The sequence below is a fragment of the Dipteris shenzhenensis genome, chromosome 1, assembly GCF_047967505.1.
Source record: "Dipteris shenzhenensis isolate YYH24624 ecotype China chromosome 1, Dip_SZ_1.0, whole genome shotgun sequence".
Classification (NCBI taxonomy): Eukaryota; Viridiplantae; Streptophyta; class Polypodiopsida; order Gleicheniales; family Dipteridaceae; genus Dipteris; species Dipteris shenzhenensis.
The window spans coordinates 71,958,134-72,097,984 of record NC_141596.1 but is presented as its reverse complement, the minus strand read 5'-3'; the positions used below and the strand labels follow the sequence as shown (position 1 = coordinate 72,097,984).

General features: G+C 41.9%; 1 protein-coding gene and 1 pseudogene across 1 annotated transcript; both read left to right on the top strand.

Moving 5' to 3' along the window:
- The first annotated feature begins 33,213 nt into the window (after nt 1-33,213).
- On the top strand, nt 33,214-131,463 carry LOC147906333 (uncharacterized). Its single transcript, XM_087378116.1, has 13 exons — nt 33,214-33,492; nt 33,567-33,709; nt 34,191-34,229; nt 46,207-46,299; nt 46,451-46,567; nt 61,650-61,745; nt 71,910-72,023; nt 82,219-82,272; nt 101,350-101,397; nt 125,337-125,487; nt 129,876-130,041; nt 130,162-130,231; nt 130,585-131,463. The coding sequence occupies exons 1-13, from the start codon at nt 33,393-33,395 to the stop codon at nt 130,840-130,842; spliced, it is 1,449 nt and encodes a 482-aa protein (XP_087234242.1). The 5' UTR covers nt 33,214-33,392; the 3' UTR covers nt 130,843-131,463.
- LOC147906334 (uncharacterized) lies at nt 64,392-68,265 on the top strand (annotated as a pseudogene).
- Nucleotides 131,464-139,851: the final 8,388 nt, after the last annotated feature.

Here is a 139,851-nt window from a genome sequence, read left to right as displayed (position 1 = left end):
TTGATCTTCTACTATGTAATAGCCTACGATCGGACTACGATCGGACGCTGGAAGTAATTTTCCACTCGACTGCGGTCCTTGACGGATATGAATGCAAACATGTTTTTCATCATTTTAGTTTATAATAAACCCACTATGTTCAAACTTTTTGCATTGCAACTACAATATGCACATGTGCCGTGCTCTTACATGTCATTCAACGTCTTAGAAGCAAGCAAGTTTTGCTTAAAGTAGCCCAAGTGCCCCCCAGAGCCAAAAGTAGGGTTCATATTTGGTCATAGTATACTTGAAACCCAATAAAACAAATCATATTACGTGAACTTATGCTATTTCTTTGAATTTTGTGTTGTTTCCCTTGTACCATCAAATCTACCAAACCAAAGATTTAGAGGACAAGTTGACATCTTCTACCAAGTAAATAAGGTTATGATAAAGGTTTCCTTTGCACAATGGTCCATTCATCTGCCTCCCACAACCTCGACAAGGGTGCACCCTTTCATTGGATGGGACTTCTTTGAAATGATTTCTCAATTACTCCATTTATAAAAGTCACCTATCATATGTCTATTTCACAATATACAAACTACCATCATGTGCCATATCCATATGTCTATTTCACAACATACAAATTATCATCATGTTCCAATTCTATTCAATGCTACCTTGAGCATTGCAATATACCAAATAGGATTGTCTCCTCGCTCCTTTTTTTTCCCCCCCTTTTTTTAAAGAAATACCAAACAGGATTGTCTCCTCGCTCTTAAAATAATAACAGAAACCATTTCACATGGTGAACCCAAAATGTCATGTTCTCATCTGATGGAATCCTTCAAGTGATATATTTGCCATGTGTTTTTTACTTCGCTAAATAACTCCATTTTGAAGAAGCTCTACTTTGATTGCTAAAGTGCTAGGAACTTGATAGCCAAGGATAGTTAACTTATCTTAGAAATATCTCTAAATCCTAAAGTGGCTAACCACACATAGTTGTTATGTCTACGTGCTTGTGAGGGGGAAAATGTATAATTTTAAAGATAGTGATCTTCTCTTTTTGCTCCATGATTGAAGATCTAAAGAAATGTCATTTGATGAATGTGTGGTATTAACATGATTCCAATCAAACCATGATAATTTATGAAATGCCTCCTTATATTTTGCCAATAGTCAAATTATGTGACTTACTAGTCCAACTATTAAATAATATTTGCATGTACTCGACCACGTGAAACTGTTGCACAAATTTGTTTATAGCGCAATGATGTCATGTCATTTACATTTGCTCCAAGCTTGAGACCTCTCCTTAATTTCTTCTATCTATTGGCCAAGCTAGTACACTATACTAACATATGAATCCAATGCTTTGATTAGTGCCCACGTTCTAGGTGGCAAACCGACGCTTTTACGTTTTAATAATTGGCTTGAAATAACCAAATACCCCAATCCTATTATGTACTTTTGCAACATCATTTAACCCAATCTTCAAAGTACGGTAAAGGCTAAAAATGCAAAATATGCAAATGATAGCATTCTATGTTAGCCTATAAAGGCTCTCACGTCAACATTCCTCGGATTTAACACAAGTTCAAAGTATGCTAAAGGCTAAAAATGCAAAGATGCAATGATAGCATGCTATGTTAACCTATAAAGGCTCTCACATCAACATCCCTACCATGGTGATGTTCTCACATCAATATGTCTACCATGATAAAGTACGCTAAAGGCTAAAAATGCAAAGATGCAATGATAGCATGCTATGTTAGCCTATAAAGGCTCTCACATCAACATCCCTACCATGGTGATGTTCCATCCACGTCAACGTCATAAGCATCATATTGTGTTACTTCGCGAACTTTTGTTTCGTAGTATAGTAATGGAGAACAAACTCCATCAATACCCTCTATTGCTTTACCTCATATATCTGTGTTGACAAGCCTTTCACATGTTTACTACATAGCTTGAATATTTTCCCTTATGAAGGCTCTTTTCTTCCAATTTCTATTAGGCTTGTATGTTTATATGGCTCATCTATAATTTTGCAAACCTTCAGGGTCATGCTAAGTTGTGTTCACTATGCTTAACCTATTTCTAATTTCATTTAAAAATAAGCAAAGGAAGATCATGTACCAACCGTCTGCACCAATTTTTTCTAGACTAAAGAAGGCAAGGCATTAATTACCTAGATTGCTCACAAATTAATTTACCATAACCACTCCTAAATCCATGCAAGGGATAAAATCACCCAATTATGTTGAATTTATTGGTAAATCTTGAACATGGGTTGAGATTAGTGCAATGCAAGTATTGGCACGGAATCTGAATCCATTAATCACCAAGAATCCCTTGAGTTGTTGTTATGGAAAGGTCTAATAGGATATTGTAGTATGCCATAATGGACATGGACATATGAATGATAAAATGCAATAAACAATATTGCTATGAAGTCTTATGATGCGCACTAGATGATGGACATGAGATGATGTCTGATGAAGTGCCATGATGGGCATAGCTTCTGAAGAGGCTATAGCCATGATGTGATAAGCTAGTGGATATATTGAGCATATGGCAAAGGCAAAGCATACAAGCTCTTGTATATACTCTAACCAAATAAAGTGAACGAGAATAAAACTATATAAGATATTGTGGCTTCATGATTGATTGTCATCTTAGTAAAGAGCATGTATGCCTTGATCCTTTGTCTACAGATGAAACCGATCGATATGGTGGCATTCAGGCCATTGTCATGTAGGTGGATGAGCAAGGGGCTATCTCTGCACAAGACTGTAAAGAATAAATGTGTGAAGTGAATCATCTAAAGAGAATGCTAGAGGAGAAAGGCATACAACGATGCCTCTCGAGCAATGAAAGTCATTTTTTAGGATTACAACATTGTTTAAAGTAGGGCTTTGCAATTGAGTGGCAATGTTAAATGCAATATTCGAACACATCAATTTGCATCAAATGATCAAATGACGCTTGAGTTTGAATATTATAGTAGTTTGGATGGCTGTATTTGATGCCAACTAAAGTATCAATTAACTAGTTTATGATAAAATAAGTAGGTAGCTTAAAGATAAAAATCAATGCACAATATTTTGAAAAGCACAATTGTAAGCATCATCTCATATTCCACACTAATGAAAACACAATTTTTGTGATAAAATAGGGGGGCTATGAGAGAAAAAAATCCATTAACATGAGGGGGGGGAGGGGGGGGGGGGGGGGGGGGGGGAACGGGGGTCATGCATGTGTCTCCGATGCCAATTCAATCCAGAGAGTTCCGGATCGTGCGAGCAAGGATAAAACATCTGTGGTACTTTGCCTTAGTCGACACATCTCCCGCGGCCCCATCCTTACCACCGAGAGGCAGGATCTCCCACTTTCGCTTCATGACTTCGCCCTTGCTGCCAACCGTGCACTTTGTAGTCTCGAGATCCCTGGCGAAATTCCACAAAAAACACATGGGTAGTTCTTTTGAAATTTGATTGCCGATATCTCCACTCGTATTGCTCCCTTTGCTATGACTTGACTGGAAAGACAACTTGTTGAGCGGAGGGAGTGAGAAAGGGGGGGGGGGGGGGATGTGCAAGGATTGAGAGAAGGGGTAGGATAGGGTGCATAGAGGGACTCAAAGAGGGGGTAGGTGAGATAGAGAGAATGGAGGAATAGAGGGAGTGAGATGTGGCAAAGCGGAGGGGAGGGAGCAGGTGGTGAGGTTGAGCGGAGGGAGGGGGAGGGATTAATTGGATTAATTATATTAGTTAGGTTCATGATCTTAGGACCCTTATTGCTTAATGCAATGAATTTGATATACCACTTTTGCAAATTCATGTTTTTTTGTTGATGCAATGCCAATACGAAATGCATAGTGGATTAGAGCACAAAATTACGTTCTTGATGCAAAAAGCGGTATTTTGATTCGATATGGCTTTACGAAGTGACGATTGATTTAGATTTTAGACACCCATTAAGCAACATACTTGGTACTACTTTCAAAATGATAAGCACTCTTATTTGGAAAAAGTTCCAAAGAGCAAATTCATCTTTGAGCAATTAAGTCTGTTTTTGTGGATAATAGAATTTCCTCATAATTTCTTCAAAGAGCTTCTCAATTGAATGGCAATGTTAAATGCAATACTTTGAACACGTCAATTTGCATCTAATGAAAAGAAATCATTGAAAATTTAAAGATTGGAATAGTATGGATGGTTGTATTTGATGCCTCTCTTTACTTTATGATAATATAATACTTTATGAAGTTTCTCTTTACTTTATGATAATATAAACAACCAACTCAAAGATAGAAATCAATGCACACATGTTTGAAAAGCACAATTGCATGCATCGTCTCATCTACCGCACCAATGGAAACCAATTTTTTTTAATCAAGTAAGCACTCTCTCCCTAAAAACAATAATCAATGCATACATTTTTTAAGATTAATGGCACATGCATCTCTTCCCACACAATAGCAAGTCTTACACAAGAATAAAAGAATAGGAAAGAAATCCCTATTTAGTATGAGTCGGCCAGCATTTCTTATTGTCTTATTTGCATTCCGCATATACTATGTATAGCATGTATTCCACAAGAAAATTTTAGAAATGCACAAATCATGGCAAGTCATTAAGATTTATTTGGAGATTTTAGTGTGCTTTTACCTTCTACACTCATTGATTGAGTAATGCCAACATGGCTTTATTGCACGTGTAGCCATGACATAAATGGCTTTACTCTTCTGACAATAGGACTAATACAACCCATGACACATATGGATTTATTCGTCCTTTTGCCATTATTTCAAAGTTAGGCTGGCCATTTGCCATGACTATATAGTACCATACTATGCCATGTGTTGAGCTATCAATTCAAATTCCCCTACACATTGAAATTGAAATTGGTTATGGGCAAGTACTTGGGTTGAGAACTCGAGCAACCTTTAAAAGAAAGTGAAGAGAAGTTGTCACATTTAAGCTTTGATTGTATGTCGGTAATGTATTTCTATAGGTAGCAAATGTGAAAAAGCAACTTTGTTACTTGGTTGGCTATGGAAACACGAGACAGCCAGGTGGAAACTCCTAAGGATGTTTATTTGCTTTACCTTTGCAAACCATTGTGTGTGTGCATGCATGCGTGCATGTGTGTGGGGTGTGTGTGTGTGTGTGTGGAAGGAGCTTGAGAGTAGGTGTGGTGTTTTGCATCCCTCTCTAGGGTTGGTTTGCACCCTTGCTTCATCTCTAAAGCCCTTTCGGACCCTTGGCAACCTCTATGGACCCTTCCTCTATAGGTGCAACCACAAAGTTCTCCTCCTTGCTGCTTCGTCGACCTTATTTGAGCATCTTGCAACCAGATTTTGTATTGCATGCTGCTCACGTGGGGTTACACGTTGCTACTTGTTGCTATCACAACTAGCCTATGTGCTATTCAACCCTCCATCTTGTAATATAGGGTTTCATGCTATTCCCTCAAACTCTATCCAACCCATTTTAGACCCCTTCCAACTATCACAATTATGTGTTGAGGCCAACTTTGAGCTATTTCAGTATTTCCTTGGTATCTATCACCATTTTTCCTTTGCTTTTCACCTACTCACTACATATGGGTATAGATGTGTCCAATGAATATTTGTTTGTTTTTGCTTCTGTTTATTTACTCCTTTTCTCCCCTTCTTCCATTTTAAATCCTTATTCTTTTCTTTTGCTGTCTATACAGCTCTCCTCTTCCTTTCACTACTATGTTTCTCGTATACATCCTTGTACTTCTCTTTCATACTCTCGTGAGTTGTTTTTCCATTGCACGAGATGGCAACTATGAACACCTATATGCATAAGAAACAAAAGCAGGCCTAGGGTCATGATGACCCTATTCATGCCTCCCTTGAGGCCCAACTAGTGTTTGATGTCATGCACGAAGGATTTGAAGATACACACAAAGATTGGAAGGATCTTGTTCCTACTGTTGGAATAATGTTGGAGGTGGATGAAATAGTGGATCCAGTGTGTCAATATGCTAAGCATGCTATGATTATTTCTTTCTTGGGTCGTATGCTTGTTTTGGCAGATGTGGGTAACTGGTTGACAAGGACACTCCGTGGTTGTTTTGTCTCCATAAGGTGCATTATGTAGCAAAGTTTTTTTTGGGAAATCATAAAGGCTGATGAGCAGCATAAATAAATGCTAGTGGAGCATTCTCCAACAAAGTTGACCATGCAAATGTGCTTGCATTCATGCCTATCCTTCATGGTATACATATTAAAACTTTTGCTCTCTTTGGAAAAATTATTCACAAAAGATTTCAACAATGTGGCTCGAACCACCAAGCCAAATGATACAAACATGGTTATAACTTGTCATCCCATGACTGGTGGGATTGCACATGCTTGTAGCTTGATGCAATGTATTTAGTTCCTTTCAACAATGTTGTGACAAATACTATGTAGTTGTAAGTGCATGCATGAACTTTCAAAAGCAACTAGAAAATAAAATACTTGCATGTTTGCAACTTGGTTGAGAGAGAGAGAGAGAGAGAGTTCGTGTGCGCACATGTGGGCATGCATAGTGTGTGCATGTGCACATGTGTGCAAGCGCGTGTCTACATCCATGTACTCAATATTTCTTATGTTAATGCTAATTAAAAGGTGAGATCGAGAATCCTCTCCTTTCTAGATGTGGGATCATGTACCATGTAAAAGGTTAATATAATCAAAGAGGCATAAAGAAGAAATTGTTAGGATATATAGGGTGAACTCTTGGCCGAACCTAGACCAAAGAAGTTCATTCACCTAGCTAACATCCAAAACCCAAGGTACTTCATGCTTTCCGAATCAAAAACACACCCAAAATACTTTTGAAACCAATAACTTCTACTTTAGTACACAAATTTATCTAGCACAAATAATCAATCAAACAATCAATCTAAGAAAGAGCTAAAAGGATCATGGAATAATGTAGAATTGAGGTATCACATGGTCTAGAATTGAGGTATCACATGGCTTGGATTCCAAATGTCACTGCCAGATGAGGTGTTACCACCTTTGGCTATTTGTATTGTGGGCCCTCTAAATTTTGGGTGTTTGTTTACATCCCTTGAGTATTTATATTATGGGCCATCCACATGCTTGGGAATTTATTCCATGAGCCCTAACCTCCCACTCTAGGTCTTTCTTACCGCCTTTCTTAATCAATAGAGTTATCTCGCCTTGCTTAACTAATATTAAAAGCATTAGTCCTAGGAGTCAATATAGACCCTCCCAATTTGAGGGAAAGCATGAAAATCTAATCATTTTCTTTCCCAAATAGGAAACATTTTCCTTTTCATCTAACCGTTATCTCCTTTACCAATAGGAAACCATGCAAGAGATAATTCCATTTCCTTTACGAGCTAGGAAATATTTTTTGCATGTAAACCATAAATTGCAAATGCAAAGGTTACACATCATATGAGAATTTACCAATATTATCGAGTAGATGAAACACACTTACATAATTGTTGTTCCTACATTCATAGTTAGCCCAATTTAATTTTGGGATTCTTGTTCAATCATTTTTGTTTACTTTTATCTAAATGGAATAAGTGCATATGAATGCACAACGTTTAAACAAATATGAAGGGGTAGACTAGAGGAAGGGGAATAAGGAGAGAGGGCATAGCTAGAGAGCATGCCATGAATGACTAATTGTACAATATATTTGTTGAAAATATTCAATATAAGCAAACCCTTTTATGGTTATGGTTTTCAATCCTTTTGCCTTTTTACCACTCTTTTGTGGGGGTTAAAAGGGCAGTGTACCTTAACTCCAGTTATGTACAATACTTATATATAGATGACAAAGAAGAGTAGGGTGTTCTGCACCCACCAAAACTTGTGTGGCTCTCTCTTCTGGCTCTCCATCTCTCTCACCTTCTTCCATTTCGCTTTAGTTGTTGAGAGCACTCTCAAGTGGTATCAGAGCACTGGTGTTCTAGCTGAGCCCGGGTGTGAGCTTGGAGCTCGAAGTGTGCTGCTGCAACTCTATGGAGGAAGGAGAAGCTCTGTTGGGTGACTTTACCTGCATCTTGGTGTGCAGAGACCTTGCAGAAACCTTTGGAAAGTTCTCTGACTGGTTTTGGAGCAAAAAAAATAGTTTTTAATGATTTCCATGTTCCTTTCGATGCAATTGAGAGCTCAGAATGACCTATAGAGGCAACCATTGCTTGCTTTTGGTGTCCATTGCACTTTGGGAGTTCGAAATACCTTTATTCTTGAATTTGGCATCATTTTGTTGGATTTCTGGCTCACTGTCTTTGCTTTAACATTTTTCTGCCAGTGTGTTGGAACTCAAGTTTGAAGCAACCATTCGTAGATCTATCACTTCTGGTGGACTTAGGAGGTCCTAAAACTTTTGTGTTGCTCATCATTCACACTCCAGTGGTGTTTACAAACAAATCTATTTGAAAAAAAGTTTTTGGTACGTGCGTTGGACCTGGGGATTGGGACCACGGTTTCCAAAACCATCTATTCCATTGCGTTTTGAAGGCCCAAAAACCCCTACCTATCAGCTCTTGCACGATTTTGTTCATCTTTTAAGGCGCCGAATCATCTGTTTCTCTGTCAAAATCCATTCAAAGGTTCAAACCTTTGATTTTTGGATGATAGGTTAATTGCAAGGGTTGACTCCCCATTTCCCATTCATCGGTTGGGATTTTGGAGTTCCAGTAGAAGATAGATATTTGCAAATTGTCTTGCTGAGTCCAATTATCAGTGACGCCCATGTTTTGAGGCATCCCAAGTTTTATTTTCACTAGCGGTCATTGCTGTGGGGCCATGATTTCTTGGATATACCTTATGTAGATCACTCTGGTTGTAGTTTGAGCCATGTGCACTCATTTGTGGTTTGCGTTGGGTTGCAATGGATGCTTTACATGCCATTTGGATGCATTGTGATCCTTGTTGGATGCGTTGATAGGCCCAGATTACCTTGCGGGATGCTTTATTGATGGATGTTTAGCATACATATGCTATTTTATGCTGAGGAAAAGCTTTGACACATTGCAGTTGATGCACTCAAAGTGCTATGCTCTCTTGGATGATACATTATTGATGCTTATGCCCATGGACGGTGTTTATGCTTGAGGCATTTGGCTCTTATTGGCATTGGGTTTGCCACTGTTTTGACATTGCAAGTTGACATTTTCTTTTGGGCCATATTTCCTCAAATGGATGCATAGTATATGCACATGAGTCAGATGCCTTTTGATGCTTTGAGCCTTGAGTTTTGGTGACACTATCCTTCATTACGGTAACATATTTGGGTGCACCTGGTATTTGGTGTGATTTCTCTCTTGCAAGTAGTAGCATTTGGGATTTTGTTTCATTTGCATCATGGCATCCTCTTCCATGTTTGAAAAGGAGTTTTTCGGCATTAAAAATTTTGATGGGATAAAATTTTCTTTGTGGTTAGAACAGATAAGGGATGTGCTTATTCAAAAGAAACAGATTAAAAACTTAGCAGGGGTTAGAGCTAAGCCTGCGAATATGTCTAAGGATGATTGGAATGGGTTGGATGCATTACCAAAGTCTAATGTTAGACTTCATCTTGCAGAGTCGATTTATTTCACAGTAGTAAATGAGTAGACTATCAAAGATTTTTGCAAGAAATTATGTGCCACTTATGAGAAGGAAACTGCCTCTAATAAAGTTTACCTCATGAGGAGGTTATGTGAGCTATAGATGAAGAAAGGGATCTCCTTTGCTTCTCACTTTAATGAATTCAATATTATTTTCAACTAGATTCAAGCTCAGAAGATGAAATTTGATGCGTAGACTAAGGCAATATTTGTCTTGTGTTCATTGCCATCCTCATGGGATACCTTCCGTACATCTGTGAGTAACTCTACACCTCGTGGAGTACTGAAGGTTGATGATGTTGTGGGTGGCTTGTTGGCCGAGGTGATTAGACAAAAGTCTATGGATGGCAACAAGTAGGATGCAGCCTTAAATGTGCAACAGGACAGATCACAGTTTAGGGGGAAGTCCCCAGAAAGAGGGAAGTCTCGTAGAAAATCTAGGGCACTGAACATTGAGTGTTACCATTGTGGCAAGAAGGGCCACATGAAAAAGGATTGCCACAAGCTGAAAAGAGAGCAAAAGGATAAGAAAAAGAATGCAAATTGGGGTGCAAATAAGAAGGAAGAGAGTCTCAGGGAGGACAAAGGGAAAATGAAGATCGAGGAGATCAATGTAGTCATCACTAATAATAGTGACAATGACATTCTTTTCATGTCTAGTCTACCTATAGACTTGCTTATGACTGTAGATGATGCATATTCCCACGATTGGATTTTGGATTTTGGGGGAATGTTCTCCACTTATGATAGTGGAAAGACAAGTTGTGTGCATCTTGGAAATAACTATGCCTGTGACATAGTTGTAGCATGTGACATAAAGTTTTCTTTTGCAAATGGGTCTGCATTTGTTTTGAAAAATGTAAGACATGTTCTTAAGGTGACATAGAGTCTTATTTCAGTAGGTTAGCTAGATGATGTTGGTTTTCAAACCACCTTTGGTTTTCAGAGTTGGAAAATTCAAAAGGGCTCTATGGTTTTGGCAAGAGGTGCCAAGTGTGGGACATTGTCTCCCTTACATATATCAGGGTTGTCTGATCATGTTGTTGCAATAACCAAGCAAGCAAGTACTTCTTTGTGGCATTGGCGGTTGGGGCACATGAGCCAGAATGGAATGAAACTCTTATGCCATTTGGGTTATGTATCGCATTTGAGTTTTTTATGACTTTGAATTTTGTGAGCATTATCTCTATGGGAAGTAGACTAAATCAGCCCATAAAAGAAGGGGAAAGAAAGAGCTTGAAAGGCTTGATTTGGTGCATTCAAACGTATGTGGTCCCATGCCTACACGGTCATTGGGCGGGGCTGATAAATACTATGTGACATTCATTGATGATGTAACTAGGAAAGTATGGGCTTATGCTACAACTCGAAAGAGCAATGTGTTCCAGGTATTTAAAAAATGGCTAGCTTCGTCAGTCACGAAGAATGCTTAAATGCCTACATACTGATAATGGTGGAGAGTATCTCTCTCATGAGTTTCAACATTTATGTGATACACGTGGGATCAAGAGGGAGCTCATGTCCCCTCGTACTCCACAGAAAATCCCAGTTGCAGAATAGATGAACCACACCATTCAGGAAAGGTTGTAATGTATGCTTTCCAATGCAAGTCATTCTATTGGTTTTTGGGTTGAGGTAATGCAGGCTACAGTGCATGAGATCAATAGATCACCTCGTAAGAGTTTGGATGGTGGTATTCCTAAAGAGGCGTGGAGTGGCAAGAAGCCTTCTTACTCTCACTTGCGCATATTTAGGTGTGAGGCATATGCACATGTGCCAAAAGAGCTTCAAAAGAAGCTAGATCCTAAGTCTAGGAAATGCATCTTTATGGGTTATGGTGAAAGTGGAGAGGTGGGCTATTCTCTTGAGGATCCAAAAGCAAAGAAAAATTATACGAAGCCATGATGTGGTCTTCAATGAGAAGATGATGCATAAGACACCTACGAGGGATGTGGAAATGAGGAGAATCACTTTCTAGGATGTGAATCCACCTGAATATGTTGATAGACAGCAAGTTATCCATGCACCGAATGTGGAGGAAATGGTGCCACCAGGTACTCCCATAGGTACACAATCAAGGACAGATGATGGATCATCTATTGGTGGAAATAATGAGCCAAATGTGGTTGATATGTAGGCAGGACAACAAGGTGAGTGAAATGCCCTTGAGAAGAACATCTAGAGTGTATAGAACGCGTGAGAGATTTGTTCCAGAAGCATACTATGTGATGCTTACTGATTGTGGGAAGCCTTCTTGCTACAGAGAGGCTATGATGCGTGAGGATTAGCACAAGTGGGAGTATCCTATGTAATCAAAGATGAGTTCACTCATAAAGAATAAGACTTGGGACTTGGTTTCTTTGCCAGATGGACAGAAAGCATTGCCACGTAAATGGGTCTACAAGATGAAGGTCACAAGTAATGATGTGCCAAAGTACAAGGCTCATTTGGTTGCTAAAGGGTTCAAGCAAGAGAAGGGTGTGGACTTTGATGATATCTTCTCTCCGGTTGTGAAGATGACCACACAGATGTGTACTTGGATTTGTGGCAATAGAGGATATCGAGCTTATGTAGATGGATGTCAAGACATCTTTCTTGCATGGGGATCTACATGAGGAAATTTACATGGTACAATCGAAAGGATTTGAAGAAAAGGGCAAAGAGAATTTGGTTTGCAAGTTGGAAAAAGTCTCTATGGCCTTAAGCAAGCGCCTAGATGATGGTATTAGAAGTTTGATGCTTTCATTCAGTCCCATTTCAAAAGAAGTGAGATTGATCATTGCCTCTATTCTAAAAGGGCTAAGGATAATAGCCTGATACTCTTGGCACTTTATGTGGATGATATGTTGTTGGCTAGCGAGAATAGTTATGAGCTAGATACATTGAAGGCCAAGCTACATGAGGCCTTTGACATGAAGGATTTGGGACCTGCAGGTCATATTCTTGGTATGCACATCATGTGTGACGAGAGTAGAAAACTCCTTTGGCTTTACAGAAGGAGTATGTTACAAAAGTATTACATCGTTTCAATATGGAGGGGGGGAAGGTAGTAAGTACTCCATTGCCTCCATAGGTGAAAATAAGTCAGGCAGATAGTCCCAAATCAGATGAGGAGAGGGCCATGTTGGCCAAGGTTCCTTATGCATCAGCGGTTGGGAGTCTTATGTATGCTATGATAGCTACTAGACTGGACATTGCATAGATATTAGCCATTATAATGGATAATCTAGGAAAGAGGCATTGGGAGGCAGTTAAGTGCATCATGAGGTACATGAAGGATACCAAGGAGATGTGCATCTGATTTAGCAGAGGAGATGTGCATGTACTTGGATACACAGATTCAGACTATGAAGGGCATGTGGATAGCAGGAGTACCACTTTTGGTTATGTGTTCACCTTTGTAGATAGTGTAGTGTCGTGGATGTCTCGCGCACAAAAGTGCGTTGCATTGTCTACCACGAAGGCTGAGTAAGTTGTAGCCATAGAGGGTTGCCAAGAGGCTATGAGAACAACCAATGGAAAGACTATCCAATGTCCATGAATACATGACAATACTCAAACTGCTGACGAGGTAGACTCTCTGCTAGCATATCTATAGGGTTATCATCTGTATGAACCTTGACAAGCTCTATGCGCTTGTTCTCAAGTACCTCCCTAATGAAATGCTACTTGACCTCAATGTGTTTGGTCCTTGCATGAAAGACCAGATTCCATGCTAGCTAAGTCAACAATCTCACTTCTATACTAAAAGGCAGTAATCAATCTCATTTATTCTAAAACCTTCAAACCCACATACTAAAAGGGAGTGATCAATCTCACTTCTTCTGAAACCTTCAAATAGAATGAAAGCATCAAAGTTCTGATACCATTCTCTAGGCACTTGATTAAGGCCATAGAGACTCTTTTTCAGCTTGCAAACCAAATGTTCTTTGTCCTTTTTTCAAATCCTTCCGACTGTACCATGTAAATGTCTTCATGTAGATCCCCATGCAAGAAAGATGTCTTGACATCCATCTGCATAAGCTTCATGTCCTCTACTACCACAAGTCCAAGTACACACCTAAGTGTGCTCATCTTCACAACTAGAGAGAATATTTCATCAAATTCCACACCCTTCTCTTACTTGAACCCTTTAGCAGCCAAATGGGCCTTGTACTTAGGCACATCATCACATGTGACCTTCATCTTGTAGACCCATTTACATGGCAATGTTTTCTTTCCATGTGGCAAAGAAACCAAGTCCCAAGTCTTATTTTTCACGAGTGAATGCATCTCTAATTGCATAGCATACTCCCACTTGCACTTATCCTCATGCATCATAGCCTTCCTATAGCAAGAAGGATCCTCGCAATCAGTAAGCAAGCCTGCCCCTCAAACAAATCTGTCATGCAGTCTAGACACTCTAGTTGATCTTCTCAAGGGTATTTTAGCTTGCTATCCCACTTGCATATTAGCCACATTTGGCTCATCATTTCCACCAATAGATGATCCATAATCTACGCTTGATTGTGTCCCTGTGGGAGTACCTGGTGGCACCATTTCTTACACATTTGGTGCATGGACAACTTTGTGTCTATCAACATATGCGAGTGGATTCACATCCTAAAAAGTGATTCTCCTCATTTCCACATCCCTCATGGGTGTCTTATGCATCTTCTTCTCATTCAAGACCACATCACGGCTTTGTATGATCTTCTTTGCTTCTAGATCCTATAGATGATAGCCCATCTCTCCACTTTTACCATAATCTAGAAAGATGTATTTCCTAGACTCAGGATCTAGCTTCTTCCAAAGCTCTTTTGGCGCATTTGCATATGCCTCACACCCAAATATATGCAAATGAGAATAAGAGGGCTTCTTGCCACTCCATGCCTCCTCAAGAATACCACCATCAAAACTCTTACTAGGTGATCTATTGATCACATGCACTATAGTCTTCATTGCCTCAGTCCAAAAACCACCAAAACAAATTGCATTGGAAAGCATACATTGCAACCTTTTATGAATGGTGCGGTTCATCTATTTTGCTGTTGGATTTTGCTCTAGATTATGAGGGGACGTGAGCTCCCTCTTGATCCCTCATGTATCACAGAAATGATGAAAGTCATGAGAGAGATACTCTCCACCATTGTCAGTCCATAGGCATTTAAGCATTCTACTTGATTGATTTTCAACCAAAGCCAACCATTTTTAACAGATCGCTCTTCCGAGCTTATCATAAGCCCACACTTTCCTAGTTGCATCATCAATGAATGTCACATAGTTTTAAGCCCCGCTTACTAACCATGTAGGCATGGGACCACATATGTCTGAATGCACCAAATCAAGCTTTTCAAGCTCTTTCTTTCACCTTCTTTTATGGGCTGATTTATTATGCTTCCCATAGAGACAATGCTCACAAAATTCAAAGTCATAAAAAATCAAATGCGATACATAATCCAAATGTCATAAGAGTTTCATTCCATTCTGGCTCATGTGCCCCAACCAGCAATGCCACAAAGAAGTACTTGGTTGATCGATTATTGCAACAACATGATCAAACACCTTTGATACATGTAAGGGATACAATGCATCATCTAGCTGGCCCACTGAAATGAGACTCTTGGTCAGCTTAGGCACATGCCTCACATTTTTCAAAACAAATGCAAACCCATTTGCAAAAGAAAACTTTATGTCACCTGCTCCCACTATGTCACATGCATAGTTATTTCCAAGATGCACACAATTTTCACTGTCATAAGTGGAGAACCATTCCCTATGGGGAGTAACATGGAATGAAGCACTAGAATCCAAAACCCCCAATCCTCGGAATATGCATCATCTAAAGTGGTAAGCAAGTCTGCAGACAGGTAGACTAGACATGAAAAGAATGTCATTGTCACTATTATCAGTATTGCATTAATCTCCTCGATCTTCATTTCTCCTTTGTCCTTGTTGGGACTCTCTTCCTTCTTATTTGCACCCCAATTTGCATTCTTTTTCTTATCCTTTTGCTCTCTTTTCAGCTTGTAGCAATCCTTTTTCATGTGGCCCTTCTTGCCACAATGGTAACACTCAATGCTTTGTGCCGTGGATTTGCTACGAGACTTCCCTCTTTCTTGGGACTTCCCCCTGAACTATGATTTGCCCCTTTGCACATTTAAGGCTACATCCTGCTTGTTGCCATCCATAGACTTCCATCTAATCTCCTCAGCCAACAAGCTACCCACAACATCATCAAACTTCAGTACTCCACTAGGTGCATCAACCTAATTCCAATCATTCTCATACATATTTGCAGGCTTAGCTTCAGCCCCTGTCAAGGGTTTAATCTGCTTCTTTTGAATAAGCACATCCCTTATCTAGTCTTTCCACAAAGAAAAGTTTGTCCCATCAAACTTTTTAATGGTGGAAAACTACTTTTCAGACATGGAAGAGGATGCCATGATGCAAGTAAAGCAAAAGCCCAATGCAAGAGAGAAATCACACCAAATACTAGGTGCACCTAAATATGTATGCCTTAATCGAGGATAGTGCCACCAAAACTCAAGGTTCAAAGCATCAAAATGAATGTGACTCATGTGCATATACTATGCATCCATATGAGCATATCCGGCACAAAAGAAAATGTCAACCTACAATGACAAAACAATGGCAAACCCAATGCCAATAAAAGCCAAATGCCTCAAGAATAAACATCGTCCAATGGCATATGCATCAATAATGTCTCATCCAAGAGAGCACGACTGCAATGTGTCAAAGCTATCCCTCAGCATAAAATAGCATCTGCATGCTAAACGTCCATTAATAAAGCATCCCGTAAGGCAATCTAGGCCTAATAGCACATCCAACAAGGATGACAATGCATCCAAATGGCCTACAAAGCATCCACTGCAACCCAATACAAACCACAAATGAGCACACATGGCTCAGACTACAACCAGAGTGATCTGCATATGGTATGTCCCAAAAATCATAGCCCCACAATAATGACCTCTATACTAAAAATAGGACCTAGAGATGCCTCAAAACATGGGTGTCACTGCATAATTGGACTCAGCAAGAACACCTTCATGAAAAATCTTGGAGTCTAGTTCACATTGGTAGTACATTTTTTGAAGAGCATGACAATTATACTTACCTTCCTCTTGCTTGGCTGCTTCGTCTGTCAATCATGTGCACTTTTGCTGTCGGGGTCTTCTTTCTTTTGGGACACTCAGTGGCTATGTGTCCCACCTTGTTGCACTTGAAACACCTTATGTCTTTCTTTGGAAAATTTCCATCCTTTACTTCAAAGAAGAATCTGTCTTCCGTGGAACCATTTTTAGATTTAAAGAAGGGCTTTTTATCAAATCTCTTTCTCTTGTGGAAGGGTACATACCGTTCCAAATCTTTCCCTTCTTTTGGGATCCCATTCTTCCTCTCACAATTCATTGCAAGAGAAATCGCAAAGTTCAGTGAGTGAGGATGAAACATGTTAATCTCGGCTCTCAACTTAGATTTTAGACCTGCCACATACTTCCTGTGTTGATCTTGCTCATTAACTTTCTCTAAGGACTGTAATTGGATCGTTTGCCAAAATCTATCAGTATATGTGGAGATCATTTCCTTATCGAACTGCCTGAAAGTATCCCACTATTGTCTGGCTTTTGCTTTGAAATGTGAGGGAAGGAAATCTCTCTTGATGAGCTTTTGAAAGGACTTTTAAGATTTTGGTCGCCTTTTACTGTGCTTAGTGATGTTCCACCAAAGTGCAGCACTCTCTACTAAATGATTTGTAGCACATTTAATCTTATCTTTTTCAGAGAATTTCTCCCCTGAAAAATAATCATCTAGCTGACTGATCCAAGACAAGACAGTGCATGCTTCTTTCTTTCCATTGAAATTTTGAAATAAGAAAGCTTTTCTACTTATCTTACTCTTTTTTCTCGAATTTTGTGCTCTCAGTGTGGCTTTGACTGTCTTGATAATAGGATCATGGTCAGAATCATCGTTGGATGACTCATCGTCAGATGAATGCCTCTTCCTTTTTTTACCATTGATTTTCTTTTCCAATCTCTCCCTATGCTCACACTCATTGGCCAACTATGCCTACAGTGCATCTAGTTACTCTTGGAGCGTGGGTGGCTGTGGCTAATGCACCATGATAATTGTGATAAATACAAATAAAGCGGAGTAGAGAAAAAATAAGGATACTAAGTGTATGAAATTTTAAACAGATGAAAGAAAAATGTGACTCAAGTGTATGGTAAGAAATGGATGGCAGAAGATACTAAGTGTATGAAATATAAAGCAAAAGAAATCACTTATCTCGCTCTTTGATCGGAGGTAGAAAGGACTAGAGTGGGAGATATGTGACCGATGATGTCGCTCGTAGTCGTCTTTGCACTCGACTGATCTCCAATTAATTGCTCGATGATTCATGGTTCCAATCGCCTTCTTGATTCGAGCTTTCTCAAATTTTGCTTTGGTCTTTACCTTGTTGAGCTCTGATCGCCTATAGGAGCCTCGTAGCTCAGTTGGTTAGAGTGCTGGTTTTATGAGTCGAAGGTCGTGGGCTCGAGCGCCATCGGGACTAAGTGAGCTCTGTTGAATTTCCTCCTTTTTTTGTGAAAAAAATAAAATAAAAATAAAAGGGCCTTTGAACCTTTATTGCAAGGTTACAAAAAACGATGTGGGTCAACGGCTTATGGTCCTACAAGCAATGATTATGATCGGTGCAACTCCCAGTGCTAGTTGACGAATATTGTAGGTCTGTGATCCGCAAACGGGGTTGCACAATAGGAGAGAGACTACTAAGGTCTCTAAAAGGGGGCTGCCAAATTAATAAAGGCTTGAATAGCCTCTCACGGCTACGTGTTGCTACTAACAAGGTGCTACGCAAGGCGCAGTTTGAAGAAAGGACGAGCCGTAGGTTCTAGAGGGCTCTAGGCTCCTCTTAGTTATTGCAGATTGTTCACTGCAGGTCATTGGGGCACACATATTACGGAGGGGCGGATGGGCTGTGATCATGGGCACGCTGTCGTGCTCAGTGCTGACAGGTGGCGCTCTAGCCAAGATGTGCTGCTCTGCTCGCTACGACTACTGTATAATGCTAGGCCTAGTAGAATTGCACGATCACCAAGGTGGTCTAAATGCTTGCTTGTGGGCGTTTGGACTGCATGGCATCATCCCTCAATGCATAGTATCTCTCCCCCCCATGAACTTTGTTTTTCTGTGTATATGTCCTGTAGCTCTTCAAGACTTCTCTATCACTGCAGGCTATAGACTTGCTCTTTTTGCAACAAAATGACCATGGTAAAACCCTCAGATTTTTCTTTCTTTCTTTCTTTCTTCTCACACAAGCCACGAGGCAGCCTTCTTTCTTCACAAGAGCGTCACCAAGGCTCTAATACCACTGAAACCAAAAGGTAATTCTTTTCACACAAATTCACCACTTAATCAATTGGAGAAGAAGAACACAATCACACCACAAAAACAACAGCAGACTGGGTACAATCTCCCCTTTCTAAATGAGTGGCTCACGCTTCTCATCTAGAGTATTTATGATCTTTCATAAAAAGCACCAAGGAGCCAAAATTATCCCTCTCTTCCAAAATGAGGGATTTGCTTTACATAGCCATCTTAGGGCCCAAAAAATGAATTATGTCCACTACAAAATATATTGCTCAAACTTGCAATAATAAAGTAAATACAAAATTGGCCCATGGCCATATATAATGCACTGTGCGACACCTCGATCAGTACCCTCGCAGTAACTCTAATCCTTGCTATGAGTTCTATCACCTGTACTCAAGCCGCCAATTACATTAGTTATTAACAATCGATTGAACGAATCACCGAATCAACCGATCCCAACATAACCGTGCTCAAAGCACAATAATCAAGCACAATACCAATAACACTAGTGACATCAGTATTAACATGGAATCACCCACATACCGACCATCTAGCATGGCAAAACACAAGCTAGTCAAGCGTCCCCAACTAACCACACAAAGTATCCACTAGGACCCCCGCCGTGTCCGGTGCGCTCTTATGGAGTACTTTGCCATAGTCACACTTGACTAAAATAATAATATCCAGAGCAAGATATATCAGAAATATAATTTTCATAATAGACATCAAGGATTTGGACATACAAATATTAAAACATGAACATGTACCAAGAGAACACCATGCCAAATGATGAGGACATGCATCAAGGATGTTATGAAATCAAGGATTTGGACATATAAATATTACAATAGGAACATGTCCTTGTGGATGGTCTATCACTTGATATGGATATCTCTATGGATAAAAGGAGAAGGAAAGAAGAATGATATTCATAGGGAACATTATTAAAGTATGGGGAGAAAGCAAACATGAAACAAGTTCTTGGTGTTTTAAAAAGTCCAGTTTATTCATCTACAAGTTAAAGGATGGTGGTCCAGGAATGTTTGAAGGAGAATCAAAGTGGATCATCAATTTTTATGTGTGACAACCAAAGTACCATTTCTTTTATAAAAGACAAGGTCTTCCATTCGAAATCTAAGCATATTGATATACATTATGATTATGACAAGGCGAGAAGTCCATTAAGTTCATCTATGACTTAATTTTCGATAGCTTAGTTAAATTTAAGGATGTGAAAATCAATATTTGAATTTTTTCCTTTGAATCACCCCGCAAAGGTTTTCTTCATCCAAATATTGAATAACAATCGGCTAAGTCTTTAGGGGGGGTGTTAGTCATTTGTAGCCTTAGATTTTGTAAAAGCTATATGCTTTCTGATTTATGTAAAAGCATAATATGCTTTCTATAGCCATCAAATGCATCTATGTGAGAATTTTCAACTAGGCCTCTATATAATAAGCCAGAGGATTGGCATTTGGAGAAAGTTTTGGTGCTACTATGATGCTAATTTAGGGTTGGTACACACTAACAAAGGGTGCCCCAAATGTACCCAACATGTGGGTAGCTAACAAATTACCATGGACAATGTGTATTGAGTAGGGGGTTTACACATTGCCCAAGCAAGAAACTTTTTAGAAGTGGCATTTAATGGGGGGGAGACTTTGTTTAAATTTCATTGATTGGGAAATGGGCACCCAAGCTTGGCAACCAAGGTTGCCTTCTTGAGAAATCTTTTATTACGGGCAGGAGATGGCAGCTGAGTTAGCTTTTAGGCGCCCATAAGGATGGAAGAGCACCCTTTGGTGTGTAAAGGCCCTTATACATTTTTTGAAAGGTGGTGTTGCAATAGTTGGGCTTTGGTATGGGCATAGAAGGGAAAAATATCCCTAATTAAGGCATGAGAAATGTCACCATGGTGCTTAGGGTTGTGTAGCAAGATCGAAGTACCAAATGAGACATCGCCATCACAAGTCCCATGTGGGCATAAATAATGAGAGACTATGGTGGGTAATAAAGTAGATTGTCATCAAGATGGTTGTTGTTGGAGCCATTTAGATTTGAGCTACAAGAGCCTACATAGCTGTTTGGAGATAAAAGTAGGCACGCCATTGAACTGGCCATCTAGCAAAAGGGCAGTGACAGTAAAGGCCACAAGATTTATGACAGTGTATGTACCAGTTTTAGATACATCATAAGGAGAAAGGGATGCTCAAATAGGAGGATCGTAAAAAATAAGGTAATTTGACACTAGGATAAAATAGTAGCATGAGGCAAATTGCCTAAAAAACTAAGCAAGAAATTGATAGATAACTCCACAAGCATGAGGGAAGGATGCAAGATTCACGAAGTTGATTGATTGTATTATCTTGGAGTGGTTACATTTATATCAAAGTAACTGAGCGAGTAGGCAAAGCAAGCAAAAATCACTAAAGGTGAGTGCAATGAGTCAGCAACATGAGGGAGGTGAGACAAGATGTGAAGAAGGGTTGCCTTCTTTGACTACAAAGTTAAGAAGACATCTAAGAATGAAGCATAGCTAGGGAAAAAGCGCATAAGATAAGAGAAGTGGTGCAGATGTGTAGTTTCTCATGTAGGACAAGGTGAAGCTAGTGGGAGAATGAATCAAAACGAAATGACAAAGGAAGCGGGCTCACACTATCAAGGCTTGCACACGGTGAAGCTATTGTGAGGGTGGCGGCCGAAATAGCACAACAATGGAATTGACATAGTCATAGAGAAGGACAAAGATGCCAAGCAGTAGCAACTAGTAAAAATAAGCCAGGTAGAAGCCACCAAAGTACAAACTTGTTCCCATAATAGTGGGAGAAAAAAGAGTAAAGGTAGAGAGTAGGCAGTAGCAAGAGTTGAAAAGGGTGTGGATATAAGGCAAAAAAACCGATTAAGGCGATTGAGTGCAATCGACCATCAATGAACCAAGGGACCATGCAATAAGGAAAGAGCAGGACAAAATGTATGAGATCAAAGTCACTATGAAGACTCGCAAATCCATGGAGGTAAACTAGGAGAAGATAGGAATTGTAAGGGAGATGACCCATGTTGGAGATGTAAGCATCAACCCAAGATCTGGAGAGGAGGGAAGTGGAACAATAGAAAGAGGAGGCATCAAAGGAGTATCAATCCAATTGTTTTTGAAGGATGACTTACTGCCCACTGGAACAATGGAATCAAGCAAGTCCCAAGTGACGAAGAAGCAAAAAGGAGAGAAATTGGAGGAGCAGGCAGGACACTCCATGTTGCATTCAATGCAACGGGAATAATGAAATGAAGGATATGGTAGGGAGAACTTCCGGTGAACATGTATTGTAATCATTGCATTTGAATTTGGTAGCAAGATGAAAACCTCCGATAGAATGATACATGCTGAAGGCATGGCTCAAAAGATGAAAGCAGGTGAAGGTCAAAGATCATAGCAAAAGATGAAGGTCCAAGGTTGAATTAGCAAGAGTGGAAAATTGCAAAAAACCATAAACCCAAAGAAAAAGGATGGGGCCAAGGAAGCACGAAGGGGTTCTCTATGTTGCAAAAACCAAAAGAAAATGACATCAAGAAAGCCACAAGGGGTGCAACCTCACCAGACAAAGAGAAGAAGGTGCTCAACAAGCATGAAGGAGCAATGCGCTATGCGAGACCAAAAGTAGGTCGATAATCAAGAGCTTTGAGAGACACAGCCTCAACAAACAACAAAAAGAAGGGGGCTTTAGTAAGGAGGAGGAAATAATGCAAAAGATTCCAAAGCACGAGAGTGCCAAAGCATGAAAATCCAATGAGCTCCAAGGATACATCCCCAAACAACCATGAGGCATGGAAGCAACCGACATAGTGTCCTTTGACTATGCAAGACAAAGAGAAGACCAATAGCAGGGACATTAATCATAGGTGACATGCTCATGGAAGATGATGATGAAATGTTGAAGAACAAATGCATCTCAGTGAAGTGAATGGCCCAAAAGTCATAAATCTGGAGGACAAATGCTTGGTTGTGGAATGGAAAGGGGAGGAGCCAAAAGACCACATCCAAACTACACGAGACCAAAAGAAGGTTGATAGTCAGGCAGCAAAGAAGGTGACTTTAAAACCATATGTTCATAGGAAAAATGTTGGTACCAAGAGGAGCAACTAACAAAGGATAGACCAAAAGAGCAGGGATCTTGAGGCAACAGCAATCTGACAGGTGCCATGAAGCATGGAAATCAAGTCTTGTAGACATGATGGCGACTGGTAGGGATGCCAAGATATGGATGTTTGATGTCTAAGGAAATCTTGGTGAGTGTGCAACTAGATGAGGGAATCTAGGTAGATGTCATGGCCAAAAGGCTATAGAAGGGTGTGCCTTCTTCCATTGTGGGGCTGATCACTCATGAAAGCTTTTGATCCCCTTCCAAGGAAAATATAACAAATGGGTTTTGCAAGGCAACCATTGCGTATAATGCAATTTCATGACTTGGTGCAAGCAAAATCAAAAACTTCCACCACCCAAATAATGCAAATCACTCTCTTTATCTCTCTACTCAAAATAGCTCTCTCCTTTTATTTCTCTTCTACCCTAGCAAACATGGCACCCATCTACAAATCTATAATGTGGGGGAACGAAGCGAGGCAATTTACAATTAACAGTGCCACTTCCTTTATATATAGTTTATAGTTGGAAAGTAAATAAAGGGTTGGTTATAGGCCTTTTTAAAAGGTGATCCACATGCTTCAAGGGTGAATAGTATCCAAGGAGAAAGCGCGTGAGACTTTCTTAAAGAGACTGCAAGCTCACTTGGAGGAAGCAATTAAAGAAACCCATGTACAAAGTTGTTGTCCCATTTAGGTATTTGAAAATGTGCTACACTAATTCCAATGGTGGATGCATGGTTTTGTCATTAACCAGCTCACATGATGTATTGCACAAGACATGTTTAGTCATGTGTAGTTTCCAACTACTTGCTAATATGGTGTTGGACCATTAATAGATCACTCTCCATTTGTTGGATGTTATGGCCAATCTCATTGATATGACATCTAGCATTCTGAACTATTCCAACATAAAATCTATGTATCTGGTATGGTTAAAAAACATACCATCCTTTTTCTTTTCACCTTCAACACCCAATATCTAATACAAGAATCTAGGATCATGCATTTCATACTGCATCCAAAGATTGACCTTGATCTCCAATATTAAAAAATGCAACCCTCCTCAATTACCTTGGATTCTAGTATTAGAGGAGAGGAGCCTCCATAGAGGTAATTTGACTAGTTACATTTTGTGTTTCTATGAGGTACGCATTTACTTTTAAGCAATTGATTTTGTCCTTTCACCTTTTATAAAAAACAAAGTCATTTAATAATGCTCTTGCACCAAGTTGAGGGTGAAATGTAAGGGTGAAGTGATGCTCTTGCAATGTAAACATAGACATACAGAGCAACCATAATTGATCTAATGAGTCAAAGAGGAGGGGAAGTTGATAAGATATCAATTTAATGATGAAGAAGGATGCAAGAGGCTCGCTATATCAGCTATAGGCTTGTTTCTATTTGTAAGAACATGGTTGTAAGGGACAATGCATTTTAAGTCATTATGTGACTTCTAATAAACCTACTGCTTTTTCAATACTTTTAATCTATGGTAGGTCATTTCCATTCCACTTAAGTATTAGGGAGGAATTCTAGAAATCAAAGCTCGTTAGTGTGCTATATATGTACATCTTGTGCTTAGCTTAATATAGTACACTTGTGTGTTTAGATTTCTATAGTATAGGAAAATGTTACCACTGCCAACTCAAGTCTATGAAGCAAGAACTCACAACCATTGTGTACTCCAAGATTGATAAATGTGATTTTTACAAAGAGGTTAAATAGCATGAAACCAAGGCTTTCAATGATCGGATTGCATGCATAAGAGTGGAAGGTTGGAGTATAGGAAAGGGCAACATAGAAACAAAGCTTGACAATCTCAAGAAGGCAATTCCCCAAATTGAATGGGACTCAAAAGAAATAGATTACGTCCTCCAAAAGGGAAGGGGAACACTCATAGATGTATTTGCTCTCTTTTTTTATGTGCACTTTGTCTCATAAGCCCGTGAGTCATTCCAAAGATGTTAGTACAACTCTCTCTCTCTCTCTCTCTCTCTCTCTCTCTCTCTCTCTCTCTCTCTCTCTCTCTCTCTCTCCGCCTTGCTGCTCCCCCCACCATGCTACTCCCCGTCATGCTCCCTTCCACGCTATCTACTCACCCCCCGCCACCCTTGCTCTCCACCTCCACCCTACTCGCTATCTCGTGAAAACCCCGTCTGCTCCTCCAAGTTGTCGTGGGCATCACGGGAGTCCTCAAGCCACATTGCAGGGGCTTCTCAGCCCCCCTTCTATGTGTGGCACCTGTTGCTGGGGTATCAAAGGCACCAATAGTGCCAAAGGGAGCCCCTAGTAGCTGTGTGCTGCTTGTGAGGCAGCCTGGGCTATGAGACATGGAGGCCGACCTTGGTGGCGAACCCCTCAAGACCTCAAGGCCTCCCTCCTCAACTCTCATAGTTTGCACCGAATCTATACCTGCAACAAAAAAAAACTCTAATAAGATTATAAGATCAACCAAGAAAGGATCAAGAAAGGCTTGCAATTTGGGGACAAAAGAGAGCTCACCAGACCATAAAACAAGGGATGAGAAGGACCGAAAGTATAGCCTCATTTGGACGAAGGTGAAGAAGATAAAAGACTCGAGTGTCAAGACTTGGATATCAACACTCAAGGAAGTATGTAAGATAAAAGACACTAAAATTGAATGCCTACGCAAGAATCTGAGAGAGACTTGAGGAGATGAGCTCTCAAACCTTTGAGCCCAAATGCAAGATGAAATGAAGAAATGGCAAGAGGAGATGCAAACCAAATGGACATGTGAAAAAGGTAAAATGTTGCAAGACATGAATTGTGTTCTAGGTGAAAAAACCAGTCATTTGGCCTCTCAGATTGAGATATTAGAAGCCCATGTTGCTACCCTTAAAGATGAGAATGACAAATTGAAGGCAAGTTCACATTGGGAGGAAGGGGAGTTTCAGCCATTGTTAAACAAGGAGCTAAACACCATTAAAGAACAAATGCAACAGCTCAAAGACGCAAAGGGGGTGCCAGAGGAAGGATGCAAGATCATTGATGTGTTGAAATCAAAAGAATGAAAAGCTCAAAAGGGAAATGGCAACTTTATAAACAATGTACAAGGGAAACATGCTGAGTTCATACAACAAATCACAAAGGGGAAGGCAGATATGCTTGCATGGAAAGATGTGCTAAAGAAAGACACAACATCAAAGAAAAGGGATCTCATCTCTGAAACACTTGAAGAAGAAAAATGACGAGGCAACAAGACTTTAAATGTGACGATCAGAGGTCTAACTGTAGGTGATAGCCCCATGTCAGATGCCAAAACCCTCTTTGACAAGATGGGAATCAACCTTACTTGTGAATCAGCTTGGATAGTGGGTAAAGAAGATGCACCGACGAGGCCCCCTTGGTTGTAAAGTTACGAACAGCCACAGATAGATCCACCCTCATGAGTACATGGGCAACACTGAAGGGGACCAAGATCTATCTAGATGAAGATCTCACACTCCTACAACAAGAGAATAGAAGGGAAGAAATGGTGTGGGTGATGGCTGCAAGACAAGAGGGGAAATGGGTAGTTTATAGAGATGGCAAGGTGATCATTTGAGAGAGGGTAGAAAAAGAACTACGAGATGCAAGAGAAGGGGACAACACATGATAGTGTCTGAACAATGGGATGAGTATGCAAAACAAATTGAGGATGGCAGTGTGGAATTGCAATGTCACCCTTTGGTCCGACCCAGGCGGGTTCTTGGAGACATACAGTAACATAGATATGGCCTTCTACATTGAGACACATGAGAGCCGAGAGAGAGAGCTACCAACAATGACAAGAGACACATGGGATTCTGCTCATAGGAGGGACCTAAGGAGGGATAGTGGGGTACAAGGATCAGGTGGTATGGCTATTTCACATTTGAGATATGAAGGGAGGAACATGCACGGCACATGTGGAATCATATTCGGTTACTAGACACACAGCCGATCTTCATTGCAGTATGTTACTTTCCCCTAGACACATCATCCTATGTGCGAGAGGTCACCACTGATGGGCACAACTTGTATGAGACTATCCATGGTGAAATCACACAGTTCTCCAGATATGGGGATACTCTTCTCCTTGGTGACTTCAATGCACGTATTGGGAACAAACAAGGGGGCCTGTTAGATTTCCATGAGGACTCTCTCATTGTACCAAAGATGGATGCAGTAGGTATGGGGATTGTGAGGCAGTCGATAGATGCAAATGCACTAGTGATAGCACATGGGAAGCACCTACTTGAGTTGGGGGCTAAACATGACTTGATCATATACAACGGTCTTTGTAGATGTAGATGGCCATCATCATTTGGAGGGCTCACTTGTTTCCCACATGGAGGGGGGAGTAGTATGGTGGACTTGGTCCACTAGCCTTTGCCCCATGGATACATGATTTTACTATACCTCCTCTTCCACTTGGAAACGACCACTCATATCTTACCTTTTGCAGATCGATTGCCATGCCAACCACCATGAGGAGGGGCCACCCACTCGCATTCAGATCCATTTTGACCGTGCTCTTGACCTGGTGTACGTGAGCCACCTGGCTTCTAAGCTTCCAGTACCACTTGGAGAGGGGATGGACCTCACACATGTATCAGACACCCTTATCTTAGTGATACACGATGTTGCCACGAGATCCTTTCCCACAACACAATCTGCACGTACTCTAGAAGGGAAGATGTCCTAAAACCCTTGGTTCGATGATGAGTGCAGAGAGATGAGAGCCCACCTTACACATGAGCGAGTATTGGGACACTTGACTTCACCAAAGGCAAAACGGATCTCACGCCAAGTGACACGACGTAAGAAGCAAGCTTTCCTCATGTAGAGAATGGATGAGGTGATTAGCTCCTTTCGCGAAGGAGACCCTACTACTACGTGATGGGGGCTTTTGTCGAAGGGAAGTTGCCCATCCCCATTACAAATCCAGTAGTATGGCACACAAATGTGTGCTCTCTATATGATGTCCCAGGTCAGGCACCACCTGATATGTCCTCCATGACTAGACCCACTATGTGTCATTTGTTCACTGCACAAAATGTACGAGCTGCCCTTCTTCGACTTCATAACTGGAGATCACCAAATCACAAGGGACTACACACTAAGCATTTTGCACATGGGTAAGAGATCTTGACCCCGATCATAGCACAACTGTTCAACCATGCCATATGCCATGGCTTTCCACCTACCTGGAGTACCGCCACCATAGTATACACAAGGTAGGGGATCCCGTGGACATTGGGAACTACCACACTCTTATGATTGGCTAGACTTTGGCTAAGATATACCGTTGGTATTCAAGAGGGAGATCAACAAAAACACAAAGAGTCACAGGTAGTAGTGTGCACTTGGAGAGGCGGGCTTTCGAAGACATCACCCCACCCTAGACCACATTTTCACCTTGACGGCCATTATTGAAGAGGCGAAGTCAAGGCATCAAAAAGTCTACACTTGTTTCATAGAATTTCGTAAGGCATTTGATATTGTTCCATGCTCTCACCTGATCATGAGATTACAAGAGTTGCAGATCCTAGAGATCAGGATTTGGGGGGTCATGAGTCTGTATGAGTCTATTAGAGGGCAGGCACGTGTCCCAAGAGACCTGCCAAACTAGGTTGAGATCACTATTGGAGTAAAACAAGGCTGCCCCCTATCGCCTACCCTTTTCGGGCTCTATATTGATGAGATCATGTCTTTTGTCGATCGCCTGGGTGGAGAGGGCTCACTTCTAGCTAACTTGATGGTGCGGATATTAATGTACGCTAATGACATAGTCCTCATATCTTCCTCAATATAGGGACTACATAAACATCAAGAGGTTTTGCAGAGAGAGAGATTTGACTCTTAACTTTGGAAAAACCAAGGTTATGACCTTCAACGCCTCATGAGCAGTGTCCCACATAGCTTCACATACCATGACGAGCCTGTGGAGATAGTGCAATCTTACACATATTTGGGGGTGGAGTTCATCGGGCCAAGTTTCACGATGATCCATGCAGATACAACACAACTCACATGAGGACGGTGCGCTCTCTGTCTAGAGAGGCAATGCTTCCAAGCACACTTCCAAGACCCTCCGACGAAGGGTTGGATTTTTGACACACTCGTGAGAGTGACTACCATGTATGTAGCACCCTTCTAGGGGAGTGATATTTTAGTGACAAAGTGGAGAAGATTTGAGAGGCTACAAGTGACTATGGGATCTAGGATGATTCGGAGTAAACCCTCAGTCCCCCACTAGATTATATAGGTAGAGTTCACCATGACCCCTCTCCAGGTTGAGGCCATATTTTAGATAGTGATGTTCCTCCACAGAGTCTGGGCCTTACCCCAATGGAGATTACTAAGGCTAGCATTAGAGTCCTCCTGGTGACTAGCAGAGAGTGTTTGAGTGGGCACACCGTGATGCTACTCAATGGCAATGAGCACTTCGAGCGAAGGGGCGGGCAAGCTATGGCGACTAGGGTAGTTGAGAGTGAGTTTCCAGCTATGGTGGAAAAACTAGCTGACACTTGGGCTGATGATGGCTCCAAACCTATTTGAAGTGACCCTAGTTGAGCCAAAGTACACACCAAGAAAGTAACTCATACAAGCCATTGAGGGCTGAAGCAAAGGGTTCACTAAGACGTTACTAAAAGCTAAAAAGCTAAAGTGCTAAACTAATGAATCAAGTGTCAAAATGCTAGAGTAGTGAAAGCCAAATAACAAAGAAGTATTGGAGTATCAGGTGCTCAGAGCTAGCACTCCTAGCATATGCTCAGGTTCCATATATCTTGGTAACCTAGTGGCTCTCTAATGAGATGTAAGGAGCTCTGATATCTGTGTCTGTCGAGCTATCTCGCAACGTGGGGGAGGCCGTGGTCTCCTCGATCTCTAGATCCGGTGGGCTACATCAAGGGTGATGCCTCACCTCTAGCGGTAGCCTCTAAGAAGGGTTGAGATAGATCGAACCTCGATCATTTGTGCTCTGGTCCCTATATGTGTTGCACGTGGAGTGTGTGTCCCTCGTCTGGCATCATCGTGGTGGAATCTCCTACTGCTAATCCATGATGCTCTCATCTCCTCAAGCTCCTCTCCCTTTGCCTTATCGACAGTAGTAGCTGACTCAAATGCATAGAAGTCTGCAACAAAAGTCTACGACCTGTCGATATCAGTGACTTATGGCATCAGTCTCTGTTACTCTCTGATCTGTAGCGTTGATGTATCTCTCCGTTGATGCATCTCAAACAAGTAGATCCCAACATAGACTCGATCGTGAAAATGGAACAGCCGTGAGCCATGCCCCTCTCGAAAGAGGCAGTGGTATCGTCCTCGTATCTCATAATAGGCTGGCCAAACACATAGAAAATGTTCCTCCATCTCGATCTCCTCCATTTGGCATAGTGTGCAAGTCCTCCACTCTCTAGGTATGCTTACAGCTCTCCTTGCCTCAATCCATAGCTGATGTGATGAGACTCGCAACTAACCGATGGTGACCCGCTGTGCATTTGAGAATCTCTTGTCCTTGAGATACTAAGGTCTGCTGATGATAACCGTGCTTTGAGACCCTCAGGAAGTAGTCATGGCAGAATTGGATCTTGGTGGAGAACTCCTCTCCCCCCCAAGCCCTATATGTATGGAGCTAGAGGAGGTCCAACTGTATGATACAGTTGATCTCATCTCATGGGATCATCTTGGGTGGTGCATCTAGACACTACTGAAGTCTGACCATCTGAATGTAGTGACTACCAAACCACGAGGATGTCCGTGCATACCATGCCGTAGACGTGACACTTGTAGTAGAACTCGTAGGCCATTGTCACCAAAAACACTGTCTAAGCAAATGTTGAAACAACTGTTAGCCATCGATGCACATTAGAGGAGACACCGAAGAGGCTGGAGGTTGCCATTGCCATCGTAGTAGGTGGCAAAGTTGTCCCCATGCTCAAAAGCACTACGATGCCCATGCCTAGCTTGACGAAACCTACAAATGCGAATCACTTGATTGCCGCTAGTTGGCTTTAGCTTCTGCCAGCAACCTCAATTTGAAACTTTGCACAAGATCTAAGTCAACAACTGCATTCTAGCCTGACCGTTTTGCTTTTTTGCTTTCCAACAGTTTGCTATGGGTAGCAAGAAGGCGAAGTCCTTCGTTGAGATAGTGGCTTTACCCTCATTGCCTCGTACTAGACTGAATACATAGGTCCTAAGTTTACAATAGTAGATTGAAGACCTCGAAGAGGAAAACTAGCAACTCCCAAAACTCACAGTAGATCTACAAAAGTGTTTAACAATTGTAGAGGATATAGTCAACAAGCAGTTTGGTTATCATATTCTTGAAGGACCTGATAATAAGCAGGTTGTTATAGATGAGGTAGTAAAAGCTTGCAAGTCTTCTCCCCCTACTCTTGAACTAGTCATTATAGCCAAAGATATAGTTCACATTGAAGTACAAACAAATTAAGAAATAAGTTACTGTGGAGGTTCATACAGAGGCAAATAAAACTGGTATCTAGGAAGATATCAAGGAATATGAAGCCAGACGTGACGATGCACTGAAGATCAAAGTAGGAGGACTCCTTTAAGGTTGGTACAAAAAGGAAGATTCGTTTAGTGAGACTTTAGCACATATCAAAGCAGCCATGCCTAGCATGGCTGTTGTTGTTGTTGTTGAGATGATGATGATGATGATGGAGCAACTAATATTTGACACTCTAGAGGACATGCTATCATTATGATCAAATCATGAGATTTACGGATCAAATTACAAGTTAAAAGGGACTAAGTTATGGATAGCTAAGGAACTCACACGAGCGCAACTAAAGACAAGGCAACTAAATTAGCCAAAGTTAGGATTGCTAGGAAAGATGAAAATTGGACAGTATACCGAGAAGGGATAGCAATCATCAAAGAGTTTAAATCCAAACCAAAAGACTCTCAATCTTAAACTGATATATGGTTGATCATATTTTTTCCATAATGTTATGTAGGTACTCTACATAACTGGAGTTGCTTTTTGCACTCCTTGGGAGTTGCCATGTGCCTTCTCTAAGCAGATGCATTAGATAGTTTTTCCCCTATCCCCTAGACCTATTGGTCTCCCGTGGACATTAATAGACTCTCTCTCTCTCTCTCTCCACACATTTTGCTACTTGTGTTTGCTTGTTACTTCAACTTCCACATTCGTACTAACATGGGGATGTTGATATATGGGAACCTTGGCATGTAATTGATTTATGCCTTTATTATGAATGAATTCAAGGAAGGCACTAGTCACATGTGCACTCTTGGGACATTGAAGTACAAGCATTGCCTGATAAATTTTGCTACATACATTAAGATGAGGGGTTGTGTGCATGGTTGATACTTAATCATTACCAAATGCCCATGTGTGGAGGGTATGTATACCTATGCAGCCATATGTGGTGGTAGCCACATGAGCAGCTGTGTGTGTGGTTGATGCTTAATTAATACCAAACCCCCATGTGTAGAGGGTTTATAATGGGAGTGGGTGGTTGTCCTTTGTCCTCACCTTGTGGCTTATGCAAGGTGCATGTGAATGATATTGGTGACAATGATGGGGTTAATGTCCCCTTTCTTTGAAGAGTGTGCCTCATTTGCATGAAAGTTTGATATGCAGGTCGAGGTTGACAATAGCCTTTCCAAATCCAATTGGTTATGTTGAATAAGGGGAAGAGTACATCCATAGTACACCTTAGATTACACTAAAGAATGGTTAGGGAAGTATATATCGTGTATGAAAGGCCGGGTCCTAATGGTAAATCATTAGAGGCAAAGTCTTACCTACTCGATCCCTCGACATGTAAAAAACCACGATATGGTTAAGAGTGTGCTAGATCTAAGTCAAAACAAGGTGGCAAAACCTGCTTTCATGAAAGGAAGAGCAGTTGAGGTAGTACCAAAAAGGCAGCCTTTAATGCCAATTAACAACCAACAAAGAATTAACCACTAAAGTAGTTTCTAACACAGAGCTTGACCAGGAAAAACATGAGCGGAGGCGAGAAAAAAAAAATCCTAGACTCTTAGCTTGGTTATGGGGGAGAGATCTTGGTTTGGTGAAGATGGCCAAAATGTACATAGACACATCATATAATATATGATATGATTGATTAGGAGGAGAAGGCAAAGGAAGCGTGCGTCGTGTTGCCAAGAAGGTGAACGTGCACAAATCGGCTCTCATTTTCTCAAAAACACACACACACACAGCTTTTTTCATGCCTTGCATCATCACCTCCATCTCATGAAGCCCTCCTTACCACCCTCACCCATCTATGCCCTCTCCTCCTCCTCCTCCTCCTCCCCCCCTCGCATTCACTCTGGATAGTTCCCTCCTCCGACGATCCAGCAGCCGTGCTGCCTTTCTAGACCCCGGTAACCTTCCTGCATTTTGTATCCCTCACCCTCTCTTCCTTGCATCCGCTTCCTTCTCACTTTTGTCCGATCAGGTGACACATCGATCAATTCGCATGAAAAATTGGCCGTGCCTGGCGATCCTGCCTTAATGAAGGTCGGGGGCTCTCCCAAGCTGGCTGCTTCAGTTCCTTCTGCGTCTGGTTCCTTTTTCAGAAGACTATGGACCCGCGTACAGGTTTTTTCCTCTTCTTTTCACTCCACAACCGCTGTGGGAATCTTCTCCCAATCGTATTACTTTTGGTATACAAACAACCAATGACGACGTTCGCACCTGCCTGCTGCACATATGGGTTGGATCTCGTCAACCTATTGGATTTAGTCGCATTGGTTGCGAATGTCTGTCGCAATGGAGCGCAAAAGTTGCTCAAATTATATGCGCCCGGTTTTCACTTGCTCAAAATTACAGTGCGTAAACTGGATAAAGCGGGACAGATTTAATAGCTGTCGCTTCCCTGATGTTTTCACATTCACGCATGATCTACGAGGAAAAGTAAAATGCAAAGTAGATAGGGCGCGCACGACCAGTAGACTGAACTTCTTTAGATGTCCCGAGTGAGGGCGATTGTTTGAACATAGCTCGATAAGCAGTCTTAATACCATTGTTTTGCATTTTATGCACAATGGGTATTAATTGCCCGTTGAACTCTATTTTGCAGGGTCCGCTGTTCCTCTTGTGGCTTCTACTCTGCTGCAAGGTGAGAGCTGTCTTTGTGATGATACATTTAGAAAGGATCGAGTCAATTCCTGCATCATGCGTATAGACGGACTCGTGCACTTAGAACGTTTTGAATTCGTAAATTTGTTCATTCCCAAACACTGTTCAAGTAGAGCATTGAGAATCGGATCTCTCGCCATGTAAGTAACTGGTGGATCTATCCAAATCCCCCAACGCCCACTTGGGATGGCAGTATTAGCATCTGGAAAGGCCAGACCTACGGCAGCGACGATATATCAAGGTGGGAAAGCGTAGGTTTCTGCTGAAAAGGTACTACAGAGCAAGACGAAAATGATACTTGAACATCCACTGCAAGGTAGAGTCTGAGGGGGTGGAGGTTTCAGTCATCTTGTTAAGAAGATCAGGTCCATGGGTTCCCTAGGTGCTGTTGGAATGGCTCCCAGACAATTTGAAGAAAAAATCTGGGATCCTCATCTCTGAAGGAGCTCTTTAATGTGGCGTCTTTATCTGCATCATCAAGAAGATCCTGCAGATGGGGGTGCTGCCTTTGATTACAAGCTTTATTGGCAGAAGTAGTGGAAATACACTCCCACCGGCAGAGCCATGCAGGGTCTGGCCGGAGAATTTTGTGTCAGAATCTTTGCTGTCGAAATATGCCGGAGATAGAAGGAACTGTTGCTATTTTTGGCAGGAGAGACATGGGCTGAACTCCCTTCCAAGAGTCATACGATTAACTTGTGGGGTACAAGAGAATCTGGCCCCGACGCAGATCAACCGAAAGGGATATTAAAGCCTAGTCCCTTAAATTTTGGAAAAGATACCGGGAAATGAAGGCTACATCAGGATGGAACATCAAGGGCTACCCAATGAACATCCGCCATGAGCAGATAACAAAAACCCTCATGTGAAACTAGATCCATAGCGAGAATGGAGGGGAGCAAAAATTTTCAAGGAAGAGTTAGACAGTGTCTCATTACATCAGGTTGTTTCAGAGCTCTGTGCACACACAGTGGGATGCCACAATTCACACAATTTTTTATCCGAAAAACAATTCACACATTTGAATGTGAAGCTACACCTAATTGGCCAAGAATTCAGAGATATTCCAAGGTTGGGATGGTCACTATGAGGAACACTCATAATAGCACTAGAGCAACATGCCACACAAATGAGTGATAGCTTTAATCCAGTTCTCAAGCATCGTGCCACATACAACCAAACATCGGTAACAATCTTGGAAGTTGCCCCAACATATACCCCCGCTTAGCTTCAATCCAAATGACAATTTAGAGGCTTAGACTACAAGGCGCCTAGCAACATAGTTCCACTTGTAATAAAGGATATCTCTCAATAAGCCTCTTTGTGAGCATGTAGGGAATTTGAGAAGTCCAGAACGCTCTCCAAACATTTCAAGGATTCATCTCTAGAATATTGACAAATAATCATAGAGATGCATCGACAAAGGAAATCCTTACCACATGCAGTGCATGATTGATAGTTAAGACGCGAGATTGTCAGAAGAGCTTCCAAATTATACACATACATATATAAGTTCCCAGTCAGCATGTATTCGGCAAATAGCATTGCTTTGCTCACTCAACAGATTCCTTCATGAACTTGATGCAAAAATTGTCATCTCCTAATCCCCCTCTCCCTTGCCGCCCCCTCGACTCCCCCCCCCCCCGCGCCCCCTCTCTCTCTCACTCTCTCAAGAGAGGAGGAGGTAGGAGGCATAAGAGCAGATTCTGACAATTCTAGGAGGTCAAAAGCAGATGTTTTGTCCTTCAGCAATCTATTATCCGCAAGTTTTGTAGCCTTAATTGTTGAGGTAGTGCCGCTACCTTCATAAGAAGTCTCGTGAAGATTGAAGCCTCGGAGGGGAGGATGTTGTCTCAAGAGTATCTCTGTTTGAATGAAATTACCCTGTGTTGTTGACTTCCTCAGTCCACTGCTCTAAACGGTCAAAGCAGCTCCTAGAAGTTGACCTTTTTACTGATGATCATCCCCTTCCATCACATCATAAAGCTGGTATCTCCCTTGGAGTCCAACCTATAGCTGATCAAGATGCAATAGGTGTTCTTTTGCTTCTGTTATAAATAATGTAATTTGTAAGATTGGATATATTCTAGTCTTATGAAGGTATAGACTCACTTTTTTAGTGAAATGAAGGTACACACATATTTTTTTTTTGGGGGTGAAAAGATTTTGCTTTTATATTACAGAGTCACAATCTCAAAGCAGGAGATTGAAACTGCACTATGTTGTGTTTTTAGAGGATGAGTTTGGGAATGTTCTTGGATTCATCTAGGTATATGCTTCTGCCGTATTAGCGGACATGCAAATTTCACCTTGTGAAGTTTTCATCCAAGTTGCGGCCTGCTGGTATTGTGATAATTCTTTCTATCTTAAATGGTGCATTGCCCTATCAGCTAGATTTAGATTTAGATGCTCGTTGGGGAGAGACTAAAATGAAAACGTTTATAGACTTCACAAGCAGTTGTAGCTTGAATGAAGAGATTTTGGACTACCTTTGATTAGCCTTCTCCTTTAGTGCTAGCCTTCGTCATGGCTGAGTCTGCCCTTCACCTCCGGAGTGTCGACAGAAACTCAGTACGAAGACTTTGTATAAATGGATGCTCAAGTATGTGTGGGTGTGTGGATTTGTATGTGTGAGAGCATATTTTTATACTATGGTCTACACCCACTGTTGGGCGCTGATGACGTCAGTGGGGATGTCATAGTAGCTAGTCCCTGCTATGCATGATGGAGTTTATGGTTTTCAACCTTGTGAGTGACTATCATGAGATTGAAACTGCACTATGTTGTGTTTTTAGAGGATGAGTTTGGGAATGTTCCTGGATTCATCCAGGTATATGTGCTCAAGTACATCAAGAGAAGATGTCAAGATATGACAAATATACATCATGATCAAAAGTCCCTGTTTGCAAGCAATCAAAAAAAGATCGCTGCAAAGAGTGCCTGAAGAAAGAGTATAGGGGAAAATGGGATTACCAAAGACTCTATGATTTGAAGGTACACACACACTTTCTTTTGTGAGAAGAAATATTTTATTGCTGTAAAATAATTACATTCATAGTCACTTCAAAAGTGGAGTAACTACTACTCAACTGAAAATCTCAGTATAAGTTGTATATACATCATGATCAATCAAATGAGTCTAAAAGCAATCATAGAAAGATTGCTGCAGAGATCGTTTGAAAAAAAGAAAAGATGGAAAAGTAGGATCACCAAAAACTCCATGATTTCTGTCCATCCATAGAGTCCACAGTGCCCAGTAGCGCACCCAAACAAAAACCTTGTCTAGCTGGATGAAAACCAAACAACCAGAAGAACCTGCCAAAAGTAACAGTAGGAAATCTCGCTCGAAGCCCCTGTCGGATGAGAGCGAGGAAATCACAAGTGTGTGGACAGTGCCAAAAGATGTGAAGCACAGATTCAGCAGAATGTAGACTTCTGTGGCAAGCTGCCGGAGCAATATGTCTATGCGCGAGTAACTGCGTAGATGGAAAAATGCAAAGTAGGACTCGCTAAAGGAAAAGCTGTTGTCGAAGAGGGACTTTATAATGCCAAAGGAGACACAGCCTCTTTCTCCGCCACTTTAGTGGGTGATACATGTACCAAACAGAATTTGCTTTGTTAGAAATCCAAGGCGGAAGTAATAACACTTTATACAGAGAAGGCACTGTGATATGTGAGAGCTTCAAAGGACGGGCTGAAGAGGAAGAAGAATGTAGAGTCCAATCCTCAAGCCTATTTTGAAGTTCCAAACGAGGTACCGGAAAGAATGGTCTAAGCATTTCTGAAATTTGATGCCATAAAGGACGGTAATGAGCTCTAAAATCATATTTGCTAGCAGCCATAGAAAAACATAAAAGAGTGCCATCATCCCGAAGTACATCCGCCACAGAAGAAATGCCTTTGAAAGATAGAAAATAAGAACGCGTGGGTTCTTGTATAGCCAAAGGAGGATGGAATACTTTGGACCAATAAATATTCTCAGCCCTCAAGGAATTTCCCGACAAAGAATCTTTGCCATTCCATTCCAAGTGGGATAAAATATGCTTCCAATCAAGAAGCAAACGAGAGACAAAAGGGCAGCCTCTGATCTTGCCTTGAATAGAGCCAAATAGGAAATCCCACTGTGTAGGCTGCCAATGCCCAAAAGCAGAAGTATCAATATGCAACAAAAGAGAGCGGATCATGAAAGCCCAAGGCTGATGATCCCCTTGCATGAACTGCAACATCATTTTCCCTCTGTGAGCAAGTATATGCATTTGATTATTGAGTATGTGCAGACCCCCGTGCATCTTTGGAGAGCAGAGATGATGCATAGAGAGTAATCTGAGACTTTTCTTGCCATTTTTTGAACACCAGAAAATCTCCATGATAGCAGACATAAAGGAAACTAGATCTGCCTTATTGAACATGATGAGAGGCAGAGAGAATTGTATGTATGCTATCAAAATGGATTGCGTTATTCGCAAACGAACATGTAATGGCCAAGTTGCAAGCTTCCAATATTCAAGTTTCGCCCTTAACTTTGTGAGCACCCAATCAGTTTGTTGAGAACGAGTGAGCCCCCAACCTAGAGGATAGCCAAGACGTCGAATCAGTTGAGAATTTGGAACAATTTCTCCAGGCCACAAAAGACTATGCCAGTCTTTAGCATGCAACAGCAATAATTTTGATTTCTGGAAATTGACACGAAGACCAGCAGCCAAACCATATGTAGAAAGAGCTTGCATAATCGTGGAGAGATCGCTCCGAGTATTTTTTGGGGTAAAGAAAGAATCATCAGCATATGCTTGGGCGATCATGCTACGGCTACCAAGAATTTCCAATCCATGCAACATGCTAGTATCCAAAAGGTGGTCCATATATTGAAGCATTGGATGAATGGCTATGGCAAAAAGTAAAGCACTGAGGGGACATCCTTGCTGAACAGAACAACCAAGAGTCCAGGTTGTAGAAATATCCCCTGAAAGTATGTAGGCAGCTTTACTATCTTGATATAACCAATTGATAACTTGCTGCATTTTTGGGCCAAATCCCAAGGCCTGCATAGTTGATGAAATAAAATCCCACTTAACAGTATCAAAAGCTTTGGCAATATCAACTTGCAATCGCAAAACATCCTGCTGCATATATTAGGCATATTCGATTCCAACATAAGCATTAGCAATGTTATCCGTGATATGCCTACGAGGAACAAAACCATATTGCGTGGGATCCAACCCATCATGTAAATAATCTTTTAGCCGATCAACAATCATTTTGGTAGTAACTTTGTAAATGACTGGCATAAGCGTGATAGGTCTCCAATCAGCCAAAGATTCACAAATTTGCTTTTTTGGAAGGAGTTTAACAAGACGTCTCTTCCATGTGTCTGGCATTTTCATTTTGCCAAGCAGAGTTCACCATATGCAGCAATGCATGCTTCAAAAGAGGCCAATATTCTAGAAAAACTCAACGGTAAGACCATCCCATCCTGGAGATTTCCATCTACCACTGGATTTGATTGCATCTGAGAATTCCCTCTCAGTAAAGGGTTCCTCAAATTCCAAAGCTTGAGTAGTGGAAACAATAGGAGAAACATGCTGTAAAAGTAAGTTTCTTGCAGACAAAACCTACTGCGAGGGAGGATCTGCAGAACCAAACTGCTGAGAGAAATGATGTACACAAACAGAAGCAAGCTGTGACCGTGATGTAGTCCATGAACCATTAGGCAGAAGCACCCTGCAAATGTTTGTTTTTAATCTCTTCTGATGCAAGCTTTTAAAAAATTGTTTGGAAGAGCAGCCTTTATCTGTAAAAGCTCTTTGTCTTGCTCTAGTCTCCTATTTAGCCAGTTTCTTGTGATCATTGATTTGAAGACAATGTCTACCTTGGCATAGTGTTGTTTGCTCATGCAAGGACAATGGACGAAGATGATTGAGTTTAGTGAGGTCTTGACAAGTCAATTTGGCCTGAGCAACAGTTTCCCTCAGTGTCTTCATGTAAGACTTGCCATAACCTCTAATTACAACTTGCATTTTGGAAACAAAAGAATCCCATGCATTATCAATATCAAAGTGGCTCTGAGAAGACAGAGAGCGAGATGCTTCAGTAATCATGGCCTTGAAAACAACATGCTGCAAATAGCTATTGTTCACAATCAGATGTCGCCTTTGAGACAGTCTATCATCTGGCATATCATAAAAGGATAACATCTGGCATATCATAAAAGGATAACCTCAACCATAAAGGTGCATGATTTGAATTTACAAAGGCATAGTCAATTCACATTTTGCATGTAAAATCATCATTTTGTTGTGGAGCTACACTATACCAGCGATCCAAACGTGCCTGATAAGAAGAAAGGGCATTATGTTGGAAAGTGTATCCTGGTGACAAAGGCTGCAATTCCTTCCAAAGATCAACCAAATGAAGATGCATCAGTAATTGAGACCATGCATGCCTTTCAAGGGTTAACATATGATTATTTCTTGATGTATTGTTACCTGTTGCGGAGCATTATTGAAATCCCCACATATAAAGGCATGATATCTCCATGGATATCGTTGCATGGCATCCCAAATTGTAGTTCTATCCCGAGAAGATTGAGGTGCATAGACAGAAGCAAATTCAAACACCTCGCCTTGAATGATGCATTGAAGAATAATCCATCTGCCTTGATTGTCATTTAAAGCAATAACTGGCTGAAGCTCATGCTTAATCAGAAAGACTACACTTGAGAAAGAGTGCTCCCTAGCATAGAAGATATCATATCCATAGTAATGACCTGTCTTTCCTGCATAGACATGTTGATTGTGTTCTTGTAATGCCTCTATGTCAGGCTGAAATCTATTGATATACAGCCACACAGATTTCCATTTTCTACTGTCACACATCCCCTGAACATTGAGTGTAAAGCATTTGACATGAGCAGTCATATTTATAGATATTTATAGGAGAAAAACAGCTATGTACAGCAGCAACCTTCAGGATGTCAATCCTGCATTTCTACCTCAGGGTCAGGGCCTCTTCCCTGAGAAGAAACATCCGCCTGAGGAGTGGACAGCAAAGCAGCAACCTCTTCTTCAGGGAAGAGGGTTTTGCTAGCTGTCACTGCAGCCCATGTGATCCCAATTCCTGAATTGACCTCTGGAGAGTTTCCACTAGAAGATGCACCATTCCAAGTGCGAGGGGGTGGAGGTCATCAAACAGAAATAACTTTTCTTGGACTTTTCCATCCATCAGTTGGAGGTTTCGGTCCTTTTGCTGAGGGTTGAGTAGCAGGAAGCAAAGGGAAAGAAGCAGTCCCATTTGAAACCACTAAAGCTTTGCCTTTATCCTGATTCACAAAAAACTGTCTATTACCTCTGTTTTTATTTCCAATAGAGGGAGGAGCATCCTAGTGGGCATCTGAATAGGCAAAGTGGTAGGAGGCATTTTATGCTGACTCATTGGGCACTGCGAAGCCATGTGCCCAAATTTTTTACATTCAAAGCAAGCCCCTGCAAATAATCCCCATTTCAATTTATAAAAAGCACTTCCCATGTCAACATTGTTCACCGTGATTGAATAAAACTCTGGTGTGGGATTGTCAGTATCCTAGAGAATGCAAAATCGATTTGAGTTGCCGTTAGGCCGTGGTGGGCAAACCACTTTGCCGGACATCTGTGTCGGATCAAAGCTTGAAAATCCCTTGTGGGAGACCATGGCAAAACGTGCACCATTTGCTGCCCGAAAAAGAGGGGCGAATGTTCCAAAAGCATTTGTTTGTGAATCTCATCGAACATAATGACCTCAAAAAAACCTCTGGCTGCATAGTGTACCTTTCGAACAAATGACCCAACCAGTGTGCGGGTCAACCAGTTGCCTACCTCTGCAGCAGGTGGCATTTGACCTGGGGAAAATAAAATAACTGCATTTTTGGCGTATTCTCTAACTGGATCCACAATTTCATCCACTTCAACCATGAGACCAACCGAAGGAACAGAGTCTTTCCACTCTTTCCTTGTGTCTGTAAATCCTTCATGCATGACATCATAAACCAGTTGTGCTTCAACAGAATCATGCACCGGGTCATGCTGACCCTCAGCTTGCTTTTGCTTTTTGCATTGAACTGATTGACCCTTTTGAAAAGTTTTTTTATAAGAGTATTCAGCCATGTCTTCGGAAGAGGATGGAACCCAAAAAAGAGGTACCTGTAATGTGATAATAGAGAAAAAACAGTTCCAAAAAGAAAAAACAGCCCACAGAGAAGAAGATAATAGTGTATTTGCAAGGAGAAGAAGGGGAAAGAGAGATGTAGGGATTTAGAGAAAAGAAAAGACAAGTTCTGTAGAAGAAAAGGAGAAAAAAACCAGTAAAAGTTCCCAGATGAACTATTTTTCAGAAAAAGAGGGGAGATTCTGGCGATGAAAAGAGTACATAGGACCCAGAAACCCAAGATGAGAGAAAGGGGAACATAGAGCCCTCAAAACCAGCGTACAGATGCAGTCCGGGAGCAAAACCCTGCATAAAAGCAACCCAGGAGCAGGTAATCAACTGGCAGCAGCAGCCTGAGCAGGGTGGGATAGGCCGTACAAGTCCGTACAGATGTACGAAAACTGTACGGAATTCTGACGGGCTGTACGATAGGTAGTTGTAGGCCATCTTCTGGTGGTTCTAGTGATGCCCTATAGGCCATGGTATGTGCCTTGTAGGCATAAATGTAGGCACTTGTAGTGTTAGTGCCTTTTAGGCCACATAGGACACTTAGTCTAATGTGACACCTAGGACACTTAGTCCTAGGTCTAGGTACAAGTACCTTGTACTTAGATTTATCATTATCTAAGTTTGATGTGATGGCTGAACTATCGTGCGACTACTTCCATACCTGCACTCTCTCTCTTTTGTGATCGTCCCTTCTGTGGTATCAGAGCCAGCTTGGACTCATCTTCCTGCCCCGGACCTTCATCTTCTCCCTGCCCTCCTTTTTCGTACAGTCCATACGACTGTACGGACATCCCTTGTACCTGCGCCGTACAACCGTATGGCTCTGCTCCGTACTCAAGCTGTACCTCGTTCAGTCTGCGCCACCATTGGTACCTCGTCGTATAGGTCCATATGCACACCGTACTAGTCTCTGTACTCGCATTTCGTACAGCTGTACAACGCACAGTGTAGTACATGCATCCGTACACCCAGGCACATGCATCCATGCACTGTTTGTACTTGTTCCGTACTTCTTACACCGTACAATTGTACAAGCCGCACATGCATCGCCATACATCGTACATTGGGTACCGTATTGTCGTACAGCCGTACGCAGTACAATATGTACAATGTACTTTGGATATGTTTCGTACATCCGTACAGTTGTACTTGTTTCATGATTTCCGTACAGGTTTGGCACGTGTGAAATTTGCAGGACACTATCAAAATATGGGGAATGCGTGAGGTGAGTTCTAGCTGCACTGGACATCCAAAACAGGTTCTCCTGCTGCCCTATGCTGCTGCAATGAGTTTATGCATTTACGCATATATTGTCGTGCCTTGAATAAGGTGACAATTAAATGTAAGTAACAAATGCTACACATTGTTGAGCTCTTTGATCAGTTGCAACTTGCAAGGAGCTAAGTATTGTATTTATATTGACTTACATTTTGGGTATCAGGCTAGAATCTGTATGGATGACTTACCTAAAACTGGGTTTAGAACTCCAAAGGGTCAACTGATAGCATACTTTGTGTTAACTAACTCTTGCTACATATCTTTTGTACTCGGAACTAGTGCAAGTAATAGATCAGTGGGAGTTGTGTCGATTCAAAGGGGATTGCCCATAGCTTTTGAAAGTATTTGGCCCAACAAATTGTTGGACATATGAGAAAGAACTCTATGCTATTATCCATGCTTTGAAATCACCAAGAGAATGTCAAGAGGTCGTGCAATCAGCATGAGTTAAAAGGTTTAAAGGCCACGTGGGCTAAATTCATGCGATAGTTTGATATCAAGATGAGATATTGTAAAGCTAAGTATAATGTGCTAGTTGACACATCGAGTCAGATGTCCCTGGTTAATGAGTTGAGGGCCCTAAGAAGGTTTCATTTGTTGATCATATAGTTTCAAGACAATGGTTGGCATTGAGGAACTATGCGAAGTTGGTGATGTTAGTAACTCTTTCCAAATAGAAGTAATAGTGCGGTTGGTAAAGTAGCATATGTGAGTAGACGCTAGACCAATTGGGAAGAGTATGCCATCATGTGGAAACCTTCTGGCTCATGCCTATCGACCTTGGCTATTGAGGTTACACAATACTTATTAAGTGGCATACCCTCTCTAGGCTAGTGCACATGAGCTGTCCACAGACATGGCTGTGTCATTGCAAACTCAGTCTAAAGCTGCTGTTGTTGAATCAGGAGGCTCATCCCTACCAATTCTGCTTTGTGGGATTAAAAAAAAAAGCCCAAGGCCTTGGCAACTAAGGAGGCTCCTGGGCAACTTTTCTGGACTGATCGTGAGAGAGAAAAAGCCTTCCTTGAGGGAGCATTTGGTTGGAGCTGCGTGCATAAAGGGTTGCAACACTTCTGATTCTTCAAGAAGGTCCAATCCACCCTCTTGTAAGTCTTCTCGAGATACAAAAGTAGCATCACTAGAGGCCGAAACTTCTGGTGGTCCAATCAGCGGCCTTCCAAAATGTGAAAATGGTGTCGAGGTTGCTTTGTGCCTGAACAAAATGTGTTTGTGTATCATGGACGATGTTGGGAAGAAATGGCATGAGATGCAGACTCAAGGCCTTGGCTAAGATCTTGTAGGTTGTGTCGAGGGCAAGTGATTGGGAGAACAGACCCAGTCAAAACGCCAAACATAGTGGAGCGCAGATGTACTCCAAGAAACACTGAAACAAAAGTGAGGGCAAGCTATCCTCACGTGGGCATTTCTGCACTGGGAGGGGATCTTTGGAAGATGTGCAAAACTTAAAGCGAGGGTGTACTTCCCTGTATATGTGAGCTTATGCCTGTATATACGAGGTTATAATGTTAACTCCTTGCTTTATGAGATTGAGAAAATCAGATGCTTTTTCCCATGGGTACATGTTCCATTGATGTTGACAGATGCAAGGGTTCATATTTAAAAAAAGCATGCTATGGGTCTTCTCACAACAAGTGATTTTATTTCCAAAGTGTTGTTCCACCCTATGTTCTAATGTGAAATGATGTATCTTTCCCCTGTGAACTGAGTTAGGCTTTAGAGTCTAGACTGCTTGCAGTAGGAAGGTTGCACCCTTCAGGCTTCTCCCTTCTTATGATGCAACTTAAAGCTTCTTGAACTCATGCCTGTCATAAGCACAATGCCTATATGCAATGCAGCTGCCTAAGAATGAGGAGGGCAAGCGTATATTCTCTGGATAACTTATCAAGCGATAGAGAGCAGTGTTTTAACTAATTTCCCTCCAGCCATTCTAGGCATCGACCAGCAGCTTTGTTCAATCCCTATGGTATTCTGAACATTTATTAGGCAGGACTGGGCGACCCATATAGAGAATAATGTTTGGAAAGAATGCCTAACTTTCTGACTTCCCTTGCGTCCCAAAAAAGGTACTAAGGGGTGGAGTTTCCTGAGTTTGATGGGCACTTTAAGCTGCAGAATATACTAGTGGGTACAAGATGCCATTTAGAACTCGTGAGCCAGTTCACTTCCACTGTGTATGTTTCTGCCTGAATATAGTGTATGTCTTGGCCACGCCTCCTTTATGCTTTATTAGTGAATGCAGTTTTGGCAACTTTAATGTGGCCATGGAAAGACAAGCATAACAGTACAGGAATTCCCACATTCTAGAATGTGTTGTGATGGTTTTGAACGGTGTCAACATTATGTATATCGTTATATACTTATCTCATTTGGTTGATATTTCCAATTTTTTTGAAAGATGCCTTTACTTGTCAATAACATTCTGCAGGTGTTCTTGGAAACAGTAGATATAATACCCAATGCATGTTTTCCTGCAGGTAGCAGTGGACTCTGTGCTGAGGATGGATGTGCAACTTCGCAACAACCTTTTATATGAGACGTTTCTGTACTATAACCCACTTTTTTTAGTGGTCTGTAATACCAGCTCACCAGCATTACTTTATATTAAAGTAACAAACCGTTGGGCTACCAATTGCAATTGACAGGGCAAACAATAAAAACATTGGAATTTGACGGTTTGTGCCACTATTGAACATGACCTTAATGTGTTATCATGTGCAGGCCATGATGGTGTGGCTTTGGGGGATAAATTTGTGGGTGTTCATGGTCTCTCGAATAAACTATGGCAAAATATTTGAACTAGATAGTACACATCTGACTTACAAAGAAATCTGGACGGTAAGTGCTACTCGTGCAAATAATATTTTGCTGAGCGCTTGCTCGTGGAATATTTGATTATATGGATTATTACCTCTGTAAATTTGCATTTTGACAAAGGCTGCGACTGAACCAGCATAATCCATCCATTTTATGCAATAATCTGGTATGAGCTTAAATAGCTGTAAGACTAACTGAATCGCCAAGAATGCCAATCAAGATTATGTATTGCACTTTTTTGTTCTTTAGCCCTTTTATCTAATCTGAGGGTTGTTTCCAGATCATTGCTCAAATAATGCACTGTAGTTATAACCTGATTGCGTACTTTGGAAGGTCAAAAATATTATCTGTGCCAAGTTGTATTTTTTCCTCCTCAAGCTTCCATGTGGCATTGATTGGAATTTCTGAAGAAGATCGTGCTGTCATAAATGTTTCTAAGGCATGCTTGGAGGCAACCCTTGAAGGATAAGCTTGCCTCGTAAGGCTCTGCTTGCATCTCAATGATGCCACGCAGCTTTTGTCTCAAGGAGAATCCTGTCTACCATATTACTGTGACACAGACCCCTCTGGACACCATTATTGTATACCATGAACATATTTGTTCCTACAAGATCAAGTGAGAGGGCTGAAGACACAATTGGCAGATGCTTTTGCTAGAATCCAGGTTCTTGAAGGACCTGGTAAGCAGAAGGTAATTGATGAGGTTGTAAAGTCTTGCGAGGCTGCCCCACCTACCCCCCAGTTAGTCTCCGCCATGCCTAACATTGACAGGACAGCACATGAAGATGAAAAGCCCAATAGGATGATGGTGAAGCTAGAGCAGTCCGTATTATTCATCGTAAAGGTCATGCTGTTATTACATTTAACTCATGAGATTTAAGATTCTAGATCCTAAGACAATCATACAAGCTGAAAGGAACTAAGCTATGGATAGCCGAGGAACTTACAAGAGCTCAATTGAAGGATAAAGCAACGGAATTAGCCAAGGTTAAGGATGCTACGAAGGATGGAAAGTGGGCAGTGTACCGCGGAGGAATAAAGGAATTTAAATCAAAACCAAAAGACTCTTAGTCTCAAAATGATATATGGCCGATTATATATGTGTTTTTCCCAGGATATAATTTAGGTACTCTAAATAACTGGAGTTGCTTTATGTACTCCTTGGGAGTTGCCATGCGCCCTCCCTATGCTCTTGTATTAGGTGTCTTTTCTAGTGTCCGATAGACCTTTTGGTGTTCCGTGGACGTTAATAGACTTTCTTTCTTTCTTTCTTTCTGACCCTGTTGATAGAAAGTCCCCTGTGCTGTCAATGCATTCCTTGTGAAAGCACCACCAGGGGACAGCCTGGCTTAATATCACAGCTTATGTACAAGGAAGAGTTTGACGGTGCTGCAATAAAAGAGTTCCTGGCATAACTGTCAAGGACCATGTTGCTAACCAATACGTTGATATTTGAACTATGTTGCATCTAAGATGCATGACAGAAACACAATGTTCACGAAGGTATTTTTGGCGCATAGATGGGGGAGAGGAGTCAATGAAATGCACAACTTCACTTCTTTGAATGGTAGATATTTGTATGAATGACAATGCTGTCACTGTTGGAGATGTTGGCTTTTAAAAATGCATGTAGATATCATTTTTAATTTAATTGGATCTAGATTATGTAGTCCTAAAAGTTCCGCATCACCAGGATTTAAGTTCATGTGTCCCATGGGTTCAGTTTTCATAGCATATTTTAGAAGGTAATATGATAGGCCTATGTTGGTTATTTTTTGAATATTCATATGTGCTTGCCACAAGAGTAATATTCCTGCATGGTAGCGTTGGAGGAGGTCTACAGCCCTCAAAGAGGGCTTCTCCTAGGAAAGCGATGCTTTGGGAAAAGTGTTGACCAATAAATCTTGGCCATCAAGTGACCGACCATGATAGTCTAATAGTTATTGCATGATGCATCCATGCGACTCCCTTGCCTTTTGAATGGGGATAGTGTTTGTTGTCTGCGAGATGAGAAAGCCTTTGCAGAAGGGTTTTTGTACAGGTTGGCTAGGATTGCAGCAAGCATTCCCAAATTGTGGTTGAGGCGTTCTGCTTAGAGACCTTGGCTTTGCGATTCTGTAGCTTCTTGATGGCCCCTTGTGGGATGTGGTAAGGGAGTGTGGAAGAGGTGGGGCAGGGAATGTCTTCTAAGACAGGCATGGCTGGTCAAGAATGTTGTAGAGTGTATCTGCATATGCTTTCTAAAGATAAGGGCCCTTCATAGGACATAGTGATCTCCTTTCTAGGAGCTTTAGCCAAATTCTTTGGAATTACTACTATACAAAATGCTCAAGAGCTCTTGTTCATGACGGGCATGTTAGAAATCGACCAACAGAGGGTACGCACAGCTGAAGACTGATAGAATTGCCCAGGAGCTCACACAGTGTGGTGTGGGGTGTGGAATCACAAACTTCTTAAACTTGTGTGCATAGAATAGATGTGCAGACTCATCAATAGACAATGAACCAACCAGATAGAGAAACCACCAAAATAATATATTTCCGTCTAAAGCTATGGACACAATACAAAAGAGATAGATCCAGAGTCCCACCAATGGTGTGGTCCTCTGATCTTACCACAAGGTCCTTCTCCTATTTGCCGGGTATCTCTAGACTTGAGCCCGTGTGCTCCACCTCGAGCGTAAGTAGACTTCCCGTCTAGATCTCAGCTTCTTGCTGCCCTAGAAGACAGCCAAAAATCCCAGCCCTGTGTGAGCTCAGTCTGCAGCTCTTCTTGTTCTCCTCTACCTCCTGAATGTAGGCATGAGGGAGTGTATGCTGCTGCTCCTGCTGCTGCTCCCAAGTGTGCTGGCTGCTGGATAATGAAATGAGGCCTGGGCCTCTCCTTTTATAACCCCCAAGGGCTGCTGAATAGAACCAACCAGTCTGGCTGACCAGACTGGTCTGTAAAATCCAACTAGGTTGGCTGGTCCAACCAGCCCTATAAAAGGGCTTTTGCCAGGCCCTTTTTTTGGGCTGTTGCTTCTGCCATTGTAGGAGCCTCTTGCAGGCCTTTTTGCCTGCCCTCACCTTTCCAGGCTCTCTCTGGTGGCCCGCCATGCTGCGCCATATCCAGGGCCTGCTGTAGGTTGCTTTCCTGCCCACGAACCCCGCCACCTGGCTTGCCACACAGGTGCCTATCTTCTGGGAATACCTTGCCATCTGGTGCTGCTCCCAATATGCTTCTGCCAGGCCTGATCCAAGCTGAGCAGCCATAGCCGACTTTCCGTCCATAAGCTCCATTTGTTGCAGCCCTCCCATGGCTCCTCCAGGTACCTCTCTTTTCTTCATTCTTTCATTCCTGCCCACATGGCAGACATTACCCTGCCCATGTGTCAGTTTCTCAAGACCCAGGTTCACCCCCCCCATGCTCTCCTCATATGGGGCTTACAGATGGGGAGGTGACCTTTCCAACAGGGCAAGCAATCGCCGTTTCTTCCATTGCACTAAACATAAAACTCTCCTCTGGTTTGTTCTTGGGCAAGGTGTTCTTGATTGGTTTCGGAGCTCTAGTGTCCTCTAAGCGCTTTGCATTCATTATCATATACTATTATGGGGTACATGTAGACCCTTTGGTTGCTTTCTTATTTTTTCGATAGTGTACGGAAAGGAGTCCTTTGGAGAAGAGCTTGGTTCTACATTCTCTGATCTAGAACAGCAGCATCAAACAATCTCTTCTTCACCAAATTCAAAGAAGAAGCTGCACACTAAAGTGTAATTTGTGTTGTCTCTAAAACAAATACCATCTACAGCCATCACAGAATTTCTGCACAAATATGAAAAGAATTGACCCAAACTGAGTGAAAACTTGCAGAAAATTCTCCATAAAATCCTCAATACTGCATGTTTGAAGAAGAGCTGCCTTCAGTGGAGAAGCCTTCTAGCTGCCTTCTAGAAAGGATAGGGCCATAAATTTTGGAAAATGGAGCCTGTTTCTTGAGTGTAGATGCTGAGAACAACTTTTCTTCTTCAGGCTGAAGCTAAAGCAGGACCTTTTCAGTTTACAGTGTACTGGATACTCTTCCAAGTGGGCTGAGATTGTTAGAGGTAAACATCTCCTGATGTCACCTAGAGAGAGTTGTGGGTGTGCCCGCCCAATGAGTGAGGGTAGCGTAGAGAGTGAGGGCCTGTGTTGTGGGTGTGCCCGCCTGCCCCGTGAGGATAGTCTAGGGTATGCTGGTCACTATATGTTTGCTGTAGGGCTGCAGACAGTGGCAGCCTGATCAGTGTTGAGGGGCAGGAGGAGAGGCTCTCCCTTAGGGCTGACCTTGAGCCCTTTTTTCTAGGGCTGTGTGGAGGCAGGGCTGTCGCCTATGGAGGCGCCTAGGGGGTCGTCCCTGAGCAGCCCCCTGTAGGGCTGCTACCAGGCCCTTTTATAGGGCAGAGGTGGGTCGGCCCACCCCCCCTCTTGAGTTGGCCATGCTGGTCTGTGGGGTCGGGCATCTGTGGGGTCGGGCACCTTGCAGGCTGGTCGGCCAGCCTGCCCTACTGGACTAGGGAGGGGCTGGGGGCTATACATAGGCCCCTCCTCAGCCCTGTTTGCATCATCTCTTGGAACAGTATAGCCACTGCTGTCCAGTGCCTTGTGGAGCAACATGGCCTGCCTTGTTGAGCAGTCCTAGGGCAGGAGTCCACTCTTTGTGCCTCCATCTCTTGTGGTTCTTGAGCTGTGCGGTTGAGCTCTCGAGCAGCCTGTTGGTTCCAAGGTTTTCCCCTAGTTGTAGCAAGGTTTTCCCCACAGATCACAGATCCGTAGCAAACCATCGGTACCACACCAGATCATTCTAGCAGAGTTCGGCGCCTCACCCCTACAGCTTGATGCGGCTTTTCAGACTATCACCTATCTCCACAGAGTCAGGGATTTCAGCTCCTCCGCTGACGGTCGCCTGTGCCTACCTTGGTTAGCCCTATCCTCCTCTATGGCCTTATCTGCTGATGGGGACAGCGATGCTGGTATAGTCGTTTTTCCAGTTGGTTCACCCGACTGGGCCTCGACTTAGACCGGTTGCCTCCTTTTCAGTACAGCCTCGACGCTCCACCATCTCCCCTCTCCCCCACTGACCAGGAGGTCAACCGGCTCATTCGAGCGGATCTGCTCCAGCTCCACACCCGGCGGACATGGTTTCTTCACTCCGAGCTTCCTGTGAAGCTCGACTTCTACCGCCGACACTGCCTCCAGATCTCACAGGAGGGCTTCATCACACCTCCGGGTTACAACATGCGCTCCGGATCTCCCTCGGTCAGTTTAGGGTCTCGTCACACCGATTACGGATCGAGAGCGGACGCGCAGAGGGTATCGCACGAGAGGACCGCCTTTGCCCACTTTGCGACTTGCAGGAGATCGAGTCGGAGGAGCACTTTGCTTTCAGATGTCTATCTATTATGCCATTCGAGGCCGATACCATTGCCTCTTCCGCAACGGATTCGGCTCCCTCCCACACATGCTGCAGTTCCCGGATTAGCGATGCCTAGCCGCTTTCTTACATGAGATGACTCGCCACCGAGATACCTCTCTCCGAGCACGGCGACACGAGCAGCACACACAGCGTGAGGACACCCAGCGGCCTATCACTGACTTCTTTCAGTCACATGATACCTCTTCTCAGTCTAGCCGACGACGCGGACGTGAGCGAGAGCCAGAGCCACGACAGCTGCGTCAGCGGACAGACTCACACATCCAGGTCCATGACATCTCGTCTCTGCTCTCTGCCCTCCCCACCGGGGTTACCGTTGCCCTCATCCACAGGGTCATCCACCGCCCCCGACGACCGAGCTCGACTAGGCCGCGTGACGTCAGAGGCCAATCATCTATCGCAGGGTTTTTTCCGACCTCCCATTTGATGGCCCCTCTATGATTGGTCTCTGACGATCACCACCTGCACTATCTCCCCCCTCTACCCCATTTTTGGTGCCCCCCCCTTCTTCTTTGTATCATCAAGAGGTAGACACATATTTTTGGTATTAGGACTAGACACACAGTCCTTCATAACCTCTTTTTTGTAGAAACGGTTGGTTGGCCCGTTTTGAGACCACCACCGTTATGCTCATTGTATCAGTTCTCTTTAGTCTCATAGACCTTCAAGGTCTCCCGAAGAATTTAATAAACTTTCTTTCTTTCTTTCTTTCTCCTTCTCAGTGTTGTGTGTGTGTGAGGCGTACTCTCTCTCTCTCTCTCTCTCTCTTAGTGAGCCCTCTGTTTCAGCCTGTAGTGGCTTGTATGAGTTACCTTTTTGGTTTTGCACTTTGTCTCATAGGCCCGCGAGGCCTCCTAATGAGGGTCTCACTGGAGGTCTAGATGAGGGTGTTGGATCCCGAGAAGTTTTCATCGATGCGGGCTCACATCAACAAGTCACAGGAACTTCAGCAGGATCCCGAGAAGTTTTCATCGATGCGGGATCACATCAACAAGTCACAGAAACTTCAGCTGGAGATCTCCAAGCGGGGAAGCAGATTTCATATGAGGACATGGCCATTACTCTACTATCCCAGTTATCCTCTCAGTATGGGGCCTTCTATTCATCCTGGATCACCAGTGGCAGGGTCAATGAGTTGACTTGGGAGGAATTGGTCCCCATGGTGCTTGACCAAGAGGAGCTCTTTGTCGATCGTACCTACGACAATCAGCCTGTGGATTTGACAGCTCATCAGAAAGGTAGAAAGCAATTGACAGCTGAGGAACAACAAGCTCTCAAGGCATCTCGTACGTGTAATTGATGTGGCCAGAAGGTCATTATTGGCATCAGTGTCCCCAACGGAACGTTGAGGGGTCTAGTAACCAGGTAGCCAATAGTGTGACTGTTGCGACCACGTACACTCTAGCCTTTTAGTAGCACTTGGCAGGAGCTTCAAGCAGGCTTTCCGGATCTAGATGGTGGATTGCTTGCTTGTTTGTGGCAGCTGGACTTGCCGATCAGTTGCACCGAGCAGGGAGTCATTTATGGAGGCAAGCTTTTAGGCAGACCTCGAGCCATGAGGAGTTGTTCCCACTGACTTAGGTGGCAATATGTTACGAGTTTGTATTTTTGTTTGGACGTTATGACCCGGGAGATCCAGAGGGGGTCTCCTAGTGTTCTGCTGCAGCTATTGTCTGATGCTGCTGAAGATCTGGATGGAGCTCCTGTACCTTTCTCTCCTTTCTCTCCTTCTCAGTGTTGTGTGTGTGAGAGGTGTGTGTCTCTCTCTTGCGTTCATTTTTGCTGTACTTCTCATAGAGATTGTATAGGCAACTTAGTAGGAGAAAGAAAGAAAGAAAGAAATTTTATTAGAGTCTTCGGAAGACCGATGGGTCTATGAGACTGAAAGAAAATATGATACAAATCATAGTAAGGGTGGAGCTACTGAAATGAGCATCATCACTTGTGCTGAATCCTTAGTCTGATCATAATAATCAAATACATCTGGATGTAACAATGAAAAGAAAAGGACTGGAGCGGAGTTGAATCCTCCGTATGTCATGTTGCCCTGGCTGGTGCATAGCCGGTGATGGGACGCTAGCGCCCGTCAAGGGGTGCCGTGCGTCTTGGTCTCTTGAACGAGGCTCGACGCAAGACCAAAGCCACATGACTCTCGTGGGACGTATCTCGGGTCTGAACAATGACTGAAGGTCCCCCAGAGTGATCTATGTGTCCCCTCGATGTCTTGTGTGTTGTGTTGCGGTCGTCGGGTCATGGCGCTGTCACGTCTGCGGCTAGAGACTGGACGATCAATGTCACTCGATGTGTGATTCTGCTCTGAGAGGTGTGTGATGATGTGGCCAAGCCTCGTCGCGTGAGTAAGTATTCTCTGTGTTGGACCCCCTCGTGAATGAAGGCCGCAAGGCATCTCTGATCTGGGTAGGCGAGGAATCTGGAAAGGAGCCGGGAGCCGTCTCTGAAGATGCAGTGGTAGCGACCTCGGATCTCGTAGTACACTAGGCATCTGAAAATAAAATGCTCCTCCGACTCAACCTCCTGACAGTCGCACAATATGCATAAGCGATGCTCCCTAGGAATCCCCTCTGCTCTGCCGCTCTCTATGCGGAGGCGGTGTGATGATACCCGAAACTGTCTGATGGAGATTCGTAGTGAGTGAGGCATATGAAGCTCACTGTACCCCGGTGGTGTGATGAATCCCTCCTCCGAAATACAAAGACAGTAATCTCTGTAGAAACTCAGCTTCACTGGAAGCTCCCTCGGCTCCAACTAGGTCCTAAAGGTGTGTAGCTGCAGGAGATCCTCTCGAATGACCTGGTTTGTGTATGGCACGATCGGGTCGGTGGGTGGGAGTACCGGAGGGGCATCTAAATTGTACTGAAAAGGAGGTATCTCATTGATGTGAAACCCTAGTCTCACAAACCATCTTTGAGTCCGTGTATACCAGCATTACTCGTCTCCCTCTGCTGCCAACCTCATGGAGGAATCGAGAGCCAACCATGGCAACCTCTGTCTCCCTGATGTGCAGTCCCCATATGATCTAACCCAGTGTAGATATGTGATGGTCTAAAAGGCTGCATCTAGTTGGAGTGGAGAAGCACCAAACTCGGCCTGAATGATGTGATGTGGTACAAACGGTTTCCCCCGGATCATCCGTGAGAGCATGAGGATCTGCAAGCACTCCACCCATGTCCACTTTATCTCTGACATGTCAGGCCCCCAACAAGGGCTGCCATACATACCGGCTGGTCGGACCAAGGAGTCGAAGAGAAGAGCCTTGGTCCAAGGGTCTTGGAAGTGGGAGTGGAAGCATTGTCTCTCTAGCCGAGCCAGTGAGACAAAAAGTTTGCAATGCATCCAGGTGTCGCTAGAGACCCTCGGGTGTGGACTAAGAGAAGATATAGTTGAAGCTGAGAGGATGAGAGGGGATTTGGGGAGTTGATGGGAAAGGTTGGCTGCTGGAGAAACTGTTACGCTCTAGTCGAGGTAGCATGACCTGGGAAGAATCAGTCGACATTTCCCTTAAAAGATCTATGTTTATAATATATCTGTTTGCGCTTCATGTAAATGATCAAGAGGGAATTAATGTCAAGGTCCTAGGTGAGGGTTGATAGCACCAGACTAGGTGGATGTAAGGCTAAGGGCCTAATGCAAGAAATGTGCCTAGGGGCAATTGTAATTAAAGTATCCCAAGAGAGGGGTGAAAAGATGCATTAGGAAGGCCCTATGATGATGACATGTGGCATCTAGATGGTTTTGCGAACCTACTTGGGAAAATTTGTCATAGTCTTTTTTGATGACATTTTAGTGTTCAGCCAGAATGAGGAAGAGCATAAGGATCACCTTGCTAAGGTGATGGAGCTCCTAAGGAAGGATCGATTGTTCCTAAATACCAAGAAGAGTGAGTTCTTCAAGACAGAAATAGAGTATTTGGGACACATTGTGTCTGCCGAGGGAATTCGGGTTGACCCTAAAAAGGTCAAGGCCATAATTGAATGGCCAATACCCAAAAACATACATGAGCTGAGATCCTTCCTAGGGATGTGTAGTTATTATCGCAGATTCATTAAGAATTTTGCACGTCTTGCTTCCACACTAACAGATTTGTTGAAGAAGCATTCCTTGTATGAGTGGGGAGAGGTTCACCAAGTAGCTTTTGAGGAGCTTAAGAGAACATTGGTGACTGCACCAGTGTTAACACTTCCGGACATGGACAAAGAGTTCTTTGTTGTATGTACGGATGCAAGTGGTACCTCGATTGGGGCAGTGTTGATGCAAGGAGGGCATCCCATTGCTTATGAGAGTAGAAAACTTCAAGGGGCTGAATTGAAATATATCACGTATGAGAAGGAGTTGTTGGCAGTCATTCATGCTCTAAAGTTATGGAAGCATTATTTATATGGTTCAGCCGAGTGGTCAAGCCAAGCAGGCGAAACCAGCTGAAACTTTTAAATCAAGTACCACCATTGGAGTGAAGAGGAAAGTAACACCAATGGCAGTCCCGGCTTGGTCGAAGTCTCCTTTAAACCCAGAGCAAAGAGAAAAAGCGAGGAGAGAAGGCTTGTGTTTTGGTTGCCTTCAGCCTCATCAGTGTAAGGATTGTCCATGAAATAAGGATCGTCAGATGGCTGAGATGGTAGTCTCAGAATGCGACGTGGAAATGGAGGGAAGTCCCAGAGCGGAACAGATGCAGATTCAGCTAGCGGGATCTTCTCAGAGGTCAGTACCTTGTTTGTTATGTGTGTCTGTTGCTAAGCTAGTAACGAGTGCACCTGATAACATCCTATCTAAGCCCGTATACAGCCTTTAATGATACAGAGTTAATTAAGATGAAAGGGCAAGTGGCCAATCATGATGTCATTGTGTTGTTTGACTCGGCGTCAACTCACAATGTAATTAACTCCAAGCTCGTGAAGAGGTTGAAGTTAAAGACTAGCCCATTTGACTATGCGTGTACAGTCATGGTGGCAGATGGAAGTTCAACTGAAGTATGGGACCAAAGGGTTACCCAGTTGGACCTTCGTATTCAGGACTATGCTGAGAAGCTTGATTTTGAAATGACTAAGCTTGCTCATGCAGATATAGCCCTGGGTATGGCGTGGCATTCTAGGAAGAATCCAACCATTGATTGGAAAAAACACGTATATCAATTCAAGATGAATGATGTGCTTTATGTCTTACGAGGTGAGAAAGATGTACCTCAGGGACTGTTGGTTTCCGTGATGGAAATCCGAAAAGCTTAAGAAGAGTTTTTATTCCTTTGTACAGCATCGGTAGAGCCGGTTGATGATTCTTCAGCTAGCACTGATGTTGCGCAAAGTGGTGAGATGGCCAAGCTGGCTAATCTTATAGCAAAGGAGTTCTCTGATTGTTTTAGCGATGAACTACCTTATGGGTTACCTCCAAAGCGGAATTGTTAGCATAAGATTGAACTGATTGCGGGGGCAGAACCAGTAAATAGACCTCCCTATAGAATGAGTTTTACTGAAGAGACGGAGGTGCGTAGATAACTGGAAGAATACCTCAAGTTGGGGCAGATTCAACCAAGTTTCTCACCTTTTGCTTCGCCAGTGATAGTAAAGAAGAAAAAGGATGATACGTTTCGCCTCTGTATAGATTATAGAGCATTGAATAATATCACTATTAAGCACAGGTATCCGATGGCTCGGATTGATGATTTGCTAGATGAATTACATGGAGCCGTGATTTTCAGCAAGATAGATCTTAAGTGTGGCTACCATCAGATCCGGATTAGAGCCGAGGATGTGCATAAAACCGCTTTCAGAAGCAAGCACAGGTATCCGATGGCTCGGATTGATGATTTGCTAGATGCATTACATGGAGCCGTGATTTCAGCAAGATAGATCTTAAGTGTGGCTACCATCAGGTTAGAGCCGAGGATGTGCATAAAACCGCTTTTAGAAGCAGGTTTGGTCATTATGAGTTTTTGGTGATGCCCTTCGGACTTACCAATGCTCCAGCTACATTCGTCATGCTTATGAACGATTTACCACGTGCGTATATCGGAAAGTTTGTAGTACATTTTATTGACGATATTTTAGTGTTCAATAAAAGTATTACTGAGCATCATGAACACTTAAGAATAGTGTTCAGTACTTTGAGGAAAGCCAGTCTTTATGTAAATAAAAAGAAAACTGAATATTTGGGATTCATAATTACTCTAGAGGGGGTAGAAATGGACCCAAAGAAAGTGGCTGCGATACTGACTTGGCCAATCCCTTAGAGTCTGACCGCTTTGCGATCATTCTTGGGATTTGTCCAATTTTATAGAAGGCATATCAAAGGATATTCCGAAATAGTATCGTCTTTGACTGATCTGACCTCAGATAAAGTATCTTTTATATGGGGACATAATCAACAAGAAAGTTTTAACACCATAAAACAAGCTGTGGTCACAGGAACGGTGTTAAAAATAGTTGATCCCCAGAAACCGTTGTTCCTGGAAACTGATGCAAGTGGCATTGCGGTAGGAGCAGTTCTCCTTCAAGAGGGAAGGCCAGTAGCCTTTGAAAGCAAGAAGCTTTCTTCCTCTCAAAGGAATTGGCCAACTCATGAATTGGAGTTGTATGCTGTTATCCATGCTTTGAAAACATGGAGGCATTATTTGTATGGTTCAGAGTTTTATGTGGATGTGGATCATGATACTCTGAAACATTTTTGTAAACAGCCGGACTTGAGGGGCCGCCAAGCTAGGTGAGCAGAGCTCATGCGGAGTTTAATTTTACGATTGGGTACTGAAGAGGGAAGGATAATAAGGTTGCTGATGCGTTGTCTCGCATTATGCACAATATGAGTTTTACAGTATTAGAGAGTGCTCTAATGACCGAGATTAGAGAAACTCAAAAGGTGGACGAGTTTGTCCAGAGCTTATGGCCTAAAGCTCATGTGTTTAGACTCGGGGAAGAAAAGGATGACCGGCATTCAGAAAAGGCCAAACATATGCAAGATATACCATAAGGGATGGTATGCTGAAAAGAAATGGCAAGGTTGTAATACCTTGTCAGAATGATCTCAGGCAGAGAGTCATTTGACAGTGCCATGATAGCCCATGTGCGGGACATTCAGGAGTCGAGAAGACATATGATCTCGTGAAGCGAGATTTCTTTTGGCCAAAGATGAAAAAGCATATTCATGAATATGTGACACGGTGTTTTTCGTGTCAGGTAAGCAAGGCCGAGCGGGTGAAGCCACCCGGACTTTTACAGTCCTTGGAGATACCACTAAGTAAGTGGGAGAGCATTTCCATGGACTTTACTGTAGGGCTGCCTACGACACAAGGTGGATATGATTTTGTCCTTGTGGTGGTGGATCGTCTAACCAAGATGGCTCACTTCATTCCGACTAGAGAGTCTGTTAGTGCCATGCAAGTGGCGGATTTGTTTATTAGACATATATTTCGTCTGCATGGATTGCCTAGATCCATAGTGTCAGACAGAGATGTCAGATTTACCGGTCATTTTTAGACAGCGGTATTTGAGACACTAAGGACTGAGTTGGGAATGAGTAGTGGGGATCATCCTGAAACGGATGGTCAGACGGAGAGAGCCAACCAGATTTTAGAGGATATGCTGAGGGCATATGTGTCATTGAGGCAACATACGTGGGACAAGTGGTTGCCATTGTTAGAGTTTGCCTACAATGATAGAAAACATTTCTCTACAGGGTTCAGTCCGTTTGAGCTGAACTATGGTTATAGACCAACGAATCCAACTATAGTTGGAATACCCTAGAGAGTGCCTAGTGCCACGAACTTTGTGGTTGAGATGCGGGAGATGCTAGCACTTGCGAGAGCTAATATCCCCCAGGCTATGGATAGAGCCAAGGCGTATGCGGATGAAACTGGTCTATAAGAGAATTTAAGGAAGGAGAAAAAGTTTTTCTCAGAGTTCCTTCGCACTCGAAGTCGTTAACTTCAGGAGAGTGAGCTAAGTTATCACCTCGATACTGTGGGCCGTGGTTGATTCTAAAGAGAATAGGCAAGGTAGCCTATAAATTAGAATTGCCACAGGGTTGCAAGGTGCACCCAGTGTTTCATGTTTCGCGCTTAAAGAAATTTTTACATACAGGTGACTCACTTATCGAAGGTGTGGTTTTGTTTCAGGAGATAGAGGATAATGCAAGGCGCAAACCAACAAGAATCCTGGACCGAGGAACAATGCAAGTGCGAAATCGGAAGATACCCACGGTGTTGGTTGCATGGCATGGTCAGCCTCTATCAGAAGCTACCTGGGAATCCGTATACCAGCTGCGGAGAGTGTTCCGAGACTTTATCATCGAGGACGCTGATGTCTAAAGAGGGAAGGAATGTTACGCTCTAGCCGAGGTAGCATGACCTGGGAAGAATCAATCGACATTTCCCTTAAAGGATCTATGTTTGTAATATATCTGTTTGCGCTTCATGTAAATGATAGAGAGGGAATTAATGTCAAGGTCCTAGGTGAGGGTTGATAGCACCAGACTAGGTGGATCTAAGGCTAAGGGCCTAATGCAAGAAATGTGCCTAGGGGCAATTGTAATTAAAGTATCCCAAGAGAGGGGTGAAAAGATGCATTAGGAAGGCCCTATGATGATGACATGTGGCATCTAGATCCATCTAGGGAGATGGGGCTTGTTGGAGTTAGTGAGAGAAAGAGAATGAACTTTTACGTGATTTTGATTTTCAATACAGAATCTCTCTCGGTGTGCTCTCACGCTCTAGCAAGTTTATGGCTGGGAGGAATATCTGTGGTGCTACTCCCATGATCTGCAGTAGTGTAGAATAGGATATGTACGTAATAGAAACAGCCACAATTTGGCTGTCTATATAGAGGGAAGGATGGCTGAGCCTTCCTAGTCGTCAGCTCTCCTAATGGGCTGAATCCCTCTTGATACTTGGCAAGGATGGATGTGACTGCACCAGGGCTGTCCCCAAGGACAGCTTGCGTGCATGTGGCTGCTGGCTCTCGCTGGCTGTAGGAGAGTGAGATAAAGTTACGTGCTATATGGAAAGGATGGGGAAGAGATGCAAGTCATTATTATTACAAGACAACTAGGAGGATTGCGTGAATGGACTCAATCTTCTGGAGAGGAGCTGTAACTAGTGCTCATGTATAGTGTGAAAGAGGTTAATTTTGTGAGCTGGTGTTTAATGTATGCACACGGTGATGTCTTTGTGAGGGGCTTGGAATGCTTGTGGTGAGTTTAAAATGGTTTTGAAATTGACGAGTTGCATAAACTCCCTAAGGATCGATTCTCCCTAATATTTTTCTTTATACACATCCAAAAGTCCAAATACATGATATTCTTAGTTGATGTGAGTTTTCACCGAAACAGATATGCTTGTCCTCAACAATTAGGTGGTACTTGTAAAACCAATATTTTTGTAGAATTTCATGAACTTGTTGCTATACAAGGGTTGGCTGTCTCAATGGAAGTAAGATGAGGTGGCTTTGAACTTGGTTTTCCATTGTATCTTTAACCTTGATAATCTGGGTGGCTTTGCAAGCTTCTTGTTCTCTACTGTCGAACCATCTAATTCAACCGATTTAATTTCATTTTGTGTATCAGACCTATCATTGTGATTCTTTCATAGGGAACTCAATGATCATCTCTACTTTTAAAGAAGATCTTGATCAATGTTTCTTGTGTATGCAGGTCGCCTCTTGGGTGACAATTATTGTGTTGACAAGCATGACATCCTTCTTGTACTTGTCTTCTCATGGAGAAGGCTCTTTTGCAGCATCACAACCAGTGTACCATCTCCTCCAGCATCCCCTCCCCCTGTTCAAGCCCCCTCAATATGAAACAAGGACAAATGAAAAAAAATAAGACTTCATAAAGAATTAGGGCTTGATTTGATTCTAGAGAGCAAATGAGTTAGCACCAAATGGTTTAATGTTACGGCATAAGTGAGCATATGGTTTGAGCTTCATCCTATGGCTTAGTGATCGCTCAGAGATTGGATTGATTGTTTGTGCTTTCGTTGTGAATTACAAAAAAGTAATATGTCTATCTTTAACCAAAATAATACACTATTTTTCAGGAAGAACTTCCCATGAGTACCTAGATCTCCGTGTCAACTGTAATACTGAAATGTACGGTCACAACCTTCTCCTGTCCATATATCAACATAGCATAATACAACCCATTTTCTCTAAATGTCACAAAACATTAGGTGTAAATTTTGTCTTAAGAATTGTGGAAGCCAACCTTTTACTAAGTGTGCATAAGCTTTTTCAAACCATGGTTGCAATGGATACGAGACATGGATTTTTCAAATTATTGCTTTACCTTGGTTTCTAGAACAATTGCACAACGAAACAAATGTAGGTAATGAGTTTAGTCACTTGAAGTACTAGAATCCATTGGTAATTATAAGTCGAGTATTATCTATCAGATAAACCTCGAGCTCTTTGCCCTTTTTCTCTCAGAAATAGATTTTGTTATGAAGTATAAGCCTACAATGGGTGACTTTTTCAAATTATAACTTCTATTCTTATTTCTAAAAAGGGATCCTCTATTACACAAGTCCACATGGCATAATCCTTGATGGGTTCCATATTACAAAGAAACCAAGCCAGCATCCAGCAAGGCAAATACACACCCACAAATTGGTGCATCGTTATTCTAGCAAGTAATCTAATTAAACAAAGAAATAAGTAAGAACATAGGAAAAACGAATTACTAGTAGAGGAAATGTAAGAGTAGAATGACAATCAGAACTGGCCAAATGGATTTGGTATTCCTCATGAGAATGATTGGGTTATGTACATTGTGGGTTCCACCCATAGCCCAAACCTTTTTAGTGCCTTAGATATGGGTATGTCTCATGGACCTCCTTTGTGATTCATTGTCATTGGTGCAATAAGATATTTTGCATCAATTCATAAGCTAGGATTATTCAAAGTAGAGAGTGTGGCTCAAGTCCGAAGAGGTATCAACCAAGCGTGCTTCTACTCGTAGTGAGAGAGGATGCTCTTTTGCAAGAGGCTGGCCTCCTAGGTGCCCTTTTATAGGGTTGTGTGCCAAGCCCTATAAGCTGGAGTCATCCCACACAGGGGCAGTGAGTCGGTGTGCATGTTGCAACCGCCGATGGGAGCAAGGTGGGGGGCTATATATAGGCCGCCCCTCACTCCTTGTTAGAGTATGTAGCTCTTTCAATAGTGCATCTTGTGGAGCAGATCATCATCACTTGGAGGGCTTGGAAGAGGAGCAGAGCCAACCCTCTTATGCACCTGAGGAGTAGGGTAGTGGAGCAATCCATCCTCTCCCTAGTGCTCCCTTCACTTGGTTGTTGAGCTGTGTGTTCCGAGATCTTGAGTAGCTTGTTGTTTCTGTGGTTTTCCCCCAGATGTAGCAGGGTTTTCTCCAGAGATCACTTGTAGTTTTATTGTGCCTCTCTCCTTCTTAGTGTGTGTATGTGTGTGTGTGTGTGTGTGTGTGTGTGGAGGCCACGTGGGAAAGGGAGGCATCCTAGGTTGCGGAATTTCCAAATAGAGCAAGATTGATGGAAAAAAAGGGATCTTGAAAACAATCATCATTGTTGCAAAGGAGTGACTGCAAAAATATGATAAAGAGAGAAGGAGATGGAAGTAAGTAAAGGTTATATAATTGAAAGCTAGTCGAGCTTCCAAGATTTTGTAGGAAGGACAACGCTACAAATAGTACCCAGCACTTTCACATGCAAAGGGGGCATGTTGTCTTCAATTCATAAGCGTTTTAGAAAATCCCAAGGTGGTAAGAAGGGGTCTTAGTTAGTAAGGTCTTGTGTACAACACAACTGGCCTGTTGGAATGGCAGCTAGGCTACATGAACAGATGCGTTCTTGATAACTTAGAGCAGGTACAAATTTTTGTCAATGGACCTTAAAACTGTCAAATATAAACATATCTCGTGCTTTGATTACTTGCCTTGTGAATCTCCAAGGTCTTTGTAAGTTTTTTGGTTACCAAAAATGGTAAAAGATCATCCCGAAGTCCTTGTTAGCTAGCAAAGTAGCAATGCTAAATTCAAATAGAATGTGTACTTTCAAAAAAACTACCAACATGTATATTTATATCATTCAAGGAGAGAAACACAATCTTACTTTATGAAGAAAGAATAATTGCTATGCTTTTGTCTCCATAGCAAGCACATGGATGGATACCATTGTTTGGTTCTGTTTGTTCTTTTGGAAACTGAGATGAAGATATGTTTCAAGATTTATGTTTTGGCTTCTTGTGAATACACTTAAATTTGGAAAAAAGAAACAGACTCTTTTACTGATGGAGTCCATAAAGACTAAGGTTACTAAGCAAGTGCCTCGCAATTCGACCCTTTGCACTAAAAACTCCATAGGCATAACTGCCTCTAAACCAAATGCAAGACTAGAAGGTGTACAATGTGTTGCCACATTGTATGCGAACAGATTTGCTGATTTTAGTATTCTGTGTGGATGACATGCTTGTTACCGGGACACATGCTGAGCAAATTGCAGTTTTTAAGCTTGACATGCAAAAGACATTTGCTATGTCAGATCTTGGTCCTTTGCATTATTATCTGGGCATTCAATTTGCTAGCAGTGAGGGGGTATTTGATGACACAATCCAAGTAGATTGGACAGCTTTTGCAGCGTTTTCAGTTTGAGGATTGCAAGCCAGTATCCACACAATTAAAAGCCTGGTTTTCATTTCTCATCTGAGGATGGCAGTGGTGCATGTGATCTTTCTCTCTATGAGCAGGCAGTTGGTTGTTTGATTAATTTATGCCATACCAGGCCAGATCTTCAATATGCTGTCTCACAGTTGAGCAGATATATGCAGAGTCCCTCTACACACCATTGGCAGGCTGTGAAGCGTGTCTTCAGGTATCTCAAAGGCACTCAACATTTGGGCCTTCACTACAAGGCTAATTCTTCACTTGTCATGCATGGATTCATTGATAGTGATTGGGCTGGCTGTTCCGACACCCTTGTGTCACATAGTGGCAACTATTTCATGCTTGGTACTTCATGCATCTCTTTATTAAGCAAGAAGCATACTACAATTGCCAGTGTGTTTGGCTTCGGAAGTTACTTGTAAATCTTCATGCATGTTAGACGGCTCCTACCGTCATCTTCACTGATAGTTAGAGTGCTTTGGCTATTGCACGGAACCTAGTTTTCCACGCTCGCACAAAGCATATTGAGGTTCATTATCACTGTGTCAGAGAGAGATTGTCAACAGGCGATATTCAGTTGTCTTATGTTCCCATTGAAGAAAACTTGACAGATCTTTTTATGAAAGCTCTTCCTCGACCTAAGTTTGAAGCTTTTGGCAAGCTTTGAACTTAGCACCTTTTGTGACTTGATCTATTATGCTCTATACAGTCATAGGTTGCTATATCCATTCATGATGAACATGTGCAACTCTGACATTAGTTCTTCAGGTATTTTGAGATGTGTCCAGGATACTTCAGCCCATACCATGGAGGGGGGTTTGTGGGCCATTCTATTGGCTATCCATAGGTGCCACTCATTCCTTGGTATGTGCCTTGTAGGCCTAGTTATAGGCAGTTAGGAAACATGGTACAGTTAGTACATGTACCAGTTAGTAGACTTAGTACTACTAGGACAAAAAGTTTTGTTATATTGAGTGTACTTTGTACTCATTTCTTCATTGCAGCAATATGGATTTCAGCTCATTGCTTTCACCTCCATCACTTCCATCTTTTGCCCTAGCTTACACACCCATGGACAAAAGCCGGTCATGGATGACCTTAGAATTAATCAAGAAGGATGCATCGTACTCCCTTTAGGGAACTCGAGACTGTAATGTTGTCCCTGGAGAGTGACAGCTCGCATCGTAGAGTCCTAAATTGAGAATTCAAAACCCTTATATGCGGCAATGGCAAAGTTTGGTTTTGAATCTTTTCATTGCTTTCCCATTGAGCATATAGAGGGCCATTTTAATAATGCCAAGGATTTTTACAAGGCTGCTCGTTCTCGTGAATTGTTTTGGATGAGAACTTTACACACTTTCTTCCCAAGAGGTTTTAATTTGGAGGGAAAATCAACTCTTCGTAAAAATAAAAGAACCTCTTAAAAGAACCCTTTGATGTGGAGAACTCATATCAAGCCCTTTAACATTCCTCATTACCAACATAGTCATACACCTAACATCGTATGGAAACCTAAAGTTATGTTATGAGGTTGTCCTAGCTCCCCTGCAATCTCACATGTTGTTCGTGAGTTGCCTCTCTCACTATTTCTCCTTTAGTTCCTTTAACTTCCTCAGTTCCAAGAGTTTTTGCTTCTCGAGACTATAAAAGAAGACTACTCTACCTAGATAGATTAATGTCTCTGGGTCTTTTTTCAATAAAAGTTTTTGAAAAATATAATGTCAAAGTTCTTTTAAAACTTCAATACTTACTCCTCCCTCACTTGACAAGATATGCTTAAACTCAATTTTGAAGTCTCCTGAAGTAATGGATTCTCTCCCTCAGTTTGTGAGAAGAATTTGGAAGCATCCAGTAGTAGCTTGGAAGCATGTAAAAACTTTAGGATAAAAGGCTTTCAACTATGGAGAGATAGGTAAAAGGCTCTCAGAGCATTCAAAATCTTCTATCCTTAGAGAACCTTGTTGTTGTAAAAGTAAGAGATTCCAAAGCTTTATTGATGCTGATTTAGGACATGTAGTCACAGCTGATACCTTAATTTTGCTTTCTAGTAACTTAAGAGACCTTTTCATGAAAGGCAAGAAAATTCGATTGTACTCTTTTAAAGAGTCTTGCCTTTTAAAAGCTATCGATAAGGGAATCTCAAAGTTTGTTTTGCAATTAGAAGAATGTTTAGGAGTTCAAAATATCTTATCAGAATGGAAAGGGAAGATTTTGAAGAAAGTTGCTTTGAAACTAGAAGAAGTCCCTTTGGTTAATTGCCCAAAGAAAAGTAACCATCTTTCTAAAGAAGATGAAACTCTTCTTCAAAAATTCCATAGGAATTTTGTCATTTCTTATATGGACAAATGTTCCAATAACTTTGTTTTTATTTGCAAAAAGTTTTACTTAGAATGTCTTTTGAGAGAAGTGAACTCGTCTGCCAAATTTTACACCCGTGCCTTAGTTTCTCAAAAGGATTTGATCTCAAAACATCAGAGTTTTTGCAAGTCTTTTGGGTTTGTTTGCAATCCAAGTATTTGTGATTCTTGGAAGTTTCACAAAACTCCAAAAAAGCCAAGATTTATTGTAGCTGCTTGTGAGACTACTTTGACAGATGTCTCTAAATGGCTAAGCTACTGTTTCAAAGCCATATTGCCTAGTGTCCATGAACTTTGGAGGGACTTATTAAAAGAGGTAGATGTCCCCTTGCACTCAAGATGGATTTTAAATAATTCTGTAGGAGTGATTCTTGCTTAGGAAAAAGAGTCTTCTATTCTCCTTCAAACCTATGATTTTACCACGCTTTACACAAAGATTGAGTTGGAAGACCTGAAGTTTAGAATAAAAAAGCTAGTGGCTGAAGTTTTCAAGTTGAGATTTGACAAAGATAGATGCAAAGTGCTAAAAGTTGAGAAAACAGCCTTATGCTTTGACTTTTGTGGCTAAAAAATAAAGATCATGACATAGGTTCTAAAAAGAAAAGATACATAAAGGTAGTAAGTGTGGAAGATGTTTCTTTTAGATAATCTTTACATCACAATAGGTGATTCTTTGTTTCAACAAATTATAGGAATCCCCATGGGCACTAATTGTGCCGTCTTTTTAGCAAACTTTTATCTTTTCACTTATGAATTTGAGTTTATGCAACGTCTTATTTCTATTAATACCTGCCCTATCATTTTACATAAGCTTAGCCAAGTTAGGCGTTTTATAGATGATTTATTTGTAGATGTTCCTAACTTTCAAGACTTTATGTACAAAGACGCTAGTGCTTTTGGAGAAGGAATCTATCCTCGTGACTCTTGTGAACTGAACTGCACTTCAAGAGGGGATTCTCGTGTTTTCTTAGATCTTAGACTTTCTCAATCTACCATAGGATTAGAGGTTGATATATACGATAAACGCGAATAACTTGAATATAGTGGTTTACACATTATAAAAATGCCTCACATTGACTCAAAACATTTCTGATTTGGTAAAATATGGAGTCATTTCTTCCCAATTCCATAGATTTTCCCGCCTTTTTACAACTAAGGAGTCTTTTATCACTCAATGTAGTAATTTGATCACTTTACTATTACACAAGAGGTATAATCCAAGGAAAGTTCGCATAATCTTAGATATGAAGTCTTTTATCTATGTGTATCGGCCTTAGGTATGTTTAGAATGATTGAACATAAGCTGAAAACAAAAGGCGGGGAGCTGAATAGCCCGTTTTTCTTTTAGTTTCAAAAGAGAGTTTGTTTGAGTATGCTTGTGCTTTCTAAGTTAGAAATGTATTTTTGCCTCTTTGTAGAAACGATACATAAGTGTAAAGGGCCATTTAGCTTTTTATGTTTTAAATAAGAGTGAGAGTGAGTGAGAGTGAGTGAGAGAGAGAGAGAGATTCCAGTTTTTTGGAAGATTTTGTTTCTTGACTTGCTTGTTTATTTTTGCTTAGTCACCTGCTTCCTTTCTTCTTTATTTCTTGTTTTCTTTCTCTTTTGTTTATTTGACGTATTTTAGTAAGCACTGGGTTTGCCCAAGAGACTCCGCGGGTCTTTAGAAACCCAGTATAGCTGCTTATGCTTGGGCACTGATGATGACATAAGTGTTGCTTTGCTTGCTAAGTATGTCTTCCTTTTGTTTTTCATAAAAGTTTTTGTTTACCTCTTTTTTCTTCTCTTTCATTTTTTGTGTAGATTTTCGATCTTTAGAACAACAAAAAATCTAAATTTGTATGATTGGATTTATTCTAGTCTTACAAAGGTATATATAGATCGTACAATTTGGACTAGACCCTGTATGCACTAGTCAGTGTTTGGACAGCCGGAGAGACCTTTTGTGTGATCGTGTGTACCAACACTGAGTGTGACTTTGAGTCGTGATCTTCCCAATCCTCATAACTCTAGGAGAAAGGCATCCTCCTAATCCTGTGTCCACTTCTTTGTGTTCGTAGGACACTCCAGTTTCCTTTCAAACCCCTGAACCAGCTCCTAGATCCCCTTGTGAATGAACCGGACCTGAGTTGTAACCTCCAATGAGCATAGTGCTCCGTTGAGCTTGTCCTCTTTGCTCGTGCACGAGGGAGCCATTGAACTACGCAAGAACCTCACGCTGTCTTCTCCGTACTTCTGTCACAAAATCGCCGTGGGTAGTCAGCCCCAAAGTGCTGCCTCTAGTTGTGTGTGCAGGCTTCCGAGACCCACCAAGCACCTCAGCCTCAAATCCCCTCTTTTCAAGACTGTCTGCACCTAGGAGAACCACCTGTGAACAGCTCCCTCAGGTGTTGTCCACGCCTCAAGCAAAAGTGTCTTGGAGGATGCAAACCAGCCAGAGATTGGTCCATGCCCCAGGCAGCAGACTCGTCTGAACAGTGTCCTATCACTTTGGCTAAAAATCGCCTCTACCCAGGCTGCTGCAATCGCTCCTCAGCTTGCCAAATCTCTTAGGGTTGCGTCAGCTCCTTGTACTCCCAGTCCTTAGGTGACCTCAATGTCTGATACCATGTGAGAGTGGTGCAGTGCGGAAGCAATCAGAAAAAGGTGGATAGAGGAAATGACATAGTAGGGGCAATGATAACTCTATTATTGTAGGAAATCTTGCTGAGACCTGAGGGGAAATGTCAGTGGGAAAGTGTACAATGACTGTTCCAGAAGATGGTGAACAAGTGTGAGAGGGGGGCCTTAAATAGGCCTCACCTTTATAGGAATTGGGCGACCACATTGACTGACCGGCTTGATTGGCTGACCTGACGTAACCAAGATCAGGTTCGATTGGGTTGACATGACCAATCTGGTTTGTTGACCTGGCTAGGTTTGCCTGCCCTAATTGGGCCCGAACTTGGCCAATCTCCCTTATGGCCAGCTCTAAACCTAACCTCACCATGCCCGGGCACACCAATAAAAAGCCCTCTCTCTCTATGGTATACCTGAGATGCCATCAACTCTAGCAACATGCTGATTGGGGGCAAGCCAACTAGGCCCATGGTCAGGGCAGGGTTGGGGCCTAGTTTGGGCACCCAACCAGGTTGGGTCACCCGATTTATCTGGTTGGGTCAAACCGCTTGGTTCAGGACGATCCAGGAGAAATCAGAAGTTATAGACTTCCCGCAATGCATGGCTTCACTCTTGCCTAAAATTTGCTAAGCATCGAACGAGGTCAAGTAGCAGTGGTGCCCTTGAAGGTCATCACGAGGATGTAGGCAAAGGCCCTAGGCAAGGAGATGAAGAAGCAAGCAAGGAAGCATAGGACTTCCACCTCTCAAATTTTCGAGGCACACCAGTCCCCACAGACCAAACCAAGGTCACCAGGGTGGGAAAAGGAACAAATCAAGTGCTCATCCAAGATGGTTCACATGAGGAGACGGTTTAGATGCGGAGACGGTTTAGATGAGGAGATGGCCCACAAATCAAGTGCTCATCCAAGATGGTTCAGATGAGGAGACGGCCACCCTTGCCACCTCCAAAGCACATGCTTCTTCTACCTGGCCTAGTCTATAATATAAGGGCCTCTAGGCTCTCAATTGTGTTGTGAGTTGTACTGAGACTCTGCTCCCTTGTGAGCCACCTTGTACAAAAGATTTTCTATTGCAATAAAGACCCTCAATGGGGGGGTATCTCTCGCCCCTAGTGCTTTGTTTTCTTCTCTCTCTCTTCAGCGATATACTTTCCAGCCCTGACGTTGAGTTTCTACCCTGCTGCTCGGAGTTTCCAGTGTCTAGGTGAAGTCTTCTCCATATGCAATCAGCCCAACATGAAGCGATTGAACTCCCTTGCTGTGATTTGAGTGCGAGACACTTCTAAGGCAAGTTTTCCAAGTACGAGCTAACCAGGGTGCTGCGATTTGACTAAGGGACATGAGTTTGAGGTTTGGTTAAAGTTTCAGGAAGACCCCATGTATGTTTAGATTATGGTCTCAACAGGCCTGCGCCACAAATAGTATATCAAGACTATGCTTTTATGTATGTTAAGGCATAAAAGATAGACAAATTGTAGGCCTATTCTTTATTTTTAAAGAAGGATCTCGTTTGTTGACAGAGGTTTTTTTAAACTTCTATGTGATCCTATGAAGTCATAGTCTTTGGACTGTGGAATGTGCACCCCATCTCTAGATATATGTATTCTAATCAAAGATTAGGTTACTTTGTAAATTGGCACTGTATGCAGAGGTGGCTAGGAAGGGAAAATCCAATCATCTGATATCCTTCTGTTAAGCAAGGGAAGGCTTCTTTGGTTGGCCTCTGCTGATTTGTGATGAAGTTCAAAAATGACTGACATATGTGGTGGGAGCATTGTGCTGCCATAATAATGGCTCCACTGCTGCTTGTGACTTCAATGCTGAGACAAATCTAGAATTTAGAATACCCTGATTTTGTCTTATGATTTTTAAAATTGGAGTTTCAAAGGGCTTAAGTCTGCGTTTCCATATGAAGGATATCTTTTGGAAATCAATGTTTGGGCTTCTAACATCAAGCTTTGAATCTGTACAACTTTCTGCTGGCTAAACATGTAAAGAGATCTGACTTCTTTCAGATTTATGTTCCCCCTCTTATAAAGATTGGAGGAATTTTTATAACTGTGTCATTTCTAAAGGCCTTTGTGGGGATCATAATTTTTGTGTGTCAGTTAGAATGCCATTCATTTAGGAAATTGGATTAGTTTTAACAACTGTTTCACTTCCAAGGCTTTGGTGGGACTAGAAAAATAAGTGCGGATTGTAATTCATTTTGGAAATTGAACTTGCTTCTTTGACTGTTTTTATCAAGTTGCACTTCGTAGCTCTCCCAAATGGCTGCTAATTTTTGTTTTGATTGCTCAGGTGCTCCTTTACAGTGCCCTACCTCTTATCATGGTGCTCCCAATTGATGCCTTTTATCTCTCATCACGAATCTTCTTCCTGCGGACTTTGGTTCGACTGTTTCTTCCATTGCAGGTGTATATACCATGACCTATGCGACTTGGATTAATTTTATGGTGATGTATACTGTATTCAACAGTTTTAAAAAAAAACAAGATGAAACTTTAGTCCAAGAAGTACGTATTAAAGCAATCACTGAAAAATTAATGATGGATAGATGTTACTATGCTTTACACAGTGTTGGGGTTTTCTTTATGAAAGACACTAGCGTGGTATGTTGAAGTAATATCAATAATTTTATGCGATCTTGAAATACCTAGTGGCGTCTATAAGAGTTAAATAGATCAAGCTCGCTCACCCAAAGGCCTCAGACCCATCACTTTTTGCCCAAATGCTTCCTCTTCCTTGTTCTTCATCTCACCCCCCCTTAATTCCTCGATTGTCCTTCCTCTCTCCTTGGATTAAAAGGCAGCTCTGCTGCTGCAAGGACTCCCCCTTCCAATTTCTTTCCACCACTCCTTCCTTCTTTTGAGACTATGCAAGAGCAAGTTTTGTGGGACTGTTCGACTTGGTAAATCAAGTTTAAATGTGACCATTTTGTCTAGCCACAGGAGTTCAAATAGGAGCGTCCTCAACACTCACATCCACTTCAATTTTCTTTACCTGAGAACAAGAAATAGGTGGCATGTAGTACAAGAGCTTCAAGAAGGGCTGTGGTAGGGCACATGAGGGGCCTTTACCCTCACTGCATTAGGCTTGAGATTGATTTTGGGTGAGCTTGGCATTGGAGGGTGACCTTATCCAGGATGCTCATATATTGTCAAAGGGTATTTTAACTCTAGCTTACCATGATGAGACATCCTAGACCCTGCTCTAGTAGAGGCTTGCCTACCTAGGTTTGCACGTTGTGTTTATCATTCCACGGCTTTACCTTTGACAACTGGAGACACGGGGCCACAAGCGATGTTTTCCAGTCATCCTCCAGTCACGCTAAGGCTTCATGGATTTCTTCCACTAACACCAGGGCATTTACAGGACATTTTTTTGTTAATCATTACATCACTATTTGGAAGACTCCATGGCGGCAGCTTCTGTCTAATAGAGTTAATGTTAGGTTTTAATGTACTGTGTGTTCTTGGTATTGGACCAAGCAATGATCGTTTTTGACATTCTGACATTTGTTAAGCTCAGCTATAGCAGCTTATAGATAGGATGGGTCAATACGAATTTCAAGCTGCCACATGGCACTGCCATGCCATCAAATTGTGGAACCCTAATTTTGTACTACATGGGTCTAGGTGTGGTTTGCTTCTTTGACACTTTGTACGTGTTGTCCCTTTCCAAATAGTTAGAGAAAACTAATGCAAGGTGGCTGGTGCATCCATTTTCTTGTTTGTTTCTGCTCCCAACATGGTATCAGAGCACCCATCTCCGGAAGCAAGACGATTTTCTATTAAACACTGAATCCAGAGATGGGAATTGGGAGTGGGGGGATTTGGAATTGTTTGCAAGAGTTGGCTGGCTATTTTTTACAAGAGGAAAATAGAAAGCAAACTAATGCTCAGCTTGAAAAGGGGCCTGAAGACATTTATATATATATATACATATATATGTATATATATGTATATAATATATATATATATATATATATATATATATGCGCTTGGGCACTGATGACGACATAAGTGTTGCTTTGCTTGCTAAGTATGTCTTCCTTTTGTTTTTGATAAAAGTTTTTGTTTACCTCTTTTTTCTTCTCTTTCATTTTCCCTTTTATTTTTCGTATAGATTTTTGGTCTTTAGAACAACAAAAAATCTAAATTTGTATGATTGGACTTATTCTAGTCTTACAAAGGTATATATATAGTTTACCAGAGTTAGGTATCCTGTGGATAGGCTGAAATATGATGGATTTACAGCCATTCACTATGCCTATATGGTCAAAGTGATACAGGAACCAGAACCCACTTCTTTTGAGCAAGCCATGGGAAAAGAAAAATGGGAGAAAGCCATGGATGAAGAAATGGATGCCTTGGAAGCAAATGCTACATGGGAATTGGTGCCTTTGCCTAAAGACAAGAATGCAATTGGCTGTAAGTGGGTTTATAAGGTGAAGCACAATGCAGATGGTTCTGTGAACAAATACAAGGAAAGATTAGTTGTCAAGGGGTATGCACAGACATATGGTATTGATTATGAAGAAACATTCAGTCTGGTTGCAAGGATGGCAACCGTAAGAGCAGTTATTGCTATGGCTACATCAAAGGGATGATCTTTACATCAGATGGATGTAAAGAACGCTTTCTTGCATGGTGATTTGCAAGAAGAGGTCTATATGGAGTAGTCACCAGGTTATGTTCATGCTGTTCATCCTGAGTTTGTTTGCAGGTTAAAGAAAGCCTTGTATGGCTTGAAGCAAGCACCTAGAGCATGGTCTGATAAGATAGGACAATATCTTGTCACTATTTGCTTTCAGATTTCCAAGGCAGATTTCTCATTTTATGTGAGAAAAACAGAGAAAGGTATTCTGCTGCTTGTCATTTCTGTTGATGATTTGATCATCACAGGTGATAGTGATGAAGATATCCTTCATGTGAAAATGCTATTGAAGCAGAAGTTTGAGATGAAGGATTTAGGAGAGCTGCGTTACTTATTGGGCATAGAGGTGATTAGATCCACAAGTGGGTTATGGCTCTTGCAGAGGCAATATGAATTGGACATGCTATCCAAATATGGGATGATAGGCTGTAAGCCTATTTTAGTTCCTTTGGAGCTAAATGTGAAGTTGAGTGCAGATGCAGGTGAGCTTCTAGAAGACCCTACTATGTACAAACACATAGTAGGAAGTTTGATTTATATGACTATTACCAGGCCAGATTTGAGCTATGCTGTTGGATTAGTAAGTCAGTTTATGCAGGCTCCAAGGAAACCGCATTTGGATGCAGCTAGACGCATACTCAGGTATGTGAAGTCCACATTGCAGTATGGACTATTTTATGATACTGGGGTTTAGATACAATTGCATGGATACACTGATGCTGATTGGGCTGGTAGTATTCCTGATAGACGATCTACCAGTGGATATGTGTTCTCTTTTGGGAGTGCTGTTGTCACTTGGAGTAGCAAGAAACAGCCTACAGTTGCCTTGTCGAGCACAGAGGCTGAGTACAGGGGTGCAGCAATGGATGCATGTGAGGTAGCTTGGTTGCATAAGCTACTTTATGATATGCATCAAGATGGGCCAATTGTCATTTATTGTGACAACATGAGCAGTATACACTTGGCAAATAACCCAGTCTATCATGCTAGAACAAAGCACATTGAGGTGCATTATCACTATGTGTGGGAGAAGGTTTTACTACGTCTTATTGATCTAGTTTATGTTAGCATAGAGGACCAAGTAGATGACATATTCATGAAGGCATTGGGCACAGAGAAGTTGCGCAAGTTCAGAGACTTGCTTGGTGTGCAGGAATTGGGTGTGTGTGTGTGTGTATGTATGTATATATGTATATGCATATACATCCATACATACATACATACATACATACATATATATAGATATAAAGATATCCATATATATATATATCCCTATATATAGATATAAAGATATACATATATATATGCACATACATACATACATACATACATATATATATGTGTGTGTGTGTGTGTGTGTGTGTGTGTGTATGTATATCTATATCTATCTATCTATATATATATATATATATATATATATATATATATATATATATACATGTATATGTACACATATATGTAAACTGCACACACACCCACACACACACACATACTTTTTTTTTTTTTTTGGGTGAAATCATTGATTGATTATATTATATGAGTAGTAACCTCAAAGAAAGGTGCTACAATTACATCAACTGAAAATTTCAGTATATGCCAAAAAGACCTCATGATCTATGCAGCGGGTCTGCAAGCAATCAAAGAAAGATTGCTGCAGAGAACGCCTAAAAAAGCCAAACAGAGAGAAAGTAGGATCACCAAAGACTTTACAATTCCTATATGTCCATAAAGTCCATAGTGCCCAGTAGCGAACCCAAACGAAGAAAAGATGAAACTCCGCTCTGGATGGGTGAAACCCAAATAGCAAGAAGAACTTCCCAAACGGAACAAATGGGAATCTCGCTCGCAGGTGCGGTCGAGAAGCAGATCAAAAAACTCACGAGAGCACGGACAATGCTAAAACAAGTGAGGCACAGTCTCCGAAGCAGAACATCTATGACAAAGTGCAGGAGCAATGTGTCGATGAGCTAATAGCTGTCCAGATGGAAACACTCCCAAAAGAACTCGTCAAAAGAAAACTAATGCTGAAGCGGTACTTTATAGGCTCAAAGTTGCTGTAATCTTTTCCTCCACCACTTGGCTGGGCGATGTATTCGCCAAACAGAATCACCTCTCTCTGAAACCCAAGGTTCAGGCAAAATGATTTTATACAATGCAGGTACAGTAATCTGAGATAGCCTCAAAGGACGAGAAGAGGACCCTGGAGAAGTCAAAGTCCAATCTTCCAGTCGGTCCTGGAGTTCCAAAGGAGGAATCGGAACAAAGGGTGAAAGCATAGAAGTAATTTGTCGCCACAAGGACGATAATGAGAGCCCAATCCATATGTAGTGGCTGCTAGAGAAAAGGGGAGCACAGTACCAGCATCATCTATAACATCAGCAACCGAGGTGATGCCTTTAAACGAGACAAAGTAGGAACGTCGAGGTTCCTGTAAAGCCAAGGGAGGCTGAAAGACTTTCGACCAGTGAATGCTTTCAGCTCTCAAAGAATTCCCACACACACACACACACACACACACACACTTTTTTTTTGGTAATATCCAGTGCAGTATATTTGTATGCTCATAAATTTACATGATGCGAGGTCTCCGAAATGGAGAGTATCCCAAAGATCAGAAGCATAAAAAGAAAAGCTCTATGCAAGAAGCATCCATATCACCCTCATGGCAGGCATCATATAAGGATTCCCGCAATGAGGCTTGGAAAGATTCATATGACTTGTGAATCTGCCGACCCAAGTATGCCAAATTATGCTCACTCCAGATTGTCCAAAGAGCCCAGTATCTCACCCAAGAGAGAAATAGTGAGTATTGAGACAAAGACCTCATAAATCTGCTAAAGAGCCAGAAATGTTTGCCAAATCTGTGACTCGGGAAACGGATCCGAAGATAATCTGAAATTCTCCTGAGGAGGATCTTAGAACACGGGCAGTGCCAAAGCAAATGAAGAATAGTCTTTGAAGGAGCCTGACATCTTAAACATGTGGATGGTGCAATGCGACGTTTAGCAAGTGTGACCCCCACTGACAATGTGCTTGTCATACATCTCCAAAGAAAAAGTCTTTGTTTCAATGGCATTTTACACTTCCATAATATCCCGAGATTCTTCCGCCACCATGAGAGGGGCTTCCTTATATGCCACAGAGAATTAGCATATTGCTGAATCCATGGAGCAGGCTGAAGAAGCCTGTAGGCTTTGATGGAGGTTAAGGCAGGAAGAGGAACAGGATGAGTGCATGTAGCAGAGGGTTGCAATTGCCAATCCGTAAGCCTATCTGTGTCAGCCACAGGAGGAACAGGTAGAAAAGGATGTAATAAATCGGCAATTTTCTTCCATATAGACCTATGATGCATTCCCAATGCATAGGAAGCAGTGGCCTGAGGAAAAGATAAGACATAGCCCTGTTCATCTACCACATCATGTATGTATCTAATTCCCAATTTCATGAGATTGTATGCCCGAACAGGTTCCTGTAAAGCGAGTGGAATGTCAAAGATGGCACTCCAATGAATACTTTCTTTCCTCATATGTATGTATGTATGTATGTGTGTGTGTGTATATTACCAAAAAAAGTATGTGTGTGTATGTATGTATGTATGTATGTATACATATACATACATACATACATATATATATATATATATATATATATATATATATACATATGTATGCATATGTATGTATACATATGTATACATATATATGTATATGTATACATATGTATACATATATATGTATATATGTATACATATGTATATATATACATATACATGTATACATACATATACATATGTATACATATGTATATATACATGTATACATATGTATATGTATGTATATGTATGTATACATATATATGTATACATATGTATACATACATATACATACATATACATACATATGTATACTTACATATACATACATATACATATGTATACATATATATGTATATGTATACATACATATACATACATATACATATGTATACATATGTATATGTATGTATATGTATGTATATGTATGTATACATATGTATATGTATACATATGTATATGTATACATATGTATGTATGTATATGTATGTATATGTATGTATACATATGTATATGTATGTATATGTATGTATACATATACATATATATGTATACATATGTATATGTATGTATATGTATGTATACATATGTATGTATATGTATGTATACATATATATGTATATATATATGTATATATGTTGGAGATAAGTGCACACTAGGTGTACTATTTCCCTAGTCTACATTTGTCTAGTCTCAGTTGAGTCTTTGTGTGTGCCATGTGGCACCTCTACAATTATCCCATAAGCACTCTTGCTTTATGTCTTGTACTTTGGCCCATATATTCAATGGGTCACATCATTGTAAACTATCAGTCTAGCTTGTGTCTTGTCTACACTCTTCTCAAGGTATTTCTTGTCTTTCAGTCTTGTCATTTCATTTCCAGTTTCTAGTTCTAGTTCTTTCTTCCATATTCCAACATGGTATCAGAGCTAGGTTGATCCCTCTTCTCTCCCCTCAGTCTGCCTCTTCTCAGATCTCTCCCCCGCTGCAGATCTGCCCCTTTTCTCAGATTTCTCCCTCTTCACATCTCTCCCTCTTTCTGCCCCGCCGTTGCGCTCCAGATCTGCGCTCCCTCTTCAAATTTTTCCCTCTTTCTGCCCCGTCATTGCGCTCCAGATCTGCACGCCAGATCTGTGTGTATTCCAGATCTGTGTGTACGCCAGGTCTGTGTGTATCCCGCTTCAGATCTGTGCCAGATCTGCGCTCCAGATCTGCGCAGTTCAGCCACAGACCTGAGCGCCAGATCTGCGCAGTCCTGCTGTCACTCACCTACTGTCACGCCAGATCTGCACAGTTCTGCAGATCCTGTACCTACTATCCGTACGTCGTCCACTGTCCGTACGCCGCCCGTACTTCGTATGTCGTCCGTACTCCGCCATCCGTACTTCGTCCGTACTCCGTACTCTGCTGTCCGTACAGTCCGTACGACTGTACGGAATCTGTACCTGCACAGGCCGACTTCTCCGACTTCTCCGTACCTGCACAGGCCGACTTCTTCAGCTCCATCTGTTCGACCTCCTCGACTGCGGTCTTTTCGCATCTCTACCTCTGCCTGGGATTAAGGTACTAAGCTTTGCCTCTTTCAGTTTGCTGAACAGTCTCTCCTTTTTTGCTGGTTCCTCGTACTTCGATGGGCTGTCATATGCTATGGCCTTGACAAAGTGGTGAGAGAACCGGCTTCTTGGATCTCTCCTCTCATTTATTTCTGCAATCTTGTAAGGGAATAGACACTGCCCTTGCATCCTAGCAAGAGGTAAGACCTTCCCACATGGCATCTTCCTCTCATTCTCTCATATCTATCGACAAATTCAATGGGTCCAACTTTCATACTTGGCAAATCAAAATCAAGTGCCATCTTATGAAAGAAGGTCTTTGGGAAATTGTTCACCGTGTTGCTCCCGAAGGTCCCTCTGAGCAAGTTGTCACTGCCAAGAACGACAAAGCCTATGCTATCATATTGCTCGGCCTTGGAGATGATTACATTCATCACATCTCCGACATACAGTCTGCTCCTCAAGCATGGATCACTTTGGATACCCTTTTTGGAGCCCGATCTAAAAACTCTAAGATTGCACTTATGATCTCATTCTTTGATCTACATATGCAGGAAGGAGCTACTATAGCCTCTCATGTCAATTATCTTCGCAGTCTTATGGTTCAGCTTGCATCAGTCAAGTCTCCCATCTCCGAAGACATTGCTATTGCTGTGCTTCTCAAAAGCTTACCTGACACCTATGCTACTCTTGTCACTACCTTCAAGTATCATAATAATCCTTCTCTTGAGGGTATCATCAATGCTCTCCAAGAGGAAGAAAGAACTCAACAACGAAAGGTAACTGACACTGCTTTTTTAGCAAAGAAAGGAAGTTCTAAGGTAAGAAAGCCTTGCATCCATTGTGGCAAAACTAATCATATGGAGAAGGACTATTTCAAGGCTCATCCATGCACCATTTGTGGCCGTGATAATCACCGGGAGAGGGACTGCTACTCCAAAACCTCTACATCAGCCCCTACATCTACCTCAGCCCATGTTGCTGCAACATCTCCATCAGCTGATCCTGCTGTTCCTTCCTCACATGATGAGAAATGGGCTTTCTGATTACTTCTATGACTTGTCTACCACCTTGACCACCGATGATGTAGGTCAAGGGGTTCTAGTGTCTTGGTCTTTCTATTTGTCTACAGTCAGTCTTTTGTCTATCTAGTCTTGTCTGTCTGTCTATTTGTCTATCAATCTGACTGTGTTTTTGATCCATCTTGTCCCTACCCTTGTGGACCCATATGAGGATATCACTTGAGGAGGGGTGTCTCAAGATCTTTTGTCTGTCATGTCTTCTATCTTGTCTCTCAGTCTATCAGTCTTTATGTCTGTCTTCTAGTCTTGTCTTTCTGTCTTACTCCTAGTGTCCACTTAAGGAGGGTGTTGGAGATAAGTGCACACTAGGTGTACTATTTCCCTAGTCTACATTTGTCTAGTCTCAGTTGAGTCTTTGTGTGTGCCATGTGGCACCTCTACAATTATCCCATAAGCACTCTTGCTTTATGTCTTGTACTTTGGCCCATATATTCAATGGGTCACATCATTGTAAACTATCAGTCTAGCTTGTGTCTTGTCTACACTCTTCTCAAGGTATTTCTTGTCTTTCAGTCTTGTCATTTCATTTCCAGTTTCTAGTTCTAGTTCTTTCTTCCATATTCCAATAATATATACATGTATATGTATATATATACATATGTATACACACACACACACACACACACACACACACACACACACACACACACACACATATATATATATATATATATGTATACATACATACGTACGTACGTACGTACGTACATACATACATACATATATATATATATGTATTTTTGTGTGTGTGTGTGTGTGTGTGTGTGTATGCATATACATATACATATACATATACATATATATGTGGGTGTGTGTGTGTGTGTGTGTGTGAATATCTATCTATCTATCTATCTATCTATCTATCTATCACTGCTTGTAGATCTTGGAGGAGGGTTTTACCAAGGATCCATCTCCCACATCTCGATTGGGTAGTCCCGAGTATCGTCTCACTAGCTACATATTGAGACAGTTTGCACTCTATGTGGCATGATTTTTAAGCATAACATGAAATTTATTTTTTATAGGGTGGAGTAATTCGAGTCCCTCCCAAAACCCACATACACACACACCAACACACGGAACCAAATGAAAATTCATTAAGTTCAAGAAGAGTACGATATGAGATTCTAAGATTTTAAAGTCGCTAGAGTTGTGCTGTTTGTTATTTGTTTTATGATATTTTGCCAAGGGGCAGGGGGGAACTCAAAATCAGTAGTGTTTAACCTTTATATCAAGATCCATGCGCATGGTTTGACAGCAAAACATATAGAAATGTCCTACTGTATGAGTGATGAATATATGATTACTGGGGAACCACCAAAAAGTTCAGATTGCTAGAGTGAGTGGATCTAAACGTTTTAATGAATCTAACGTTTTAATGCTGATCCTTTTTGTCTTTCTTTTCTTAGTTGGAAGGAGGGGTTAATATAAAAAACCCTACAATAGGGCAACACAGTAAATTTGCTCCTTTTTATTTTCTCAATGAATGAAGCTGCATGATTCTGCTATTAATGCTGTGATTACCTGGCATTCTTGCTATCTTGATCACGGCTCCATTTAGCGAGCCATAAAGTTGGTGTATTGTGGAGAACCTGTTTGTGCCACTATGTCCTCTCCTAGTTTTTTTAATGCAGCAAATGTCCCTTTAATCTTATCTTTGGCGGAGTTCTATGTGGAATCTCTGGACAACATGACTCTTCTTATATAATGTTGTGTCTTTGCAGCCAATAACATTTGCAGACTTCTTTGTGGCGGATGTCCTCACCTCCATGGCTAAGGTATGATTCCACTGAATTAAGCTTTATTGTTGCTAGTATGGCAACAGTATATGCAGATCTCTTAGCTTGTAATGAATTTAGGTACTTGAAAATACTGCTGTCAATCAATGCTTGCGGGGACTGACAACGATGCAGAGTAAATTGCATACTTAGTTGCCATTTTCTGTTCACACAGATTGGAACTTGGTTGAGGTTCTTTATGTAGGAATATGTGAAAAATTCTCTTGATCAGATGTATATAGTTTTAATTAAACCACATCTATGGACAAACTTTTCTTGCAAAGTTGCAATGAACATTGCTTGAATGCTTCTATATACATGGCTGCCTGCCTCACTTGGGATCCTGGTAGTGCAGTTGAAAGCACTGTCGCTCTAGTTGAGCTAGAGCTCCCTAGCCATGTGCGAGTCGTGCTCTAGTTGCGTGGACCATTGTCCTCGCGGGCCTAGGGACAAGGTACAAAGTACACCAAAAAGGAAAATCTCATACAAGCCTCAATGGGCTAGAGAAAAGGGTGCGCTAGGGCCCTTGCTGAGTGCTAAACTGATCTACGGAGCTCAATAGCTCGTGCAAAAAACAGATATAAAATTTAACTTAGAGACTAGTTGAGGTAGGCTGAGAGCTGGGACTCAGAAGTCGAAGCCCGGCACCATGGTGGCTCCTCTGTGGGCGGCGAAAATGTCTCGGATCTGCGTTTGTTGGGTTGGCTCACGCTGTGGTGGCGGGGGAGGGCGTGGTCTGCTCGATCTTTGAACCCGTTGGGCTATGTTCATAGTGACGCCTCGTCTCGGGTGGTCTCCCCTGAGGAAAGTTGTGATAGGCTGGGCAAGGTTATTGCTCCAGATGCGTCTAAGACAAACCTTCCACCAAGCAAGAGGCTTTTGAAGATGCCAAAAAAGTTTCCCATGCTGCGGGATCAAAGGCTGTGGAAGCAAAAGATGATAAGCTTTCTGAGCAGAGAGATTTGCAAAGGAAAAAGTGTGTAGCCCGGAAAGGCCTGATCAAACTGACAATCCAACAAAGGAAGAGTGGTAAATAGGCGGGGGACAAGTTGAAATGGCTGCAACATAGTGATGAGAGTACGCCAAATAGATCTGTGATGCAAAACCACACACAGACCTCGCAACAGAAGGAACACAATAGCACACACACCCATACACATAGTGCCGACTACAGCAACAATAGGAAGTCCAAAAAAGCATGAGAGGAAGGACAATGCTAGAGGAGATGAGGCACAGTCTCTCTCGGAGCCAAACATCTGTGACAAATAGATGAAGCAATATGTCGGCGTGCCAAAAGCTGTCCATGAGGGAGAACACCCAATAAAGCTCTCCACAAGAAAACCTGCTGATGGAGAGGAATCTTAGAATGCCAACTCTGTCTCAAACTTTTTCGCCACCATTTCACGGGACGATCAAGATGCCAAAGCTGATTCGCCCTGTGAGAGATATATGGTGGAGGAAGTAGAACTTTATAAAGAGAAGAGACAGTAATACGTGTAAACTTGAGAGGACGGCATGACAATCCCACAGAAGAAAGTGTCCAGTCCTTGAGACGATCCTGTAGATGCAATGGAGGAACTGGCTGAAAAGGCTGGAGCATCAAAGTAATCTTGTGCCAAAGTGGACGATAATGTATTCCAAGGCCAATTTTTGCAGCAGCCAAAGGAAAAGGAAGGGGAATTCCAGCATCATCAACAACATCCTGAACCAAACGAATCCCCTTAAGACTCAGAAAATATTAACGTCGAGGCTCCTGCAAAGCCAAAGGAAGGGCAAACACTCTAGACCAATGTATACTTTCAGCTCTGAAAGAGTTGCCCTGCAATGAATCACTGCCATGCCATTCCAAGAGAGAGAGGATATGTTTCCAATCCATCAACAAATGAGAAACCAAAGGATAGTCGGGATTTTGCCTATCACAGAACCAAAAAGAAACTCCCGCTATGTAAGCTGCCAATGACCAAAAGCTGGAGATTCAATGTGCAACAGCAAATGACAGATCATGGCAGCCCATGGTTGAGAACCTTGCAAAAACTGCAGCATGAGTTTCTCCTTATGGGCGAGAATATGCAGATGGATATTTAGAATGTTGAGATCCCCATGCATCTTTGGAGAACAAAGTGGCTGTACCGGAAGCAAATGCAAGCTTTTTTTGCCATTGCGAGAACACCAGAAGAGGAGCACATCAGACATAAAAGAGGCAAGATCAGCCCTTGCTGAACATAATAAGAGGCAAGTAGAATTGAATATATGCCATCAGAATAGATTGCACAATTCGAAGACGAACATGCAAAGGCGAGGTCGCCAATTTTCAGTACTCCAGCTTTTTCTTGAGAGTTGCGAGAATCCAATCGGACTGTTGACGAGGAAATTGTCCAACTCAAAGGATAGCCAAGATGATGAACCAATTGAGTTGGAGGAATGATTTTCCCAGGCCATAAAAGAGAGTGCCATTCCTTGGAATGCAAAGGCAATAATTTCGATTTCTGAAAGTTGACATGAAGCCTAGCAGCTAAACCATATAAAGAAAGAGCTTTCATCAACTCCGAAAGATCTTGCTGTGTATTTCAAGGAGTGAAAAAAGAATCATCTGCATACGCTTGAGCAAGCAACGGTCAACTGTCATGAATTTCCAAACCATGTAGCTGATCCATAGCTACGAGATGATCCATGTACTGAAGCATGGGGTGCGTGGCGATGGCATACATGAGTGCACTAAGTGGAGAGCCTTGACGCATCAAGCAACGAAGAGTCCACGCTTCAGAGATATCCCCATAAAGAATACAAGCAGTTTGACTTTCACTATAAAGCCAGTATATGATATGCTGCAATTTCAGCCCAAATCCCAAAGCATGCATTGTCTTAGAGATGAAGTCCCATTGAACAATATCAAATGCCTTGGCAATATCAACTTGCAGTAAAAGAACATCCTGCTCGGTGTATTTGGCATACTCAATTCCAACATAGGCATTTGCTATATTATCAGTAATATGCTTGCGAGGAACAAATCCATATTGTGCAGGATGTAAACCATCATGCAAGTATCCTTTAATGGGATCAACAACCATTTTGGTGATGATTTTATAAATGACAGGCATAAGAGTAATGGGTCTCCAATCAGCCAAAGATTCACAAATGTGCTTTTTGGGAAGAAGCTTAACTAGTCCTTTTTTCCAAGAAACTGGCAGATGTTGTTGTTCCTAGGCATGGTTAATCATAAGCAGCAAAGTGGGCTTGAGAAGAGCCCAGTATGCAAGAAAAAATTCCATTATAAGTCCATCCCATCCCGGAGATTTCCATTTACCACATGATCGGACCACAGTGGTCAATTCTGTTTCAGTGAAAGGGCATTCAAGCTCAAGAGCTTGAGCATCAGAAACAATAGGGAAAACATGCTGCAGTAACTGAGTCCGGGCTGCCAATACTGCTGGAGAAGGAGGATCAGCAGTTCCAAACTGCCGGCAGAAGTGATGAACACAAGCTGCAGCAAATTGAGCTCGAGATGAGGTCGAATGTCCATCATAAAGCAGAGTACGACAAATATTTGTAGCTTGTCGCTTGTGATGCAAGCTCTTAAAAAAGCCCTTTGATGAACAACCTTCATCCAAGAAAGCTCGTTGACGTGCTCTTGTCTCCCATTTTGCAATTTTTCTATGATCATTACTTTGCAAGCAATGTCTAGCCTGGCATAGAGATGTGCTTTCTTTAAGAGACAAAGACCGAAAATGACTGAGTTTAGTCAAACACTGACAGGTAGATTTTGCCCGAGCAACCGTATCTCTTAATGTTTTGAGATAATTTTTGCCATAATTTCAAATAACTGAATGCATATGGGCAACAAATGCATCCCAGGCATAATCAATATCAATAAGACTCTAAGGTGAAAGAGGTTGACATGCATCATACACCATGGCCTTAAAATGATCATGATCCAAATAGCTATCATTAACCATGAGGAGCCTTCCGTGGGGAAGCTGATCATCCGGCATGTCATGCAGGGAAATCCTCAAACATAGAGGTGTATGATCAGAGTGCACAAATGCATAATCAATTGACAAAGTAGTAGTCAAAGTATTAGAATGCTGAGGATCAACTCTGTACCACCTGTCCAGTCGAGCTTTGTAAGTAGATTGAGCATTGTGCTGGAAAGTAAACGCAGGCATCAAGGGGTAAGATGCTGTCCAAAGATCAGAAAAATTGAAATCAAGCAACAATTTAGACCACAGCTTTGCCGCTCAGAGGCCAACATATGTGTATGACTAGATGTATTATCCCCTAGCTGAGGAGCATTGTTGAAATCACCATAAAGAAAAGTAGACTGCGTCCATGGGTACCTCTGCATATCTTCCCAAATCTGTCCACGATGACGAGAGGATTGTGGAGCATAGACAGATGCAAATTCAAAGATATCACCTTGTACAAGGCATTGCATAACCATCCATCTGCCTTGTGAATCATTAAAGGCCATTGAGGGCTGAAGATCATGCTTGATCAGAAAGACCACTTCCAAAAAGGAATACTGTCCAGCATAGAAAATCTTATAACTGTGAAAATGACCATGCTGTCCAGCATACACATTGTACTATCTACAGTCCCGTCCGTACAGTTCTCCTTGCCTTTGTTGTCCTATCCGTACTGTTCTATGTTACTCCTTTCTCTTCTTCACTACTTCCCTTTCCTCCTTTTCTCTCCTTTTTTCCATCATGGATACTATCAAGACCTATATGCATAAGAAGTAGAAGCCAGACTCAGATAAGCCAGACTTGATGCAGACCTCCCTTCAGGCTCAATTCGTTTATGATGTAATGCATGAGGGGTTCGAAGATACACGTCAGGCTTGGAAAGAATCTGCTCCCACAATTGGGCTCATGGTGGAAGTTGATGATATTGTTGATCCCGTGCGTGAATATGCCGAACATGCTGTCATAATCTTTTTTCCTGGTCACATGCCTATTGCTACTGATGTGGGCAACTAGCTCACCAAGACTTTGGGTGGTTCTTTTGTTCGGAAAGTGCATTATGCTACTCGGGGTTTTTTTGAGGTAATCATGATAGATGAGCTGCATAAACAAATGCTTCTTGAGCACTCTCCTTTATTTTAAGGGCAGCAGATGGTGCATATTTTGCCCTGGTAGCCCACTAGGGATTATCACGCTTTGATTCGCCATCGCTGTCCGGTATGGGTGGAAGTGGTTGATTTCCCTTAGTGATTGGCTTCCCTCTTACCCAAAATTGCAGCATCATTGTGTAAGGTGGTGTGCCCACCGCGGCCAAATGGGAACTCCAACCGATTTTGCATTTTGTGGGATACTGATCATCCCACTCCGTACTCTTATTCTATTACGGTCAATCATGTGGATATGGGCAGTGCCTTTTACAAGCTGAAGTGGGGCTTGTTCGCAGCTGCATGTTTTGAATGCAAGAAGTTTGGCCATATGGCTTCTCAGTGCTCTCTTGTTATGCATAAGATGCCTTTAGAAAATATGCCTTCTCAAAAGCATCCTAAGGAAATGATGGGTCAACCTGTTGACAAACAAAAGGGTGCGAAGCCACTTGTTCCAGCTCAAGACAAAGGCAAGTCACCTGCTGTGTCAAGTGGGAATGCCTCTCCCTCTATGCCTTCCACCTCTCATCCCAAAGGGAAAGATAAAACTTTGCAAGAGGTTTGGCAGACTCCCAGGAAAACTGTCGCAGCCAGATGACCTTTTCCTTCTCGCACTTGGAGTGGGTATTACATGGGCTGCTGTGACAACTAGTCAGACTCTCTTTCCCGAAGAAGATATTGTTGGTTTGTTGTCCACTTCTCAACCAGTTGTGACACCTCAAGGCCAGGGTCTGTTGTACATAATCTGTAAATATGCTGTCACAACTTGTATGTTTGACACTTAATGTACAAGGTTTGTGTGATGCTTCTAAATGGAAGACAATCTGGGGGGTATCTCAATCATTTACAGCCAGATGTTGTAGCTTTGCAGGAACATAATCAGCACAGATGTACGGATGTGATTGACGCAACTGTACGGACATGAGCGTACCTGCAGTAAATACTGTACGAACAAAATTGTAAGAGGTAGGAATTACTGTACGGACAGAAGTACAAATGCTGTTAAAACTGTACGGACAGAAAGGACAGATGAGAAAGGCGTATAGACAGAAGTACATAGGCTTTTAAAGCTGTACGGACAGAAGTACAGAGGTTTTTGAACCTGTACGAAAAACTGTACTGGTAGAAGTACAAATGCTTTGAAAGCTGTACACACACACACACTTTTTTAGTGAAATCTTTTATTTCTGTTTGGGAAACCCCAAAAAGAGGTAAAAACCCACTAATAAGTACAAGAGAAAATTTTTACAAGTAACACCTAAGAGGAAAACTCCCTCTCTCTCTCACACACACACAGAGAGTAGTAATCACAGTAGCATAAGCTGCACACACAGGAGCACATCGTCACACTCACACACACATATACACACCTACTTTTTTTTTTGGTAATATCCAGTGCAGTATATTTATATGCTCATAAATTTACATGATGGGAGGTCTCCGAAATGGAGAGTATCCCAAAGATCAGAAACATAAAAAGAAAAGCTCTATGCAAGAAGCATCCATATCACCCTTATGGCATGCATCATATAAGGATTGCCGCAATGAGGCTCGGAAAGATTCATACGACTTGTGAATCTGCCGACCCAAGTATGCCAAATTATGCTCACTCCAGATTGTCCAAAGAGCCCAATATCACACCCAAGAGAGAAATAGTGAGTATTGAGACAAAGATTCATAAATCTGCCAAAGAGCCAGAAATGTTTTCCAAATCTATGACTCGGGAAACGGATCCGAAGATAATCTGAAATTCTCCTGAGGAGGATCCTAGTACACGGGCAGTGCCAAAGCAAATGAAGAACAGTCTCTGAAGGAGCCTGACATCTTAAACATGTGGATGGTGCAATGCAACGTTTAGCAAGTGTGACCCCCATTGACAATGTACCTGTCATACATCTCCAAAGAAAAAGTCTTTGCTTCAATGGCATTTTACACTTCCATAACATCTCGAGATTCTTCCGCCACCATGAGAGGGGCTTCCTTATATGCCACAGAGAATTAGCATATTGCTGAATCCATGGAGCAGGCTGAAGAAGCCTATAGGCTTTGATGGAGGTTAAGGCAGGAAGAGGAACAAGATGAGTGCATGTAGTAGAGGGTTGCAATTGCCAATCCGTAAGCTTGTTTGTGTCAGCCACAGGAGGAACAGGTAGAAAAGGATGTAATAAATCAGCAATTTTCTTCCATATAGAGCTATGATGCATTCCCAATGCATAGGAAGCAGTGGCTTGAGGAAATACATATACACACCCACACCCACACAGAGTAGCAAGCACATATACAACAACCACAAAGGCAAACACACAGACACCGCAAGCAAAGCAATACACACAGAGTAGCAAGCACAGCAAACCCATAGCACAAACATAAATACACATATAGAGCAATGGCTGCAAAGAGAATATGCATTCTTCTTAATGAAAAGTTTCTTTTACCCAAAAAAAAAAGTGTGTGTATGTGTGTCATGACTACATCATAAGTGATGCAAGGAGTAGCTTGTTGCTTAAAAAACGCGCGTGTATAAGCTTTTAATATCCAGGGTTATGTGATAGCTAAGGTAATCTCGTGATTAGGATTTGTGTGTGTGTTTGTGTGTGTGGGTGTTCTGTGTCTAGTGTGAGTGAGAGAGAGAGGAGCGACCTCTGCCCGTTCAACCCCGAGCCCCCCCGTATAGCCTTCCCTTTCTGTCCGTACATTCGTACGGCCCCGTATAGTCTCCCCTTGGTACCAGTGCAGTGTCCGTACATCCGTACGGCCCTGTGTGGTCTTTTCGTATAGGTCGTCGTCCGTACGTCGTATAGGTGGTGATATTCGTACACCGTACAAGTTCCATGCTGCTGTGTGTACAGATTCCGTATAGCCCCACTCTGATTTTCCGTACAGGTCACCTGCTTCCCGCTGTACAATTTTTGATAGTCGGCCGTACGATTAGATTCCGTACAATTTTCAGCCGTACAGTTTGTGGGTTAGTCTGTGCAGTTTCTTCACGGATTTCAGCCCCTAAGTTTACTCCTCCCTCCCTCCTTTTTTCTCTAGCTGTCTATGCTCTTTTTGTAACCTCTTTCAAACTTACCTTTCTCCTGACTAAGCCCTTTCCGCTTTCTTTCTTCAGTTTCTCTTCCTTTTATCCTTTTCAGAAAATGACAGATTGTCCATATGAAAAGACTTTTCAAAAAGAAAGATCGGTCCAAAGCAAAAAGCAAAAGCAGGTTATGGGTCAAGATGACCCTTTTCGTGCCTCTGCAGAGGCTCAACAAGTATATGAGGTGATGCACGAGGGGTTTGAAGATACCCGAAAAAGTTGGAAAGATCCAGTTTCCACCATAGGCATCATGGTGGAAGTGGATGATATTTTTGATCAAGTCAAAGAATATGCCAAGCATGCCATCACTATCTTCTTTCCAGGACGTATGCTTGCTGCTGCGGATGTTGGTAATTGGTTGACTAGAACCCTGGGTGGTTGCTATGTCAAAAAAGTTCACTATGCAGCAAGAGGATTTTTTGAAGTGATCATGGGAGATGAAGCGCACGTGCAGATTTTATTGGAGCACTCTCCTCTTTTCTATGGGCACCAGATGGTTCATGCATTGCCCTGGTCTCCCACCAGAGATTATCAGGCTTTAATCCAACATAGATGCCCTATCTGGGTGGAAATTGTGGACTTCCCTCGATGTTTGGCTTCTCTTTTGCCAAAAATTGCAGCATCTCTTGGCAAAGTGGTTTGTCCACCACGGCCTAATGGCAATTCAAACAGATTTTGTATTTGGTGGGACATAGATAATCCAACCCGAGATTCTGGTCACAGTGAATAATGTTTTGATGGGCAGTGCCTTTTATAAACTGAAATGGGGTCTCTTTGTTGGTGCTTGCTTTGTATGCAAGAAGTTTGGGCATAGGGCTTCGCAATGCCCTTCACATACTCCAAAAATGCCAGTGCAGGCTGATTTGTCACCGCCTCCGAGCAAGACTTCTACTACCCCCTCTTTGATGAAGACTAAGGGGGTGAAACAGTTTTTGGCTGTCCAGGACAAAGAGAAAGCACCGGTTGCTTCAAATGGTGAAGTTCCTCCTTCTGTGCCTTTGGCCTCTCATCCTCGGGTAAAGGAAAAAACTTTGAATGATGCTTGGCAAACCCCAAGAAAGATCTTCTCACCTAGGAGACCTTTGCCCTCCCGGTGGAATGGTGCTTCCTCTTGGGGCAAAACACAGGCTGAAAATTCGAGTATTGGTTTGACTTGGGCTGAGGTGAGTGCCAATCGTACCCTATGTCCAGAAGAGGAAGTTGCTGCCTTATTGTCTTCTCCTCAGGCTGAGTTTTCTTCTCAGGCTTGAGGTCCGGATACTGAGGTGGAAATGCAGACATAGAAGGCATTTTTGCTGCTGTACATATCTGTCATATACCTGTAAATATGCTTGATCATCTCAAATGTGTCACTTTGAATGTACAGGGTTTGTGTGATGGTTGGAAATGGAAATTGGTTTGGCTGTATATACGCCAATTGCAGCCTGATATAGTGGCTTTACAAGAGCATAATCAGCATATGTATGCTGGCAAATCTGGACATTTTGCTAGTTATGACATTTTCTATGCTAGGGAGCACTCTTTCTCTGGGGTAGCCTTTTTGGTTAAGCATGATCTTCAGCCTATTGTGGCCTTCAATGATCACCATGGTCGATGGATGATCCTACAATGCCTTATTCAAGGTGACATCTTTGAATTTGCATTAGTATATGCTCCTTAATCTTTTGGGAATCGAGCTTTGATTTGGGATGCTATGCATAAATATCCTTGGCGGCATTATGCTTTTATCTGTGGTGATTTCAATAATGCTCCACAACCGGGAGATAATACCTCGGGCCACACTCACATGTTGGCTTCTGAAAAGCAAGCATGGTCTGATTTTTTGCTTCAATTGTCTCTGGTTGATCTCTGGAATGAATTGCAGCCCATGCTCTCGGGCTATACCTGTTAGCTTAATGCTCAATCTTCATATCAAGCACACTTGGACAGATGGTATTGGGTTGATCCGCAGCATTTGGATGCCTTCACTTGTCAGCTTTGGATTGACCATGCTTTCACATACTCTGATCATGCTCCTCTTTGGCTGAGGCTCTCTTTGCATGACTTTCCACATGATAGATTGGCTTGCAGATGCCTTTTGCTGATAAATAATGGTTACCTTGACCATGCGGATTTTAAAGCCATGGTTTCTGATGCCATTCAGCCTCTTTCTCATCAGATGCACATTGATCTTGGCAAGCTTTTGTTGCAAGAGTGCAGGCTGTTATTCGGGAAATACACATGCCAAAGTTTGATAGACTTGAGTCATCTTCGGCCTTTGTTTTCAGAAGAAAGCATGCTATTATGTCAGGCTAAATTTTGCCTCCAATTGAATGATCGAAGAAATCTTGCTAAATGGGAGACCCGATCTAGGCAAAGGGCTTTTGGATAAAGGTTGCTCTTCCAAGCAATTCTTCAAAAGTTTGCATTACAAAAGACAGGCTGCCAATATATGTCAGATCCGGATGCATCATGGTTCTTAGTCCTCATCTCGCTCAGAGTTTGCTGCTTTTTGTGTGCAGAACTTTTGATCTCATTTTGGGCATGTGGATATTCTTTCTCCTCAGGTTGTGTTTGTCCGTCAGCTTCTTTTGCAGCATGTTCATCCCATCCTCTTTGATGCTCAGGAAAATTCCTTTCACTGAAAGAGAATTGTTGGATGCTGTTAAATCCTCAGGCAGATGCAAATCTCTAGGATGGGATGGTCTCATTGTGGAATTTTTTCTTGCCTTCTGGGATATCCTCAAGCAAACTTTGCTGCAAATGGTTAATTCAGCCTGGGAAAATCAGCAAATGCCTCTGTCATGGAAAAAAGGACTTGTCAAGCTCCTTCCAAAAAAGTAGCTATGTGATTTGCTCACTGATTGGAGACCAATAACACTTATGCCAGTCATTTACAAGATCATAGACAAAATGATCGTATTAAAGGTTATTTGCATGATGGGCTGCATCCTTCGCAATATGGCTTCGTTCCCCGTAGGCATATCACAGATAATATTGCCAATGCTTATATTGGGATTGAATATGCCAAATACACGCATCAGGATGTTCTACTCTTATAGGTGGATATTGCAAAAGCCTTTGATACAGTTCAATGGGAATTCATCTCGCAAACAATGCGAGCTTTGGGGCTTGGAACAAAAATGCAGCAGATTATTTATTGGCTTTATAGGGACAGCAATGCAGCTTGCATTCTTTTTGGAGATCTCTTTGATGAGTGGACTCTTCGTTGTTCGGTCTGTCAGGGATGTCCCCTCAGTGCTTTATTGTATGCCATTGCTACCCATCCTATGCTGCAATAGATGGATCATCTCTGGCTACAGGTTCCCTTCATGGCTTGGAATTAGATGCAAATTGCAGCATGGTTGCTCAAGCCTATGCTGATGATTCTTTCTTTACCCCGAAGAATACACAGAATGAACTTTCTGCTTTGATGCAGGCTCTCTTTGTCTATGCTTTGGCAGCTGGTCTGCACATTGATCTGGATTATGCATGGCAGGCTTTTGTTGCAAGAATGCAAGCTGTTATTCGGGATAATGCTAAATCTTACATGCAGGCCACATGGGAGATCGTGAAGCATGCCAAATACACTTGCCAGAGTTTGACAGACCTCAGTCATCTTCGGCCTTTGTTTTTAGAAGAAAGCATGCTATTATGTTAGGCTAAATTTTGCCTTCAATCGAATGATCAAAGAAAGCTTGCTAAATGGGAGACCCGATCTAGGCAAAGGGGTTTTTTGGATAAAGGTTGCTCTTCCAAGCAATTCTTTAAAAGTTTGCATCACAAAAGACAGGATGCCAATATTTGTCGGATCTGGATGCCTCATGGTTCTTGGTCCTCATCTCGCTCGGAGCTTGCTGCTTTTTTTGTGTAGCACTTTTCATCTCATTTTGGGCATGTGGACATTCTTTCTCCTCAGGCTGTGTCTGCCCGTCAGCTTCTTTTGCAGCATGTCCATCCCATCCTCTTTGATGCTCAGGCTTTGGAATTGGAAATTCCTTTCACTGAAAGAGAATTGTCAGATGCTGTTAAATCCTGTGGCAGGATGGGATGGTCTCAATGTGGAATTTATTCTTGCCTTCTGGGATATCCTCAAGCAGAGTTTGCTGCAAATGGTTAATTCAATCTGGGAAAATCAGCAAATGTCTATGTCATGGAAAAAAGGACTTGTCAAGCTCGTTCTAAAAAAGCAACCATGTGATTTGCTCACTGATTGGAGACCAATAACGCTCATGTCAGTCATTTACAAGATCATAGCCAAAATGGTTGTTGATCGCATTAAAGGTTATTTGCATGATGGGCTGCATCCTTCGCAATATGGCTTCATTCCCCGTAGGCATATCACAGATAATATTGCAATTCTTATATTGGGATTGAATATGTCAAATACACGCATCAGGATGTTCTGCTGTTACAGATGGATATTGGAAAAGCCTTTGATACAGTTCAATGGGAGTTCATCTTGCAAACAATGGAGCTTTGGGGTTTGGAACAAAAATGGAGTAGATTATTTACTGGCTTTATAGGGACAGCAATGCAGCTTGCATTCTTTCTGGAGATCTCTTTTATGAGTGGACTCTTTGTTGTTTGGTCCGTCAGGGATGTCCCTTAGTACTTTATTGTATGCCATTGCTACCCATCCTATGCTGCAATATATTGATCATCTTGTAGCTACAGGTTCCCTTAATGGTTTGGAATTAGATGCAAATCGCAGCATGGTTGCTCAAGCCTATGCCGATGATTCTTTCTTTACCCTGAAGAATACGTAGAATGATCTTTTTGCTTTGATGCAGGCTCTCTCTGTTTATGCTTTGGCAGCTGGTCTTCACTTAAATTCCAAGCTGCTTCCATTGCATTCTAAAGACTAGCATAGTCTTTTGTGGCCTGGGGAAATCATTCCACCCACTTAGATTGTTCGTCATCTTAGTTACCCTTTGGGATTGGGTCTCACTCGTCGTCAACAAATTGATTGGGTGATGGTCAAGCTTCGGTAAAAGCTAGAATATTGGAAATTGGCAACCTGGCCTTTGCATGTTTGGCTTCAGATAGTGCAGTCCATCCTCGTGGCATATATTCAATTTTACTTGCCTTTGATCTTGTTCACCAAGGCAGATCTTACTTCTTTCATGTCTGCCATTATGGAAATCTTCTGGTGTTCCAAACATGCCAGAAAAAGTATCCGATTGCTTTCAATGCATCAACTTTGTTCTCCTAAGATGCATGGTGGTTTGAACATCATGAATATCTAGGTGCACATCCTTGGTCACAGGGGGAAAATGTTGCTGCAATTTCCGCAAGGGGATCAGCCTTGGGCTCTTATGATTAGATCTCCAGTCACACGTATTAGTATTTCTGACTTTGGTCACTGGCAAATCAATTACTGGGATTTCTTATTTGGTCGCAATGATGGCACTTTGCCTGGCTCCCCTTTTGTCTCCAGTTTGCTTCTTGATTGGAAGCACGTCCTCTCTCATCTGGAATGGAATGGAGTGCCTCATTTATTTTGGTTTTGTCCATGTTCTCGTGAGTTCATTGATCTTCTTCGGCAGCGCCTGCGAGCGAGATTCCCGACTAGTTCTTTTGGGAAGTCTTTATGGCTCTTTGGTTTTCATTAACCCAGACCGTAGACACATTGCTCCTGCTTGTTGTCACATATGCTTGAGTCCTCTGGAGACTGTGCCTCATTTATTCTGGTTTTGTCCATGTTCTCGTGAGCTCATTGATCTTCTTCGGCAGGGCCTGCGAGCGAGATTCCCGACTAGTTCTTTTGGGAAGTCTTTTTGGCTCTTTGGTTTTCATCCACTTAGACCGGAGTTTCATCTTTTCTTTGTTTGGGTTCGTTATTGGGCACTCTGGACTTTATGGACAGACATGAACTGTAAAGTCTTTGGTGATCCAATATTTTCCTTGTTTGGCTTGTTAAGCGTTCTTTGCAGCAATCCTTCTTTGATTGCTTGCAGACGCACTGCATAGATCATGATGTATATCTAGCATACACTGAGATTTTCAGTTGATGTAGTTTCGGCTTTCTCGTTTTGAGGTTGCTACTTTTAATATAATCAACCAAAAGTTTTCACTAAAAAATAAAGTGTGTGTGTATGTGTATGTTAGAGCGTAAGCTTCCATTTATTTGCTGGTCTCCACTTTGGCAACATGCCCTTATTATAAAATACATGGAGTTCACCCAAGTGTGTGTGTGTGTTTTGTGTGCATGCGTTTGTGCGTGTGTGTGGGGAGCAGATACATACTTTTTTTTGGGAGGGGGGGGTGAGGCAGCACATACACACTTTTTTTTTTGGGGGGGGGGGTTGAAATCCATTAGGCTTTATATTACAATGCGCAGTCCCCAAACAAGGGGCTGACAATTACAAGATCAGAAAATCTCATTATAAGATAAGAAAAGAGTATGATCTATCTGACGAGCACGTAGGCAATCAAAGAGAGGTTGCCTCAATGACACCCGGAAGAAGGAAAACTTGGAGAAAGTGGGATCTCGAAAGACTATGATTACGGTCTTTCGAGAGACTCCAGAGTCCCCAATAACGGACCCAGGTGAAAGAGAGATCAAAGCCTTTCGGCTTTAGGTGGATTCCAAACAGCCAAAAAAACTTTCCAAGGGAAGCTGTAGGAAAGCATGCCCTTAGGTGTTGCTGAAGAAAATAAAGAAAGTCACGAATGGCTAAAAAAGACGAGCCAAAGATTCCCGGGGAGCCTGACATATGTGACTAATAGGAGGAGCAATGTTTATGTGAGCCAATAGTTGACCAAATGGAATGATACTAAGCATCGCCCGCCACAAGAAAACTTGTTGATGAAGAGGAACTTTGCAAGTCCAAAGTCGCCTTAAATCTTTTTCGCCACCATCTGGCATCATGATGCATACGCCAAATTTGATTTGCTCGATCTGAAATCCAAGGTGAAGGCATGAAAACCTTATAAAGTTTAGCAACCTTGATGTGAGCCAACATTAAAGGATGAGTGAGCGAGCTGACAGTGTAAAGCCCAATCTTCAAGACAATATTGAAGTTCAAGTCTTGGAATCGGCATGAAGGATTGAAGCAGTTGCATAAGGTACTGCCATAAAGGTCGATAATGCAGACCCAAACCATATTTTCTGATTGCAGAAGGAAAAGATAGCACGGTACCATCAGGTTGAAGAACATTATCAACAGTCCGAATCCCTAAAAAACTGATAAAAGTGCCGAGGTTCTTGCAAATCCAGTGGATGAGCAAATACTTTGGACCATATGCAAACTCTCAGCCCTTAGAGAATTACCATTCACAGAATCACGACCTTGCCATTTAAGATGAGAGAGAATCTCCTTCCAGTCAGAAAACATGCGGGAAACAAAGGGACAGCCCTTAACTTTGCCATCAATGTATCCAAACAGAAAATTCCACAGAGAAGGTTGCTAGTGGCCAATGCAGATAAGTATGAGAGCAAGTGATGCATCATAGCAGCCCAAGGCTGCATGAATTCCCGCATCATCTTGCCTTTATGTGCTAAAATGTGTACATGAATATTCAGACGACCATGCATTTTTGGTGAACAAAGGCGCTGCATCGAGAGCAATTTGATGCTCTAACGACCATGTTTGGACCACTAGAAAGTCTCCATAAGAGTAGACATAAAACATGCAATATCTTCCTTGCCAAACATCATCAATGGTGAATAAAATTGTATGTAGGCAACTAAAATGGATTGAGTAATACGAAGAGCGCACGCGCGTCCACACACACACACTTTTTTTTAATAGTGAAATCTTATATTTCTGTGGGGGAAACCTCAAAAACAGGTAAAAACCCACCAATAATTACAAGAAAAAAATTTACAAGTAAAGCCTTAGAGCAAAAGTCATGAGGCAGCCAAGTAAAAAGTTACATATCAAGTTGGAGGAGGATCAAACACAACATCCTCCAGCTTCGAATTATTGCTCTGTAAAAACTGATGCAGTGATGAACCCACACCAACAATAAAAACCAGTTGTTTTTTGCCCTTGTGATTCTTCTTGATATAGGCTGGTACCCAAAATTTCTGAATTACAGGGTCAAAAACTTGTTGTAACATGGGATAAAAAGATTCCACTAAAAAAGGCTTTGAAGACTCTGGCACATGCATCAGAGGCAAAGGAGCTAGATTAACATCTGTATCCTCCGACGAAAGAGCTGCATCTGATAAAGCAGGACTCGGTATTTCAGCTTCACTTCGAGGATCAACTTGAGAAAGAGCATGTGCAGCATCCTGTATGATCTCCTTTGTAAGGGGCACATCCATATCTAGAGGAGGAGGAGGCTGATGATGCTCAACAGGAGTCGGATCCTGATTTTCTTCAGCAAGAGAAAGATTAACCTGTGGTTTTCTACCTTCCTCCAGTAATGCTTCGGAGCAGTAAAAGAAGGCTTATCCAGTAAAGCCTTAGTAGAAACCAGAGAAGAAGGAAGAGTAAACTTTGAAGGCTTTCCATTCTTAGAAGCAGGATGGGGAGACCATTTAATGCGAGAGAGAACTTTCTTCCAATCGTGAATCAAGGAAGTAGAAAATGGACAACCAGGGATTTTACCTTGAAATTGGCCAAGTACTACTTCCGATGGATCAACTAGCCAATGTCCATAAGCATTTGTGCGCATCTGACCACACAAAATTGCCAACATGATAGACCAAGGCTGCTCTTGTTGAAAAAAGGTGTTGAGCATAGTGATCTTTCTTGCCAACACATGAAATTTGATGTTTATTATATTCAAACCACCATGCATTCTTGGTGAGCAAAGAAGGTCCATTTTGAGCAACCTTAAAGCTTTTTTATGAAGCTTAGTTTTCCATAAAATCTCCATGGCTTGAGACATAAAAGAAGAAAGATCTCGAGATGACCAATGTAATAGAGGAAGGTAGAACTGGACATAAGCTAGAACAATGGATTGGACAATTCGAAGCCGTACTTGCAAGGGCCAAGTGGAGATCTTCCAATATTCTAATTTGTCCTGAATTTTGTTTAATACCCAAGATATTTGTTGCTTATTTCTGATTTTCCAGCCAATGGGATAGCCCAAATGTCTTACTATGTTTTCCCGATAAATAATCTGGCCGGGCCACAGGATAGCATGCCAGTCACAATGCTTGAGAGGCAAGAGTTTTGATTTCTGAAAATTAATTTTAAGATCAGCTGCCAATCCGAAATCTGAAAGGATATCCATCAATAGGCGAAGCTCCAGAGGACTGTTCTCTGGCATGAAGAATGAATCATTTGCATAAGCCTGTGCAATGAAAGGCCGTGAACCAGAAATCTGAAGCCCCACTAACTGTCCAGTATCAACCAGATGATCCATATAAAGAAGCAAAGGATGTGAAGCAATGGCATAGAGCAAAGCACTGAGAGGGCATCCCTGTCGAATTGATCGTTCCAGAGTCCAAGACTTAGACAAATGACTCCCTATAAAGCATTGAGCAGTGGAATCTGAGTAAAGCCAATATATGACATTAACTAGCTTTGGCCCAAAACCAAGTTTAGACATGATTTGAGAGACATAATCCCACTGTACCGTATCAAATGACTTTGCCACATCCACCTGCACGACCAAAACATCTTGAGCTGAATATTTTGCATATTCCATTGCGATGAGAGTATTGGAGATATTATCATGTATATGCCTTCTTGGAACAAAACATATTGCCTGGGATGAAGTCCATCATGAAGGATATCCTTTATCCGATGTGCCAACATTTTAGCAATAAGCACACACCAATGTGCGCGCGCGCACACACACACACACACACACACACACACACGTGTGTGCGCGCGCGCCCACACACACACACACACACACACACACCCCGCACCTCCACACACATTCTTGAGCATCGACAATGGGCATGGCTTCATTTAAAATAATAGACTTTGATTTGGGCTCCTCTGATAAATAGTAGGAGAGCAAGGCACCCGATTACCCATTGCCACCATCCCCAAATCAAGGAATCCAAGGTAGTTTGAAAGCTGGGCCATGGCATCTAGACCTTCACAATCTTGATGCTTTTCTTGTGAAATTTATGACAAATGAGCATTGGGCTCCTCTGGTAAATATTAGGAGAGCAAGGCACCTGATTACCCATTGCCACCATCCCTAAATCAAGGAATTCGAGGTAGTTTGAAAGATGTGCTCATTTGTCTTGAATTTCATAAGCAAAGCATTAGGATTGTGAAGGTCTAGATGCCATAGCACAGCTTTGAGTGCTTTATCAATGTAAGGGGAGGAGGAGGATGGTTCGAGTATACTTGATCCCTTTATCATCTAGCTGGCTATTGTACCACCTTATCTGCATGCCAAATCTTAGCTTTCGTGATGTTAAACACATTCCAATTCTCTTGTTTTTGCAAACGTCCACATGTAGCTGGCTATTCTACCACCTTGTCTGCGTGCCAAATCTTACCTTTATCGGCTTAGCTGGCTATTGTACCATGCCAAATCTTGCCTTTATCGTCTTAGCTGGCTATTCTACCACCTTGTCTGCATACCAAATCTTACTTTTCGTGATTTTGAACACATTCCAATTGTCTTGTTTGTGCAAAGGTGCATAGTTTAGCAGGCATGGCTTTCCTTTCTTGAAAACTAGCTTACAAAATCTTCAGATGATATCTTCTTGCTATCATCAATACGTTGTACACTGTAATGGCTCTATTATGTATTGAATGTAATAAAATCCTCTTGTGGAAACGCAATTAGTATGCATGTTTTACTTTGCAAGACGTTACAACTTTGCTCTAGAAATATAATTGTGGCTATGAGGTGCTGGCTGAAGGTCGACAAGTTTAGAATAATTATTTGGAAGGACCTTTGTGTAATCTTAGACAGGTCTCTAAATTGTGAAAATTTAGATGTATGGATTGATGGATTTGTAATGCATAATTATGTTATGCAGGTTCTTTCAGATTTGGAGCGAGCAACTTGCAGGATGTTCCATGGACAGGTCAATGATCTACAGTCTATTTGTTAACTTGACTTCCTAATGCATCCTGACTCATTCTAAATGAAACTTTCTTGTTTGTTAATATGAGCTGAATTTTACCTGTCCATGGCTGGATGATGGTGATGGGATATCTCAAGGTGTATGCCTCAGGCACACCTTGGTTTCTATGTGTGAGTGCTAGAGGCACAGTTAGGTGCCCATAAGCACAGTTAGGTGGTGGAAAGCCACATAGGATGATTGAGAGAATCTAGGAGTAGATTGAGGAGATGATTGTGGAGCTCTGAAGTCATCAGTGATGTCAGTGAGCATGTATGAGGTGCCTACATAAGGACCTCACTCTTCTTCATTCCATAATGCAAGTATTCTGAGTTTGTGTCCACTCTACTCTTTCTTTTCAGTTTACCAACATGGTATCAGAGCCATTTGATCCCCCTTGATCCATTTCTGCCACATCATCATCTTCTTCTCCATCTTCTTCTTCACCATCTCTTCCTCTTCTTCCCAAAGTTTGCTTAAGCCTGTTCTCCTCCGGTTCTCTACCATTTTCCACGCCCTTCCTGCTGGAGATCCACCTCGAAGGGGCGAACCCCTGGTTGAAAGGAATTGAAGAAATACGCGCTCGTTTCGTCGCCATTACATGCAGTTCGTCGACCTTTGTTCCTGCATTTTCTCTCAGCATACTTCATACTTCTCTAATTCCTTTTAGAGGGAGCTAGTCCATACCTAGAGCTATCCTGTGCTGAAATCTGAGCAGCAATGGTTGCATATTCAAGCTGAAAACAGAGAAAAACCAGTTGAAATTGGAGAGACTAGCTATGGCGCCCTGACGTGTTTTTGCACCTTTTCTTCTCAGAGGACCTTCTGTGGTATATCAGCTCTCTTTTGCCTCAGAAACCCCCTTTTCCTTTGCTCTGAAGAGTAAGATACAAGTCCTCCAAGTTCAGTCTTTTGATTTTGACAGTTTTGACAAGTTTTTGAAGATGATGCTACATAAGATGCTATTCTAGCATTTCTGGTTTTTTGAAACTTTCAATAACATCAGTACAAGTGTGGCTTCAGTTTTGCTTTGAATTGCTATACCTGGTTTTGATTGGAAAGTTTTCATTTTAGCCACCTCTATGAAGCATGTAAGAAAAAGCATCATTGATTGAATATTGGTCACTAGTCTTTGCTACATCAAGTGCTTATATTTGGAAGCCTTTCAGTTGTTTTTAGCCTTGTAAGAGAGAAAGACACTGCCCAATATCTGGGTTAGACCCTCTCATGGCTACCATATTGAATATAGATAAGTTCAATGGAAAGGGCTTCCACACATGGCAGATGAAGGTGAAATTTGCATTGATGAGGGAAAACCTTTGGGGACTTGTCAAACCGACTTCAACCGCTTCTTCTACAGCCTCCAATGCTAGAGAATCCTCAACTCCGACACACTCGGAAAGGGATCCCGCTAGAGAGGAGAAAGCATATGGTATCATTGCTCTTGCTTTAGGAGATGATTATATTCATCACATCTCTGACTTAGAGTCTCCTTCAGAAGCTTGGCAGAAGCTTGACATGATTTTTGGTGCTAGCTCTCACATCTCTAAATTATCACTTAAAATCTCTTTCTTTGAATTGAAGATGGTTAGTGGCATTGCTTTGGCAGCTCATGTCAATTACATGCGGAGTCTTATGACTCAACTAGTTTCTATCAACTCTCCTATTACTATAGATGATGCTATGGCAGTGTTACTTAAGAGTATGCCTGAAGATTATGATCATATAGTTACCACTTTGAAAAATCTTCCTAATCCTAATCTTGAAGGTATTATCTCTGCTCTCCAAGAAGAAGAAAGGCATATGGAGCTCAGGAAAGGCAATGACACTGTTTATGCTGTAAAAATCCAGAAGGGCAAGTTTACACCTTGCAATCACTGTGGAAAGACAAATCACCTTTCAAAGGACTGCTTCAAAATCAATCCATGCAAACACTGTGGCAAAAACAACCATCATGAGAAGTTTTGCAGAGCCAAAGCAAAGACAGAAAATGCAAATCTACTTTCAGTTGATGAGCCTCCACAAGATGAGGCATCCTTTGAAGATTATGCATTTTAAATCATCTCTATGTATGCTCCAGATCTCTCTTTTTATGTCAAGGTACTCAGCCTGGTGTCATGTGCACGGATCGGTATCTGACGTGTACTAGGTACACAGAACTAGCTCAGGTTAGCCTGGGGAGGCTTAGAGCTAGGCAGGCTTGATTCTCGGGTTGAGTGGCAAGGGTACGAACTATTTATAGGTCTTCGCTATTTTTGGCGCCGGGGCCCGAGTCTATAAAAGAGGCCCAGGGGGTTCAGTTCTCAGTGAGCAGTTGGGAGCAAGTCTCGTTCCCAGGTGCTAGGTCTGATCCTGGATTGTGTCGCGGACGCGCGCCTGCATCTTAGCGTAGCCCAAGGCCCAGTGGCAGATCCAGGGCTTCACAGCGCCACCTGGTGGTATGGGACACCAGGCTGGTTTGGATCTGATTGGGAGTTCGTACCAGTAGCTCAGCTCGTGGCTCGGGGGGACATCTTCTGATTCGGGATCACATCCCGTAGATGTCACGGTTGGGTGGTGAGCAGCCTGCTCAGTTCTGATGTTGTGTGTGGTTATTTTGCAGATCAGGGGTTTCAGGAGTGCTGGGACGTGTCAGTTGGTATCAGAGCCAACTCCTGAGGTAGGAACTTCTGATGCGAGAAATTTGACGGATTTCTCTTCCAGGTATGCCCTAAAATTCGAGATTTCCTGCTGCGTATTTGCTGTCTACCTGGGGTAGAAGGGGTGAGGAAATATCTGGAAAAGGAAGAAGAAGAGGAGTGAAATAGAATCGAAAATTCTGAAGGCTACAGAGAGAAGTCTGAGGGAGGAGAAGGAGAGCAGAAAGGAAGGAGCGTAGGGCAGGAAATTGACAGCCTAGGAGTAGAGTATGCGGGGAGTAGAAGAGGCGAGGCTGTAGGGGTAGGACAGCCTGCGCAACAGGCTGACCACAGCCTGCGCAACAGGCTGCGAACAGCCTGCCTAGGGCTGCGTGCAGCCTGCGCAGGAAGAAGGGCAGGGGGAAGGTGCTTTTTTGCGAAAAAGCACCCCTCCAAAGTTGGAGGGGCTCAGGTGCTTTTTTCGTAAAAGCACCCCTCCAAAGCTGGAGGGGCTCAGCCTTCTTTGGAAGCCTAGCTTCCAAATTAGGCCGCCCTGCACCCTATATAGGTGGGGGCTGGGAGCTAGGCAACCCACAAGCAGCCCCAGTTTCGAGATCTTACCTTGAGATCTGAGCCAGCCCGCCTCGCCCTTCAGCTTCGACCAGCTCCTCTGCTGCAGCCCCTGCCTGCGTCAGCCCAGCGCTGCTCCCAAGGCTCCCGTACCAGCCCGTACAGCTGCAGCTACAGCCGTACAGCCTGTACGGACTGTACTGTCACCTTCGGTACCTGCTGCTGCTCCGTACAGCAGCTGCGCCTGCACCTACAGCCACCGTACGGACTGCGTCAGCAGCCGTACAGGCCACGTCAGCAGTCCGTACAGCCTCCACCATTGACTGCGCATCCGGTTGCAGATTCGGGGAGGCAACAGGGTTCGTGGTCTTCCAGATTTCAGCATCCTTTCTGTCAGATTTATCTGGGACGGTTTTCTTCTACTCCATCTCCCTCCGTGCTCCGTTTCAGTTATTTATTTCTCTCAGCCTGTAATCGAGTTAGTATTCAGCCATGTCTGATGCTCCGAATCCCGAGTTCACTATGGGAGAGCAGGAATTAGATTACACTCCTGTGGGGGAGGATGATCAGGGTCTCTATGACGACTTGATCACTAAGAAAGCCTTCAGTTAGTTCACGACTGCTCTAGATGGTAAATTTGAGCAGGTCAACGCTAATCAATCGGGGTTGACACAGCAACTCCAAGGGATACAAGCTACCTTGACTCTTCTGGCTAGCACGGTTCAGGCACTCACGCATGTGGATGCCATGGCCTCCGTGCTAGGCCCGAATATCACTCCGGATCCCTTTCCAGGTGACCAGAAGTCAAGAACAAAGGAGGTGGTTGACACTTGGCTGCACAAGTGGCAAGTTCACTTCCAATTTCACCCCTATCCAGACGAGAAAAAGATTCAGCTAGCAGCAGGGTTTATGTCAGGTAAAGCCTTGCTTTGGTGGAAAGAACTCCAGCCTAAGCCTGACACTTGGACAGAATTTGAGGGTATCTTCAGGAAGGAGTTCCTGAAGAAGGAAGATGATTATGATATCGTCGGCAAGCTCAAAGCCCTCGATATGTCAAAGTTGAATTTAACTTTTGAAGTGTATCTTCAGAGATTTAGGGATCTGCAAACCAGGGCCACCAAAATGGATCCTGTAACCTTGTTAGGTTTTTTCGTGGATGGTTTGCCAGACTCCTATAAGTTACAGATTAAGAATAACAAGTGCACAACATTACAGGAGGCCATGACATATGCACGCATATATGATGATACCATGGCCGGTATTAAAACAACCACAGTTACCGAGACCAGCGGAAAGAACAAACGCAAGTTCTTTCAGCATGCGACTGGTATTGGGGAGACGAAGTCTACGGACAACGCCTCCAAGAAAAGCTTAACTCCTGCGAAGAATGGTAAGGCCCGTTTCCTTCGCACTCTACAGCTCAAGAAAGAGGGCCGGTGTTTTTATTGCGAGGAGCGGGGCCACACGAAGAATGAGTGTCCTAAGCGGAAGAACCAGAAATTGGTGCTAGGACCGAAGCTCCAGGCAGGTCAGCGTACCGCAGCCAAGGGAGCCAACCAGGTTACGATGACAGGTATTTCAGTAAATGTCATTACCTGCCCCCTTTCTTGTAATTGTACCTTTAATACTTCGTTATTTGGTTCCCATGATCTTTTCCGAGTTTATGGAGAAGTTAGGGACCAACGGGTTCACATTCTCTTTGATCCGGGCAGCTCTCACAATTTTGTTAATTACAAATTTGTGCAGAAGATGGGGCTGTCCACAGTACCTAGCGACCACACCTACGAGGTGCAGCTTCCAGCCGGGAAGCAGTTTTGGGATCGCAAGGTTGAAGCGCTTCCCATCCGGATTCAAGCCTACACAGGAGCTCTCACATGTTACGTTATGCATCTAGAGCATGTAGACTTGTTGATCGGGATAGAGTGGTTTAAAACCCACAATATCCAGATCGGATGGACGGAGCATACCCTTTCTTTTGAAGACAAAGGCACCCAATTTTGTATTCAGTGTGATAAGATTATCCCTTCTCAGGGGCCTATTGTATCTGCGATGCAGCTTCGGAATATATTAAACACTTCTCATTATGATGTCTATCAGTGTGTTTTGATTCCACTCTCTTCATTTATTGTTTCGGTAATTAACAAAAATGAATTAAGTGTGTTTGAACACCGAGAATTGAGAACGTTGTTAGATAATTTTAAGGACGTATTCCCAGCTCAACTGCCGGAAGGTTTACCTCCAGAAAGGGCAGTAGATCATCGCATAGACTTAGTCCCAGGGGCTCAACCTATCAGTGTACCACCATATAGGATGAGCCAGGTAGAGGAGGATGAGTTAGCTATCCAGCTTGAGGATTACCTGAATATGGGCTATATCCGCCCAAGTAAATCTCCTTGGGGTGCACCTGTCCTCTTGAGAAAGAAAAAGGATTCTTCCTGGAGGATGTGTATAGATTATAAACGACTTAATAAAGTTACAATTAAGAACCGCTATCCTTTACCTCGTTCTGATGATTTAATAGACCGTTTGGCCGGAGCGAAGTATTTCACTAAGATTGATTTGCGTACGGGTTATCACCAAATCCGTATCTATGCTAAACACATCGATAGGACCGCATTCCGGACTAGGTATGGTCATTACGAGTTCCTCGTATTACCTTTTGGTTTGACCAATGCTCCTGCTACTTTTCAGCAGATGATGAACGATTTGTTCAGAGATTATCTGGGCAAATTTGTTGTCGTGTTCTTAGATGATATCTTGGTATATAGTAAAACGCTTGAGGATCATATAGGATACCTCCGGGTTGTCTTATTTGTTCTAAGACAGCATAAGCTTTATGCCAAGATGAGTAAATGTGACTTCTTTATGAAGGAGATCATTTACTTAGGACACAAGATTTCTTCTGAAGGCATTAGCATTGATCTGGATCGTATCCAGAAGGTTTTAGATTGGCCTATACCTCAGACTGTGAAACAACTTCGTTCTTTCCTAGGATTTACGGTATTTCTTCGGAAGTCGGTCCGTGATTATTCACAAATCACGGTACCATTGACCAACATATTGAAAGGTCGCGGACGCAGGTCTACTCAACCGATCCCTTGGAATGATGCAATGAACAAGGCTTTTGAAACCTTGAAGTTATCTATCAAGGAAGCACCCGTTCTTGCATTACCCGATCCTACCCGGCCTTATGTTTTAGAGGCCGATGCGAGTGATTATGCGATTGGGGCAGCTCTATTCCAAGAGGGCAGACCTGTAGCTTTTGAGAGTAAGAAGCTAGACGACACCCAGTATCGTTGGCCCACACTGGAGAAGGAACTTTATGCGGTAGTGTATGCTCTCAAGGTTTGGAGACACTACTTGTATGGTTCAAAGTTCCTTGTATTGACTGATCACCAGTCAATCAAGTATGTGTGTGATGGCTCAGAATTGAGAGGAAGGAAAGCTAGATGGGCAGAGCTAATGCAGGATTTTGATTTCGAAATACGTTATCGTAAGGGTTCGTTGAATAGTGTGGCCGATGCCTTAAGTCGAGTTAAGTTTGTAAATGCTTTGTCATTTACGGAAATATCCTCAGACCTATTTCAATCCTTGAGAGGGCCATACGCAACTGATAGTCATTTCAGTTCTTATTGGCAGAGAGTCCAGGATGGGAGCTCTATAGTTGACCAGGACTCAGGGATTGTGCCACCTAGGATACAGGCGGCGGGAGGTCAGTGGATGATTAGGAACGGCTTGCTGTTCCGGAATGAAAAGATTTGTGTACCTGATGTTCTGGACCTAAAATCCAAGCTTCTCTGGGAGTGTCATGATGCTCCTAGTGCGGGACATCCAGGTATACATAGGACTCTGTCTCTTGTGAAGCATACCTTTTATTGGCCTAAGATGCGTGCATTTGTAGAGAACTATGTGGTAGGTTGCCGAGTTTGTCAGGTTACTAAGGCTGAACGCCTTAGGAGCGCGGGCTTATTACAGCCATTACAGATTCCTGGTAATAAGTGGGAAAGTATTTCCATGGATTTTATTACTGGTTTGCCTCGTACGCGCAAGGGTCATGACTCTATTTGGGTCATAGTCGACCGTTTGACAAAAATGGCTAGATTCTTACCTACAAGAACAACTATTTCAGCTGTTCAGCTGGCTCACGAGTTTGTGGACCACTTGTTCAAGCTGTATGGTTTGCCATCTGACATAGTCAGTGACAGGGACTCAAAGTTTACAAGTAACTTTTGGACACTTGTATTTGAGAAGTTAGAAACTACTCTAAGTATGAGTTCCTCGGATCATGCACAATCTGATGGAAGTACAGAAAAGGTCAACCAGTTGGTTGAGGACATGCTTCGGGCATATGTATCTAAGAGACAGTCTTCGTGGGAAGATTATCTTCCCATGATTGAATTTGCTTACAACAGTGCAAAGCATTCTAGTACAGGTTATAGTCCTTTTATGCTTATGTACGGGTTTCAACCTAAGTCACCAGTTATGGTAGGATTACAAGGGATTCAAAATGATGCTGCTAAGAATTTCTTGCAAGACATGCAGGAAATGTTGCAGTTTGCCAAGGAGTCTATTAGAAGTGCCCAAGATCGGGACAGATTTTATGCTAATAGACATCGTTCACCTAGAGAGTTCTCTGAAGGAACGATGGTATATTTGAGAATTCCTAAGGAATCCAAGAGCCTAAGTACTGGTTTGGTTCCGAAATTATCCCCCAGATACTGTGGCCCATTCAAGGTCATTAAAAGAATTGGACCAGTTGCATATCGACTAGAATTGCCTCCTGATGTTAAGGTACATCCAGTCTTTCATGTCAGTAGATTGAAAGAAGTATTGGGTGCAGATGATCAAATTGTTTCTCCTCATGAGATTATAGAAGTTACAGATTTAACTTTTATTCCTCACGAACCTGAATCTATTCTTGAATTCCGTGAAAGACAGATTCGAAATCGTACTATCACGGAATACAAGATTAAGTGGAAGGATCGTGTTGAGGAGGATGCAACATGGGAGACATTCCAAAACCTCCAAAGAACATTTCCCGATTTCTTAGCGAACTCAGGAGTGAGTTCTTAGAGGAGGGGGAGTATGTCATGTGCACGGATCGGTATCTGACGTGTACTAGGTACACAGAACTAGCTCAGGTTAGCCTGGGGAGGCTTAGAGCTAGGCAGGCTTGATTCTCGGGTTGAGTGGCAAGGGTACGAACTATTTATAGGTCTTCGCTATTTTTGGCGCCGGGGCCCGAGTCTATAAAAGAGGCCCAGGGGGTTCAGTTCTCAGTGAGCAGTTGGGAGCAAGTCTCGTTCCCAGGTGCTAGGTCTGATCCTGGATTGTGTCGCGGACGCGCGCCTGCATCTTAGCGTAGCCCAAGGCCCAGTGGCAGATCCAGGGCTTCACAGCGCCACCTGGTGGTATGGGACACCAGGCTGGTTTGGATCTGATTGGGAGTTCGTACCAGTAGCTCAGCTCGTGGCTCGGGGGGACATCTTCTGATTCGGGATCACATCCCGTAGATGTCACGGTTGGGTGGTGAGCAGCCTGCTCAGTTCTGATGTTGTGTGTGGTTATTTTGCAGATCAGGGGTTTCAGGAGTGCTGGGACGTGTCACCTGGATAGTCCTCCAAAATGAATGAAATAAACTATTGTGTTTTGTGTGTTTTGTAAACACCTCTGGTCACCTTATGATGTAGGCCATGTGTATGTTTTGCTCCATGGTACCTGCTGCAGACATTGTGTGCATGTACATGCAGGGGAGATAACCATTGGAAGGTCTTTTTGTATCCCTTTTTGTTTACCTTACACCCATGGGAACCCTTGCTAGCTTGAGATCCTAGCCATTGATAGATCCATGACCACCATGAGATGGCATGAGACACCTTGTGCTAGCTGTATCCTTGACATAGCCTGAGGCATTCCCTTGAGGGGGGGTTTGATGGGATATCTCAAGGTGTATGCCTCAGGCACACCTTGGTTTCTATGTGTGAGTGCTAGAGGCAACAGTTAGGTGCCCATAAGCATAGTTAGGTGGTGGAAAGTCACATAGGATGATTGAGAGAATGTAGGAGCAGATTAAGGAGATGATTGTGGAGCTCTGAAGTCATCAGTGATGTCAGTGAGCATGTATGAGGTGCCTACATAAGGACCTCACTCTTCTTCATTCCATAATGCAAGTATTCTGAGTTTGTGTCCACTCTACTCTTTCTTTTCAGTTTACCAACAGATGGTGGGTTCATACCTGAGAACATCTAGGCTATGGTTGGCAACAAGAGTTATATGAGGGCCCAATGCACCCAATATAGAGGGGAATGTCTGAGCAAACATAGCAGAATGCTATGGTGTAGTGTTATTACAGTTGCACTGTAATAACACCATTTGTTTAATTGACATCGCAACATAAAGCATAGAAAAGAAGGATGGAGTCTTCCTCTTTCCAGGGCAAGATATGGCCATGTCTAGAAGCTTTGATATAAGTTCTAACTAGGTGATTTTTTGTAAGCTAACAATCCCTTGTATTGGTGGGATTCTCAAGGCAAGGAGAAAGGGACAATACCTCCTTAGCAGGCCTAGGGTCCACATAAGGAAGGGATCCATTTCAAGGTTTCTCAAGGATCGCTCTAGTTATTATTTTGGGCTTGCTGCCTGCTGATATTATGATAAATTCTTTCTATTTCTGGCAATTTGTGTCCCTATCAGCTAATTGTGCAAATAATTTTTGTTAAAAAAGGCTTGTTTGGGACAACTAAAATGAATTGCTGAGGTAGCTGTAGCTTGGATGAATAGAATATGGACTTCTGTTTGATTAGCCTGTCCTGTAGTAGCTAGCATGGCTTGGTCTACCTTTCAGCTCTATTTGTCCTTACAGAAACTCAGAATAAAGATGTAGTATAAAGAGATGCTCATTTGAGTGTGGACGTGTGGGTATGTGTATATGTGTAAAAATATGTTTATACCATGTGTACACCCATTGTTGGTGTTGTGGGGATGATATGGTAGCTAGTACGTGATGCAGGTTATGTTTTCAATCTTGTGGGTGAGTCATGAGGTTGAAACTGCAATAATTGTTTTGTATTAGAGGGTGAGTTTGGGCATGTTCGGGGATTCATTTAGATATATATATTTTTAATTAGAAAAATAAACCCTTAAAGAATAGGGATATTTTCATCTGACAATCCTGTTTGGGTCATGTTGGGATTTAGAAATGACATCCAGGAAAATGTCTTCTACATCTGAGTCTATCTCAGTTCCCATGAGATCTGATTCCCCAATTTTTGAAGAGATCTTTTATCACTTGGGGTGTGTCCCTGGTGGGTACAGAGTCCAGACCCCTGTAACAAAAACACTGGAGGCAGGTCAGAAAGGACATACAGTGCTTAATTTTGCAGTAGGGATGACATCTGGAGTAAAGTGTTGATAGTACTGAAATTGGGGCACTGCCATCCTTGGTGCTGATTGTCAGTAAAAGCTCACCTTGGTTCATCTATGGAACCTTGTTCCAATGTGTAACAACAGTCCATGGATAAAATAATTAAAAGAGTTGTTGCACGGTGATTAATGGAATTTCAGCTGTACAGCGTGGGGAAACTTTTCTTTGCTTTCCAAAAGATTATCAATGACTCGTCAATGTGAGGCATGGATCCTATGTTGCACTTTAAGTATTCCTCGATGCATTATAGCTTTCTAGGCTGTGGTTATGAGGTTGATTTCTGTAGGCGTGAAATTCTTATCAAGTGATTCATTGATATCATTGCTACTTCCTCACTTTTCATATTAAAGAGATAGAAGAAATTTCTGCCGGAAGGTCTTACTTGATTTCATGTGTCATGGTTCTTCTCCTGCGTAGATTTTTCATAATAAATACACCAATTCCTTTGATTGACACCTCTTCATTACAGGCATGGTTTTGTTATGAGGAGCATTGGTCTTCATTCATTTCCTCTTGAAGGAAAAACATGGTGGGTCATCAAGCATAATCCTAGGATTTTGCTGCAACTTATGTGCAAGTGCTTTGTTAAGTGCAATCAAGTATAAGCTTTAAAATCTATGGATTCTCGAACCCACTTTCAAAGAGGAGACTTTGGTAAGTGAGCTTTATATAGTATCCATGCCATACAACAGTACTAGGCACACATACACTGTAAACTGTCACGCATACTCACATACATATACTTACAAATTGATTCAAAGACATACATACACTTTTTTTTTTTTTTTTGTGGGAAGAAATCTTTTATTGCTGTAAAATAATTACATTCATAGTTACTTTGAAAATGGAGTAACTACTACTCAACTGAAGATCTCAGTATAAGCTGTATATACATCCTGATCAATCAAACGATTCTGAACGCAATCATAGAATGATTGCTGCAGAGATCGTTTGAAAAAAACAAAAGATGAAAATAGGGGATCTCTATGATTTCTGTCCATCCATAAAGTCCATAGTGCCCAGTAGCGTACCCATACAAAAAATAAGTCAAAACCTTTTCTAGTTGGATGAAAACCAAACAACCAGAAAAACCTGCCAAAAGTAACAGTAGGAAATCTCGCTCGAAGTCTCTATCAGATGAGAGTGATGAAGTCACAAGTGTGTGGACAGAACCAAAAGATGTAAAGCATAGATTCAGTAGAGTGTAGGCATCTGTGGCAAATAGCCGGAGCAATATGTCTACGTGCGAGTAACTGGCCAAATGGAAAAATGCCAAGCAGGACTCGCCAAAGGAAAAGCTGTTGCCGAAGAGGGACTTTATAATGCCAAAGGAGACGCAATCGTTTTCTCCACCACTTTAGTGGGCGATCCATATGCCAAATAGTATTTGCTTTGTCAGAATTCCAAGGAGGAAATAATAACACTTTATATAGAGATGACACTGTGATATGCGAGAGCTTCAAAGGACGGGCTGAAGAGGAAGAAGAATGTAAAATCCAATCCTCAAGCCTATTCTGAAGTTCCAAACGAGGTACCGGCAAGAACGGTTGAAGAATTGCTGAAATCCTATGTCATAAAGGACGATAATGAGCTCCCAAACCGTATTTGCTAGCAGCCATAGAAAAGGATAAAAGAGTGCCATCATCCTGAAGTACATCCGCCACAGAAGAAATGCCTTTGAAACATAGAAAATAAGAACGTCTGGGTTCTTGTATGGCCAAAGAAGGGTGGAATACTTTAGACTAATAAATGTTCTTAGCCCTCAAAGAATTTCCCGACGAATAATCTCGGCCATTCCATTCCAAGTGGGATAAAATATGTTTCCAATCAAGAAGCAGGCGAGAGACAAAAGGGCAGCCTCTGATCTTGCCTTGGACAGAGCCAAATAGGAAATCCCACTGAGTAGGCTGCCAATGCCCAAAGGCATAAGTAATGAATATGTAATAAAAGAGAGCGGATCATAAAAGCCCAAGGCTGATCTCCTTGCATAAATTGCAACATCATTTTCCCTCTGTGAGCAAGTAAATGCATAGAGAGTAATTTGAGACTTTTCTTGCCATTTTTTGAACACCAGAAAATTTCCATGATAGCTGACATAAAGGAAACCAGATCTGCCTTAGTGAACATAATGAGAGGCAGATAAAATTGTATGTATGCTATCAAAATGGATTGTGTGGTTCGCAAATGAACATGTAATGGCCAAGTTGCAAGCTTCCAATATTCAAGTTTTGCCCTCAACTTTGTGAGCATCGAATCAGTTTGTTGAGAACGGGTGAGTCCCCAACCTAGAGGATAGCCAAGATGTCGAATCAATTGAGAAGCGGGAACAATTTCCCCAGGCCACAAAAGACTGTGCCATTCATGAGCATGCAACGGCAACACTTTATTTTTTGGGGTAAAGAAAGAATCATCAGCATATGCTTGAGCGATCATGCTACGACTGCCAGGAATCTCCAAACCGTGCAACTGGTCAGTGTCCAAAAGGTGGTCCAGATATTGAAGCATTGGATGAGTCGCTATGGCAAAAAGTAAAGCACTTAGGGGACATCCTTGCCTAATAGAACAAGCAGAGTCCAGGTTGTAGAAATATCCCCTGAAAGTATGCAGGGAGCTTTACTATCTTGATATAGCCAAGTGATAACTTGCTGCATTTTTGTGCCAAATCCCAATGCCTGCATAGTCGATGAAATAAAATCCCACTTAACAGTATCAAAGGCTTTGGCAATATCAACTTGCAATAACAAAACATCCTGCTGCGTGGCATATTCAATTCCAACATAGGCATTAGCAATGTTGTCTGTGATATGCCTACGCGGGACAAAACCATATTGCGCAGGATGCAACCCATCATTTAAAAACCCCTTCAGCGGATCGACAATCATTTTGGTAGTAGGTTTGTAAACGACTGGCATAAGGGTGATAGGTCTCTAATCGGCCAATGATTCACAAATTTGCTTTTTTGGAAGGAGTTTAACAAGACCTCTCTTCCATGTGTCTGGCATTTTCTGATTTTGCCACGCAGCGTTCACCATATGCAGCAATGTATGCTTCAAAAGAGGCCAATATTCTAGAAAAAACTCAACTGTAAGGCCATCCCATCTTGAAGATTTCCATCTGCCACAGGATTTGATTGCATCTGACAATTCCCTCTTAGTAAAAGGTTCCTCGAATTCCAAAGCTTGAGTAGTGGAAATAATAGGAGAAACATGCTGTAACAGTGGAGCAGGAATGGTCATGGAAGTTGAAGGGCAGGCACGTGCAAAATGACGAACTTGCCGGCACCGATAACATGCTGTAGGAAAAGAGGCAAAATGCAGCCTGATGCGCATCGGATGAGCAAATCCCAAATCAAGATCCAGAGTAGAGGGCACGGGCTGCATCATATCCCATAAAATACAAAGGTGAACATCCCGAGTAGCCTGTGAAAACTCCTATCTCGGAACATGTAGAGGCCTCCCCAACTACACATCATCATGCAACAAGTGAAAAACATTTATTCATTTTTATCCACACAACGTGTGCATACGGAAGATGTACAGGGGCTGACAAATGCGGTACGGATGCAGGTGCAGCAGCAGTAGCAAGCTGCGGGCAAGGTACAGGGACAGGTGAGGGAGGGGTTGAGCTCGCCATCGCTCCTCACCGCCACACACACGAGCACCACACAGACACTCTCTCTCTCTCTCTCTCTCACATACACACACCCCTTTTTTTTTTTTTTGGTAAATCCATGATTATATTATCAGCAAAATTTACATGAGGGTCTCAAAAAAGCAGAGAGCCTCAACAGGAAATCAAAAGCAAAGAAAAACTATTTCCAGGCATGACTGAGGAAGATCTCCTTGATGGCAAGCATCATAGATAGATTGCCGTAGGGAGAGTCTGAAATATTCTCACATACACACACACACACAAACACGCACACACATGTGCATAAACACGCACACACACGTTTTTCTTTTTTTAGTGAGAAAAAATATTTTATTGCTGTGAAATAATTACATTCATAGGTACTCCAAAAGCAGAGTAGCTATTACTCAACTGAAAATCTCCGTATAAGCCATATATACATCATGATCAATCAAATGAGTCTGAAAGCAATCATAAAACGATTGCTGCAGAGATCGTTTGAAAAAAATGAAACATGGAAAAGTAGGATCACCAAAGACTCTATGATTTTTGTCCATCCATAGTGTCCAAAGTACCCAGTAGCGCACCCAAACGAAAAATAAATCAAAACCTTGTCTAGCGGGATGAAAACCAAATAACCAGAAGAACCTGTCAAAAGTAACAGTAGGAAATCTCGCTCGAAGCCCTTGATGAATGAGAGCGAGGAAATTACAAGTATGTGGACAGTGCCAGAAAATATGAGGCACAGATTCAGCAGAATGTAGACATCTGTGGCAAACAGCCGGGGCAATATGTCTATGCGCAAGTAACTGCCCAGATGGAAAAATGCCAAGTAGGACTCGATAGAGGAAAAGCTGTTGCCGAAGAGGGACTTTATATTGCCAAAGGAGACGCAGCCGCTTTCTGCATCACTTTGATTGGCGATCTATATGCCAAACAGAATTGGCTCTGTCAGAAACCCAAGACGGAGGTAACAACACTTTATACAGAGAAGGCACTGTGATGTGTGACAACTTTAAAGGACGGGCTGAAGAAGAGGAAGAATGAAGAGTCCAATCTTGAAGCCTATCCTGAAGTTCCAAACGAGGGACCGGCAAGAAAGGTTGAAGCATTTCTGAAATTTTGTGCCATAAAGGACGATAATGAGCTCCCAAATCATACTTGCTAGCAGCCGCAGAAAAAGATAAAAGAGTGCCATTATCTTGAAGTACATCCGCCACAGAAGCAATACCTTTGAAAGATATAAAATAAGGACGCTTGGGTTCTTGTATAGCCAAAGGAGGGTAGAATACTTTGGACCAATAAATATTCTCAGCCCTCAAGGAATTTCCCAACAAAGAATCCTTGCCATTCCATTCCAAGTGGGATAAAATGTGCTTCCAATCAAGAAGCAAGCGAGAGACAAAAGGGCAGCCTTTGATCTTGCCTTGAATAGAGCCAAATAGAAAATCCCACTGTGTAGGCTGCCAATGCCCAAAAGCAGAAGTATCAATATGCAACAAAAGAGAGTGGATCAAGAAAGCCCAATGCTGATCCCCTTGCATAAACTGCAACATCATTTTCCCCCTCTGAGCCAGTATATGCATTTGAATATTGTGTATGTTCAAACCCCCGTGCATCTTTGGAGAACAGAGACGATGCATAGAGAGTAATCTGAGACTTTTCTTGCCATTTTTTGAATGCCAGAAAATCTCCATGATAGTAGACATAAAGGAAACCAGATCTGCCTTAGCAAACATGATGAGGGACAGATAGAATTGTATGTATGCTATCAAAATAGATTGCGTTATTCGCAAACGAACATGTAATGGCCAAGTTGTAAGCTTCCAATATTCAAGTTTTTCCCTCAACTTTGTGAGCACCCAATCAGTTTGTTGAGAACGAGTGAGCCCCCAACCTAGAGGATAGCCAAGATGTCGAATCAATTGAGAAGTTGGAACAATTTCCCCTGGCCACAAAAGACTATGCCAGTCTTTAGCATGCAACGATAATAGCTTGAATTTCTGAAAATTCACATGAAAACCAGCAGCTAAGCCATATGTGGAAAGAGCCTGCATAATCAGGAAAAGATCGCTTTGCATATTTTTCGGGGTAAAGAAAGAATCATCAGCATATTCTTGAGCGATCATGTCACGGCTGCCAGGAATTTCCAATCCATGCAACATGCCAATGTCCACAAGGTGGTCCAAATATTGAAGCATTGGATGAGTGGCTATGGCAAGTAGTAAAGCACTGAGGGGATAGCCTTGCCGAACAGAACAACCAAGAGTCCAGGTTGTAGAAATATCCCCTGAAAGTATGCAGGCAGCTTTACTATCTTGATATAGCCAATTTATAATTTGCTACATTTTTGTGCCAAATCCCAAGGCCTGCATTGTTGGTGAAATAAAGTCCCACTGACTGAACAGTATCAAAAGCTTTGGCAATATAAACTTGCAATAGCAAAACATCCTGCTGCATATATTTGGCATATTTTATTCCAACATAGGCATTAGCAATGTTGTCTGTGATATGCCTACGAGGAACAAAACCATATTATTGCGCAGGATGCAACCCATCATGCAAATAACCTTTTATTCGATCAACAATCATTTTAGTAGTAAATTTGTAAATTGCTGGCATAAGTGTGATAGGTCTCCAATCAGCCAAAGATTCACAGATTTGCTTTTTTGGAAGGAGTTTAACAAGACCTCTCTTCCATATGTCTGGCATTTTCTGATTTTGCCAAGCAGAATTCACCATATGCAGCAAAGTATGCTTCAAAAGAGGCCAATATTCTACAAAAAACTCAACTGTAAGACCATCCCATCCTGGAGATTTCCATTTACCACAGGATTTAATTGCATTTGACAATTCCCTTTCAGTAAAAGGTTCCTCCAATTCTAAAGCTTGAGTAGTGGAGATAATAGGAGAAACATGCTGTAAAAGTAAATTTCTTGCAGACAAAACTTGCTGTGAGGGAGGATCTGCAGAAGCAAACTGCTGAGAGAAATGATGTACACAAATAGAAGCAAGGTCTGACCGTGATGTAGTCCATGGACCATTAGGCATAAGCACCCTTTGTCTTGCTCTGGTCTCCCATTTAGCAAGTTTCCTGTGATCATTGATTTGGAGACAATATTTAGCTTGGCATAGTGTTGTTTGCTCATGCAAGGATAAAGGACGAAAGTGACTGAGTTCAGTGAGGTCTTGGCAAGTCAATTTAGCTTGAGCAACAGTTTGCCTCAGATTCTTCATGTAAGACTTGCCATAACCTCTAATTACAACTTGCATTTTGGAAACAAAAGAATCCCATGCATTATCAATATCAAAGTGGCTCTGAAAAGACAGAGATTGATAGGCTTCAGTAACCATTGCCTTGAAAGCAACATGCTGCAAATAGTTATTGTTCACAATCAGATGTCGCCTTTGAGGCAATCTATCATCTGGCATATCATGAAAAGATAGCCTCAACCATAACGGTGCATGATTTGAATGCACAAAGGCACCCACATTTTGCATGTAAAATCATCATTTTGTTGCGGCGCTATACTATACCAGCGATCCATACGTGCCTGGTAAGAAGAGAGGGCATTGCATTGAAAAGTGTATCCAGGTGACAAAGGCTGCAATTCCTTCCAAAGATCAACCAAATCAAGATGAATCTGTAATTGAGACCATGCATGCCTTTCAGAGGTTAACATATGAGTATTTCCTGATGTATTGTCACCTTGTTGTGGAGCATTATTGAAATCCTCACATATAAATGAATGATGTCTCCATGGATATCGTTGCATGGCATCCCAAATTGCGCTTCTATCCCAAGAAGATTGAGGTGCATACACAGAAGCAAATTCAAACACCTCGCCTTGAATGATGCATTGAAGAATAATCCATCTGCCTCGATTGTCATTTAAAGCAATAACTGGCTGAAGCTCATGCTTGATCAGAATGACTACATCTGAGAAAGAGTGCTTCCCAGCATAGATATCATAACCGCAATAATGACCTATCTTTCCTGCATAGACATGCTGATTATGTTCTTATATTGCCACTATATCAGGCTGAAATCGATTGATATACAGCCACACAGATTTCCATTTCCTACTGTCGCACATCCCCTGAACATTTAATGTAAGGCATTTGATATGAGCAAGCATATTTACAGATATTTATAGGAAAAAACAGTTATGTACAGCATCAACCTTCAAGATGTCAACCTTGCATTTCTACCTCAGGGTCAGGGCCTCTTCCTTGAGAAGAAATATCCACTTGAGGATTGGACACACACACACACACACACACAAACACAGGCAGATGCACATGCATATCCATCTATCTATCTAGATAGATAGATATAGACAGAGATACATAGATAGATGGATGTGCGTTTGCATGTGCCTATGTCTGTGTTGCGTGTGTGTGTGTGAGAGAGAGGGAGGAATGCACACACACACACACACACTTTTTTTTTTTTTTTGGGTGAAACCAAGATACTTATATTATGAAACATTCATTTACATCCGGGCAGTGCTCAAAAGAGAGCTAAAGCCCTATTCATCAGAAGCAGTAAAAGAAAAGTTGAATACAAGAAACATCCAAATCTTCCTCATGTAAGGCATCGTATAAAGACTGCCGTAATGAGGCTCTGAAGAACTCATAAGGATGCTGAAGGGGAGAATTCAGAAATGCTTGATTGCGCTGCAGCCAGAGGGTCCATAAGGCCCAGTATCTGATCCAGTGGAAGAAGAGAGAATACTGTGACAAAGAAGCTGATAGTTTGCCATACATCTAGAAAAACCTGTAGAACCTGTGTGCTGGAAATTTGAGAGATAAGAAATAGGAGATTCTGTCTAGAAGGTCTCTGGAATATGAACAAAACCACAATAAATGCGGAATACTCTCAGATGTAAGGTGACATCTTGGACAAAGAGGTGAAGCTATCGGTCTTTGAGCCAATTTCACTCCCACTGGTAGAATACTAACAATACATCTCCATAGAAAGAGTCGTTGCTTCAATGGCATTTTCAACTTCCGTATCAATTGCAATTTTCCTTTCCACCAGGCTAATGATTTGTTCAGATGCCATAGAGAATTAGCATGATGGGCAATCCAGGGAGGAGGTAATATCATTCGATAAGCTATAGAAGTCAATAACTGCAAAGGCCTAGAGGATATGCTTGGACTTGAAGACTGAAGGTGCCAATCTTGAAGCCCGTCTCTGACATTCAATGTCGGAATCGGAACCAGAGGGAGTAGGAGATCAGCAATAGCTTTCCAAATAGGTCTATGATGCATCCCCAGATTGTATTGTCGACATGCTACTGGAAAAGTGAGAAGATTTCCTTGCATATCTACCACGTCATCAATGAACCGGATACCCAATTTCATAAGATTGTAAGCTCTGATGGGTTGTTGAACAGCAAGGGGAGAGGAAAACACAGCACTCCAATGAATACTTTCCAATTCGAGTGAAGAAGCTATAGAAGCAGGATGAGGAGACCATTTGATGTGAGAGAGTACTTGCTTCCAGTCCTGAATCAAGGAATTAGAAAATGAACAACCAGGGATTTTACCTTGAAATTTTCCAAGTACTACTTCCGATGGATCAACTAGCCAATGTCCATAAGCATTTGTGCTCATCTGACCACACAAAATTGCCAGCATGATAGACCAAGGCTGCTCTTGTTGAAAAAATGTCTTGAGCATAGTGATCTTTCTTGCCAACACATGATATTTGATGTTTATTATATTCAAACCACCATGCATTCTTGGTGAGCAAAGCAAGTCCATTTTGAGCAACCGTAAAGCTTTTTTATGAAGCTTAGTTTTCCAAAAAATCTCCATGGCTTGAGACATAAAAGATGTGAGATCTCGAGATGACCAATGTAATAGAGGAAGGTAGAATTGGACATAAGCTAGAACAATAGACTGGACAATTTGAAGCCGTACATGCAGAGGCCATGTGGAGATCTTCCAATATTCTAATTTGTCCTGAATTTTGTTTGACACCCACGACATTTGTTGCTTATTGTTGATTTTCCAGCCAATAGGATAGCCCAAATGTCTTACTATGTTTTCCGGATGAATAATCTGGCCTGGCCACAGGATAGCATGCCAATCACAATGCTTGAGAGGCAGGAGTTTTGATTTCTGAAAATTAATTTTAAGACCAGTTGCCAACCCAAAATCTGAAAGGGTATCCATCAAGAGGCAAATCTCCAATGGACTGTTCTTTGGCATGAAGAATGAATCATCTGCATAGGCCTGTGCAATGAAAGGTCGTGAACCAGAAATCTGAAGCCCCTCTAGCTGTCCAGTATCAACCATGTGATCCATATAAAGAAGCAAAGGATGTGAAGCGATGGCATAAAGCAAAGCACTGAGAGGGCATCCCTGTCGAACTGAACGTTCGAGAGTCCAAGACTCAGACAAATGATTCCCTATAAAGCATTGTGCAGTGGAATTTGAGTAAAGCTAATAAATGACAGTAACTAGCTTTGGCCCAAAACCAAGTTTTAATATGATTTGAGAGACATAATCCCACTGTACTGTATCAAATGCCTTCGCCACATCCACCTGCATGACCAACACATCTTGATCTGAATATTTTGCATATTCCATTGCGATGAGAGTGTTAGAGATATTGTCATGTATGTGCCGTCTTGGAACAAAACCATATTGCCTGGGATGAAGTCCATCATGAAGGATATCCTTCATCCGGTGTACCAACATTTTGGCAATCAGTTTGTATATGACCGGCATCAAAGTGATGGGCCTCCAGTCATCCATAGTCTCACATAGAGGTTTTTTGGGCACAAGCTTAACCAGACCATGCTTCCAAGCTGAGGGAAGATGTTGTGCTGCCAGGCTACATTAATAAACTGCAGAATTGGACCCTTCAATTCAGGCCAAAAGGCTTCAAAAAATTCAACCGTCAGACCATCCCAGCCAGGGGATTTATGTTTACCCAAAAGCTTAAGGGCTTCATCCAATTCATCATCTGAAAAAGACATTTCCATCATTGAGGCTTTTTGCAAGGAGACAATAGGAGAAACAAGCTCAGTAAATCTGTTACGAGCCAATGCAACCTGAGGTGTAGAAGAAGATGGCTGAGAAAAAAGAAGCTGAAAATGATCCAAACATTGTTTTTCTAGTCGAGAGAGAGATTGGGTCCAAAGACCGTCTGATTTCCTGACCCTCATGATAGATTGGCTTTGTCTATGTGCATGTAAGTTCCGAAAAAAAGATTTAGAGGAACAGCCCTTATCTAGCATAGGTTTAACTCTGGCCTTGATCTGCCATTTGGACAGCTTGCGTTTATCATTGGCATCAATTATGGAAGAAGCATAAGACAATAAATGCTGCTCAGAAGCAGATAGAGATCTTTGATGACTAATCTGTACCAAATACTGCTTGTATGATTTTGCCCACTGGATATGCTGTCTGGTTTCTGCCATGTACCATCTTCAATATTCCTTAATGACATTTTGAATACGATGTATGAAAGAGGTCCATGCAAAGTCCAGATCCTCCTGAGCATGGGATAGCAATGGCCTGCAAGCCAGTTTGATCATATGCTGAAATTTTTCATGAGAAAGATATAATTGATTGACCTGTAAATTTCTGACTAAAGAGAGCTGCAAGTCATCCAGAGGGATACCAAAAGAAAGCCAAAGTGGAGTGTGATCATATAATTGTTGTGAATAATCAGTCCACATCTGACATGTATATTCATCATCACACACACACACACACACACACAAACACAGGCAGATGCACATGCATATCCATCTGTCTATCTATCTAGGTAGATGTAGACATAGATACATAGATAGATGGATGTGCGTTTGCATGTGCCTATGTCTGCGTGCCTGCGTGTGTGTGTGTGTGTGTGAGAGAGAGAGAGAGAGAGAGAGAGAGAGAGAGAGAGAGATGTTATGGCTCAGGTGATTGTTAGAGAGAGAGAGAGAGAGAGAGAGAGAGAGAGAGAGAGAGAGAGATGTTATGGCTCAGGTGATTGTTGAAACAAGCAATTTGTGGGATAATTTGTTTCCCTCGTTTTCATTTTTCTAGTCATGAGATTTTGAGTTGAGACGTGAACTATGTGCAAAATAATGAGAAATACTCTTGTTTTTGAAAATCTTGTAATGGCTCAAGTGTTTGTTGAAGGAAACTAGTGTGGGATAATTTTCTAGTCATGAGATTGCTTTGAGTTGAGAACTTGATGCTTCAAGCTTCTTAGTGTGGGGGGGACTAAAAACATTATTTCTATGACACTTCCGGTCGAGTGGTAGAATCTTGTTTGAGTCTTGTGGAGGTAAGCATTGCCTAAAAAGATCTACTCTTATCTTCTTGGCTTTTTGAGAAGGCTTAATTGCGAGGCCTTTGAAGGCCCTTTGGGTACATTTAGGTGGCATGCTTCTTTTTGGCCAATATTTTCATTTCAAGCAAAGTTATCGTAGATCTAAATGAGCTCAAGTACTAAATACCATGATGGACACTAGAGTACGTATCCAGAAGGCCTGGCTAGGTTATCTCTTTCACCATTATAATATTTTTGATCATAATGTCACCTGAAGTTTGCGAGTTGTCTTGTATTCATCTCTTTGTTGTATTAGGTGGCCTCCTAGGCAAGCTCTGCAAGCTCTTTTTAAGCTGTCGAATGCTTAGATTATGATTCAGTGTTGCCATATTGGTTGGTGTGTGGGATGATGTTTGAGATGTAGCTCCGTTTCCACCATTCCTCCTTGCTCCTTAACCACCTTCGACAAAGGCCATATCTTGCATTTTTATAATGACTCACTGGAGTTGTTGTGTTTGCTTCCTATAATTTAATTTACTTGAACAGGAGGATAGCTGCGGGGTAAGTTTGAATTTCAGCTGTCGTGTTAAAAGTGCATGAATGGAAAAGTCGGCTTTCAAAATCTAAGAAACGGACTTGTCAGCCTTTAGCCAAGGTATCTCCTAGGGATAATTTTTACCATGCAACAACTTCAACAATACCTTGATGCATTTGCTTCTGCTAGGCATCTTAATTGCAGGGATGCTGGAATTGAAATAGAAATGCATTATCCTAGGATACTGGGTAAAATATTGTCGTTTGCTGAATAAATCTGCCGTCCTGGTTTAGGAAATCTTTTGGCACGGAAAGAAGTGGACGTTAATTAAGAAGGAAAGGGAATTGTTTTAGGTGTCAGTCAAACCTGTCCAATTTTTCTTAAATGACACATGAGGTCCGTTTGTATGCCTTTCTTTTTTTTAGCTAGCCTCGTACTCTATCCCTTGTTGCTCGTGAACAGCTAGGTTAAAAACGGAAGATTTTTGGCTGATATGTGGGAGGGAATAGAGGAGAATCTGATAGGGGGCTTATAACCAGGACTTCATTTCCAGTTTTGGTTGATTGTTATGAGCTTCAAATTTTTAGGTCTGGAAAGATGCGGTGTGGCCTTTCTTTCACTTAAAATTGCTCTATGAAGAAGCCTGAGTCTGAACATGAGCAGCATGAGAAGGTGTCGGCTTCTCTTAGAGCAAGCAAGAAATTTGTGTTTACCTTTCAAAAAGTACATTTCTTCTAATTGTTCATCTTTAACCTTTTTAAATAAATGTATATTTGTATGTTCTATAACACTCGACTATGTTGTTCTTTTCTTCAATTTTTAATTTTGAATGGGTGTAAACAGGTTGCTACTTTGTCATGGTTTGAACCTGAGTCTACATGCGGAAGCCATTCTATTTGGATCCCTTGCATTTTAGCCCTTCCTTACTTGTGCCGTTTTTTTCAATGCCTTCGGCAGTATAGTGACACGAAAGACAGAAGCTGCATCTTTAATGGTAAGAGGCCTTTCTCCGTAACACTCTGCATTAATCATTAATAACACATGTTCAAGATGGAGCAATCTATGGCTACGTACAAGGCTGTTTCAAATATGATATCCAAATATCCAAGTCACCTTCGATGCATTAACCAACGGCTGTTCTGCTCAGCTCAGCAAAACCAATCAAGCAGTTGTTATTGTGGAGAGTTTTAGGATTTTTGTTCTCCACTTTTATCTAGATTTGGAGTAAGTTTCAAGAACAGACCTGAGTTGACAGATTAGGGGAAGTATGTGAATAGAAGGGATGCAGGGGTAGATGAGAGTAGCAGAGAGAGTAGAAGGTTTGCAGCCTGCAGGAGGTAGAGTAAAGTAGGGGGAGTGAGGAAGGAGATGGGTTGCAGGGCATAGGAGAGGATCAAAGTAGGAAGAAATGAGAGACACTCATAGATCCAAGTACAGAGAAATGAGAGACACTCATAAATTCCTTGAATGGTTCGTGAGTGATCCTGAGATAACTCTCTCTGTAAATTTGGATGGAGGAATGTATGTGCATTCTGAAAGCTATGGAGAAAAAATAATTCTATGTCCAGTATGTATCGTGTACCAGTCTCACTCATAGGCACCTTGGCGTCTTATATAGTGAGCATGCCCAGGGGGAAGAATGGTCAGACAGTGGCAATACTATAATTATGAGTTTGCGTAGTGTGAAGAACAGAACTTAAGGGGAGCCTGTATTCCCACCCTTGAATTTTGGTGAATGCGACATCTTGGCCTTAAAGGTGTTGCAAACTAGATCCGGGCAGGCAGCTGTATTGAGAAAGAAGATTTCATTATGTTCTTTGGTTATAAGATTTGTACAACTGTTATATTCAGCATAAAGGACTTTTTGAAATTGAGCTTGAAATTGAATATTGAAAACGAGAATAGATGTTGTGTTAGATATTTGAAAAGTATTTTGCACTCATTAGCACATAACCACACATTTGCGTGGGGGGAGAGTTTGTTAGAATGTCACTGCCCCACCTGTGAGCCCCCGATTTGAGGGGACAAGGGGGCAGGAGACTATAGGGGGCTGGGGGAAAGCAAGAGGACCCACCTGGCCTGGAACCCACGCTGCGGGCAGACATGGCGCAGCAACAAAGGCGCCTCCTAGAGCAGCAAATGGCAGGGCCTGTGGACTGCATCAGCAGCCCATGTGCTGGGTACATGGGCCTTTATATAGGCCTGGTCCAAGCCGGCCAGATCAGCCTCCAAGTGGCCGACCAGCCTGGTCGGTGGTGGAGCCCAACAGGTCGGTGCTGCAGCAGGGGGCCGACCCCCTGCTGGTCGGTTTTTAGAGCCTGGCAATGGGCCTAAAAAAAGACCCCACCCCCTCATTCCTCATCATCTACACAGACCAGCCTTGCACAGGCAAGCGCGCAGGGAGAGAAGTAGCTTCAGATATTGGTACAGCATCTCTTTGCTGTTTTGTATGCTCACCTCTTGAACTTTTGTCAGCCCACTGTTGTGGAAGAATATATCAGAGTTTTGCTATTTTTCTCTCCCCTTCTCTTTGAGTGTTATTTGAGCTGCGATTGGGAGTGTGAGGTGTGAGTGATTCTATCCTCTATTTCCAACAAAGTTGGCACGCTTCCTCTCCAAAAATTATAAGACCAAGGAACGTGCCCTTCCTTGGGTTTATAGCAAGTTGCATTCCCCACATAGTAATTTGCATTCATAGTATATGCACAACACATAGGAATTTACATTTTGCACATATCACCTTGCATGTAGCATATAACCCTTGGAGAGGTACATGAAATTATGTGATTTTGGGCAAAATGGACGTCAACAAAATAGATATAGGAGGCTTTCCCCATCTTGTCAATATGCTCTACATCTTGGAAAGCATGAAATTATACATAAGACGAGAAGCCCCAAACCAATAGTGCACACTTCAAAGCCAGAGGATAGCAAGGATCCATTACTTTCCAAGTAGCTGATCCCGAAGGCGCATGTGTTCTTGGAGCATGAACAAGAATGGCGGCTCACTTCCAAGAGCTTGTAGTAACCTTGAAGAAGTGGTATGCAAACTCAGAATCTGTGAAGTAACCTTGAAGAGATTGATTTGCAAACAAAGAGGCGACTATGCAAATTCAAAATTGGTGACTTATGATGAGTAGATTGTCCCGAAGGTGCATGTGTTCTTGGAGCATGAAGAAGACTGGCAGAGTTGCGTTGATAGACTTCAAACACCATTAAAGCAAGATGAAGACTGGCATGTCTTCATTTTCGCCTAAAATCTGGAGATCTTTGGGATCTTTACGCCTTAAGCTACCAGTCGTCTCTTCTATACCGTTCAAATGAGGGGATAAATAGAAGGTGCCAACCAATCACAAAAGGCTGTGGAAGGACGTTTCTCAAGCGTAGGAGGACTGACCATCAACCATGCCAATGTTTGCATTGAGCTTAAATTGTATTTTGTCACTGTGGGTTGATCCTATGCTATAACAAAGGTCAACCTTGGCTCACCTCACAATAACCAAGCCTTTCGAGACAATTCCCGAGGCGCAGTGCATGATGCTAAGAACTATGTGGATGGCGGCTCTTTCAGACTGGTGTTGCAGCATAAAATTTCCAGTCGTCTAGCAAGCTATATAGAGTGGAAAACAGCGTTCGTAGTGACGAAGTTTGCCGATCTTGCTCTGCAGTTTCATCACCTTCATCAGAAGCGTTCTACAATTTCCATTCCAAGTTCTTTATCACGCTTCACTTACTGCAAATTTCAAGTGCAGGCATTTCTTGTGGAAATTCTACGCTCCATATGTACCCTCGTTCACTTCCCCACTCCACTCAAAGTCGACAAAGTGCCAAACAAGTTTCCAATATCTCAATGTGATGGGAAAGATTGCTGAACTGCGCCACGGCTCAGCAGCGGCTGAGGTGAGGCTGGTGTACGTCTCAAGGACATATGCTAAATCCATCTTCTTTCAATGCGAAGAGAACTATAGTCTTGTGATTTGTTGTATAACTGCAAAGTCTGCGAACAAATGCAATGATCCAAAGCTCTAGAAAACGATCGCTTATTGTAATGATTTATGGCAGAGCTGCAGAATCGATATAGATGGAGGAATCCTGTGAGTGCAAGAATTTTGTTTGCATAGACTGCGAATGAGGGCCGTAGCATTGGGCAGCAGACACGTGACTAAGGCCACTCAACAGCAACACATCAGGTGGTATGTGATTTGTAGAAGCTCTCGGTAGTTCATCTTTTCCAGCTGGAACAGGAGGACTGTACTCTGATAAAAATTCCCGCAACTAGCACTTGTTTGAGACCCCTTAAGTATCATCCTCACTGCATTTGCTAATTTGATAACATGAGCATCTTCATGACCTGCTTGGAGGATTCATTAGACGGATACATTGAGATTAATTGCGATTCCTTGAGTTCTAAACGCCTAAACAATTAGATATTGCAGAACTCCAGCAAGGTAGCTAATGAAGCTCACCTATCTCACGCAATGCATGGACAAGACAAAACAGATATTCATGGTTGGATTCACACGACTTTGCTATTTGCCTGAATGCCAAGCAACAAAGCGCGATGTCACCTATGATATGCAATTTTTACTCCCACTGTCCTTCAGATCATCATAAGGAAAGGCTGAGCAAACCTTACGTGGCAATATCGTGAAGAGGAGCGCCGCCGGGGTAGTACTTGTTTTTTAGCTTGTTTGGTGTAGACATGAAGCTGTCCAAAAACAAGTCTGACCTGAGTATTTTACCTGGCCAAGGCATGGCAATATGCTCAATAGTGATGTAATTGAAAAGCACTTACACAATTACACCTGATAGAACGGGCTTCTTGGGAGACTCTTCCTGTTTTCACGTGATGGCACAATGCTGCCTGCCTAAACAGGAAGAAGCAGAGCAAGGATTATGCAACCCAGTTTCGATGTATTGCTATGTGAATAGCTATGCAACTTGCCAATGGTCAGTTGAAGGAGTTTCGGACAGTACAAGGACACCTAGTAAGATAGTGATATTGAATACATAAGGGTGGAGGCGTGCATAAAGGTGGGGTGATTGAAAGACAGCTTGTAAAGTGAAGCTAGGTTTTACTCAGATAAAGTTACAAATCTCTATGAGATGTGTCAGTCAAGGATTTGTTTTTGTGGTCAATGTCTTCTGTCTTGATAAGAACTTATTTTGAGCTACAAAACAAGAGTGTGGGGCTGATGTAGTATCTTCAAATCATCTTTATCAGATTCAGGGGTTCTTTGGTTTTTACTGCAGCTGTCTTTTTTAGACATCTTTTTGAACAAATGGATTTGTTTAGAGTTGTATTCTGTCACTCCTAGTAGTGCAAAGGCAAATTACCACTGAATTTAAATCTCTTTCTGGCTTGTTTGGGCATGTTTGCAGCTTTGAAGTATGCAACAGCATTTCCTGTCATCCTATTGTCAGCTCTTAAGTATCACGTTGTGACTGAGCTTTGGGAAGGATTGTACAGGCCGCTTTGGTTGTTTTCTGGTCTGATCAACTCATGCTTTTCTTTCTACTGGGATATAACACGTGATTGGGATCTGAGGTTTGTGTATTTTGCAATCACCTATTTTCTGTACCCCGTCATTACCAATATCCAGTTCGATGCTTTTTGAACAGCCAATATTCTGGTAGATGCTTACTGTTGTGGTGCCATGTTATTTAGCTTTTTGTCAGGGAGTTATAATACCAAACATCCACTCCTGAGGTCAAATCTGCTCTACAGTCCTCACTGGGTATGCTTCTTTTCATCCATGTATTCTGTAATATTTAAGCAATTCATTCATGAATGGAGGATTTCTACTGCTGAAGTATTAATTTGTAATTGTCTTAAGAGATGCACGAGAAACTCATACGTCCAGACTCTTTATGCAAACTGGTGAACTCTTTGTTATGTGATGCTGTTTTCTTGTATTAAGGGAAGAGGAATGCCAAGTGGTAACAAATTAATTGACTTGTGAGGAATGAGGAAAAGCTTAATCTCCCAGCCTTCCATGAACACATGCATGATCCTCTAGGTGCGCTTGGATAGGGTAATAGTTATATTAGTATATTTTACTTTTCTTGTGGTTCTTTGACATAATGTCAGGTTTACTATGTTGCGATTGGGAGCAATCTACTGCTTCGTTGTGTATGGACCTACAAACTCTCGGCTCATTTGAGGCATAATTACATCACAGTGTTCTTAATGACCGCTCTTGAGATGCTTCGCAGATTCCAGTGGATTTTCTTTCGAGTAGAAAGTGAATGGAACAAAATGACTATGCGTGTTAGCTCACAGCTTTCTTCTAAGGATGTATCAAAGGAGGTTGACTCGCTACTTACATCTCTTGAGCATAACGTGTGAAAACCACATTGACACGGGATAATTGAACGCAAAGCAAGCCGGAAATGTGTATTGACCTTCATAGAAGAAGATTATGAGGCTACTTGCCCCAATTCGAGACACAGAAAGATCTATATCTCAATGGTCGAATAGCAAGAGTCACAGTTACAGTATGACCTGGCTAATGTTTCTGTACTTACGTCTCCAAACTTGGAGACTAGCTGCCCGTAAGATTTAGGCAGCTTTGAAAATCCACAGAAGAGCTCCATACTTCTGAGATGAAGTGTTCTCTTGATATTTATGAATTCTTTTATTCATAACAGTTAAATTCTGGAGGGCTATGTGTGACTTGAAGCCACATGTTTGTAAGGACAACTGCAAATTGCAGCCAGAAAAAGGTTAGCATTGATGGTTATTCTAGGATAAGTCATCGTTATGGTTTTCCATTTTTTAGTAGTGCTCCTAGAAGACTTCTAAGATAGTCTAACGTGGGCTTTCCTTGTGAGATACACCACATGTCTCCAACGTAAGATGTTTTACCATTCTTCTTGATTTTAAAAGGCGCGTCATTGTTAGAATTGGGGGGTCTAATTATGGATCATTGGTTGGATGAAGACTTTCGTGTTTGCATGGTACAGTGATTAGGCAACTATTCGTGATTTTAATTATAAAATTCTTGATGTATGCTACCTTTCCACAATGGACAACTCACCTCTGTTGCTCTCCCAGCTTTTCAACCTTTCCTGATAACATTATGAATGCTTGCTATTTGACGACTATGTCATGTGACCTCTAGTTTTAGCTCTAGTTGATTTTGTTTAGTTAATTGAGTGCTACATGTTAGGTTGGATCTAAAAAGATTCTATGGGTTTTCAATTTTGATGTATGTGAGTTTCCTTATCCTTCAATAATTTTGATCTCTTTGAGCAATGCTAATTAGACCCATAACCACCCCCTTACCTTCCCCCCCCCCCCCCCTTCTCTATCCCTCTCCCTCTCTCTTTCCTTTAAACAAATTCATTTCATCCTATAGGTTATCCATGTTAGCCTTAGGATCTATTGTATAGTTTCCTTGAATAGGCATGCCATTTTCCTATGTATTTTGGTTTTTCTTCCTTACATTCAAGACCATAGGATAATCATCATTATTGGTAGTAAACTTGCTTTTCCAAGCAAGGATGTTCTTTGCCAATTAAAAAAGCTCTAGTACACATTGGTCTAGCAAACCAAATGACTAGCTTTTTGTTTGAGTGTTCATTCTCTAACTTTTCCAAAGTCACTTACATTGTTTGAAACCTTTTATTCTTTGCTTTTTATTCCAATTTATAAAAAGCAATAAAGCTAGGAGTATTTTACGTGCAATAGATTGATCTTGCATGGCTACATAGGTTTGTGGCACGTGCTTGTTTCATTTTGCCATTTAAGAGCGATCCCAAGTAAGTGAACTACTCAAATGTTCTTTTGAAAGATTGGACTCCGTTATTTTGGTAATATCATGGACATTAGAGGCACAAAAAAGAATGATAAACAAACGTGTTTTCAAAGATTATTGCGATTAATGACGATTGATAATTTAACATTAGTTTCACATGATGCTTGTTACATGCATAGGAGCGGTATTAACGCATGTTCACAACACATGATGCTTGTTACATGCATAGGAGTGGTATTGACGCATGTTCACAAGGGAGTCAACAAGTTCTTATGCAATGTTTGGATATATTTGTAAAAACAGTTGGTAAGCTGTGAATGTCAATTGTGCGTATGTGAAGTAGGGACATAACCTAGCATACGATTCTTTGATGAAGGAGGTTATTTCCACAAAAAGAGTACAAGTGCTTCCTCTTCTAAGTACTGGGAGGCAAAATGATTGTTCAACTTTCACAAAACAAGGAGCGAATGTCACGGCTTTGGTATAAAATGAGAAGAAAAGGAGTCATTTAAGGGGGATGTCACATTAAAACCAAAGCCCGAGGGCCCATCAATAGACTTGCATGTATCACAAGAAGGGATACAACACACTTCAAAAGCCTACACGAGTAGTAAAAGTTGTATATATGTATAGGCAAGCATGCACATGTAGGTCTTAGGTGCACTATACATACCTAGGTAACACATGCATGAGGATGGCATGCATATAAACATGCACACACTAGCATGTGTTCGGACATGCACATGGATGCTTGCGTGTTGATGCACATGCACATGAACATGCACACAAATTATCCCCATGTATTTTGAGGGTTTCTCAAATGAAGTCTCTTGTGGTAAAATATGACTGTTGCTTACATTGTGTGTGCTTTGAGTTTGGTTTTGCGAAGGACAAGAGGTGATGGGTATTGAGGCTGAGCCAATGTCAACTATGAAGCATATCATTTTGTTATTGAAGTATGTCAAATTGGTGCTTTTTATGTGAGTTGTTTGATTCCACCAAAAATAGATCTTAAAACAAGAATAATACTCGGTATAAGCAATAAGCATCTTTTTACTCAAAATTCAAAATTTTAGATTTGATAGAATCTCAAAACTACTCACATATCTTCACTTAATATTTATAAAAGACATATTGAACATGATCCAAAGAAACATGCATGTGTCTTCAAATGATCTTTTACCCATAGTAGGATACTTTAACAAAAGCAGAGAAAAGTAGAACTCCCATATGTAGAAGTGTCATCTGAAGCCCCCTCCCACCAACTCAATACACCAATGTGGCTCACTAAACAACAAAAAATATGGTGGAATAGATATGGAATACCATCTAAATGTGTTAGACTTGAGCTATGCATGCACCACTAACTCACTAGTACTTGCAACCACATGGCTTACCAACTTGATAACCATAAATGACAAATCTCTATCACTTTGCAAGCTTAACAGTGCTCATGGTGGGTCTCATTTGCATGTTGCCACTTTTTTCTTTTAGTTTCGAGGTGTTGGTCACTTACAAATACGTTCGGTGCATCAGTGTAGCATAAGTGATCATAGTTGTAGCACAGGGTCTCATGTCGTATTACAATTACAAATGTAGGCTTGAAGTGCGGGAAATGATTCTTGAGTGAGCTAATTAAGAGGGAGGAGGTGAGAGAGAGGGTACAAGAGAGGAGAATAGTTGAAGTAGTGGGGGAGGGTGAGGGAGAGGAGAACGAGAGGTGGAGAAGGGTTGGAGGGCGCAAGGGTTGAGGGTTGATGCAAGGGTAAGGGCATGCTAATACACGTTGATACTACAAGCAAGCATGGATATAGTTGTAGCAAAGGGTCTCATGTTGTCTTGTGGTTGCAGATGTAGGCTTAAAGCATGGGAAATGACTCTTGAGTGAGCTAGTTAAGAGGGAAGAGGGGAGAGAGGGTATAGGAGAGAAGAATAGTTTGAGTGGGGGAGGGTAAGGGAGAGGAGGAGAAGGGTTGGAGGATGCAAGGGTAAGGGCATGCTAATACACATTGATACTACAAGCAAGCACGGACACAAGAAGATACATAAAAGGTGAAATGAACACTCAGCCACAAAAATTATGGGCTTCATTCCATTAAGACATCATTATACGTGTTCTTGAATTCCTTTCTATGCTAAACATGTGATACAGATTCTCTTTCTATGCAATGAATGTGGTACGGATTCCACTCTCTATGCAAGCATGTGAAGAGGATTTTTTAATCTATGCTTACTTGTCCATGTTCTAGAGATAAATCCTGGAATGGAGAGTGTTTTGGACTTCTCAAATTCCCAATAGTCTCACAAAGAGACATCCTCTATTATAAGTAGAACGATGCCGCTAGTGCTTGCTAATAGCATCTATTTGTCTTTTGGATTGAAGCTAAGCATGGGTAGTTGTTGGTCAATTTTGGGGGCACCTTCCAATATTGTTACTAATGGTTGGTTGTATGTGGAACTATGCTTGAGAATTGGATTAAATCTATTACGCATTTGTGTGGCAAATTGCTCTAGTGCTCTTACGAGCATTCCTTATCTTGACTATTCCACCTTGGAAAATCTATGAATTCTTGGCCAATGAGGTGTAGCTTAACATTCAAATGTATGAATTGTGGATCCCACCTAAGTGTGCACAGTGCTACACCAAATTGGGATGTGCTTCATGTAAGATATTCTTTGAAGAACTATAAATCATGGATGATTTTTTCGTTTTACTTTCGTTAAGAAATGAAACTGTTATATTGGTGACAAAAGTGTGTATGCCCTAATAAATAAAGGTTTGAAACATTCACCAAGATTAGAAACTTTTGTGAGAAAACAACTAAAATCTTGGCCTTGGTGATGAAAAAGAGTATGCCCTAATAAATAAAGGTTTGAAACATTCACCAAGATTTGAAACTTTTATGAGAAAACAACTAAAATTTTCCAAGGATTTACAATTTTTTCTTCAAAGTTCAAAAGAAAATTGCAATATGTCCTATCAATATGATGAAACTAGAAAAACTAACTCTATAAACTTTCTCTAGCATTTTATATTAATATATAAGTATAGCTTCGATAAAAACATCCCTGGAACTATTCCTTGGAACAAATTTGCTCTCCTCCATTTTTGCTATGGATCTAGTTTGTGCATGAGGGTTGTTATTATTTGCTCATAATGGATGTTCATTGGAGTACACTTGATGTTCCATCTTCCTCTAGTCTTACATTTTCGGGTATCTTTTCCAAAACTTAATGGGATTATTAGGTAGTAGTATCCTTTCTAACTAATTTTTTTCAGTGCTAGATTCTCTTATGGGTGTTTGATTTGGGTCATGACAATCTTGATATTGTTTAGAAGTATAGTCCACGTTTCCTCCAACTGGCAATAGCTCAATAAGCATCTAAGGTAGTGGCAGTCTCATGGGAGTCGATGAGGTGATCAGTGATAGGCAAAGATTGGTATCGAGAATGTAGATTGAGGAAGATGTGGCTAGGGTGTGGTATGGATAGGGGAAGTCGAGGAAGGGCAAATTGCTTGATCTTCTTGATAATTCTATAAGGTAGGATTAAGTATCAAGATTCGAGAGGAGGTTAGGAGTTATTGGGTGATTTGATTGGGATTGTTGGGTTAGTTGAAAATGGTGGTATTCATGAGAAAAGAGTGGGATAATGAATATTGGTTGGCTTTGGTTTTGGGGAAGGTAAAGAACCAGGGAGGGATATAAAAGATTGGCAAAGAGTGTGGCAAAATAGGGTTGCTTAGATTTGAGATACACCCTGTATTCTTTCTCAAATAGTACGTGGTGTATTACTTGGGATAGTAAGGAATTAGGGATGGATTTCAAAATTTTGGCAAAGAGCATGGCAAGGTAGGGTAGGTCACATTTGAGATACACCATGTATTATTCTTGGAATAATTTATTTTTGTACTTGGTTTGCATGCGTAGTGGCAACATTGGATGTGATGTGGAGTTGCACCAAGTGGATGAGGATGATGGTTTTTGCCCAAAAAAAAAAAACTAGGTTCTAGCTTGAAAGGAGGACTCCCCAAAATAGATATTCATATACCATTATAGCATCTTTCTTCATCCTTATGAGTCCTACATGTACCGAGAGCCATAGCACATTCTTATCATTCTCTTTCATGAGTTGGCATATGTGTCTAAGAGCCATTTCACCAATGGGACTCTCCCGATTGAGAGTGGGTGGTGCATTTAGGAGTTTAATTTGTAGTTGCGTAGATTGGATTCACACTCAACCTTCAACACTGTCTTCTCTCATAAGGGATTGAACAAGAACTTGGTATAGTTTTGTGGTGATTTGCAGCAATATTTCCTATACTGGATCCTCTAGCTCTTCACTATTTCCATTTAACAACTATTGTTTAAGATTTGAGACAATTGACTTCTAATATTGTAGAGGTGTAGGCAAGTTTAAGTCTATTGAATTAATGAGATACTGATAGTGTTGAGAGTTGATCATCTAGTCTTCAAAGCTATATGAACACCAAGGATTGAACATCAATGTCTCATAAATGGAATCTTTAAGTTGTTCTTTGATTTCTTTCCATTCCTATACTTGGAGTTTGTGGTCCTTCAAGCTCACCTACAACTTGTTGTTTTCATCCTAGCTTGCATCTATTGTTTCCACTTTTTATAATAAACTCTTCTTGGAATTACATGAATTCCTTTTTATGCATAAGAGTTTCTATTTGGTGGACGGAATATTTTATGGCTCCCTCATTCCTTAATACCTCAAAGAGCTTCCGTTGATTATGTTGTATGGTTGTTATTACTATTACTGGTCCTACACCTCTAATACCCTATGCTAGAGCATTTTGCATATGCATTTCTTGATTATTTTTGTTGGACATGCTCCCATTAAGTATTAGGATCCCTCTCTTTCTACTTATTGCAATTTCTTTTAAAGGGATGTTGCCACTTGCCTTTCCCATTCCTTTTGTTTCTCTTCTCATGCCATACTTGAATGGTTTCACATCTATTGACTGTGATGGTGTTTAATTTAAACTATTCCTCCATATTTGCTCTCCTCCATTTTTGCTATGGATGTAGTTTGTGCATGAGGGTTGTTATTATTTGCTCATAATGGATGTTCATTGGACTACACTTGATGTTCCATCTTCCTCTAGTCTTCATTTTCGGGTATCTTTTCCAAAACTTAATGGGATTATTAGGTAGTAGTATCCTTTCTAACTAATTTGCTTCAGTGCTAAATTCTCTTATGGGTATTTGATTTGGGTCATGACAATCTTGATATTGTTTAGAAGTATAGTCCACATTTCCTCCAATTGGCAATAGCTCAATAAGCATCTAAGGTAGTGGCAGTCTCATGGGAGTCGATGAGGTGATCAGTGACAGGCAAAGATTGTATTGAGAACGTAGATTGAGGAAGATTTGGCTAGGGTGTGGTATGGATAGGGGAAGTCGAGGAAAGGCAAATTGCTTGATCTTCTTGATAATTCTATAAGGTAGGATTAAGTATCAAGATTCGAGAGGAGGTTAGGAGTTATTGGGTGATTTGATTGGGATTGTTGGGTTAGTTGAAAATGGTGGTAGTCATGAGAAAAGAGTGGGATAACGAATATTGGTTGGCTTTGGTTTTGGGGAAGGTAAAGAACCAGGGAGGGATATAAAAGATTGGCAAAGAGTGTGGCAAAATAGGGTTGCTTGGATTTGAGATACACCCTGTATTCTTTCTCAAATAGTACGTGGTGTATTACTTGGGACAGTAAGGAATTAGGGACGGATTTCAAAATTTTGGCAAAGAGCATGGCGAGGTAGGGTAGGTCACATTTGAGATACACCATGTATTATTCTTGGAATAATTTATTTTTGTACTTGGTTCGCATGCTTAGTGGCAACATTGGATGAGGATGATGGTTTTTGCCCAAAAAAAAAAAACTAGGTTCTAGCTTGAAAGGAGGACTCCCCAAAATAGATATTCATATACCATTATAGCATCTTTCTTCATCCTTATGAGTCCTACATGTACCGAGAGCCATAGCACATTCTTATCATTCTCTTTTATGAGTTGGAATATGTGTCTAAGAGCCGTTTCAGCAATGGGACTCTCCCAATTGGGAGTGGGTGGTGCATTTAGGAGTTTAATTTGTAGTTGCGTAGATTGGATTCACACTCAACCTTCAACACTGTCTTCTCTCATAAGGGATTGAACAAGAACTTGGTATAGTTTTGTGGTGATTTGCAGCAATATTTCCTATACTGGATCCTCTAGGTCTTCACTATTTCCATTTAACAACTATTGTTTAAGATTTGAGACAATTGACTTCTAATATTATAGAGATGTAGGCAAGTTTGAGTCTAATGAATTAATGAGATACTGATAGTGTTGAGAGTTGATCATCTAGTCCTCAAAGCTATATGAACACCAAGGATTGAACATCAATGTCTCATAAATGGAATCTTTAAGTTGTTCTTTGATTTCTTTCCATTCCTATACTTGGAGTTTGTGGTCCTTCAAGCTCACCTACAACTTGTTGTTTTCATCCTAGCTTGCATCTATCGTTTCCACTTTTTATAATAAACTCTTCTTGGAATTACATGAGTTCCTTTTTATGCATAAAAGTTTCTATTTGGTGGACGGAATATTTTATGGCTCCCTCATTCCTTAATACCTCAAAGAGCTTCCGTTGATTATGTTGTATGGTTGTTGTTACTGTTACTGGTCCTACACCTCTAATACCCTATGCTAGAGCATTTTGCATATGCATTTCTTGATTATTTTTGTTGGACATGCTCCCGTCAAGTATTAGGATCCCTCTCTTTCTACTTGTTGCAATTTTGTTTAAAGGGATGTTGCCACTTGCCTTTCCCATTCCATTTGTTTCTCTTCTCATGCCATACTTGAATGGTTTCACATCTATTGACTGTGATGGTGTTTAATTTGAACTATTCCTCCATATTTGCTCTCCTCCATTTTTGCTATGGATCTAGTTTGTGCATGAGGGTTGTTATTATTTGCTCATAATGGATGTTCATTGGAGTACACTTGATGTTCCATCTTCCTCTAGTCTTCATTTTCGGGTATCTTTTCCAAAACTTAATGGGATTATTAGGTAGTAGTATCCTTTCTAACTAATTTGCTTTAGTGCTAGATTCTCTTATGGGTGTTTGATTTGGGTCATGACAATCTTGATATTGTTTAGAAGTATAGTCCACATTTCCTCCAACTGGTAATAGCTCAATAAGCATCTAAGGTAGTGGCAGTCTCATGGGAGTCGATGAGGTGATCAGTGACAGGCAAAGATTGTATTGAGAACATAGATTGAGGAAGATGTGGCTAGGGTGTGGTATGGATAGGGGAAGTCGAGGAAGGGCGAATTGCTTCATCTTCTTGATAATTCTATAAGGTAGGATTAAGTATCAAGATTTAAGAGGAGGTTAGGAGTTATCGGGTGATTTGATTGGGATTGTTGGGTTAGTTGAAAATGGTGGTATTCATGAGAAAAGAGTGGGATAACAAATATTGGTTGGCTTTGGTTTTGGGGAAGGTAAAGAACCAGGGAGGGATATAAAAGATTGGCAAAGAGTGTGGCAAAATAGGGTTGCTTAGATTTGAGATACACCCTGTATTCT

What these genes read in the sequence shown, in the direction of transcription:
- LOC147906333 (XM_087378116.1), top strand. Translation starts at nt 33,393, where the DNA reads ATGCCCTCTCCTCCTCCTCCTCCTCCTCCCCCCCTCGCATTCACTCTG. An exon ending in GACTATGGACCCGCGTACAG is followed by an intron (nt 33,710 to 34,190) that starts GTTTTTTCCTCT and finishes TCTATTTTGCAG; the next exon opens with GGTCCGCTGTTCCTCTTGTG. An exon ending in CAGAAGCTGCATCTTTAATG is followed by an intron (nt 125,488 to 129,875) that starts GTAAGAGGCCTT and finishes GCATGTTTGCAG; the next exon opens with CTTTGAAGTATGCAACAGCA.